This window comes from Rhipicephalus sanguineus, chromosome 7, assembly GCF_013339695.2.
Source record: "Rhipicephalus sanguineus isolate Rsan-2018 chromosome 7, BIME_Rsan_1.4, whole genome shotgun sequence".
Lineage (NCBI taxonomy): Eukaryota > Metazoa > Arthropoda > Arachnida > Ixodida > Ixodidae > Rhipicephalus > Rhipicephalus sanguineus.
The window spans coordinates 125,386,655-125,530,833 of NC_051182.1; the positions used below are offsets into that span (position 1 = coordinate 125,386,655).

Sequence of the window (144,179 nt, forward strand, 5' to 3'; positions counted from 1 at the left end):
GATACATATAAGCACCTGGTCTATTTACTTTTAGCTCACCCGTTTCAGATAAATCAAGTAGCTCATATGCAAGAAGCAAAAGAAGTTCAGTACTTATCCCTCATAGAACTTCTCCAAATAGGTTACCCCACATAAAAAAAAGCGTTTTTTCGAGATAAAATGTGGGACACATATGTACGCACAGAGTATGCGGAACAAGGCACATTAAAGAGAAAAACGATTTTTCTATTATCGGTAAATTACTCTTTTACCATTCCAAAAGCACCGCGCTCGCCGAGACAAGACTCTTGGTAAGAGAAAAAACTCGCAGGAAAATTCAGGTAACGACGCCAACTTGAAATTCACGCAGCAAACGCCGTGACGTCATAGATTCTGACGGCATCTACTGGGCCCTACGTGGTTTCTAATGAGTAAAAATGAAGTATATAGTATACATTGACCTCTGAGGGGGTCATAGACAGAACGTACCAAGTTTCTGGAAGTTTCCTTGAGCCAATGTCCGCAAAATACGACGAATACAGTTTGAAATCCGTGACGTCACGTCAAATTTCAAAATGGAACTTTGATCTTTATTTTCTCCTTTATTAATAAACTTATTGATGGTGAAATAATGACGTTCAGGTTCTCAGAGTACACTTTATCGGTCTAAACCGATTCAGAGTTTCACTTTAGTGACCGTTTAAGAACGGAGCAAAGACTACGCTCGGCCCGACCCGAGCCCGCCACCTCAAACCCGGGCCCGGCCCTAAGCCCGGAGCTTCAGGCCCGAGCCCGGCCCGGGCCCGCCGTGAAAACTACTTTACCCGGCCCGGCCCGGCCCACGGGCCGGGCCGGGCTTGGGTTTTCGGGTAGGCCCGAGCCCGTGCAGTGCTCTAGTTCAGGTTCTCAGGTTGAGGGGTACGGCTCTGGTCGCAGCAGTTCAGTTACATATGAGTGGAGGAAATATAGCTAATACAACGTGTACCATATACTATTTTAGTGTTGGCTGTTGCTACGGTTACGTCCAGACGTAACTGTAGTCACCGTTATCGTTACGTCCAGATTAAAGTCCCTAGATTTTTCCCTGTTGAAGAGCAGGGAAAAATCTAGGGACTTTAGTCCAGATGTGGCTTTCCACAAACGTGAGTACATTATTTTCCTGTTGCTCAGTGAACGCCCTCTGCGCCCTTCGGGCGCGGAAAACTAATCGTGGCTTCGCCCTCGCTTCGCGAGTGCGGCCATTTCGCTAACGCTCAATGGCCGGTTGGCAGGGTCACGGTCACGCGCTACTGGCCGCTGTCGCGGCCACGTGCTGTTTAGCCCGCGCGCCTGCCCCTTCGGGGCAGGCGTAACCCACGAGCCGCGTCGCGCTTCTCTGGCAACAGACTTCTGCAACACCTTCTGCGACAAAAAAAAAGAAAAAAAAAGCACCACCAGCAAGGTTCGAACCAACGTCCACGCAGCTCCGAGCACGACACGTTAGCCGCTGCGCCACCAGAGCCAATCGGTTCGGTAGGTCTAACGGGCTGTATTTGTATTGTCACGCTGGACGTAACTTTTAAGACTCGTTATTCTTACGTTCAGACGTAACTGCAACGGCTCGTACCGTTACGTCTAGACGTAACGCTAGACACTCCCTTTAGGGCTATGTTACCATAGTACTCTGCTACAGTTGTGTCACGGCCGTGCTGCTGCGCTGGATATACTGTTGCTTTGTATTTGGAATACTGTTTTCACAAAGGTGAGTGAGAGTAAGTATACCAACGGTTATGATAGTACAGCTGTCACTTCTATAAGCGCACGAGTTTCGCACACCAAAACTGTATCTTAATTGCATACAAGAGATACACACTACACGAGTGAACAATTCCGTCGAATTAATTCTGAGGGTTGCTATGCGTAATTGAAAACGCATGTGATTAAGGAGGCCAGCTTAACCGAGGAAAGTCGTTGGTTTATTTTTTACGTTTCTGACGACTGTAGTGCAGTCTGGGACGTCTACGCTGTGTGACGCGTAAACGCTTCATAAAACGTTTACGTAAGTTAACTTTTCTTTGAGTTGTTTCTTGTGCAGGTGAGTGCTAGAAGTGCCGTGCAAAACTAAACAACGTGTGCATTTGTCGAGAATGTTCAAATAGGAAAAATGCATTATTGGTTTACCGTCTAAGGTGTTCAATAAAACAAGACGACTGTTCTGTGTTGAAGAAGGACTTACCGCATTTATTGTCTTCACAAACAGAGAGAGAAATATTTTATTGGAAGACAGAGAGGTCGCGGCCTGAGATAGTGTCCTCTATATAGCCTGTTAAGCTGCACAAAGGGGAAAAGGGAAAGGGAAAGAAAGAGTGAGGAAGGGTGATGATTCGCTAGAGTCCAGTGTGAAGTCCTGTGCTCTTAGGAAAGCCTATAACAGCCCTGATAGCAGCTGTTGATTTTGTCTGATCGCACATTGCTGACAAAACACCACTTTCACTCAGCGTGTCTTTACAAAAGACATTACGTACAAACCAATACAAACAACGCGAGATGCACGCAAGAAAAGTATGCGGCGCATCACACGAACACGGAGTGCATGATCGAAAAGACGGCGCGAACGTTGCCAATGAAAAATAAGACAGTAAACATTACTCGTGCATGGTTCGTGTTAATCCTACGTACAGTCGTCAACACACTTAGCGTATGGCACGGGAGCGCGTGACGCAAGGTGCTATCGTCGACGCCCACCTACACCAACGCGAGGATCGGCGCATGCGTATAGCGGTAGAGGAGAGATTATTTTACCATCGCGCGCACCGGGTCATCTGAGCACATCTTTGTCGAAGGTGACTTCGATCATCCGTACCGTGCGTATAAAGTTATCGAGTCATGATCATCAGTGACCATGACGATCGAAGGATGATCATCAGGTCACTGATGATCATGACTCAGTAATTCTATGTGCGGCCTACGGCACACGCTAGCGTGTTCGCGCTAAGCGCGTCCACGACTGCACAAGTAAAAATGACGCACGAGACTGGCCTACGTCGGGCGCTTGTCGGATGGTCTCAGACTACCGACTGAGCGCGCAAAAGGAATGGAAATGAACGTGGCCGATAAAATCACGTTAAATCTCTGCAAGAACGAAAGGGGAATTCATCAAGGGCTCGTCTCTTTGGTAGACATATATCATAATAAAACCAACAGACAATTGTAACACACACACACCTATATTATATATATATATATATATATATATATATATATATATATATATATATATATATATATATATATATATATATATATAAGTACACCACTAAGTGGGGCAGATAATTGGCAGTTTTATTCTATGTGCAGAACTATTTTTTTTTTCGTGGATCCATGAAACGCGGCCAGTTGCTGACGTAAATCCTCTTTCTCTGACCACTTTGTCGGCGTTTATTCCACTGATTTACGGTATGTCAATAAATCATTACCACATTTGTGAAAGAATATAAGACTCTAACAGTCACTAGACTTTGACTCCGGCTTTGCAAATCCAGCTTGTTTTGTTTGAACATGTGAGTGAAACGTGACCAAACCGCTTTGAGTAATTAGAATTTTTTTTATCAGCGATTCGTTGGCGATCCCTCAGGTCTTTGGCGCGCTTACAAATCACGGAAAAGTGTTGCAACAATGATTTTCCGCGAATTCAAACACGATCGCACCATGTTCTCAAACAAATATCTAAACAGACAAATGGCATATGACCTTCGCACTATTTCATTGACGGGATCAAGACCAAGAACTAATCATGGTACTAAAACTATAGATTATCAGATTATTTCATTGTTGAATGCATACCCATCCCTAATCGAATTGGCCAATCAGAACTCAAGTATGTCTCGTTTTAAAAAACAGGTAAAGCTACTTTTCCTGCCTCCTTGAAATACACAATTATTTTGCTCTGAAAGCGAAAATTATGTAATTTTGTATATTTGTATAACTTCATAAAAATTGTTAAACCCGAACAATGTAACCTTTGTATAATTTTTGTCCCACGTGTTTTTTACTGTTCATGTTGTTTATATAACCTGCGCAATGAGCATTTTACTTATTTTCTCTGGATTTGCTCCTGGCTGTCCGACATGTAAGTCCGGGGTGAGGGCCTCGTCAGGAGACATAGGAGTCTCCTTTTGCCTTGCCTCATGGACATATTTCATGTTATGTAACTATGTCCGAAATAAACTGAAAACCAGTGACGTAAATCCAGGAAAATCGCAAGGGGGCACACACAGTTTTCCGTGGCGGCATTTTTGTTTTTATAAATACAAGGTTTTACTTTTCTTAAATAAAAATTAAAATCATGCTTCGAAATAAACTTAAAAAGAAACAAGCATGGGTTCACAGCTCACGTAATCGCATTGTGCTATTGATACTTCTCGGAAACCGTTCGAAGGTCAGTTGCGATTTCAGTACAGCCTTACAAGGCTGAGGGGTATTGAACACCGGCTTACACATTACAAAATAAACAGGCATTAGCAAAAATGGCGCTTGAAAGATAAATCTCAAGGAGGGACACTTGCAGGGGGTGTGTCCTTGACCCCGCCGTGATTTACGCCAGTGGTCTCAACAAGTTCGAGTTCACACACTTAAATAGACCGCGCTTCAGATACGAAACCGAAACGAGCAAGTGACTTCCAGTGCCAGTCGCACGTCTCAGAGGCTGTACTTTTGTGGACCGCAATTATTGTGTTACGTCTTGGCCGACATGTTTTAGATATTGCTCCTTGTCTTATGCACTTATATCTGAGAATTAAAAACATCGCTCAATAATTACAGATGAGCCTTACATACAGCGCTTTATAAGTTTGACTCCATGCAGTCAAGTTGTAATAGCGGTTATTTTATTCAAGTACGATCTTCACGCGCCGCTCACGAGGGCGCAGCGCAGTCGCGCCTTGCTGCGCGTAATGGTCGACGCTCCTTATTGCGTGTGTATGTTGTGTTTCTTTTGACGGACCCTCGTCGTTTCGCCAGTCGCGTGCAATGTGACATTGAAGGGGAAGAGAGAAACGACGCACACCACCTCTAGTAGTGGGCCTTCTCCTACGAGACGGAGGTAGGCACACCGACCGAAGGGACGCCAGTAACCTACATTATAAAACGCGCGACCCACCAAAGGAAGCGCTACGCCGATCAAAGCAAAGGCTCGCCTCCCTAGACGCAAATACGAAGAACGGATACGCACTTCGCGTGGCTCCGAGGAAGAAGTAGAAGAAGGACTTGAACGTCGTCGAACGTCGTCATCGCTGTGCTTTTGTGGAGTCATTCGTTTTTGTTTCGTGCTGCGTTGGGCGTACGTCACGGCTGCGTGAGCGCGCATCCCGTGCCGTTGTGTGTGTGTCTGCGTGCGTCGCCGCTGCGCAGTTTTCGTTTTTCTTTTCCGTGCTGGTGTTTACCCCGGTGCAACAACGACGACGAAGCGAGGAAACAATGAAATTCTCGCATCCGCCTCTGCGTGCCCGCTGTAGCTGTGGCGATCGGCGGTCTCTGTGGCTGCTTTTACGTCGCCGTGCCTCTGTCAACACGTCGGACCGCACCTACGTGTAGCGGGCTTGTCGCGCGATTGTGATCTCGGTGTGTGTGTGATCGCAGGTTTCCCGCGACACCACGAACGTCGTAGGCCTGCCTCCTCGCCCACTACTGCGTTGTTGCACCACAACCAGCTGTTATTTTGCCAGGAAGAAGTGGCGTTTTCTGGTTCGACGGTCAAAACGGTTTGTGTTGTTGCGGTTGACCAGAAGCGAGCGCCTCATGTAGCAACAACTGTGCGAAAACGCGCCGCTTCGGTGTTTAAAGCCAACATTTCGAAGGTCGCCGGACGGTTTACCGCAGAGGTTTGGCGTCGTTGTCAGGGCGTTCCTCGAAAACGGTGAGAGAAGCGACACGACGACGCCTGCAGCTTGTCAAGGAGAACAGTTGACGTTCTCGTGCCCCTTCCCATGTCGCTCTCATCGGCGACGCCGCCGAGGACGACCGCTGTTACTACAAGTACGGGATGCATTCTTCGAATTCCTCTCCTCCGACGTCGCGTCGGCGCAGTCAGCACCCGGGCTCGTTCTTCACGATCCCGCGATGGATGGGCGGCGGCGGAGGCAGCGGCAGCAAGAAGCAGCTGCAGTACCGAAGCCTCAGGTCTCTCGAAGACCCGACGTCGACGTCCTCCGCGACGGCGGCGACGACGGGTACGGGACGTCGCAAACGTCCCAGCCTGTTCGATCAGATGGTGAAGCGCTTCTTCACGCCTCACGTCAGTCACCACAGGAACGGGACTTCGGAGGCGACTTGGAACAAGTACTCGGCGCCCTCACGGAGCGGTTCCCTGAGGGACCTCAGGACTCGGGCCGTGGGAGGAGACCCGGGAGGCGGGGACGACACTTTCTTCGCTGGAAACGGAGGAAAGAGACGTCAGGAGGACCCTGGACCTCGGACTCCGGTTCCAGCGGTCGCCGGGATACGGAACGAGGGTAACACTTGCTTCATGAACGCCGTGCTTCAGTGTCTGAGTAATACGGACGCCTTTGCGGAGTACCTGGTATCCGGGAGCTACCGGGAGGATCTCGGAAGGTCCAGGAGTCGTGGAGGCTTCGCGTCGTCCTCTCCGCCGGCTCGCGTCACTGAACAGTTGGCCCACGTACTGGGAGCCTTGTGGTCGTGCCGGACGGAGGGCGACTTCGCGGCCCGCTTCAAGTCCTGCGTGGAGAAGCACGGCAGCCAGTACCAGGGTAGCGAGCAGCACGACGCCCAGGAGTTCCTCATCTGGCTCCTGGACAAAGTGCACGAGGAGTTGCTCGTTGCCGAAGACGCGACGACGACTTCGAGCGGCGGTTCGGCGACGTCTAACGCGGCGTCTCGGTCCCGCCGCGGATCTCTCAAGCGTTCCAAGGTACGCGCGCGCTTTTTGTCTTAAAAAGCTCGGTGCTGCGGGGTCGACGGGCGTTATGTTGGTGATGTTTGGGAAGTGTTGGAATCTTGCTTGATCGTGTGATCGGCCATGTATTGCTTGGCAGAGCGGCAACTGGTGAAAAACAAACCGTTGATGAGGTTGCTGTTTTGAGGGAATCTTGGAGTGCTGTTTTTAAGAAGACCTCGCTAGAAACCAAAGTGGTCGCTGTGTAAGGCCATGCTGCCTGTATTTGATAAGAGTTCAATGAAAAATGAGCGTTATAGCTTGCTTCATTTCTATAGATGGCCTGCATTGATATCACTGAAACTGCCGTGTTGGACACCAGCATGGGGGGACGCGACGCTTGCGATGTCGCATTAATGTTCTCAAAACATCACATGCAGGTTCTTTCGTTATTCATGCATAGAGGCGTTCCTGCCATGTCTTTATCACCTTGAAGCAGGTTAACCGTAACTTGTTTGTCGTCAAAGCCGCCATTGGGGAGTGCGGGTATGTCCAGAAGCTGCGTCCATGACGCAACGTGCAAGCTATCTATATCCTGTCAAACCACCGTGCCCACGGTGTACCTAGTTAACTGATCATCCTGAGAATGTTTTGGCGTTAGCTTGGGTTTGTCCAACCTGAAATGGAATTAGTTTCAGTGTCGGCAATCCCTATCATGCCTGATCCATGGTGTTCCTCAGTACGCGTCTTTCACAGGACAGAATACAGTGTGTGGCGGCACAGCTCGAAACTATATACTGAGGGCCAGAACCATATTCTGTTGGTTGCATACACGTAAACTTTGCATGTTCTGGCTATGTAACATTATGCAAACAGGACACGGACGAGTAGAGCAACACTAACTGGCGTTGTTGGTGACTGTCTACTGGTCGTTGTCCCGTTCACCAGTATCGTGTTACGTAGCTATAACCAAAACCAACTAGCCTAGCTGTCTACGCTTAGCATGTTCTGGCACAGCTCGAAACTAGCTGGGGCAAGAACCAGCTTCCAATGGTGGCATGCGGGTGAAACCGCTTATTTCACCCGTGGACAAGCAATTCAGTTCGATATTGTCGTTCCGTGGTGGTCCTCAGCATGTTTTGTAATGACAAGAGGATTGAAGGGACAGCGTTTTCGTTTGAAGTTTAGGAACAGTGTCGGCTTGCAGACGTGTTGTTGCTTCTGAAGGGAGACGCCATGACAAGTGGATTGAAGGGACAGCGTTTTCGTTTGAAGTTTAGGAACAGTGTCGGCTCGTAGACGTGTTGTTGCTTCTGAAGAGAGACGCCATGACAAGTGGATTGAAGGGACAGCGTTTTCGTTTGAAGTTTAGGAACAGTGTCGGCTCGTAGACGTGTTGTTGCTTCTGAAGAGAGACGCCATGACAAGTGGATTGAAGGGACAGCGTTTTCGTTTGAAGTTTAGGAACAGTGTCGGCTCGTAGACGTGTTGTTGCTTCTGAAGAGAGACGCCATGACAAGTGGATTGAAGGGACAGCGTTTTCGTTTGAAGTTTAGGAACAGTGTCGGCTCATAGACGTGTTGTTGCTTCTGAAGAGAGACGCCATGACAAGTGGATTAAAGGGACAGCGTTTTCGTTTGAAGTTTAGGAACAGTGTCGGCTCGCAGGCATGGTTGTTGCTTCTGAAGAGAGACGCCATTTTTGCGGCATTGTTTATATGCGCTTTAGTACTTACAACGTCAACGAAAACAAATATATAAATTTGAACAAAGTAGGAGCTTGTTCCTATGCATGCCTATGTCTGACTACGAAATCGACCTTTTCTGTGTCACCGAGAAAGGGTTGTGCAACAGATGTTTGCTGCGTTTGTCATCCGCAAACAATTTTCGACATTGTTAGATCTGTGCCAAAAGGCTGTCGATTTTTGTGATACTCCAATGTTGCACTCTCTTCTCACATAAATAATTATTTTACGTTGAAGACTCTACCTTATGCAATGAATTAGCGGAAGAAGGAAGTAGCTGCCATTCCAATTAGTGAAACAGAAAAGCTGACAAAATCGATTGTGCATTTCTCCATCAGAATTGATGAGGAGCGGTGGTACCGACTTTCGGCTTTTTTTTTTTAAAGTCAAGCTAATGGTGTATCAAGAACACAAAGCCCACTGATTTAACTTCCTGGTTCAAGGCCCGGAGATGACGTTATGAGGTTTACGTCACCTTGATTGACATTCACTCCCGAAGTGCTAAAGTTTAACAAATGCCGCGTATCTGGGGATCTCGGCTCAATGTGTCGCAAGCACCATCAAACCGGAGCATTGCTTCACTGGCGCTTCGTGTGCCGTTTGCAGTGCAGAAACTTATACTTTAAGTGAGTGCATGTTAATCTTTGCATCTGTGACAGTTCACTTTGTGCAGCTGTGAGGGTGAATGACACTTCTCTGAAACTCGCGCTGTCGACAGTAAGCGTCTTCTTATGGCTCTTAGTGCGTAGTCTCAAATGTCACTTGAAGTCACTCTGAGGTGATGTGCCATGAATGAATGAAGTGCATGCCATTGATGGTAACTTTGTTAATGAGTGTGAACATTTCAGCATTGTGTTGATGTTAAGCGTAGTAACATGATAGACGGCTGTTTGAGGGCGTTGAATAGGTTTAAAAGTATCATCACGCTGTTGCCTTTTTTTTAGTGTTTCTCACCAACAATTTGATCATGGGGCAGTATTTCCATATTTTTTTCCCTTCAAAGAAAACCATATGCCAATTTCAGCTCCTACACGACACTACTGGGAAATCATGCACATGCTGCCAGAGATCTCACTGTAGGCTGCACGGGGCTCATGGCTCATGCAGCTCCCTCTAAGGCAGTGGCAAAAACGAGAACTTCTCAGCAGTAAGCTCGTTCACTGCCATTGTGGTTCAACATGCCGAAAGCCACTGTATGTTGCACCATGCACTCCTTGAAATCCATCAGCGAATGACTGCGTAATATTTTCGCCCCAGGCACAACGTAAAATGCGTGTAGAGCTATTTAAAAGTGTTTCGATCCTATTCTTGTAACCAGCTCTTAAGAAAATTGATACTGACTTGACGTTGGCTGCTTTGTGATCATGCTTGCCAAAAGCAAGCCACGAAATGTGTCTGTTTCCGAGTTTCCGGCAACGCATAGCGGAACAACATCCTATTCACACGATTGTAGCCGCATTTGCTACGGGTCGCAAATGTTTTCCTGGTGCGTCTACAAAGTGTTGCAGTGCCCCTTTGTGTGCCTTACACATTCATTATTACATCACATTCTCTCTCTCACACTCTTATTGCCCACCCGCCATGGTGGTATATTGGTTATGGTGCTTGACTGCTGACCAGAAGGTCGCGGGATCAGATCCCGGCTGCAATTTCATAGAGATTAAATACTGGATTCAGGTGCTTAGATTCAGGTGCACGTTAAAGAACCCCTAGTGGTCGAAATTACTGGAGCCCTCCACTACGGCGTCCCTCATATATAATGGTTTTTGGGACGTGAAACCCCAACAATTATTACACGCTTATTGCCGTGCTCGGCGAAATATTCATTCCCAAACTTGCGATGTCCTTGTTTCTGGCAGCCTCCATTCACTCGAGGTAGCTTATCGGAGTCAGTCGGCCGCTCAAATTGGATGCTCACTCCATGGGGATTCTATTCTTATTGTTCCAGCGATGTCTCACTGTCGAGCCGGACTCGTGTAATTGCAGCGTTTGCAGTAGTGGCAGGAAATTCAAGGTTGTGCAATGCAGTTTTGTAATTGCCCGCTGCAGAGCTGTCGGATTTGTCTGGCTTGCAAAATGAGCGTTGTTATGTCGACGAGGGCGGGGGGGCAGTTGCACAGTTTTTTTTTTTCATTCTTGTCTATCAACCTGTATAAGAAAAGTAAGAAGGATGTGTGGGAATTAATTTTACGCGCTTATTTATGTCTCTAGATTTTCCTTTTCAATTTAACCTTGTCGTATCAATTTCCTTATCGCTTTTAAAGTAATTGCCTCGCTCCGCGTTTCTGGCTTTATACTGACATATACCAACATCATTTTGTCACAGAAAATGAAGGGCTCTCTTAAGCTCTCTTAAAGACGTGCTAATCTGGAAAGCATCATCATAGGGTCTGAAATAATATTCTGTAATATTTGTTTGTATGTACCGGTCTTGGTACCCATGCAGTGGATGTGATGAGAGTTTTGCAGTTGCGCAGTGTTCTGCATTCTTGCCTGCCTCTACCTTCATAAAAAAAAAACTGAAAAGATTAGTAGAAATTTATTTTTTTTGCATTTATTTATGCTCCTAGTTATTTTTTTCTTTGTCCATTTAACCTTCCCGTATTTAATTTCATTTCCTCTTTAAAAAAATGTCTCACTCAGTGTTCTCTGGCTTTATACTGACATATACAAATGTCATTTTATCACAGAAAACGAAGGTTTAGACTCTAAGCTCTCTTAAATATGCGTAACTCCGGCAAGCATTTTGTAGGATCTGAAATAATGTAAGGTAATATTTGTTTCTACGAAACAGTCTGGTTACCTGAGGAGCAGATGTAATCTGATTTCACGATGCGCTGGTTAGCTTTCTAGCACGGTTTACGTGCCATATACGGGAAGGCTGAAGAAATGCACGCAGTTGGCACTTTCGGCAACATTTCTGAAGCTTTTTTTTTGTTTTGGTAAGCGAAATTGTCGCAGTTGTAATTATTGCCATACCTGCGAATTGCTGCGAAGCATCAGTATTACAATGTCTGTGTGTAATTGTTGGTGTCAGAGTGTTACAAAATAGGTGCAAAGGGTGAGGAAGCAGAATCGAATGCCACTGAATTTGAGTTATACGATGAAATCGGGAAACTTGTCGGCATAATGCTGGAGTCAGCTGGCTCAAACATAGAGGCACTTGAATGTCATAATAGCAGCCTTCATTCTAATGGGGAATTAACCTTGTAGATCATAATGAGGAGAAACTGCATGGTGCTGGTGAAATCTAAAGACCTGATTGATTTATTCAGAGTATTAGTAAAGACCATCGTGGGAGGTGTTACATAATGTGAGCGGCGGGGGGAGAGGTAGAATGCACACAGAAGATAACAAAAAGAAAAATGATTAGATTTATAAGCACGTGCTACAGCAAAACGAAAGATACAGGGCCAGATATCAAGGTATAGTTATTTATCCAGCAGATAATACTGTTCAGAGCAATAAAATAAATAAACAAATCTGCACATGATTTCAATGTATTATGCAGGTATATTGGCTAAATGTGGGTTGTAACATGACCTGCAACATGTGCTGTACAAATGGAAAACCCAGGCTGTAGAGATGTCTGTTCGATAGCTTGATATTTTAGTTTGCCCAGGTTCAGTTGCAGTGTGCGACTGCAAGCTATTTCAGTTAATAGTGGCTTGAGGCATGAATGAATGAGTGAAAGGCAGTGTGTGACAATTCATTCTCCTGAGTTTACGTGCATGATCACACCTTTCGAGGGGGCATGTCTTCCCAAAAGCCATGAGTCAGCTTTTGGGAAGCTAAGTTTGAATATAGCTCCTTAAAGGGATACGGAACAAAAATTGGAAAAACTGACGAAAACATCGAAATTCTACTTGGAAGACGTGACTGTTCCGATAAACAGAGTTCATTTCATGTATTTTTGAACAGTTGGCTGTTTTTTTGGTGGACTGTCTGCGCGCGGCGGCTGCACGCCAGCGCGAGCCGTGACGTCACAGTCACCGAGGCGCATGCACGGTGCACGTGTTCCTGTCCCCTCCTTCCCTTTCTCCACCTCTTCTTTATGTCTCACTCTCCCCCTTCCACAAAGGTGCTGAGGCGTGCCCCACCATTTCGGGCCTTTAAACCACCCAGGAGCATTGTTCGCTGCCGGTGCCGTTCGTAGTGGTTCTGGGAACTGTAGTGGGAGTTGAGCGGGTTGAGAGACGCGGGTGACGGCTGGCATTGTTGGCATGCCCGTTTCCAGTGTACGTAACGTCACCAAGCGTCACATCCTGTAGTTCACGGCGCGGCCGCCAGACGCGGCAGTTTGTTAAAAACATGTTAAATTAATTATTTTCCTCTAGTTTCTGTCTGAAATGAAGGTTGTCTTTATTGATTTCAGCACCCAATCTTTCACTTTAGCTGAAAATCCTGGCAGCAAAGATTTTGTTCAGTATCCCTGTAATAATTTCCTTTCTCTTTCAGTACTTGCTTGAGCGAAGATTGAGCACTCGTTTCATACTCGACATAAAACGTATACTTTACTTTCTGCATGTGTTATGCTCTAGAATGTTGCATGCTTTGGAGGGATGGGGGTATTTTTTGTCCCGCAACAGTGATTCTCATCCATCTTGTTTGCCCTTTTTTTGCTTGGATGCTGTGTGCCTGACACTATTAGGTCACGAATGGTGTGCGCACTATCGGTGAGAGATGGCATTCTTGATAGGAATCAAGCGAGTGCTGAGTTTGCTGCAAACCAAACATGACCAAGATGTATGATGGTTATTTATTTGTATATACTGTGGGAGCTAAAACAAGGCCCAAGCAGGAGTGAGAAAGAGAAGGAATAAATTCAGCTTATAACATTCCATAAAAGAACAAGATAAGAGATAATATTTAGACGTAATACTTGATCACATTGTGCAAAGCGAGTTGTCTCAGCTATAAAAATGTCCCTATAGTGATAATCCCTTACGCATAAATACTGTTACGAAGAGATAACAATATGATCAACCACGACATAATAGTTTCATACAAGCAGAAGATGAAAGACAAATAATGATTTAAATATAATGCCTAATCACATTGTGCAAAGCGAATAGTGAAATATAAGTTTCACAATTCGCTTTTCACAATTCGCTTTTAATAATCAACCATGTTATAATCACTGCATACAAGCAGAAGATAAAAGATAATGATTAGAGAAGTAATACCTAATCACAGTGTGCAAAGCGAACAGTGAAAGTTTAAAAGTAACATCTGTACGACGATAACGCTGTGTGTACATACATGCCACCAACGATGTAATCATGCCATACAAGCAGGAGATAAAGGACCAATAATGAATAGACATGCCTAACTGCAATGTGCAAACAGAAATGTTTGCTTTTAAGAATCAACCACGATGTAGTCTTTTCATACAAGAAGATAAAGTACTGATAATGAATAGACATACTGAATTGCAGTGTGCAAAGAAATGTTTGCTTATATGAACAACAATATAACGATTTCATACAGGCAGAAGATTACACACCTAATTGCAATGTGGAAATGTTTGCTTTTAAGAATCAACCATGATATGAACACTTCATACAAGCAGAAGATAAAGGACCGATAATGAATAGACATACTTTATTGCAATGTGCAAAGCAAATGTTTGCTTTTAATAATCAGCCATGGTATAATCGTCTCATACAAGCAGAAAAAGATAGGCACATACTAATTGCACCTGGTACATAATAATAATGCACAAAGCAAATTAGGGTGGTTATTAAAAAAAATCATTGTGTTATGCGACAGAAAGATATGTCACTAAAAGCAGTGACTGTTTTTCATGTGTATGACTTTGTAACGAGGCAACTTAAAGGGGCCCTCCAACACTATTCAACCCCCCATTTTTTACTTGCGGGTTGCGTAGACTGATGGCTGGGGATAATTTTAGCATAAGTTTAAGCACCGATATCAAATTATTTAGTATTTTAATCACGCGTTGAAGTCGCTACATCGCTGCTGACCGCATCAGCGCGTAGTGGCGCTTGCCAGAACTATTGCGGGCGGAAATGACGAAGATGGGCGCTGGCCTATGATTGGATAAATGTAACGTTAGAAGTAATAACGGCGTTGCATCAAAGTTGAGATTACTAGTGTGTTTCGTTTTTCTTTTCTGTGCGTTTTCAATGAACTCCAAATAGCCGCCGTCGCAACAAAAAATATCACTACAACCACAAAGTACGACAGAGGCGCCGGTTGCCATTTCGCCTCTGGTTGCTCTGGCTTTCTTTTTTTTTTTTTTTTGCCTGCGCCGGTCGGATGTCCATATGAAACGCTTGCCCCTCTTCCTTCTTTTTGCGTCTGTGCGTTTGCGAGCTGCCTCTTTCCGCATGTGCGGTAGGCTCATGATTGTTGTTGAAACGGTGCAAGTAATCCTCTTCGTTGAATTGTTGTCGCTGCACACTTGTAACTCGTCGGGCTGCTCACCGAACAACCCGCGTAGGGGCGACCGTGTTTAACCGCCCATGCCGCTCCACAAATTCCCTTCTCAGAATGAGAAGAGGGAATGACATGGAATGTCCTTGTAAGGAACAGCAGACAAAGCCTCCCCAGCCTCGCTACGAAGCAGTAGCGCCCGCTCAAGTTCTGACAAGTCAGGAGGAACCACGTTTGTTACTATGGCAACGACGTCAACAATACGTTGGAAAGGAGAAGCAACAATGGTGTGCGAGCTTCCCCTACGTAAGAGCTTTCAGCCCATTTCATTGGAGCGCCATCCGACGTCACAGCAGAGAGTGAAATGTGGTCACGTGACCCCGCGAAAATCGAGTTGAGGGCAGGCATTTTTTTTCTTGTATTTTGAATTTTCTAAATTGAATAACTTCGTACTGCGTGCCGCTATCGCTGCCGTTCTTGCTGCACTAGTTCGTCCGTACTTTAGTCTACGCAATCCACGAGTAAAAAATGGGGGGTTGAAGAGTGTTAGAGGGCCCCTTTAAGTGTCTGAATTGAGCCAGTTTGTACGTAACTTGATCCACGCTTCCTTTTGCACTGTTTTTTATATATAATGAGGCATTTCGAATTAGTAATCGTTTTGGCATTGTGGTTGTGTCATCAGCAAACAATCAAGCCAGGGTCGTGAGTCATGATTTCGAGAGATTCCGTTGAAACTGCTGTCGCTGCTTTTGGAAGGGCATTCCACTGTGCTGCGGCCGGCGTGGGCGGCTGGGAAAGTTACGCCGCCTGCAGCCAGGCTTTACGTCATTGTGACAGCAGGTGTTAAAAGTGTGATTCACGCATTGATGTTGGGAACAGCTGCCACGACGGGGTGCACCGTGCTCTGGGTCATGATTTTGCTGACATTCCGAAAAAAGAGCATCCTTATATGGACGGCTTTCTGGCACGAGGATAACTTTTAAAGAAGCGAAACAATAAATCAGTTTATACACATAAGTTACGTCTCGAGAACTATAACGTCCTTAATTTTGTCATCACGTGTTCCTTTCTTGAAGAGAAAATGAAGGGGAAAAGTTGTATTTATCCGAATTTCGTGCTGAAGCCGCAGTGCCTGCAAATCTGCGGGATATCACAGGTTCCGAAGTATTTCTTTTTTTTTGTATTTCGGCCAGCTTGGCTCAGTAAACGCTCTCGAAACTTGCCATGCTAAAGGAACACTGAAGGCAAGTATTAATTCAACATGCGTTGTTGAAACAGCATTTCAGAACCCTCATAGTGCTTGTTTCGTACTGAGGAAATGCTAAGTTTGAAAGAAAATCGCGTTTTAGTGCTCCACACACCGTTAGCATAATTAAAACTGCTCGCCTTTGAAAATGGGCTTGTGGCGTAGAATTCAGCATGCCCTTCCTTTGCTGCCCAGCTGGAGCAACCGAGCATAGTGCGGCAAAAAAAGGAACTTTTGGTCCCGTCGCATCGTTTCTTTCCTTGAATCAAACCAAAGTGCACAAGTTGCATTTTAGTCCATCTTGTGAGTTGCGAAATGTTCTTTCTTATCGTGGGCGCTTTGTGTACTTGTGATTAATAGTACTGAGGACCTACTACGCACTCGGGCTAGCGGCAGAATGTCTAACTTGGGGTGGAAATCTTGTCCTAGATTTACTTTAATTTCTCAATTACTAAAGCACTGTTGTGCATAATATCGACGTTTTAGAAGTCATCAGGCATTGACCTTTCAGTCTGACATAAAATGTTATTTGCTTTTAGTGTCTATTTGAGTCTTTGGCTCCCTCACGGCTGTTACGGCAAGTTGGTGAATCTTAATCAAAAGTAGGAATTGATATGGTCAAACAAAAAAGAGAAACATGCCTAAGTCCCCTAGCTCCAGCGACATTTATTTATTTATTTTATTTATTTATTTACAGGTTCTGCAGGCCTATACTTAGGCCCAAGCAGGAGGGGCAACAACAACAAAAAAAGTACAATGTCACAGCACTTAATTAGACAACTTATAGTGCACTTGCACAACAGTGTTACGGCACATAAACAGTGATCAGAACACTCATGCGCAGCAGAAGACAACTAACTACATTACTCGGGCACTGCGAATACACACCATATGGATACATCATTCAGAACTAAACAAAAAGAGTTTCAAGCTGTTTTTCAGTATCTTCGGACTGAAAAGCACTTATTGGCAAAGAGTTCCAGTCAGCAATAGTCCTAGGGAAAAAAACTATTTTTAAAAGCAGTGGTACGGGCAAAAACTGGTGCCAATGAATATTTATGCTTATGTCTTGTTTTTCTAGAAGATAGAGGTTTCACACAGTTGGGCAGACTTGTTGTAACTTTACCGGAAAGAATTTTGTGTAGGAACGTTAACCGATTAATTTTCCTGCGAGTTTCCAGTGTTTGGATGTCGTTCAGTTGCATAAGTTGTGTTGGCGAATCATATCTTTTATATTTGCTAAATATAAATCTGACAGCCTTCCGTTGAACTTTTTCAATCAAGGCAATATCTTTTTTACATTGAGGGTCCCAAACAACCGAGGCATATTCAAGTTTTGATCGAATGCAGGTGTTATATGCCAATAATCTGGTCTCCTTCGTGGAGGATTTAAGTTTCCTCTTATTAAGAAACCACAGTTTCCTAAGTGCAGCCGTGCATATGCTTGTAATGTGGTCTGACCACGTAAGTGACTTTGTCAAAGTGACTCCTAGATGTTTGTATTTTTCTACGTCTTTGAGTGGGTTATTGCGGAGAAAATAAGTATAAAGGCTGGGAGTTCGTTTTCTTGTTATTCTCAAGAGAACTGTTTTGTCACTATTAAGTTCCATGCCCCAGTTTTGACACCACTCGTCTATACTTGTAAGAGACTGTTGAAGTAATATGTGGTCATTTACACAACATATTTCTTTAAAAACAACACAATCATCCGCGAATAATCGGACGGATATGTCCTTATGTACGACATCAACTAAATCATTAACAAAAATTAAGAATAACAAGGGGCCTAACACACTACCTTGTGGCACACCAGAAGAAACATTTAGCGAAGAAGAAGAACAACCCCTGACCTCAACAAATTGAGTTCTGTTATTTAAGTACATATGAATCCATTTAACGATACCCGAAGGTAGCCCAATATTTTCGAGTTTAAACAAAAGTTTTCCATGAGGCACCTTATCAAAGGCTTTGCTAAAATCTAAAAAGAACACATCAGTCTGCCCAGATATATCTAGAACCCGTGCGAATTCATGCACTGTAGACACAAGCTGTGTTACCGTAGACATATTTTTTCGGAAACCATGTTGATTAGGCGACAAAATATTATTTTCTGATAAAAATGTGTTAATGTAATTTGCAACAACATGCTCTAACATTTTACAGCAGCTACTAGTGATAGAAACAGGACGGTAGTTTGTCAAGGAATAGCGGTTACCCTTTTTAAAGATCGGCACAACACGAGCTTTACGCCAATCGGCTGGTATCTGACCATATTTGAGTGATACATTGAAAAGGGCAGTAAGGAAGTCAGTGATTTGTTCAGCATAGCGTCGTAGGAATGAATTACCAATGCCGTCAGGGCCTGACGATTTCTTAGGATTAACCTTAAGTAACATTTGTAAAACACCTTCACGAGTTATCAGAACATCATCCGTGATTATGGGCATCGGGTCTCGCAGTTCATAATACTGTGGTTCGGAAAAGACGCTCTGAAAGCATTTATTAAAATGATCAGCAATTAGTGCCGGATCTGTTATCGTGACCTCATCAACTTGTATTTCAGAAACGCCTTCTTTAGTTTGCTTAAGATAGCGCCAAAATTTATCAGGATCTGTCTTGATGAATTCAGGTAGTGTGTCGTTAAAAAATTGATGCCTAGCCTTACTAACACTCTCTAATAATTTTTCTTTGAGATCGGAAAAATGTTGCGTACTAGTCTTGTGTTTTTTTCGTAACCTTTTTATCTTTCTCTTGATCTATATAATCTCACGGTTTATCCATGGGTTATGTGAACGCCTGCGTATTTTCCTAAGCGGTACAAAGTTCTTTGTACAGAAGTCCACAATACCACGGAAGCGTTGCCAGGCTCTATCAACATCACTAACAGATGTGGGGAGATGTGTTTCTAAATAATCAATTACTGCAACATCATCCGCTCGATTGAAATCTCTTACAACACTTTCCACTGGCGTTTTCACTGATTTACAACGTCCATGCCTGTCCCAAACAAATGATATTAATCTATGGTCAGAAATACCGGTTTCAACTGTGATAGTCGCTTCGGTAAAGAGTTCCGTTGTAAATAGCAGATCAAGTATCGAACTCCCCCTTGTGGGGTGTCCTACCATTTGCTCAAGGCCTAGAGAAAACATTATGTCTAAGAGTGTGTCAGCTGAAGAAGAAGTACCATAATTTATATCATCCCAATTAATGGCTGGCAGATTGAAGTCACCCGTAAAATAAGATTTTTGCTTCGTAGACATAGTAGTTCATCGTACAAACCGCTCATAAAAGAATCATCAGCATTAGGACATCGATAAACCGCACAGAGAAAAAATGACATATCAGCAAATGAAAGTTTTAAAAGCAGACTCTCTCTCACTGGAAAACGCTCAGCAATAGATACATCAATGCCATACTTGATAATGACAGCCACTCCACCGCCCCGAGAACCACGATCACATCGAAAAAGTTGGTAGTTCGGCGGACCTATCTCGCTATCGCCAATGGCTTCATGTAACCAAGACTCTGTTATCACACAGACATGTGGATCGTGCGTGAGCAAAATATTTTCCAGCTTTTCAATTTTATTTGTTATACTCCGTGCATTGAAGCAAAGCAAACGAAGTTGGTGCTCCCCTAAGTGCTAGCTGGGATTCCCTACGGCACTCTCATGTGACACGCACATTAAGCGAGTTGTCCCAACAGAAAAAGGTGTGATCAATACGAAGCTTATCGTGAACAAGAGCAACCTTGCTACCGCTTTCTCTTCATTGCCATTTCCAACTGGCGACATTGCCAGTTTAACGATTTGCATCGCTTCAGGCTTTTATTATCGCCTGAACTTCTGTCTTGTTTGGAGAGTTTAAAGTCGCAGAAGTTTGTTAGGACTTAGGTATAAACAGTAACTCATCTACGTGTCTCATAGCAAAGCGTGCAAGCCTAGTGTCAACTGATAAACACTTGAGCAAGTTAGTACAGACCCAGGTGAATAGAAAGAGAGGAATGCATTGTCACGAGTGCAATGTGTTAGCTCATCTGCCTGTGTCGACATGTCCGTTTACTTTGTGTGTTAGTTGCATTGAATTCTCAGCGTTGGCTAACGAGTGTTGTGCTTTTGTATGGAAGAGCTCCACTGAGGACCTCGTGTTTTGTTCGGAGTGTCTGTTGTTTGTCTGCAGATAACGTTTTTTGCTGCATAGGCACATCTGTGCGCCTTGACAGTAGCAGGAGGACTTGTTGTTAGGCTAGTTGGTGTTTGATGAACGTTGTAGCGTAGTGCAAAGGAACAAATACAAAGGCACGGAAACATACAACACAGGCGGTTTTGACAGTATCAGTAACAAAGAAAGTTGTGCTATTTGGTGCACGTCTATACTTGACAAATTAAGATGAGGACAAATGAATTGTCAGGTTCACAGGCAAGCACTAACTCTCAACCAAAATTGTGTCTGTTTAATTGTTTCTTTACTGAGTTTATCAGTTATTTGTTTTCTAATTCATTATGTTATCCATGATATTTTTCTAGCTTTTTCCAAGATTTCTCATTGAGATTTATCATGCGTCTTTCTTCTGCAAAACTTATCAAAGCTACACTTATCGAAGTTTATCGTAGAATTTCATGTCAACATTTATCGTATTAGTATGTGAGCAGAAGCTTACTTTCTTTATCTTTGTCAAATTGTCCATTGTATACTAAATGTACTATTGTGAGCAATATGAGCTGGAACACAGAATTCACATCCATTCAGTGATTACTTGTAATGTACTGATATGAATGGGACGTAGTGAATTGTCCTGAGATACCTCTCCGCTTGAACACTTAGTATCATCAACAGTTTTGCGCTTGCCATCTGATTTAGCTGCCATGACCTTTTAAAAGGTCATTTCACTGTTCCATTTCATATCGTTCACAACTGTATCTTTGTGTTTTCTCAAATTGAATAAGGTTCCAGCCAGAGTCATCACTCACGCTGTGATCATTGCTTAATGTCCTTGTTAGCGCCAATTTTTTGTCAAGTACGACACGTGAACGGTGTTCTGTCAGGAGGTTTGTCACCGGCATTGTCGGCCAGTGTCGGTGGCCTCATTCACGTCTTGTCTTTTGTTTACTACGACTCAGAGGGGGACGTCAGAGAGAGATAGGAATTCGCAGATATCGCTGTCAACAGCTTGCAATCTACATTGTGGCGAGATAGCGGCTGCGTCACAGTCAAGCAGGAAATGACCGCGTGTGGTCTTTATCTCGGTTGGGGGGTAGGGATTGTGGAGCTTGTGTCTTGGCTGCTGGCGCTGGTGCATTGCGATGTGACCGCATTTACTGCCAACATCAAAGTCGTAAACTGGTGTTTGTTATGGGTCATTTCTCTTTCTCCCCTTTTTTTTTGTTTGTTTGTGCTAAAGCGCAGTTGGATCGGAGTATTAAGGGCTGGATCTAGGAGAGAATCAAACGACAAGCTTAGAAACAGAGCACATGCTTCATTACTCAGCACTGACTCATTGTATGTGCGCATAGCTGCACAGTTTGCTTGTTATTTATTTGATTGTTGTCCTAATTCAGGGGTGGGAATGTCATAAAATGCTAGTAAGGCAACAGCCAGAAACTGAAATAAATGGACTGCTTATTTGGTGTAAAGAATACACACACAAAAAGAAGATTGATTAAAGATGAAGCAATTTAATTTAGATGTTAGCAAGATGCTTGCCAGTGGCAACCAAGAAATCGTTTAGTGATAAGGAACTGGATGTTGCCAGCCAGAGAATTCCAAAGCCTCTGTAGTGTCTGGATAAGTACTGTGTATGACTGCATCAGCACTGACTAAAGAAATGTGTTATGTTCAAAGTGTGGGAGCTATGGGTACAACTTTCATTAGTAAATGTGATGAGGTGACCATCAGAAAGGTCGGAGGGTGGGTTAATAACTATGTATAAAGGTTTTGAAATACTTCAAATCTGATAATATGAAAATAGTGGTTTAATATTCAGTGATTATAGGACCAGTAATAGTAGCTTCAATCTGATAATGTCGAAAGTAGTGGTTTAGTACTCAGGGAGTGTAGGGCCAGTAATGTCACTGGCAATTTTGCCCGTTTACTTATTCCCTATGTGAAATCATTGATCCTGTTGCAGCAGTATTACTGGCAACTTCGCCCGTTTTTTACTTTTCCCCTATCGGAAATCGTAGATCCTGTTGCTACAGTCTTTACACCATAGCACATTTAGCTAGCATTACACATAAGCGTGTTTCTTTTTTTTTCTTTTGCGAGTGTATGTATTAGGGCTGTACTTGACCAACCACTTTCTGTGGACACCTATACACTTATTGGCTAATCCATTGACAAACCCACTTCACTGAGCCAAGCTGTCATTTGAGAGGGATTCCACATCATGTAAAAGTGAAAGCGTTCTTAGAAGTGACCACTTCAGAATATGGTTTTGTTGATATAGCCAGGACTTAACGCAGTACGAGCAATGTGCATGTGTAGTGGCTGATGCCACATTGGATGGAAAGCAAACTTTTAGGAGTTGAGCGTGAAAGAACACAAGGACAAAAGGAAGAATGTACACACACAGATACTGGCCCTCCTTTCGTCCCTGTGTTCTCTTGCGTTCAACCACTAAAAGTATGATGAACCAACAAGCCCCTATCACTACCCTAGGAAAGCAGCGTAAGGGAGCTTGAAATCTGTAGAGTTTAGCAAGCAATCTATTATGAGAGGTCGCAGATTGCTTACAATCATGCTGTGAAATAATGTTTATTCTGAAATTCTTGCGCAAAACAAAACACAGTTCAGGAAGAAACATTGTGGACTAGGATAGACACCCATACAGGATAGACGCTTCATGTACTGTGTTTTGTCTTGCTCATGATTTCGCAATCATGCACCAACTGTCCCAAAAGTCAGCGCTTCTGAAATAATGTTTAGCTTGCACAATTCCGAGTCCTGTAGTCTAGAGTTCAGAAAAAAAAAATCGCAGGATCTCTTATGCATTCACCTAAGACAACTCGAAAGCGAAAGCCATCTTCCTTTTCTGCTCAGTCGATGTATTCTTCCTGCCCCGTCCCACACTGAAAGCTTTGTGCACCTAGTGTGGTTTTGCACTGCCTCCAGGATCAGAGGCGTTGCAAGCTTTCTTCACCTCGCCTGGTTTTGCACTGCCTCCATGATTCGGCCCACCTTTGGCCAAGCAACGACGTCACACGACGACATCATCATGTGAAGTCACGGGGTGTGATGTCACAGTGACATCATGATGATGTCGCAAATTTTGCCGATCTGCGAATGTCATATGGTGACGTGATTGCGTGATGATGATTTTTTTGCATCACTTGTGTTGGCGCCGATGCCGCCAACGCGGGACATTGGTCAACTTTCGCATTTGATTCACCTCGTAACGCTTTTGCCCTAATATTTTCTCATTAATGTACAAAAGTGTTTCACTGTCCGCTTCATACGACTTTTGGTCCGCAGCATGATGTATGCTTACGCTTGTCACATTGTTCTTGTTTCCAGAGTCGATCGTCCTCGGTGAAAGCTGGCGGCGCCACACCCTGGCAGGGAAGCCCCGTGGCGTCGCTGTTTGCCGGCCAGCTTCGGCTTCGGCTGACGTGCCCGCGCTGCGGCCAGCAGAGTAACACCTTCGACCCATTCGTCTGTCTCTCGCTGCCCATACCGGCTGCGAGCCAGTGGCTTTGCCATGTCCACTTCGTTCCACGAAACTCCCCACCCGTGAGAGCCAATTCTTTATTTTTAAACGAAGCTCGGTATTACAGATTTCAGCGTCATACGCAAAAAACCCAGTGCCCGCGAGCGCAATGAAATGTAGCCCTCGAAGGGTGCGCCGGTCACCTGCGTATTTGTATGCACCATTTTCCAATAATCGATGCCCTCTCGATCATGGGCTTGTCGGCGATCAGCCGTTTGAGATATGGCAATATGATGTTTTATCGGGGTGATTTGTGATTTGATTGTTGCCTGGATATTAACACATGGTCGTCATTGTTGCTCTTAGCAACTGAAGTGTTGCGCTGCTAAGCATGTGCATGAAGGTCCCATTCCCAGCATGGAGGAAGGAAACAATTAGGAGGGAGCATTGTGCAGTGCGATCGAAAGAAAGAAAGAAAGAAAGAAAGAAAGAAAGAAAGAAAGAGAGAAAGAAGGAAAGTAGTATGTCAGGCATGTAGGCGCAAAGCTTCGCTTGCTCCCATTTTCCCGATAAGGTGAGGGCTGCTGAATTTTTTTTACCTCCTGCATTCCACTGTGTGGCAAAGGCAGTTTTAGAATAGAGCACCCAAAGCTTTGCATTTGCTTTTGTTGCTACTTCACACGTGCCACATACACTGACCCGCAGGTCGTGGGATCGAATCCCGGCCGCCGCCGCCGCATTTTCGATGGGGGTGAAAAGGCTTGAGGCCCGTGTGCTTAGATTTAGGTGCACGTTAAAGAAACCCAGATGGTCAAAATTTCCGGAGCCCTCCACTACAGCGTCTCTCATAATCATATGTTGGTTTTGGGATGTTAAACCCCAACAATTATTATTATATGCGTGCCATACACTAACCTCTGGGTACCCATGTTATATTTCGAAGTATAGGGTGCGTACACAAGCTACGCAAACCCTGCATCCCCAGTGCTAAATTACTCTACTGACTGTGGGACCAGGGTTTCTTTCCTATGGTACACAATAAGCTGATAACATCACAAAGGTTCATGACAAGCTCTCATCATCATACCTGATTGCCATGTTTTTTTGCTTGCGACATCACGTCGTGGTGGATATTTCTGCACTTCTTGATTGGCTTTTGACGAGCAAAGGTTGCCTAGAGGTGTTTTATCATATAGCACATAGACACATCTACAGATAGCCGGACGCAACTTCAGAAGGCTGGACAAGGTGCCCAGATGACCAAAGCGCGGCAGCTAATGGCCTCCATGACTACAGAAGTAGTCCTGCTCATGTACTCTCGGATGTTCTGTGACAGTGAAGTCATTGACCATGAGGCTTATGACACGAGTCAGAATACGTTTTCATTGGTGCAGGCTTATGTGCCTCCGTATTTGAGCTGTAAATGCCACTGCCTTCTAGAGTTCCATCCAAGGAGGTTTAAAAAAGAATGTTGAAGTGGAAGCCCTCACCACGCCTTAGCAGCAAATGTGAAGCCAGCATTTGCCTGTAGTTTACCTCAAAAACATAGCCTTCTAGTGTGATGTCCAATTGCAGATAAAGTACATTTGTTCTGCGAACGTAACTGCTAGGTCAGGTATGAAATGAGAGATCGTTGTTTCCAATGAAAGGAATTTATTTGGATGGGTATTATTAACAAGATCTGTAATAAAATTTCACAAGAGTTTGAGTTTTCTTGAGAAATCCAGAAACACCAAGACGCCCATTGAGTGGTATCTGTTGGCAAAATTTAGCCACATTCAATTCGTAGGGAATGTGAGCAAAGCACTGCATGTTCTTCTTGCACGCTGACATTGTACCGTGCCTGGAGTAAGATGGCGGAGGTCTGGCTTCATTTTCGCAATATAATTTCCACTGCAGTGTTCTTTTTTCAACCTCCTTAGTTGTAACTGACTGTAGATATCTATATAACAAATGAGCAATTATTGTTTGCCATATATGCAATAATTCAGAAGGGAGTATTGTGTTTTAGACAAGTTACTAAAACATTTCACGGCATAGAAATTGAAAAATGAAACAGACCCCTTCAGGGGTTAAAAGAATGTGTGAGTCAGGTTGTGCACTTAACCTGTGTGACCCACCTAAAGAGGCAGGCAAATCAATATTTAGCTTCAATAATTAATTTATGCCAGGCAGCGATGATGTGTTTTTTTAGCAGCAGTCCTTGTTTAGGTTCCATTTTCAAGATGTCTGCCACCAAGAATGTTGTAGAAATGCACTGGCACTATAATTATTTTTCTCCCGACTTGTGTCAGTGGAGAGCTCCGGAAAAATATGAAGCCTGAATGTCAGTGCATTTCATCGCTCGCCTTAACTAAAAAATCTCGTTTTAACTAAAAAAAAAATCCCGGTATTGGTATCGAGATTTCCTTTAAACGACCATTACCTGATCGTTGCTCCTACGTCATTTTTGCAGAAGTGACACTTTGCAGACTTAGGATAGGACATCCAGACAGCACACACGCTGCACCTTTTTTCGGATGGTGATTCACCCATGTGTGAGAAATGTGGTGAGCCACTCACCATGTTTCACATGTTGATTCAATTCACTCAGCTATACACTAATAGAAAAAAAGCATTTCCTTTTAGTGTATTGTGAGTAAATTCCTCTCCATCCCTAATTTTAAATAAGAGTCATTATTCATATTTTTAAAAGACTTGCATAGTTTTCATGTTATATTTCCAGACCATCCATAGCACGGCCTCTTAACAGAGGCTGCTGCTGTGGTTGTTCCAGCTGAAAGCACTTGCCTCAGCTTTTGGGCTCAAGGGCCTAGAAGAGGCATACCTGCGATTTCCACATTCTGATATTTTAGTATCATGGTCACCTGTCCTTATCTCCATCATTATTTTATGGTACATATGTCTTTTGTACATATGTCTTATGGTACATATGTCTTTTGTACATATGGTACATATGTCTTTTGTACACTTCCATATAGAGCATGTTATTTGGCCACTTCACAGCATTATTACATCCTGTCATCGTAAATCATTGATCACTGCAAATACCAAATTGTTACACAAGGCGCTCTTTGGCCACACCTGGGCCTTGCACCATTTAAAACCACATATCTTCATCATTACTTCGTTTTCGCAAGTTTGATGCTTGTCGCACAATGCGCGGGTAAACAGTCGTGTGAATTGTGAAATTTTATGCACTAGAGTGAGTGTTGTACCCATCTGCTGTTATTGATTGTGCATTCAACATCTGTACCTCATGTGATCCACCCGGGGAAGCTTAACTGTGCTATCTGATAGGTATAACGTAAAACACCGAGCATGCTCCCCTGCCCGAGCAAGCGCCCCCTTCCCCTTTACGGGGGACTTGAAAGATGTGTCAATGACTAAGCAAGCGTCCCCCCCCCCTCCCACCATTTTTTTTTCAACCTGATGTCCGCTACAGAGTCCTGCTAGGAAACCAAGTTCTGAGAGTGTTTAGATATGTACATGATTTATTAGTACTTTTACAGTGTCGTGCCGCAGGGTTGCATTCCGAGTTGTCACAAATCGTCAAAACGTTTGAACATCTTTCATCCTTGTCATAACACATGATTTCACACGAGGATTCCCTCCGCTTCCATAAAAACAGTAGATGCACGCTTATTCAGTCAGGCATTTCATTAGGAGCACAGGTGTGCATTCTTCTTAGAAGCTCGTCCGCTGCCATTTTGAATTTGTGTCCACGACTGAGCAACGGCCAGCCCTTCTAAATCTTGTCAGATTATCTTTTACCGTAGGGGGGGTGCTGTCTCGGGGTTTTATGGTACTTCCAGAGATGTGATCAATGTGCGATAAACAAATCGGGGCACGATCTTATATGCATCCTATAAATGAACTTTTTTGCCAGATGTGATTGGTCGACACTTGCACATACGTCCACTGTTCGTGACGCTTGCACAAGCCTCGACCATTCGTGTGCAGCAAGAAATGTTCATTTGTTTATAGAACCCACACTAGATCGCGCCCCAGGTGTCATGTATTTCTCAGCAAGCACTGAGATCGGGCGAGTTGGTACTGATCCATAGCTTCTGAAAGCGCAAAAAAAACGGGATACCATGTGCTTGTCCTGTGTTCTTCTGTTGTGCAATCACGTTTATTTTGGGCTTTTGGAATCCATGTATTTCTCCTTCTATTATAGTTTTCACTAGCTACTTTTAAACATTATCATCCATGCAAAAATTATTGCGTAGAAGTCAAAATGCTCTGATAAAGTCAAACATAAGTTATATCCGTCGAGTTGAACTTATAGTCGCAAAACGGTTGCGCAAAAGTGAACTCCGATAACGCGAAACAGAAGTTATATCCGTTGAGTTGAACTCATAGTTGCAGTAACGGTTGTGTAGAAGTGAAAGTGCATTGATAAGGTAAGAATAAAGGAAAGTTATCTGCGGCATTGTGTTCAAAGTTGCACTTGGTTGTCAAATCGAAAACAGTTCCTTGACGCTGTAGACCGTTGCGCACCACTTTACTCACTGTTATCACCTTTGTCGTTGTTGCTATCTGGGCTTACTTCCTGGACAAAACTGTTTGAGCTCGCGCTTGTTTGCCACCGTTATCTCAAAATATTATGGCCATGTTGTTCCTCCTGTGAAGCCTCTATGGCCGAATGCATAGTGTACGCATGATCTGACGTGTATGGAATTTGTGTGTGTATAGAACTTCGTGTCTGTATGTGTGTTTGCAGTAACTCCATTTGACTTGCGTGAGAACAAGAGGAATGGATCAAGGGGCATGTTTTCATTAGACACAACCTTATGAAGGCAACAGATAGCGAAGGCAAACAAAGTGATGTTATTTGTAGTTTTTCCATTGAAGCGTAGTGATTATGAGATAAAGGGACTTTATGATAGGTGAAAAAACAACTTGCCACCGGTGGGAAAATCGAACCCACAACCTCCGTGTAACGCGTGCCGTGCATCACCAGTTGTGCTACGACAGCAGACATTGCCCTGTCATCCACTTTCACGGTTAAATTTACGCGGAAATTTGGGGACGTTGGCCAGTGCCATCCATTTAATGTGCGATTCTCTGAGTTTGTGTTTGAAAACGGCTAAGTTAGGCATATACACCACTATCTTTTACTAGCCACACCTGCCTGGTGGCTATCAGCTCGAACTGCCAAGCTCAAGCCTTTGCATTTGAACCCTGTTGTGATGGCCGTGTTTCAAAGGGACGTGAAATGAAAGATTGTCTTTTTTTTTTTTACGTAGGTGCACGTTCAGGATCCTCAGAGAGTGAAAATTAGTCCGGCATTCCCCACGACTTGTCTCTTAGTGGGATCTGTGAACAGTTTTTCACTCTGCACTGAGCTGTGTGGGGACTAAACTTTTTGACCACCAATCTCGTTGTCAAGGTTTAACGTCAAATAGTTATGTACTTTTTCTTTAAGAAAAGCACAGAAATACCTGAGTAGCATTTCATTCCATCTTAGCACACGTCACAATGATCTTATCATTATGCATCATTGACCACTAGCGGCAGAATTGTAATGTAAAGTCGCTATGTCATTAGCCTCAGCTGCTTTTGCACCTTAAAAAATGAGTGAACTAACTAGCTAACCTAGTACTGAAATGTCTCGCTGGAGTCATGAGTTGGGTCCTACATTTACCTTAATTTTTTTCTAACGGAAGTTCTGTTGTCAATACAGACATGCTTCACATCCAGTAGGTAATTCGTTAATTGAAACCTAAAAACTTTGGCCTTTGTGGCACTAAAATCTGTGAATCATCATCCGTCATCAATTATATCGACGTTATAAATGTTTTCAAGCTATAATCTGTTGCTGTAACCTAAAACATTATTTGCCTTTAATGTGCCCTAATTTGAGTTTTCTATACTTATACTAGTAAGGATGATATCTTCTGCCTTGTCCCTTTGAAGTGGGAGATGGCATGCTGTGCTGGATCAGGCCAAAAAGAAAAAAAAAGGAGAGAAAGGTTAAGGTTTTGGGAAGTATTTGTAAAATAAAGGACAAACACAAGGGGGGACAAAAATTGAGTCCTTTTTGATGTACCATCACGCTCAGTATGAGCTATGAATATGAGCTCAGTATGAGTGTGAGAGTATAAACGCGTGGCCGAGCACACCGCAAGGTTGTACAGTGGCACCAATCGTGACATGTTTTTGTGTTATCAGGGAATGGTTTTTACTGTTCCTGTGAGTATGAATCGCGTTGACGTGCTTTCACCCTCTCCCTCGTTTTGTCCTGTGGGGATATCAGCTTCGAAAATGATAATTTAGAGGGTAAAAGCAAGCAAGTCGGGGCGATGTGCACTTGCAGCAAAAGCCAAGCTTTCTCCCAATAACTCGAAAATATGCCGCATTCGTTGCCACTGCACAACCTTGCTGTGCGCTCGGCCATGCGCTCATACGGTGCAGCTCATACTGAGTGCTATAGTACCTTTGCTGGCCAACAGACATTGTTAGCACAGTGCTTGCAGTCCATTTTGCTCAGAAAGATATGCTAACGATTTGTCCGTAGCCTTGCAGTAGGAGCATGCGCTTGCGCTACACTCAAAGGAGTAGTGCAATGCAGAACAAATCCAATTGAGAGAAGCTTGAGAATGTTCGTACTGGTATCCCTGTTGTCTTCAATGACATAGGTGACCATGCATTGTTGATGCCTTTAGGTGTTGCAAATGTTAAAAAGGCAAAATCGATGCAATTCTTCGAAGCCAGCTGAACGCTCAAAGTGCATGTTTTAATGGACCGTCCACTAGCCATTGTTGTCTGTTGGTTCAGATTGTTTTTATCCACTTGTAATGTGTTTCCATTGAATCAGATATAATGATGATTATGATGTTCTGCTTTCATGCAGTATTTTTTTTTTTTCCCAGCAAATGCTTGCATGTATTGATGTTGTATAACTTAGTTTATTTGCAGTGTATGTATTCCCCCTTACGCAGTGCCTTCCACGAGGCCTGTAAGATATCTTAAAGGGGTGTTGAACAGAATTTTTGCCGCCAAGATTTACCGCCAAATTGAAAGATTTGGTGCTGAAATCGATAGGCACAACCTTCATTTCAGGCAGAAACTTGAGAAAAATAATGAATTTGCTGCGTTTCTCACAAACTGCCACATCTAGCGGCCTTGGTGTGAACTAGGGGAGGTGATGTTTGGTGACGTGACATACACCGGAAACAGGCATGCCAACAATGCCAGCCGTCGGCCGCATCTCTCAATCCACTCGGCTCCCACTACGGTTCTCATAACCACTACGAACGGCACCGGCAGCGAACAATGCTGCCGGCTGGGGCCCCTAAATGTGGGGCACGTCTCAGTGCCATTGAGGAAGGAGGAGAGTGAGACGTAAAGGAAAGGTGGAGAAAGGGAAGAGGAGTACGGGAACACGTGCACCGTGCATGCGCCTCGGTGAATGTGACGTCACGGCTCGCGCTGGCGTGTAGCCGCCACACGCAGACAATCCACCAAAAATACAGCCAACTGTTCAAAAATATGTGAAATAAACCCTGTTTATCAGAACAGTCGCGTCCTCCAAGTAGAATTTCGATGTTTTCATCAGTTCTTCGAATTTTGTTCAGTATCCCTTAGTAAAAAAAAATAATAAAATGTCATTCTAGCCTAAGGGGTGCTTTACTAAAACAATATATATAATAATGAGGTGTAACCTTGCTGGCTTAAAGTGCTGAACTTAACAGATGGAAGTGTACCACACCTGGAAATTAAATGGCGAGATAAAGAGAGAAATAACTTTTAATGTTTCCGTTTTCTTGCTTCCTTTTTTTTTTCTTTCCGCAAAGACGAAGCTGGCCTTCCACATGGACTTTGGAGCACCGGTGGAGCAAGTGCGACTCTGGATAGCCGCCGAGTGCCACGTTCCGCCCGACCAGGTAAGTAGTAGTCCGTCCGATTCTCTTTGCATGGTCATGCTTGAGATGTGAACTGGAAGAAGGGGAGTGATTATGATGTCTAATCATTCAGTGCAGCAGTCACTGTAATCGTGGCATGTAGAGCTTATTATCACAACAGTCACTAGGAACCTCGCATGTCAGTTGTTCAACTAGTATAAAAACTTAGTACATGGATTTTCTATCACTTGGTGTTGATGTCGAGAGAACATTTTGCAGCTCCTCTCTATCGTTGTTTTGACTTTCACCTGCATTTGTGCTCAAGTCACACAGCATTTCCTCATGGCGTTTTTTACTGGTCGATTCCGAAGCAGGATTTCTTGCTCCGCGGTGGTGAATCCGTAATTCGCTGGTTGGATCTGGAGTGGGTTCATGAGTTTCACTGGTTGTTTCGGAGCAACTCGCTCCACACCAGCTCGCTCTCACTTGTTCCGCTGCCAAGTCGCGGATTTGGGCGGGAGGAGGACGAGTTGCGTACGTCACTTCCATCATTCTGCCTTCAGCAACCTTGGTTGCCATGGAAATGTACAGAGCGGAGGCAGGATTAGTGTCCGGAACTGGTTCACGTTACGTTGGCATAAAGAACTACTGGCGTAATATCACGCAGAGCACTCCCGTGTTTTACTGGCAGGTTTGGCTTGGTGCAATCAGAGTGCTTGCCCCAGGATCTTGGCAGCCACTCCAGACCTCCCAGTGATAGATGCCGTTAGAACATTGGTGCATTTTACATTTAATGACCACCACTTTTGTTATGTAGTTCTTTCTGCAAGAGTAAGTCTTGCACGGCATATTCAATTGGGCCAGTTGTTACGTTACTTACGTTGAAGCAAATAGCAGTCCGCCGCGGTGGTCAAGTGGCTGCTGTCCCCAAGGTCGCGGGTTCGATCCTGGTCGCGGCGGTCGCATTTCGATGGAGGCGAAATGCTAGAGGCCTGTGTACTGTGCTATGTCAGTGCGCTTCAAGGAACGCCAGATTGCAAAAACTTCCGGAGCCCTCCACTACAGCGTGATAATTATATCGTGGTTTTGGCATGCAAAACTGCAGATATTAAGGAAATAGCAATAAAACTTGTACGCTGATGAGAGGAAACATGAAGTGCTTGTTGGTCTCCTCTTCTAAATGTGAAGCATTTCTTAGTGAACTTCTGCGACATTGAACGTATCTATCTATCTAGCCGCCTACGACCTTGTGCTCTCCTGGCCGTTTCGTTAATGGGATGTATACCAAAATTGGTATGACACAACATGACCAGTATTACGAACATAAATGGCAGGTCATAACGTGAAAATCATGACATGCATGTCATGAACAGCATGATTTCACATGCCACGGTCTTGGGGCTCTTGTGTCCGTTTCGATTAATTTGATATATACCAAAATTGGTATGGCGTGTCAAGCGTGTGTGACGAACATAAGTGACAGGCCCTAAAGTGCAAATCATGACACGAATGTCATGTACAGCATGATTTACATTACAGGGTCCCCGGGCCCTCGCGGCCGTTTAGATGAATAGATACATACCAAAACTGGTAGGACGAGACATTTCTGTGTGGCAAACATAACTTACACATGGTACCATGAAAATCGTGACATGCAAGCCATGTACGACATGATTTACATGCCACGCTCATGGTGCCCTCGTGGCTATTTCACTCGCTTGATATATACTAAAATTGGTATTGCACGACGTGACTGTATGGCAAATATAAATGACTGGTGGTAACTTGAAAATCATGATATGCATATAATTTACAGCATGATTTACATGCCACGCCCATTGTCCGATCACTGCCGTTTCGCTCACTTGATATACGACAAAATTAGTATTGCGTGACGCGACTGTATGGTGAACGTAAATGAGAGGTGGTAACATGAACATTATGACATGCATGTCATGTACGACATGATGTACATGCCCCACTCATGGTGCGCTCGCGGCCGTTTCACTTGCTTGATGTACACGAAATTCATATAGCGCAACATGACAGTATGACGAACATAAATGACAAGTCCTAACATGCAAATCATGACATGTATGTCGTGTACGGTACGATTTAGATGACACTGTCATGAAGCGGTTCCAGCTGTTTTGTTAATTGAATATATTATATATACCACTATACCATTATATATATATTATATACATACCAATTTTGGTATATAATATACCAAAATTGGTATGGCTGACACGAGTGCGTGATGAACATAAATGACAGGCCATGCATTGTATATTCCAGAATATACATTTCATTAGCATGGTATATTCGGGATTGTACATGCATGCATGCAATGCAAACATGCGATATGTAGTGAACTAGATGCCATGGCATGAATGAGTTCACTCGCTTAAAAAAATAACAAGGCGTTGTAGCAGCTCTTTGCCGGCTGCTTCGCATTACATCAATTCTCACAGTGTGTGGGATGTGCCGTATTTTTTTATCATCCCATTTCTAGTGCTGTTTTTCTTCTAGTCTTGCACATCTGAGAACACCTAGTCACTATGTACTCCTTTTAAAAACAGCAATACTGAACATCTAATAATGCGGCATGGATTACTCTTTGAGTTACATTGCAATTGGGCATTTAAATACTACTAGATGGAGCGGTGGTGTGTGCGGCTGCTTTTGGGTTTGTATCTTTAATTAGTTTGGCTTCTTAGATCCATTCTATGTGCCATGTCGAGGTCAGATAACACAAGCTCTACTGTATTGTGTTGTTGCTGTCACAACATATGTGATGCCATTGTTAGAAACACGTAAAGGTTGTCACCGGCTTGATAGTCGTGCAAGTCTGTGTGACTGGAATGTATGGAACATTGAACATCAGACACTTATGCACCCATGTCTAATTCTATGAGATGATCCACTTGTTCCCCTGTCTAATGTTATCAAGTTCTTAAAAGAAAGTGACTTTTTACATAAACTTTAGAATTACATATGACTTACTGGTTATTACAAAACAGCTTGTCTTGTGCAGCTTAGCCTGACTTTCTCTTGCGCCATTAAACGCAATTTAACTAACTAACTAACAAGTAATGGAACAGTTGGATTGGTTGCTCTGAGTGTTTTGGGAGCACTCGGAGCACTCTGAGTGTTTTGGGAGCTTCGGTTTGGCTTTACTAACACAACTGAGTTGTACTTGCTTTTGCTGTTAATCTCGGTTTGTAGATCACCCTAGGAAGTCAGGAAACAGCCAGCTTAAGTAGGCGCAGATGTGAAGCGAGTAATGCGGTGCGTGTCCCTCCTATGCGAGCTTTACCAAATGTTCTTGAACTTACTAGAAAGAGTTCATTGACTAGCAGAGTCTTGAGGGATGCGATTAAGCTTTACGACTGACACCTGTACTTACCTTTAGGCACTCTCGTGGTTACAACAGAGGTGTCGAGCCTAGGTCAATCAAGCAAAGCTTGTGACCACTCTCAGATTTCGGTGATGGTGTTGTGCGTGAAAAATTGGCGGCAGCGAGCACACAGAAATGCGGCCCCTGAAGGTGCGCCAGTCACATGCGTATTTTATGCGTCGTTTTCCAGTAGCTGATGCTATCTCGATTGTGGGCTTGTAGCGATGAGCGGTTTCTGATATGGTGACCTGATATTTTTATCCGGGTGACTAGTTAGTATTTCACGTGGCGGCGTCTCGTTGTTGCCTGGATATGAATGCATGACCGTCGTCGTTACCTCTAGAAACGGAAGTGTGGCGCTGCTAAGCACGTGGATGAAGGTTCCAATTCCTGGCATGGATGGAGCATTGCGCAATGCGGTAGAAAAAAATGAAAAAAGTAAAGTGGCATATCAGGCACCCACACGCGAAGCTTCACTTGCTCCCATTTTTCTGGTTTTTTTATTTGTGCATAAACCACTTCTCAGTAACGATACCCGTGACATCGACGACGTCATTTGTGCGCAAATGTGCAGCTGCTCCTGCTGGAAGAAACCAAAGAAGGGTTTGGCTCACTGTTCAAGGGCGACGAGATTGCCAGTGCACTGTCGGCAAACTCGCGCCTGGTTGCCCTGGAGCTGCCACCTGCCAGCACGGACCCGGCCATTCCAAAGGACAGCCAGATCCTCGTCATCTGTCGGTCGAGAGTCGGCGCGTCTGGTTCCTGGTGAGCCTGTCCTCTTCTTCGACGTTGTTGACATTGTTGTAACTCTACATTGATGTTTAACCCTTTCGCTATCGTTGACGAGTACAGTCGTCACGAGATTTTCTAACAAAATGACCGATGATGACTGTACCTTGAAATCCCGAGCAAGCGCCCCCCCTTCCTTTTTCGGGAGATTTCAAATGTGTGGCAATGTCTGAGCAAGCGCCACCCCCCACCCCTCTCCCACCATTTTCACTGTTTCGTTTACTCGTTTTATTTACCCGATGAGGTGAATAAAAACAGTGAATGCATGCGTGGTTAGTAAAGCATTTCATTAGAAGCGTGGATGGGCTTTCTTTATTCTGAGCTTGATTCTGAGCGACTCTTCCGCCGTCATCCTGAATTTTGATTCATGACTGAGCAAGGGCCCCCCCCTCCAAATCTTGGCAGGTTATCTTTCACCGTAGGGGGGCACTTGCTTGGGATTTTACGGTACTCATCATCAGCAAAAATTGGTTTCACACGGAACCAATGAAGACAATACTCGTCATACTTGTGTTTCATGATGCTAGATGACCACACTTGTCCTTATTGGGCCATTTGTGTCTTGGCTTTCATTTTATTGCCATTTTTCATTGTATTGCCGTGCGGTGAAGGCACCTCCAAGTTATGTTTTCTTGCGCAATTAGTGGAATAAAGGAATCCTATTAAATTGAAAGAATGGTACCGTTTTAATCGGGAAAAAAAAGCTCTACGAATTGAGCGGAAGAAATTTTTCAGTAATTTTGGCACGTTTTTCTTCTTTTCTTACGGTAGTGAAAGGGTTAAAGGGGTATGGTAGGGTAGGTCGACCAAAAAAGCGATTTTTTTTATTTCATTGCTAAAAAATAATGCACACTCTGAGAAGCAAAAACATGCATTGGCAAGCGCGTTGGAGTGCTCCAAGCCCTTTAAAAATGGCGCCAAAGACTGAACCTCCAACGGATACGCGAGGCCTTTTCCATCATTGTTTCTGTATGTATGCAATTTTATAATAATAACTATGGCTATATTTATTGAATATGTTCACTTCCTACCATTTTCATACTTTTTGATTGCATATTTTCCCGCCAAAATGCTTTTTTAGCTTAATTATTGGTGTACATTGTGAGCACGTTCTACGCATGTTTTTCAAACATGAAATAGTGTTTTTCTTACCATCATTTTCTTGAAAATTTTCCAAACTTGATGTACCTTTTCTGGAAAATTATCTGACCGATCGCACTCAAACTTTCTTAGATTATATCTGAATCCCTTCCAAATAGTCTGAACCTAAAACTGGGAAAAGTTCTTTAATTTATGATCAAGAAAAAAAAAAGATTAATTGGAAAGTCTTTCTCACGGCACATGACAAGGGAGGACAATATTTTTTTTCTTGTGAGATAAATGTAGGAGCCCGTTTTTATAGGTTCGGATTAATACCAATATCATGTCGAATAAGCGTGCCAAATTTCACAATATACTGCTCTTGGTTTTTGAGAAAGGTATGTTTAATTTTGTGCATCAGTCTGAAATTTGGTACTGCACCAGAAGCAAGAAAATCTACAGGGTCAAAGTTGCAAAGATTGTAGGTCACCGCAACGACGAGGGTTGCAACGTCGGCTTGTTGGTGAATCATTTGAACGGCTTTGATGTAGCGCAAAAGGGCACACGGACACGAGAAGTCACATAAGGCATAAGGACACCACACAGCGCTTTCTTTTTTTTTTTTTTACTTCTTGAGCACGCAAAATTTCACAACGAATTATGGTACGTTTCTGAGATGTAAAGCTAAAATCGGGACAACCTGTTTACCTTACCATACCCCCTTAAGAAAACAGCCAGGTGGGTGGCACGTGCACACAAGTTCTGCATATCTGTCTCTGTTATGTGTGTCCGTTTGCACAAGTATTTCCTTACTTAAAGGGATGCTAAAAGGAAAAAACGTTTTTTTCTCATATTAGTAAATTATTCTTTTGCAATTACAAAATTACCACACTCGCTACGAGAAAACGCTTGGTAAGCGAGAAAATGTGCAAAAAAAAAATGCAGGTGGCAACACCTGTGTGTCCCTTGAGAGGGACACTACAAAGAAAAATTATTTTTCTTGTATATTAGTAAATTGCCCTTTCGCAATAACAAAAACACCACATTTGCTGTGAGAAGACGCTTGGTAAGCATGAGAATGCGCAAAAAGAAAATGCGGTTGACGACGCCACCTTGAAGTTCCCGTACCAGTCGCCGTGACGTCATAGATTGTAATGGTGTGTACTAAAGCCCACGTAGTTCCTAATCGGTAAAAATTAAGTACATTGTCTTCTGAGGGAGCCAGACATTTAACATACAAAGTTTCAATGAATTTCGTTGAGCCAATATCGCCAAAATAGAAAATATATACTTTGAAATCCTTGACATCACGATCGGAATTTTGGCGGAAAGTTTAAAAGTGAAACTTTTGACCCTGATTTACAGTGGTGAAATTGACGACACTGGAGTTTTCAGAGCATATAATTGATCATTACACTGAAACCTCTATATAACGAACACGGATATAACGAATTATCGGTTATAACGAAGTAAATTAAGAATAGCCTTGGTAATAGAGACAGTGGATCGTATATACGCTTATAACGAATTTTTGGATATAGAAAAGTTATTTTTGTGTCAAATGCGACTTTTGTAGTGAGGTTTAAGTGTATAAACTAATTCATTGCTTACATTTAGTGTTCCTTTAAATCTGCTTTTTCTGTTCTCATTAATCTCGACGTAGGTTTTTGTCTCTTGGTGTTTTGTTTCAACAGTCTCGGTGCCGCACGAGCAGCCTGGGTGTCGCGGGAAGTTTCAGTGATGGAGCTGAAGAAGAAGCTCTTGGAGGGCCTCCCCACATCAAGGCAGTCGGCACTGAAAGACCAGGCAAGGATTGTTTTTGCAGTGATACCACTTTTTGTTTGCGCTCGCTCTCCTGCGATTCATTTTGTTTGCTCAGTAGACAGTGTGTAGAGGCCATGCATGTAGTACTGACAGTATTTCTATCTTTCTTTGTTGGTTTATTTGGGACAGTATTGAAATTGTCTTAGGGTGCACATTTAAAGGCAAAGATTGCCTACCCATACGGCAGCAGCAGCAGAACGACGACACTTACAAAACGTAAAAGCACCCATAAAAATCAATCAGTATGCTTATTTTAGATTAATGAGATGTACAATTCATGAAAATTAAAGGTAACAAACGAAAACAAACAAAAACATCATGATACAGTTTGCTAAGCACTTCCTAAGCGGAGGCACAAACATATACAAAAGATTATGCATATTTCATGAAAAACAAATAAATGAAAGGCAACGTACTGAATGAATAAATACATGAATGAATGAATTAAGTATATTTGAAACGTCAGTAAACATATTTTCGTCTTGGTCGGCATTGGAGTTTTTGCATCTGTCTGACTCCTTTAGACACACGGGTAAGAGGGGGGTCTTGAAATGATGAAAAATGTTGAACAGGAAATGTTGCTAAAGCCAACGTTTCGATTAGGGATGTGCGAATATTAAATTTAGGTTTGAAGCAAATTCGAAGCAAATAGTGATTTGGTTGAATAATTTCAAATTGAATAGGTCAAATAGTATATATAACATATTCTAAAGAAAAATGAGCATATTTGTCATGACCCAACTGACCTGCGCAATATTTTTTAAAATTAGAGCCAGGCATGTGCGAATGTCATTCTTTCGGTTCAAAGTGAAGTGGAAGCAACTTTGAATAGTAGCAGGATTTGAATTTCAGTAGGATGCAAGTGATAACCGGTAAAATATGTTACGTTTTAAAATTTACTTTACATAGAGTATAAAAGCCCCTGTAAGAAGCTTTTAGGCTTAGAAAGATCAAATTGATGGGAGGGTAATACGTTCATTTAACCTTGGAGTGAGGCTTTGCGGCAGTGTGGATTTTTTCTGGTTAGGTGTTTTGACGGCATAGCACGCCTACGCTGTAGTGAAACCACTTTTACAGGGGCACATGCGTTCTTATAATGCCAATTCGTTCATTTCGAATACTTTGGAAATTTCGAATAATTCAAATTCGTGTCGAAGCGAATTCGTATACTGTAATACTTGTTAAAATATTCAAAGTGCTTGAATATTTGCACATGCCTAGTTTCGACAAGTGGACTTGTCTTCTTCAAGGCCCTGATAAAGGCAAGTCGTCTTGTCGATGCAAGACGTAGAGCCGAGTTAATTGTTCTCGTTGCATTGTAAAATAGCGCAACGAAAGATAGACCACACGTCTTTATCACAGACAGACATATCATCTCTCTAGCTTGTGTTCTTGTCTATCTTCGGGCTTTTTTACAGATGGGTTGCTGCTCAGGCAAGTTGGTCATCGTAATCGTAGCATGTATTAGCGTGGTGCATATAAGAAACCAGCAAGACACACACGTAGACACAGGTAGTGAATAGCTAAATTTTCTTGGTGAATACCTAAATCTTGTACTCATTTTGCATAAGAGCAGCGTAAAAGCTGCAATTTCTGTCTTCCGCAACTTCTTTCACAGTGTGACCATGGCTCAAGACCCCGTCTCTTACACAGAAGTGTGGTTTGAACAATTCCAGTGGTGGGAAACCTGCGCAAATTGCGCCAATCTGCGCCAAGTGGAAATTACTGCTCCAGACTACTCCAGAAGGGTCTTTTTTGCCTAATTTGCACCATTGCTGCGCCACAACGGGGTTTTGTAGCCAAAAATAATGTTTCGCGGACAGCGCGCTTTGTGAGCAGAAGTACGTCATGGTCGCCATCTTGTACATTTGCGCTGCTGCATTTGTTAATGGTGCCACTAGAGCCCCAGCCGTTGTGACAGCCGACGCAGTCCAATTCAATATCAGTTGCAACGCCGCAACCATGCCGCAACGCTAGCTTTCTGCAGGCGATGCATAGCATGTCCTGGCCGTGGACGGAGGTGAGTTTGGGTTGTCGCCTAATAAAAACGTGCATTATGGTTACAACAGCGCTACGTTTGCTGGGCCGTGTGCGTGTGTTTATCGTAATAGCGTCAATGTAGCAAGGTTATAGTTTTTAAATTTTAACTTTAGCAACTTTGCACTATAAGTGGCTGGAGAGTTTATTATTTTTTCGTATGAATTTTCACCCAGCCAGACAGATCTCTGTCGAATACGTTCACATTTAAAAAGTTTCTAGGTGCACGACCCGCAACGCTCAGCTGCGCAACAGCGAGCCGCTTTCGTTTCTACAAAGCGGTGCGCGCTTGAACGCGGTCCCGCACGAGGCAGCAGCGATCGGCGGCTAAAAGCATGCAGTAGGCTTGAAGTACGCAGCTGAAGATGCTTATTGCGATAAGGTTGTCATCGATAAGTCATACCGCCGCGTTCGTCGGTAGCCATCACCTCACATTTGTTCTTTCTCTATGCGTACCCGCAAAGGCATAGCACAGGACTCTCCAGCTCCGTCGATGCGGTAGGCCGATAAGTAGTGGCAGCCTCTACTGATTTCGTTCGCTCAAATTACTGCTGAGAGCAGCATGATCGCAGCGCCTGCATGCATTAGCCACGTGTTTTTTGTATTTCGCAGGCTTTTCTTGCAGCTTGGAGAAAATGGTACACGTGAAACTTTCTTTATCCCAAATAATGCAGTGGGAGTTTCTGAAGACGCTTTCGAACTTTGCAAATCCCATTTCTTTCCTAAAGTCAAGTATTTAGCATTATAGTTTAATTATCCTAATTAACAAACTAATTACAAAAACAAAAATTGTCTGTAGTGCAGAAGGTGGCGGTCAACAGTACGCAACTGATTTCACTCGCCTGCCTCTAATATTGCATTTTTTAGCCCCTTGGCACAAGTTAGCTGGGACACCCGGTATATTTGTGCGTTCACTGCGTTGCTATGAACAGTTTTCATGCTGCAGCCAGCATGTTGGTGCAATATCCTTCACTATTTTATGTCACCGCTTCTGTACATAATGCTACTTTTGTTTATTTTTTGTGCTTATTTTGTGGGCTTGGTGCCTATGTAGAAATGATTACGTAAACTGAGGGAACTTTAAACTAAATTAAAGCTACATTTTCTTATTCTGTGTGCTTTATGAAGAGCCCGTGCCTGCTCCAAACACACGGGTGGCTGCTCCAAAAGCAGATTTTGCCTGCTCCAGTGGCTGCTCCAAAATGCTGGAAGGCATTCCCACCACTGCAATTCCTTATTATGTACCTCCCCCACCGACACCAGTACGTGCACGTGACAATGATTTTTTCGCCGGAAAAAATGGTCGGCAACAGATCGTTCGTCCGTCACAATGTAGCAAGTGAATTTTATACCAGCGTAACAAAGGGACTGGCCTGCGGCCGTTTCAGTTCTTCGCAAACACCATTTTCACTCCTTTGCATTGCACATTTTCGGCACTTTGTGCATGCTGTGCTTCGAGGATGGTCGGAATTAACCGTGTTGCGGCCAAATATGACCTAATTAGCGAGAGTTTGATGCCTTTGAACAATACATATGCTTGCCGGGACCAGGAGAACATGTCCGTATTATCAGATTCTCCGAATTAACAGGTGTCGAATTAACTATCTTTTACTGTATAAAATTCCAATGTGTTGCTGTCGCGTTCACTGCTTCTTTCTGGTGGTGAAACCGTGACTTTCAAGCGTACTTATTGATTACCAATGTCTTGGGTTTTCACCACGATTGTGCTTCTTTGCATGTGGTACAGGACCTGGTGAACAGGCTGGATGTTCTGGTGTGGGACGCACGCCAGAGCCTTCCGGCAGACGTGGACCACCCTCTCTTCCTGGAGTTCGTGGACTGCCTGCTGGAGGCATTCAGGGACCTCGCACCAGCACCCCTGCTCCGAGTGGTCCTCCAGTGGGAGCCGCAGGTCGCCGACCGGTGAGTTTTCGGGGTGCCTCCGAATGCCTTCCATTGTTGAGTTCAGTTCAGCTTATTTTCCTTTTAGGGGGACACTGCTATCAAAATTTTGTTTTAAATGCTTTCGACTTTGGTGAAGCTTTCTGAGCTTATGTATATTTGTGTGATGATTTCAGTTATGCAGCTATTTTTGTTGTAGAATATGTAGTTCTTAAAATATAAAACTTTTCAGGTGCCTTTTTGGCAGCAATTACCTAAAGTGAGGGAGCTAAAAAGTAAATCAGCATATCACAATAATCTGGAAGGAAAACTGTATACAATAAAACAAAAAATGGATGTTCTAAATCTAGTGGAAGAAAAGTTACGATGCGTTGAACATTTGCAAGTCAGTCGATGTCACGCTGGAAGTTCAAGATAAGATAACATAACTTTTTTTGTAACTTCTGTTCAAACTTTTCCACCCATAACAAGCGAGTCCCTTGAAAAGGAGGGGGGGGGGAGAGAAACGCCAGAGAGCACACTTCACTGCATGGCAGGTACTTCTGCTGTTATTAAGCGTTGTCGCATGTCACGTCTGTGTTGCAGTGAAGCCAACTAAATTAAGTTCATTTGTGAGTGCAAAATAAAACACTTACTGTATGAACCATCCATCTTTTGAGATGCATGCCTTGTTCGTTTATCCTCCATGGTTTCACATTGTAAATGCTTTGTTTGACAGCATTTGTCGAAACTCAGCTGTTTTGTTGATATATGTATTGTCACTGATGCAGCAGATGACAGTACCTGTCATTAGAGCATGTGCTGTTGCAGGGGCATAACATTGAATATAATAAAAATGACACTGAAAGTTTTCGACGTAAACATAGCACAGTGCTGTACTTTTGAATGTAGTGTTCAAGGAGTTCTTGCGACTTTTCCGTATGCTTGGGTTTCATACATCTGTGTATGACTGTACAAAACGTTCATATTAAACTTTGCATTGAGCTCGCCATTTTCTTGCCAGTTTGAATAAATTAATTTAACTGCATGTGGTAATGGTGGCTGAAAACTTGCGTACAAGTCACCCGTTATCGAGAAAGTAAACATCCTTAAGAGGGCTGTCAGTGTGCTTTTTTTTTCGTTGTTGCCTTTGTTGATAACCGCATCTCTCGTCTTCCTCACCAGGAAGTTCTTTCGCTCTCGAAACAGGCAAGTATTTCACGACGTGTTTTCTGGCAGCGTCATTCTCGCGAGTAATCAACACAATTGGTTAACGGGCACGTAATCTCTTACCTGCCCTTGCGACACTATGTCAAGGTTAAAAGGTCGAAAAAATTGACACACACAGGCGCTTGTGTATCCACAGTTTTTTTCGTTTCTTGTCTCTGAAGTTCACGCTAAAGAAGTATCGGTGCATTACTATCTAGCCCAAACATGCTGATTGCTAAGTTAAAGGGTCCTTGAAACGGTTTTTCGGTGTTATACAAGTGGTTAGGCTACAACTGTACTTTGAGGAAAAACTTGTGACGCCTAAGCACCATCAGAAGACGAAACACAAGAAAAGAGCGTCTTGTGTTTTGTCTTTCTTCTGGTGGTGCTTAGACGTCTAAAGTTTTTCCTCAATGCTATGTGCCAACTAGCCCAGCAACAATTTCTTCTAAGTTACAACTGTACTCAACCATTTGCAGCATACTTTAACCAAAACACGTTATATCAAGGAATCTATGAGAAAAAGAAGGTTACCCAGTAACCTTCTTTGGGAATATAAATTCATTTTTGCTAAATGAACAACAAATGACTAGTATGCTTGCCAGTCTACAGTGATTGTTTTCCTTTGCTTTTTCTGTATTTAAGAAAGCTACTGAAACATTCTGTAAAGCCAGAAATGCAGTACACATTCGTCTCCTTTTAGCAATTTCTCCATCCATTTTTCAGCCGTCGGTATGCTTTGATTGGGGATAGCTTTGTTCATACGAGCTGTCAGATATAACAAATTAGCATAAGCGTTCTCAGTGATATTAGCGTATGAAAATGAATGTCAGATTTAGCAAAGGTTTCACCGCTCCAGGTGTCATTCGATGACAATACTCGGTGGCAATCCTCTGCATCTCTGCAGTCACATCTACGGAGCACCAGCGCACATGTGATGATGCGACTAGTTGTAATTCCAAACCTAAATCATTGCTTTTTTACAATATGTATGCAACGATTCTCCGGAATATTTGCACCTAATAATATTGTGATGCACTTCTTAACACAAAAGTGTTTTATGCGAGCCTCCACTGAAAACTTGTCGACACAATCGACAACACGCACATTTCCTGGAATTGCCTCAACATCACTGTGCTGATTTAGCGCACGTTAAACTGACACCAAGGAAGAAGCCAGATACGGACAAGAGGGACTAAAAACTGTTTATTATCGAAAATACCCACCAATTGTTTATACTTTTCTGTTGTGCTCGTGCTGTGGTGCGTCATCGAAACAGCATCGAAAAACCGTGTCGAAAAAGCTACGCAATTTTCATACCTGCCAACTCTCCCGATTTGCCGGGAGACTCCCGAATTTTGAGCAATCCTCCCGATTGTACGGACACGGCCATAGATCTTCCGAAAAACAGCGCTAGCGCCACCGTGAAAAGGAAAACAATTATTACCAAGGACGTCAGTTCTATATCATTTTACTGTGTGCGAAACGCTTTTTCCGCAGTATATTGGTGTCATGTTGAAAAGAGCATTAAGATTGTCAAGGAGCTGCTAGCTGTCACGGCACACGGCAGATTTTTGTCCCTTAATTACGCACGTGGCGTGCACTGTATTATTACGCTTACCAGTATGGCCTGCTATTGTCAAATATTTTACTGGCTGTCATATTCATAATTGATGTCGTTGCGGCCCTGACAAAGAGTAAATTAATACCTACAACAGTTTTCTTCTGTCGCGTCCCCACTGCCCCACCCCCCATTCTACGAATCTCCCGAATTTGGAAGTTGCCAGGTTGGCAGGTATGAATTTTCCACAGTAACAGTTCTCAGCAGTACCCGTTCTTGTCTGTCTTCTTCGGTGTTCATTTAATTTGGCCTAGATCAATGTAGGGATATTTGAAGACCAGCATGAGTCAGTCCTGCTGCAAGATGATGCCGTTTCACTATGTTTGACCATCGAGAGATATGCCAGCATGAAGGCCAATGCATACGCACGTATCAAGCATGTTATGCGCACCATGTGCAATAGTCGTGATGAATCTGACCGACCAAAGTTTAGTGAGATCAAAACAGAGACGAACTATATATTAGAGCTGGAGTTTTCAGTTCACCCGAAATTTTTGCTGTGGGTGTGGTGTGAGTTGTGAAAAAAAAAGCTCAGCACCACCAAAACAGTAAGCTGCATGTTCGAATACACTCAAACCTCATTATAACAAAGTCACATCTGTCACGAAAATAACTTCGTTATATCCGAAAATTCGTTATAAACGTTTATTTGTAGCACTGTATCTATGACAAGACTATTCTTCGTTTACTTCGTTATAACCGATAATTTGTTATATCCGCGTTCGTTATATCGAGGTTTGAGTGTAATTTGCGTGTGCCACTATATGTGTGTTGTGGCCCTGTGGTCACTGCTTTGTCTACTTGGCTGCAGATGGTCTCCGAGTGTTCTGTGACTTGTAATTCCTAAACGTGCATGTGGCCTGGTACATTGGACATTTACCATAACGGCTATGACCTTTTTTTCTTTTTTGGCGCGATTTTCAGGTTGTTCCTGGCTGAAGATTCCATCGTGGATGACGTCAGTACAATTCAGCCGGAGCCGGAGCCGTCCGTGTCTCTCTCGGACTGTCTTGCCTTTTACTTCACAGAGGAAAAGGTATGTCGAGCGCCTGTCAAGTCAAGAATGCAGTGAAACCACGATATAACAAAGCTCACAATATACAGTAAAAGCTCGTTAGTTTGGATTTCAAGGGACCAGAAAAAATGTCCGAATTAAGCGAATGCCAAATGAACGGAAGTACTAGGAAAACAATAAATGTCTGTTACATCAATACCATTTCATTTTCTTTATGAATATGCAAATCCTGTACTTATTTTGCAAAAGAGCTGTGTAAAAGCTGCAGTTTTCAACATCCTGTGACTTTGACCTCAATGCGATCACGATGTCAGACTCCCATGTTTAATTAGCCCAAAATGTGCTCTGCACCTAATCCTTATTACATCCTGCCACCACGCTCACTTGACGATAGTTCTTTCGCAGGTAAAATGGCCGGCAACTGATAGTTCGCCCATCGCAATGTAGCAAACGAGTTTTATGCCAGCATACTGACCACAACCGAAAGCTCTTCATCTTCAACAGGTTTCGCCCTGTTTGATGTTGTGCATTGCGCGTGCATTCCATCGAGTTAAAATGAAGTTACTGAGCGCCAGATCCGCATGTGGACAAAACCGTTGTCACTAACTCGTGAAGTTAGCGATGCGGACAGTGCCGTCTTGCTTCGGTTAGTCTGCAAACGTCGTTTTCACTCTTTTGCATCGCACATTTACCGCGCTTCACGCTCGGCGCGGTCCGAGAATCGTCCAAATTAACAAGGTTGCAGCCAAATGTGACCGAAGTAATGAGAGTTTGATGCCATTAAATAATGCATATGTTGGCCGGGACCAGGGATCGGAATTATCCATTTTTCCAAATTAACGAGGGTCAATTAAACGAGCTTTTACTGTAACAAATATTTTCACGCACCATTTCTTCTTCACTTGCTGCTTCTTGCATCCATTGGAATGCATATATTTTTTCCCCTTGATACAGCAAAGTAGTTTTGTGCCAAATTTCGAAACGACGAAGCTACTGCTAAAATAAACGAAAAGTGAAATTTGTAGAGATCTTGTTTCTGTTAAAAGAGAACTACAAAGTAGCATGCATTTTTTCAAAAATGCGAGATAAATGTCGTAAAGTTTAAAGCTGGTTCTTTGTCTAGGAAACTCTTGCAAAGCATCAGTGCCACGCAGCTTGTGTGCTTGCCAAAAGATAATTTATTAGGTGCTATTTTCATAAGTGTATCGATGACTCTCCTGTTGGTGGTGGCATTATTCCCAGCCTTCACTCAAAATTCCGAGTTACCCACAATTCTAAAATCCTTTGAGCTAAGGGGGTTGCGGTAATGGAAATGGTAAATTTGGTCGAAATGTTCTATTTCTTGATTGCTTTTCTTTTTCAATCCTCGGACCGTCTTATACGTCGTGGTGAAATATTAGAACAAAGTACGAAATTGAGAAAACAGTAGTTTACTAGTGCATTGTCATCAAAACCTGCAAGAAAATCGGTTTTGAAAGAAAAACGCTTTGCAGTGCTTGCCTCAGTGCCTCAGTCATATGCTTCAATCATTAGACCTTTCCAAGCTATGCCTCATTTATTAGTCTAATGATTGAGGCATGGCATATCGGTAATTGCGGTAACGCATGAGTGAACCTACCGTCGATTAAGTTTCATAAAGAAGAAATCAAATGCCTGAACAGTTTTCTTTCACGTAGACCGCCACGCGTGCCGGACTGATAGGTTTGCCTATTGCCTGGGCATGCACAGATAAGTTTCCATGCTTTCTTTCCTTTCTGCCGTTGTGCGCCTTTGCAGTTGTTAGTTGGCATTTGGGGTGTCTTGACTTATTTTTGTCCGTATTTTCACGCCCAGTCTTTTAGAACAAATACTTAGAGACTAGCTCAGCTCTCTGTTATTCTAGGCAAAGCAAATGTCACGTATCCAAACGAGGACACTGTGTCGCAAAGGGCTGTAGTGTCTCTCACAGCCTGAGTTGTTCTGGGACGTTAAATCCCACAAACCAACCGACAACTTCCACACCCATCTCGTTCCAGCTGGAACCGGAAGAGGCCTGGCTGTGTCCCCAGTGCGACAGCCGGCAGCAAGGGTTCGCGCAGCTGGGGCTGTGGTTCTGCCCCGAGATCTTGGTCATTCACCTCAAGCGCTTCCATCAGGTGAAAGGGTGTTTCAGCATGCTAGGCATGCTCTTTGTGCAAAAGACTGGCTGCAACGGGGCCTGAAAACTGTTAGGTTGTCAGGTGGGGCACAGTATTTCTTCATTTCAAAAGCAGTAGGTGTTTCGTAGCTCAGCTACTTCATGAACACTCGAAAAGAGATATTAAATGTAATGTTAAGGGGACCCATAACAGTTCAGTGAATTCAGCATTATTAATTAAATTGTGTTTCTGCAAAAAAAGGTTGTCTGCTATTTTCAGGCAATCACATCGATACTTTAGAGATATATTAAACGTAACAGTGTGAGAACGTGAAGATGTTCAAGCGATACACACAAGCACTCTGTCCTCTCATGCTGTTATTATTTCATTGCAGTAGACTGTAGACGTAGATCTCTTAAATGAAATTGCTGCTTAAATGAAACAGTAACATGATCGGTTTAGTACTTGAATTCTGTTCCCCTGTTCACCTCTCGGTAAAAGGAGCACCTGTTAAACGGATCACATTTTTCTGGTCCCTTCAGGTTCCGTTTAACGAGAGTCTACTGTATATCGTGCTTGTTATTCTTTCACTATGAATTAGAACCACCTAGCCTACTATACTCAGTTACAATCTAAGAAAAATTTGTCAGCTCAGCCCACAGCATTGCTGTCGTTCCTTCCCGCAGAGAATTTGCGTAAGGGCTCCATCCAATAACGCTTGCTCAGTTTCGTCGCATCCAGCACTTCTCGCGTGTTTCAGGTAGTTGACTTTCCCGTACAGATGCACGCTCATGTCGCTTGGTTTAGGTCAGAAGCTTGAACGCCCTGGTAAATTTCGTCGGGGATTCCGACTTCGCCGTTCAGCCAGCCATAATGTTTTAGGTAGCAACGACGAACGTTTAACTCTTAATATGCGCACTATTTACGTTAGCCGTGAAAAAGCACTAAATGGGTCGAGCAGAATCCAGCTAGCACAACTGTCTTTCACATATGAAGGGCAGGCGTGCCACAGTTCTGTGGGCGGGTCTTAAATTTTAAGGCGAAAGCCTAAGTTGCCTCATCAAGCGCGAAAATTGGCTGTTAGCGTCCCATGGCAGCGGCGGCGGCGTCCCGCAACGTCGGGGACATGTGATGCAAAATATCATCACGTGATGACGTCACAGATCAACAAATTTGTGACGTCACCTCATGACATCATAGCTTGGTCAACGGTGGGCTGATCACGGAGGCTGTGCAAAATCAGGTGACGTGCCTCCGATCCTGGAGGCAGTGCAAAGCCACGTTAGGTGCAGAAAGCTTTCGTAAGGTGGAGGTGCAGGATCAATACAATGGACTGAGAAGAAAAAGAAGATTGCTTTCACCTTCGAGTCGTCTTAGGTGAATGCTTAAGGGACACTGTTAATTTTTGTTTACGTTATAACCGACTACAACAGGCCTTAATCAAAATTTTTTATTGTCCATTATCATCGCCTTTCACCTTGCACAGAACGGAGGGCGACACAGCAAGCTGGCAACGAGGGTCGAGATTCCTTTTCAAGACCTGGATCTCAGCAGTCACCTCTGCCAGGGTGCGTCAGGGTCTGGCAGCGCCCTCTACGATCTGTATGCCTTCTGCAGCCATCATGGGACGGGCCTTCAGGGAGGTCACTACACAGGTTAGTCCAGCTACGCTTATCGGTTGCCTTACTCTCTCAGCTGCCATGTTTCGTGAGTTTCGGAGAGAAAAAAAACTGGCAACGAGTCGCACCAGTACAAAGGTTGCATTAAATCGGTCGGCATATCGAAACAACACGTGCTTGTACACTCGTCGTGATGGGCTGTACTTCGCTTGTTGTCCTGCAGAGAGCTTTTATCCCACCACCAGTGTGTCATCGTATATCAATGAACAGCACCTGCAACAGGCACGCCGCCACAGTGGCCGATGGCGAGATCGACGCACTTGGCGAGATCTACGCACTTGGTCCACGCACCTGGCGATACGCTGAAAGCTAGCATATAACAACGCTGTTGTAAAAACCAGGAGCTCTAGAAAAATTGTACCAACTTCACATTAGTGGCAGTCATGTGTGCGTACAAAGGTATTCTTTTAATCACTGAGTATTGCTCCTTATTGGTCAACTTCTTAATTATCGCATGGATCGCTAGCACGTGAATTATAAAGTTATAGGCTGCATCAGGTAACCTCAGTCCTGCACGAGGAGGCGGCAGCGTGAGGAGGCATAACTTGTCTGTGTCATCGCAGTATGAACAGCACTATGCTTGCTGTTTCTCAGCATCCGTGCCGCGCACTTTAAAATGATCCTGCACATTGCAGTAGCGAACGACAGCTGTCACCAATTAAAAACGGGCAGTGCGCTTAGAATAGCGCCACACCACACGCACTGCCGAGGAGATAGCTGAAGATGCTTATTGCAATACGCTTGTCTGTGATGTCATACTGCCGGGTTCATCCATGGCCGCCGTCTCGCCTTCGTTCTTTTCTGATGTATCCGTAAAGGCGTTGCTGCAATCGCGCAGAAGTTGGAATTATTGATCAAGTGGCCACTGCAGTAGCCGAAAGAGTTGAAGACCTGTTCTGGCACACTATGATGTTGGCGAGATAAGGGGCGCAGTTAACTTTTAAGGTAGGTCACCACCTTCAGAAACGCATTTTTTTTAATGATTTTTTTATTCGACATTTTCAAGCTCCTCGTCTATTCAAGAATATTTAGCAAAAAGAATTCTATGTAGTTATCTTGAGCCGTTCAAAAGTTATGACCATTTTTCCAATCCCTCTTAGACAGCATTCGAAACCGAAACTGAAGGTTTCTGATTCCACAACAACTGCTATGTCTTAAATGTTTTTCCTTATGCATATTACGTAATGCTAAGTTGTCTAAGTACATTCTAAAGCTTGTGGGGCATAATGTTTACGATTTATTTGAAAATTGCCACTGCATCGCTTCGGCACTGCTTGTTTAAGTTGCGCGCGTTTTCGCTCGGCTGTCAGTGCTTTTTCGTGCACCACTTCCGAGTTCCTGGACTTAGTTCTGGCCTTTAATGAAATAACTTATAGTATTCCATGAAATATGGCAAATTATAGGACGAAAAAGAAGCATCAACGCAAGTTATAGAATCAATATACCAAGCGTGGAGCTGCTGTGGCGCAAGTAGATGAGAGTCAGCTTGAGACTCAAAATGAGCTAGAAAAAATATGTGCTTCAGCTCGCTCAAAAGGAGAATGCGCCGCTTCAGAAGAGGTCGCCAGCTATGAACCTAATGAATTCCAGACATATTGAATACTTCTTTATTATATGGGCATTCAATTCAAATCTTTAAAGCCATTTTTCTCAAAACATCATTTTTTGCACCCTATACTTACGCAAACAGTGGTAGCTTTCCTTCTGATAAACATTTTCACATACAATTTTGCATACTATTTCTTTATAGGATGAGCTGTTCATTCAAGCAGAATTATTGAAAACAAGCAGTAACTTTTTGTACTATGGCCAATTTTGTGCGAAACAAGCTGTCAAATATAAACTTTTTCAGTATTTTTACGATAATGCGGCCTAGCTTAGAGATGGGTTGATCGTGGAAGGTAGATGCACAGGATAGTGTGCCTCACCACGTACCTGCCAAGTTGCGTTTCAATCACACAAACCATCTTGTAGTTATGACTGTTGACGCAGCATGCATGTTTTGGCTCATTTTGATTTTTATAAATTTTGTTTTCTACATTTTTGGCAGTTTCATCATTCGAAAGTTTAAATTTACATCAGCCCTGCAAGCAAAGATCGTAATTATAACATTTGGACTGCAACTGTAAAATTTTTTCTCGAAGTTGGTGGCCCACCTTAAGCAACAAAAGGTTATTGTGGAGCCAAAAGGAATAGGACGAGTCATCAGAGATAGGGGGAGGAGGGGTTGCTTATTCAGTAGTGCACGAAAACTCGAATTTCTGAGATTATGATCAAACGCCCCTACCCGCTTGCACGGCGGGGGGGGGGGGTCTTGATAGCTCTATCGGTATTCCTCCTTTCCCGCTAGATTCCAGTTCTTTTCTAGCACTTTCCCACTATAAAAATTCTGACTTTCCCTCTAAATTTTCCAATTTTTTTAGTGTTACAGAAAATTCTACTTTAAGTGATGTCGATCTATATATTCTAATTCTAGGTCAGAAAATTGGTGTCCACGGCATTTCGTCTGGTAAAAGTATTGTACACAGTGTTCTTCCTTCATGTACCTCTACGACGCTACGTCCCTTTACGGTGTTTCCAACCCACCTTTCGTGGTTCCAGCCTGCTGTAAGAACCCCGTGGACGAACAGTGGTACCTGTTCGACGACGCCCGGGTACGTCGAGCACTGGATGAAGATCTGGCCGCGCGCGACGCCTACCTGCTTTTCTACCGAAGGCAGCCGGCAACGACGCGCGTGACGCGCTCCAGTTCTCCTGGACACTGGTTCACAAGAACTCCGCTGCCGGCAAGCCGGAGCCACCAGCACCTGGCGCGCAGCTCGCCGTCGCGGAGCGCCAGCAACCCGTCGGTCCGCGGCGAGCCAACATCGCAACAAGCCTCGTCCCCGAGCGACAGCTTCGACACTGATGCCGGGGCACTGTCCCCGGGTTCCCCGCCTTCCCTTCGTGATTTCTCGCCGCCTGCCGTAAAGACGAGTTTCATGGACAGCTCGGCATCTTCTGACATAACGTGAGTTGACGTGCACAAAAATGGGAGAGGACCCCAATTCTTGACTAAAGTGTGTAGCACCCACACATCGGTGTTCGTGTACCCTGGTGTATTCCTTCCGTTAACTCTGTGTTTCGTTGGGCTGCCGAAGTGGATTTTAGATGCCACATAGAAAGAAGCATGTGGTTGAGACCTCATCTGCCAGGTGCCGCAACAACCGCAGCTGCTCACAAGGAAACCGCGTGCTCTTTCAATGCACGCATTCAATTAATTTTCATTTATTATACTGACCGTTAATTGTCCCTTATGTCAAGTAAACTTATGCTCTGATATATTATGTATCAAATGTAACTCTTCATTTGAACCAGAACCATCAATTTCGAACCAGTTTTATTTCTTAGAAGACTTTTTGTTTAATATTCGGAAAACCGGAAGTAAGTGCTCAATTGGAAGTGTTTGGAAGAGAAACAAGAGTGCTACTCGGTTTTTGTGCCACTATAAATGTAGACATAAGTTGCAGTAGGGTACTGATTTGGGCGAGTTGGTAGCATTCCACACCTGTAGACATCTTGCACTTACATATGAGTTATGGGTCAGGTGATTTCTGTTGATGCCTTAAAACAATTTCTTTGTTCTTAGATGTTCCAGCAGTTGTTTATGCCAGCATGCTTCTTTTAGATGCGAAGCAGCTCTTTGACTAGCCTGTGTAACACTGTCCCTCCGTCCGCACAAATGCAAGGCAACACGCTTCCCTCGGCGCAGGTGTTGGAGCGGTACCAAGTAGGTCACGCCGCAGCTGGGCGTTGACGTCACGCTCCCCTCGCTGGTGCACGCGTACGTCACTCTCTCCCTCACCCGCTGGAGCGCCCGCAGTTGCCAGCTCCAACTCCCGCTCGCCTCCCGTGTATGCGTTTCAAACAACGTTTACACTAGTAAACGCTACACCGAGTTTCGCTTCAAACGAATCTTCCAGTGCTCACCGCAGCACCCGTGTTAGCGCCGTTCAACCCGTGACGCCACCCGTGCGCAACGCTGCTGCTTCGCATCCCATCAGGGTTCCCTTCGGGGACATGGTCCAATTTTTTAAATGCGAATGCATTTCTTAGTCGGGCTATGTCAGGCGTCCGGCGTTGTCCGCGCGCCTCTCCACTCTGACTCCCTCTCCCATAGCAACAGCTGCGGGCGCGCGCGCTTATCCTCGCCCCTAGCAACCGGAGCAGGTGGTGCAGGCGGAGTAGCGGAGAGTGGAGAGGGGGAGCGCGCTCTGGCGTGTGAGGGCGCTCGCATCGCGGGAGCTAGAAGAGGGTAGGTGCAGTGCTTCGCCACTCCTTCTCTCGCCGTTCGCTCTCTCTCCTCCCTGTGCCACCGCCTCAATGCAGTGCGTTTGAAACGCGTTTGTAGCGTTTGTGCTGCCTTGGCACAGCCTGAAAACAGCGCGTTCTAAACGCGTTTGTGCTGCATTGAAGGCGGTGGCAACATCCCTGAGGTGATTACGAACGCACGTAGGAAGCGTTCGTTGAAAGAGGCGCCCAAAAGGGAGACACTTGAGCGCGTCGATGTGTCCAGCTTTACGCCATTAAAATTACTACGCCGTGTACTCTCGGCGCAAGAAATGCATTCGCATTTCCTCACGATTCCCTTCGGGGAGGGGGGGGGGCATTTTTTTTTTAGTTAGAAGTCTGTGATAAAAAATTGGCTGAAATTTAACTCTTGTGAACCTTGTTATCACAGGCAAAAGATATAGTTGGCTTGGTTTTGCAAAGACTGCATTCACTGTTCATTAAGGTGAGGCTTTATTTCAAATGTGATGGTGTGTATCTGTTTCTTGAATGCTGACAAAGATATTCTTGTGGTTTGTGAAGAATGCTGACGAAGACTGTCTTGTGGTCCATGAAGTTGGTGGCAACATTGGTTTCTTTATAACATGCTAGTGTGGCCTCCCTTTGCTTCGATATTTCAGCAGGCAACTTTTCCTTTGCTTGAGATTTCGCAGCCTGCCATCTAGCTATATTTACTAGACGATTGGATTGAGCCTGTTGCTTGTGCTGAAGTGCATGCACAGACGACCCAGCTAGCGCGCCATTCATGGCAAGGCAGCCGAAGCTCTGAAACCACCCAGAGGTCAAAATTTAGTTGTGCCGTTGCAGTTGTGCACGAGTGTGCAGCAGATGCTAGTGGAATTACACATGTTTTATAATCAAAACACGGCCCTTGCTTGTTCCGCTCTTCCTTTACTGCATTCCGTTCATTGGCTCCTTTGTCCACCTCTCCGAGTGCTCTTGCTCGCAGTGCGAGGAGAAAGAACAGAGAGTGCGTGCACCTTCTATCAGACAAACAGGACTAACGCAGCAAGCTGGGCGAGTCGGTAAGGTATCATGTTCGGGTAAACGTGCAGCGTGCCACATATAAAGGATAAAGAAGCAGACGAAACAGCACTCATGTCGTCTGTTTCTTTGTCCTTCAAAGTGCCACGTTGCATGTTTACCCGAACAGACAAACAGGTTCTTGTTCACCCACTTGACCGTGTCTGTTACTCTTGACATCACCTGATCGGACAGGCGATGTCACAACGGCCGCTGGTGATAGCGGAAAGGCAAGAAGAGGAGCACGCGAGCATCTGTCGGTGGTTTACCTTCTTGTAGTCACGTGGTACTAGTGCAGCGGCAAGGCCTCAAGCAAGCGCAGCTGCATTGACTCTGCAGTGGATCGCTTGCTCCCACACTTTCCCTCCGGTGGCTCTCACTCCGGCAGCTCAAGGTCATTGTGATGTGATGAACAACCTTGGCAGACATGATGTAGTAGAGCTTTCGCTCTAAAAGCTGTACTTAAACTGAAGTCCTTTAACCCTTTACCCACTGAAGGCGAGCTGAGCTTGTCCGCACGGTTTGTACCGATCCCACCGAAGACGAGCTGGGCTCATCCTTGCTGAAACAGGCATTTGGGAGTACTGCAGTTAAGCTGCCCTGATTCATTTCGCTGCGTTCTCTTTGGCAGGAACAGGTGGCGCAGTAAAAAATTAAAAACACGCTCAAAGCATGCATTTTGGTTGAGAAAGGACTTGATTCTGGTAACCAGAATTAGAAAATGGCGTCTTCCTCTGTGCACAAGCGGCATGTGTACACCGGCAGCAGCTCTGTTCACAAAAAGAGAAGTAGAAAGAATGCTTGTTTGCTGAAGTTTTGTGGAAAGAAGAAAAATTTCAGTTTTCCTGCGAGTGTGGCAGCAACTGCACAAAGCAGCACATTTTCTGTAAATCATCAGATTCTGACGACGACCGTGTCTCGATGTATCAGCAGTGGTCGCCGATAGATGTAAAAAACCCTCACTGGCATGCCCAAGTTTTTTTTTTCACAGGCTAGCTAGTCCGTGCGCTTTATTCTAATTTCAGAGACACTTTATGCATCGAAGACTGGAGAGGTTATGGCAGTTTCCTAAGTGCAGTGCAGTGAAGCCAATGCTCTGCATATTTTCAAAAACATATTTTGCTTGTATTTTGCAAATGAAAAAACCATTGAATAGTTTTTTAACTGTTTCCAGACACATAGAATGAAATAGGCAAACAAAAAAATCTGTTTTTGTATCATTTCAGGCCGAAAAACTCAGTATGGAAAAGGGTAATATTTGCTTTCACGTTTTCCCCGACAGACCCAGCCCCGTCGAGAGTTGTTCTCTGACGCCATCATCCGGGCGGGCCTTGGACTTCCCGACCGAAAAGCTGAACCGCATCAGCCCTCCGCCGAAGGTGTCGCCAACGAAGAGCTCGCCAACGAGGACAACAACCCGCGGCAGCGGCTTTCGGCCGCGCCCCACTTACCTCAGCACGTCCCCAACAAAGGGGTCACCAAAGAAGTCCGGCATCAGCCGGAGTTCAGCGTCGGAAACGTCCACTCTACGAGCGACCTCTCCCACAACGATGACGACGAAGCCTTGGTCCGGCTGCAACACCGTGCCGGCAAAGTCGGCTTCGGATGTGGACGCATCGAGAACCGGGAGGGTCGCGCTACTGGCCGCAAAGTTCTCGCAGCCTGCTGGTGCGGGCGCGCCTTCGTCCAAGTGGCCGTGCAAGTTTCCGGAGGTCGATGACCTGGAGCACACGTTGCCCAGTCGTGGCAGCCGGGGCACCTGCTCGCCCATGGATGGCGACGACTCCTTCGTGCCCGTCAACGGCGCAGTCTATCAGAACCAGACACTGAACCGCGTGTCTGTACCGCTGTCACCGGAGACGCTGAACCGCCGAGTCCTGTCCCCGCGCATGACGCGGTCGTCGAGGCCCGTTCGGAACCTCAACAACAGCTTCGACTATGAACAGGTGAGTGCGAGGTTTTGAATTGTTTGATGGCTTGGTCACTTGACCTCCTTGAAGTTTAGTTTTTTTTTTTTTGCCTTAGAGGCCCAGTAAATGGGCTCCGACTTTATTTTTACATCTACCAAACAAGCTCACCAGTTTGTGCAAAAGACTGCGGCGATCACGTTTCGTGAATATTGCAGTGCTGCACGCCCTGCAGACTCTCCACTTTGAAAAACGATTCCCATACCCTTGTGCAACTCCTGTGCAGTCCTCTTCACCCATGAAGGGATTTAAATCTTTCGCATGCGCAACTTAATCTAGCACCAGTTTCGTCATTTGGTCCTCTGCACTACGAAACAGTGCCTTTGCCTTTTGGTGATGCGGTTTGTACTGTGAAGTTGTCGCCCATGTCACGTGTTTGTTTAACTTGCTCGTGCTTAGCGCCCTTCGCACCGCGCTTCCTCATCGCGGGGCTCTGGCAGGAGTGACATGTAGAGGAAGCCCTGCTCGGTCATTGGCTGCGCACCGTTGATGTAATGGCTGATGCTGTGTAATGGCTGACATGCAGCAACGGGCTAAGCCTACCCTTCTTCGCGGCAGGGAAGGGTGGGAAGGCAGAGCAGAAATCGAAACCAGCCGAAGTGGGTTGTTTTATACCCTGTAGCTTCCTTGTTACAGCACTTATTTGCAAAATTCTTGCGGCAGCATGTTCACACCATACAAGTACGCAGTTATTGCTTAACGAATTGTGGACCGCGGGTTTGTACTTGCTCTTTAATGGCACCTGAGCTAAGCGGCTGCTTTTAAATATCTTCCAAGTTGTCTTTGAATGTTTGAAAGCTCACTCAACTGAAAGGAACTGTTGCACTGACTCCATGGTCATCCAAAGAATTCATAACCTGGCGGCAAGCACGTGCGAGCTGCTTTCACCAATTAAAGATTTACGGACATAACATGTGCACATGCTTACGCTTGCAGCGTGAGATTTTCTGTGCATTTGATTATCCAATGTGCAGTTAAGTTGGACATACTAAAAAAAAAGAGACAGGGCGTGCAAACACGGACACAAGAAAGAAGTCAGGACACCACAAACGCCCTGACTTCTTTCTTGTGTCCGTGTTTGCACACCCTGTCTCTTTTTTTGGAATGAATACGTACCAACCAGCTCAGCTCTCTGTTATTCTAAGTTGGACATGTTTTCTACTTCAACAAAATCAGAATTATTTAGGTTCTACGCTACTAGTAATGAAAAGGGCAGTTCATGTTTCAAGAACTAGTATTATGAACGCATTCAAAGTTCTATTGCATTCCATTTTCTTCTGCCATTGTTTAATTTGTATTTCATTTATTCTCAAAGTTACTAATTGCATACCCCTACAAATGAATGTGCATGCCTGTCAAGAATAAACATACTAAATGCAAAAGGAAGTTTCTGCTGTATGTGAAGTTGAACCATGTCATTGCGACTTAATATGCATTGGCATTTAATTATGGTGTCACCCATAACTGGCAAGATAAGTTAAAACTGATTTTCGTAATAATGCTAAGGGTTGGTTACCTCGTGAATGTAGGTACTAGTTGCAATTTTCACTTCTAATCGTCTCCCTTTCTCTCTCATTGCAATTTCATTCACTTTTAGGTCATTCAGAGCTCCAATGACTTGAACAACAGCGTGTGGCTTTGAGGTATCGAGGTAATTAGATTCAACTTCATTAAAAGAGTACTAACGAGATATGTAGACAGATTCTTGAGAAAGTGCTTTCGTAACACCGAGTTGGCTAGAATGGCAGCTTAACAATTTCACTGGCAGCACTCACAGTTAACACACAGTAGGCATTTAATAAGCCAGAAAAGTGACGAGAAGAAAAGACTTATAATCGACACTTACGCACCAGGTGTTGCATAATTACGATACTCATCGTCATAATTATTCTCAGCCTATTTCATGCCCACTGCAAGATGGCCTTTCATAATGATCTCCAATTAACCCCTATCCTTTTGCAGCATTGGGTCGCATTTCCTCAGTGCTACTGTGCTCTTTCAGCAGAAACTTTTATTCGATAAAAATTTCCACTGACTGGAATTTTACTGGTAAATAAAACTTCCTGTCGACAATTCAGTAATGAATGTCAATGATAGCATTAGTTCCCTTCAAAGCCGCTGGAATTCTATTGTCGCTACTTCAGCACGCCGCTTTTCTTCCTGTTTAGTTGTTTCATGCATGCATCTTTGGCACAATTGGTAAGTGTACACCGATACTGCACCGAGGCGCTTTGGATGAAAACTTGCCACAGCACTGTCTTCTTAAAGGGACACTAAAGAGAAACAATGAATTGGTTTAGGTCGATAAATTGTGCTCTGAGAACTCTAATGTTGTTAATTTCGCCACCAGGAGGTTTATTAACAGAAGAGAAAATCAAGTTCGAAATTTCATTCTTAAATTTCGCGCCGAAATCTCCTCACGTGACATCACGGATTTCAAAGTGTATTTATCGTATTTTGGCGCCATTGGCTCATCAAAATTATCCCAAACTTGGTATGTTAGGTTATGGCCCCTTCAGAGAACAATATACTTCATTTTTACCGACTATTAACTACGTAGTCCCTAGTAGACGCCGTCAAAACGTATGACGTCACGTCGAATGGTGCGGAAACATCAAGGTGGCGTCACCACCCACATTTTGTTTTTGCACGTTTTCTCGCTTACTAAGCATCTGCTCGCAGCAAGCGTGGTGTTTTTGGTATCGTGAAAGAGTACTTTACTAATATGAGAAAAATTGTTTTGCTCTTTAGTGTCCCTTTAATGAGTAGTGCCCAAACGAGGCTGTGTCCGGCTGTGTCCAACTGGCGTCATTGGCTCCTTTGTCTTAAGCATGAAATTTGATAAATGTCCAGCCTTCTTTGCAATGCTATAATCGGTTACAATATAAGAAAAAGATGTAAAACCACTGTGCACATGCCCTTCACCTGTGTAAGACAGTTGTGTTAGCTGGTTTCCGCTCGAACCATTAGTGCTTTTTCTCGGCTAACTTAAATACCACTCAGATTAATAGTTAAAGGTTCGTCGTTACTACCTGAAACATTACATTTGGCAGAGCAGCGATGTCAGAATTCCTGACTAAATTTACCAGGACGTTCAAGCTTCCGACCTAAAACCAATGACACAAAGATGTGTCTATGTGGTGAGGTCAACTTTCAGAAGCACTCGAGAAGTGCATGACATCACTAAATTGAGTAAGTGCTATTGGATGGAGCGTGTGTGCAAATTTTTTTTGAGCGGGACAGTGATGGCTGTGGGCAGTGCTGAGATTTTCTCTGAGGTTGTAACCAAGTATAATTGCAACTGAGGTTCTCCAGTTGTATCTGTAATCCTTGAGGAAGTAACGTGCTAACCCTGGACTAATTGCTTTTTACTTATCGTCTGTTTTAAAAGAATGGTGTCTCTGTCGGCTGGCTTAAACTCAAAAGATGGTTGTCTTACAGGACGTCGTTGGGCGGGAGAGCAAGGCAACTTCCACGGCTGAAGACGTTGGAACGCCCACCGCACTTAAGGAAGCATTCTGGACAATCACATCTGTCTGACCAGCTGCACATGAAGCGGTCACTACGCAGTCACGCAACACATTTAGGTCAAACGAAAATCTGCCACAACAAGCGCCACAAACCATTGCATTGCTTCACGGCAGTTGTATCTATTGAAAGCGCTTGACTTGCACACTGGTCTGCAACGTTAAAAGATCATGTGCAACGGCACAATGGTCATTGCATGAGAAGCGAGCCGACAGCAATGATAGGTCTGTCAGCTGTAACGACAGGATAGTCACCACAGATGACAGGATGGTCAACCTCGCACATGACGGATGCTGACTGCTACGACAGACTGTCGGCATCGTGTCTATAGTAATTTGAATGCAACAATGCGACGATCACCCTGTTGGAAGCGGACTGTGACTGCAGGACTGTCAGCACTGCACCCGCAGGAAGCCAACTGCAGCAACAAGGCAGCTGGTGCAATGATCGCTCAAGGTGAGGACAATGTGTATGTGCGTGCACAGTTCGGACTCTGGTTGCAGTTGCTCTGCGGTGATGGCAGCTGAAAAAAAACGGTCAGCACTGACTTTCCACACAACGAAAAAAAAAAGCAGGTGGCCACCACTGCACCTTCCAGAAGCAAGTGCGAGTAGTCCACGATGACGACGTCGTTTGTCTAGTCTTGTTTTAGCCCCCCACTTTCCCTTCGTTCCTCCCCCTTCGTTATGATACTGGAACCTGTCGTTTTTCTTTAAACCCCCTTGCCCCCCATGCTTCCCCAGTTTCCATACCCAGAGTGTGTTACATATATATACTTCTGGCCAGTTGTTGCATTTTTTAGTTGCTTGAGAGTTTTTTTATATATATAGTTCGCCATAGACATTTGCACATTTGTGGTATGAGCATAGAGAGATGTGCGACAAGGTTGTGATTGCTTGCTCCGCAGAAATGTGCCCGTTTGTCGTCTCCCCATTTCTTCCCGTGTGCTTCTCCAACACGTTGTTAAAGAGTTTTGTGCTCCATCATCATTATTAAGTTTGGCTTTGTTGTCGTAGCAATAAGGCAGAAAATTAGTTGCTTGGGGCATCTACTAGACGTTTGCTAAGCATCTGCTTGACTTGTGCTGCACGTCTGCTAGGCGTCTGCTTAACGTCTGCTAGGCGTCTGCACGAAGTCGCGTAGTCATGGTTCTTTCGTATTGCACACAGGACAGCTCTTCCATTCATAGCCAGGTCACTGTTTGTACAATAACAAGAAAACCACTCACAAAGAACCAGGGAGTTTCTTAGCCAATGGAGGCCACTGCACAGCTAACATAGGTAACGTTCGACGATGCTGAGTAGCTTTTTTTTATACCAGTCTTTCATAGTCTCTCAGAACTGCAGCAAGTGCAAGGACCAGCATTGCCGTCGTCTTTTTGTACGATCGAAATGTGCGCGGAAGCGCGAGAAGTTTTTGGAGTCGTGTCCATATCATTGCTGCAGATTATGTGCATGGATGTGATAAGGTGACATTCTTGTTTGTTGTGTTGGCAGCATTCTCAATGGACTCTTTTTCAACACTGTCAAATTGGCTTTCTCACATAACCATGTGTTGTTAATATGGCGACACATACTTGTAACTAAATATGGCATCCAAGTGTTAAAACATGTGCATGTTTACGTGTATGTCAGGTAAAAAGTGTGCTGACGGCCTACTTTAAGGCACGAAATGTTGTTGGAAGGCTCTCTTCCTTTTCACACCAAAATATTACAAATTCGTTTGACCGTGGCAGGGTAGCCGTTCCTACTTATACCTTGTGTAAAACATGGCATCCGCTACATTTGTCGGAATCGTAGTTAAAGGACATGTGCATTTGTGGAATGAGACTTTTCCATGCCAAGGAAAATTGCATTTAAATTTATGTCAAAACGATTGTCAGTATAGCACAATTGCTTTTTCTTAGCAAAAACGTTATCCCGCTTTTCTTTAGTTTGGAAAGTTATTTATGTTATGGAAATCACGAATAATCTGCAACGCTTATTGCTGCCTGCAAGAAATGCATAGAAAACCTAGAAACACCAACTTTAAGGCGTGCCCCGTGACATTTCGCTGTGCACAGTGCAATGTCAAATTTCGTGCGTATCAAAATGCTTTGCACTTGAATATTTTTAATGTGGCTAGCATGCATAAAAACATGACATATCTGGTAAACATGTAATGAGTAAGATTCGCCTATACAATGAAGAAGGCTGAGCAGAAATGCAAAGTCAGTGATGATTGCTTGCATTAAGCAAGGAATCAGTGATGAAGTCAATGATAATTGCTTGCATTAAGCAAGGATGGCGTAGAAAGCTATCTTGTGAAGTTATTGAAAAGAGTCTGTTAGTACGTAACTTTAGGGACTGTTTGTTAGCTTGTTAGCTTTTTTTCTTGGAGCCTATATTTTGATATAGCCAAGTATGACTGCGACATCGCTGTTGATAACTTTAGTTGTTGTGGGAATGCAATATGCCTTTTTGCTAGAAACAGAGCAGCTTCATTCTCAAGCATTGGTCTGCATTTTGAAACGGCATAGCATGCTAGAGAGTCGTAAAAACATTGAAATACAGTCTCGATAGTGTATGGGTTTTGTCCGTGATGCATGTTGTGTCATGACCGAGATTGCGACACCTCTGACTGACCGTTTCCAGGTGTTGTGGTAACATAGCAACCAGGCTTCATTACAGGACGGGGCTGGCTCCTATTATGAACAAGCATTCATTGTTTCGTTTACAAAAACGTTCTGCATGGCTGAGGTTGACAAGGCCTCAGAGCTGCCGTTAAATCCATAAATACAATTACCATGAACACTTAATGCTGCATTATAAGCTACTAGGATACTGGCCAACGATATGATCGCAAATTGTTTATTAGCAGCAGAATGTGAAAAGTGTCATGGTGTTGCGTGTTTAGGATGAGCATTATGATTTTATTAGGTTTTTAATTAGCTAAATGTGCTTCATGTGGTCAGATTGAATATAAAAAGCAAAATCTATGCAAATAAATTGACCGGTCACTTAGTTGGCGAACCGTACCGATTTGAACTGTACGGCATATAACAAACTGGGCATGCCTTGCGTTGTAAGCACAACTTGTAGAGTTTTACGCTTATGCCTCAGAGAAGTTGTACAAAGTAAACAGTTAGTTAAGGCAGAGAAAGTGTAAAGGAAATAAATGTCCTTTAATTGAAATGCGAATTTTATAAGGAAAATAAAGAAACTAATGAAGAAACTACATGCCGCAGCTCGGTGCTGAACCTGCATGTGCTGCATTATAGTACATGTGGCGAGATTCTACAGGAGTACAAATTCGTGCAAAATATAGTACTGTGTAAAATAAAGCGTGTAAAATAAAGCATCTTGGTTGAAAGAAATATGGAGCTTGATGAAGTTGGAGAGCAAAAGTAGATTTTTATTGTTAGCCATCTTATTTCGGAGATACAGCCGGACGGCTCTCTCACATTACCTTGTAGTCATGCCATTGTGCTTGCAAACGGTCTGTCAGAGGTAACATGGTAACTCATGGTTGCTGGTAGCTCTGAGTACCAGCTGGTACCTGGAAATGATTGTGTCGTGCGTTCTTAGGCAGCGTTGATATAGTTTCTCATTGCTCACTTTTTTTTGCTTTTGATGATGTACGTACAGTGCTTGCTTGTCAAGTGGCGACCCGTAGCCTTGTTTTACTTCTGGTCTGTATGTTCGTTTGAAATGCTGGCTGTCTGCGTTGGTGTCACTAATCTTTTTAAGAATACGTAATTTCAGCCAAGTCGGGGCAGGAGTCGCGGAAGGCCTCAATGTCACGGCATCGCCGTGGCCGTGACGTTGTGCTGTCTTGAGACAGCACTTTCTCGTTGGTTTCTTCCAAATAGTGACACGTCAAAGGCATTTGCCGATACTCTTAACATAACATTTTTGCAGAGACGGCAGCCATGGAATGCTGTACTGTGACGGTTGCCGTGACAATGACATGACAAAGCCCTTGGCGACTGTGCGAATCAAGCCTAAGCGTGTGCAACCTTCAGGCTAATGCAATAGAAATTGCGATTGTCACGGACACAAATTTGTTGCGAATTTGTCACAGTGATAAAAATTTCTGTGGTGAGATTTTATCGGCGTGAAGACAAAACGGCATGATGTTCAATGTTGTGACGAGCGTGATGTTGTCGTGCTGCTTGTGACGAAAACTAAACGTCCTGGTGCTGGTCAGTTCTACCGCCTAGGCAGGCCATTGTGTAACGAACTGGATGTCCAGTTGCTACGATATGGTCAGTTGTACTGTTGTGACAAAAAATACCTTGTCACTACGAGATATCCAGCTTTTGGCGGAAGTTTGTCGCATTTCAGGACGTTTTCTGCCGTCTTTATTTCAACAGGGTGTGCCTAACAAACCACTTGACATTGGCATTTAAGGCTGAGCTTCACCGCGAGATTCATTCATCGCTATATTACCGCAGCCATTGCCATCGGTTTCGTCGGTCCATCCATTCATCCACTGTTTCGGGGAGCTGTGCGCGTCGTACACTGCCAGAAAGAAATATTTAGCTGTTTATAAATGCAATGGAGATAGTAGCCACTATATACACGCATCTGTTACAAAGTAATGAATGGCACGTAGTAGTCCCGACCTGACTTTTTTAAAACGTCGAGAACTCGGGTGTAGTCACAAGTCGCACTCGCAGCTGGGCTGCTTGTTGGAAACTTATGAAATGACAGACTTTCACTTACTGGCAGATTATTTTTTTGTGTCTCGTCAGCATGCGCAACGAAGCTAGGAATATTAATTTATTTTGCGAACGCGCTTACACACAGTTACATTTGCACCTATTCAGATCGCGTAAAAGACCTCGTTAAACAATATGAGTATTCTGGTCTCATTAGGTGTTAAAGTTTGTAAGTTCACCATTTCTCATGTTTCACAACCGTAGATCTGCAAGTTTGTGAATTTTCTTTTGTCTTTTTTGCACAGACATAAGCAGTGTTATCTTGAAATGTACAGTCTCTGATCGTAAAGTGTTTGCCAAGGAGCACTTTAGTGCAGCTGTAAAACAGAGAGGCTATAGAGACGCCATGCTTATAGCTAACCTCCTTTTGTGCTCGTGGACACGTGATAGTCGTTTGAAAAAGTGTGTTAACCCATTGTGTGAATGTTTAAAAGTGTCTGTTTCTTATAAAGCTTTTCACTGTGTACAATGTTCTTGCTCAGGGGTTGCCTTTGTGAATCAACCTATCCCCGACAACAAATACGAATTGGTGAAGCGGCTCCAAATGAAAATCTTCATAGTTAAAATTGGTAGTTTCTCTGTACCATTTTAATGATGTTGCTTGTAATTCTGTTTGTGTGTCATTAGTTTGTGATCACTCTATTGTACAAAGGGGGGCATGTGACAGTGTGTTACGTTAAATTTGCAGTCAATCTCGGGGGCCACATTCCAACTAATAGCTCTGCTGCTTTAACCACTGGCCTTGTAAGTGCATGCGCCAGTCGCCGTTGTAGTCTTAAGTCGCTTGATTTGTAAGCTGCGTGCAATAATATTCTATAGTGAGTGTATTTACCAGGTCAGATCTGTAACGAAGGTTTTTGTACCGTTACTTCTTAGCGATGTTTGGCTTAAGCAAACTAGCTTCATCTTTAAGAGCAAAGGGCTGTTCTAAGTTTTCTTTTGTCCCTCTAACTTCCTTTTTTTATTTTATTTCGCACTCTTTAAAACGGAAAATATGTTTTTTACGTGCACTTTGATGCCACTTGCTTGTGTGAACACCATAAGCGTTTGATGATGCCCAGAGAAATGGAAGTATTTGCAAATTCAGTTCTAATTGCTGCAGCACTTCATTGAAATGACCTAGCTCTATATTGTTATCATTGTAGTCATTATTCTAGTATTTGCAGCACTTTGGCTATACTCCTTCGCAATTTACTAGCCATAAATTCACAATTAAGGGTTTTAAATGGGCCATTGCATTCACCGACTGTAGATTAACTGGCAGCATTTTCGCGACTATGCCAATGGGGAGGATTTCTGCACCTGGACTTATCTGTGCAGTCATCAAACTTCGGCTGAGCACCTCACCAATTTGTAAGCAATTCGATGCACATCTTTTATTTGTGATATTGTCAAGCATTTTACATATCTGCTCGAGCGGTGCTGAAGTGTGATTGGTTGTGCTCCTTTCAGCTCCTTCTGATTGGTGTATTTGCGAGGGTGCGTTGTTGAAGCTTAAGTGTTACTTGCATCAGTTAGCAGCTACTTTCAGCTAGACGTTGAGGAAAAACATAAAGCGTTGCCACAAACAGGAGAGATTATGTGACGTGAAGTTAACTCGGCACTAACTTTCATCCTCGTTGTGGATCTTACGAGCTTTCGATTACAAAGTCCACATCTCGACGTGTTTCACAGTCTCACTGTGATAACGTTTCCACATGCTAGCCTTTCTTCTTCAGTGGACCAAAGCATCCTGGTGAACATTTGTGCACGTACGTTTGACTGCAGAAAAGTAATACCTTTGCCTAGTATTACTAGACGATAATGTCTTTGCATAGTACATGTTAGGATTCGGAAACCAAACTCGCACCATAGTTAGATCTTCTACAGTTGCTGCTTGCTTGATTACAACTGGTCAGTGAAATGAAAGCACTCAGCAACAATGTATCATTTCTTCTCTGGAACAAGATACTGGCTGGTTACAGACACCGATGAGAAAACGTTTCAAGGGTTGTTTCATGCCATGCCTAGTTAATTTGCATCTTTCATTTCTTTAGTTGATCCTTTAACACATTTGTTACAGGACACTATGAAAGAGTGTGTTATTGCTGCGCTAGTACTGGCTGATGACTAGCGCTGATGTATTCTTCTGGGTCCTGCGTCTTACGAGACTTCTTTTCACATTGCACGTTGCCATGTAGATGGCTTTTTCATGGATAAATCTTCATTATTTTATTTATTTAACATTATTTGCATACACTTTACCTAACATCCTTCTGTACGACTCACTGAACTCATGTCAAAATGGTTTGGTTGGCACGTTTGCGCAGTGCGACCAGAAAAATTTGTGCGAACATTGTTGACTCTTTTTGGTCTTTTTATGTCTTGTCTAACACATCAGAGATCTGGATCCCATGTTGTGTTATCGTGCAGTCCATCTATGTGCTTTTCATCACGACATCAGCAGCAGGTGTTCTTCTGGCTATTCTCATTGTTCTGATGGCTTCTTTATATCTGTATGCCTTAAGCCCTTCTTTTTCTAAGTAGCATTGAAGGTGCAGGGTTTATTAGAAATTGAATATATGTACAGTATATATTATGTATGCATATACGAATTTAAGGCGTGAGAATAGTCTTTGCACTGCAAAATAGCCACAAGAGCTTTATACTAGTGTTAGGTGTTCAGTTCTATGCCTCTAGCAACAGCAGCAGCAATAGTCGAGGCATTGATTGGAGGCAGTGGTCTGTGATAACAAAAATATATGGCAGCAGCACTCTGTATAGCCTGATGCTGCTGTAGTCGAGCTTGTTTCGTTTTTATTTCTTTTTTCTCGCAAATTCTTGTTGCAATCCTTTTGCGCAACCTCAAGGTCGGTGCCCCTGCACAGAGTAAGCTCCTTCACGGTAGTGTCAGGCCACGTGCGCGAGATAAAAGTTGTGTGCAGTGCGAACGTTATGAGTTCAGAGTCACTGATGGCATACATTGGCTCTTATGTGTGCAGTGGGAACATTGTAATTAGTGCGGAGTCTCTTATGGCATACATTGGCTCTTAAAAGTTATGTGCAGTGCTAATGTTGTTATTAGCGCAAGGTCTCTGATCGCATACATTGGCTGTTTACCGAATTATTGCAGTCTCTGCTCCAATCTGAAAGCAATACAAGACTGCATGAAAAATGTTACAAATTGTAGTGCAGAGGGCCAAGACGTAGCCAACTCGTTCTCAAAGTGTCGTAACACCAAGTTCCGGTGCAGTGTTTTCGCATTTGCTTGTGCACTATATGCCTAAGTGAGCAGTAGTACTGCTGATGGCATCTGCCGACAGGGATGTTGAACCAGAAGATGCAATCTTTCATTGCATGCTTTCATTGTAATGATCATTGCACTTCACAAATGTCGGCACGACGTAATCATCACAAAAGTATTTTCTCCAACGTTTCCTTGATGCAAAGAGTTCAGGCAATGCTAGAAATCTAAAGTGTCATCGTTGGTCACAATATGACCAAGGTAGTGCCAGCAGCACCGATGTGTGCGGTGTCTCTCTAATGTAGGAACGTTGTTGTTCATTAAGAAAACACATTGTTAATTGCAAGATGGCACTAGCAGCCTTGCTGCTCAAGAGTAACTGTATATGGTGCCTACGGGAAGCTCATAAAGTAACTCTGGCAAAGGCTTCAGCTATTCTGGGATATGTCTACATTAGCATGTCGCCTGCTAGCGAAAAATTCTCGGGAAGGAACTTTTGCTGTTTTTGGGGAGCCTGATCTTGAGTGTCACCGAGGGTGTATTTTCAGGTCATGCTTGCAGAGTTGTGAATAGGAACAAGATCATTTTGTGGCGAGTGGGACAGCTCGTGTACATATGTAGTATTTTCGTTGCAGTGTTCGGATATTGGGAAGCGTGTTTTGCCTTTCTTTTTCATTTCACGTCGTAGTGTGATGCAGGGCTGCAGATAGTGCGGAGAGTTCACGGTGAAGAATAGTGCCCCGGAGTGATGATGCCTTGCTTTATAACGCAGCTGTACTTGTTTTTTTTTTTTTCGTTTCGGAACGGCTGACTCAGCATAATTTGCTGCGCGCCTTTGTTCTATTCACCTGTAGATTGTATATACAAAGAGGTTCGTTTTATTTGTTATATAGTCTATACATAGATATGCACGTGTTATTTACTTGTTGCATTATTTAACCCACATTTAAAGTATTCTTGTTTCTAGTATGCAAAGTGATGCAACAGGCAGGCCACTAAATAATAGGTAGCTCTATTTTTAGCTTTCATATTTTTTAGCTGTTCTTTTGCTCTTTTGACGACGCAGAACTGGTCGCCGCTGGGAGGTTGCGACGAGCAAACGTTTTTCAGAGCCACAGTCGTGCAAGGTGGAGTGTATTTGTCGTTGGGTTTTTGAGGAGCACGCGGTTGTTTTAGGTGTATGAATGTCGCCATGTTAAGTGTGGCTGTGCCGCGGCAAAATTCTAGTGCAAATCGCGGCTTAATTCGTCCTATGTAGACCCGAATCTGCAGAGCATGCTCGTATGGCTCGGCTCATTGCAAGAACTTTGTATTCATCAGAGCTTAGTTGCATTAACAAAAGCAGCTGACCGATAATAAAAACCCTTATGAATTGTTATGAACTGAAAGCTTCACGATTGCTACATAGACGTGCGCACAGGGATGGGGAAAGGAGAGCCCTCGCCCTTTTACAGCATTCTGTTAGTAGGGGTCGCAGCAGGAAGAGGTCGGCAGGGCCTCTTCCCGCTCGAGACCCTTACGAACAGAACGCAGTGGAATTCTACCCCATCTGATCTTCCCGTATTACATTTTCATTGCAAATCACAAAACGTCTTGTTTTATACTGTTCACCAAAGTTGTATTACTCGGATCCAGGAATTATTTTGTTTGTTCGCATAGCAGGCAAATCGATGCCTTCTAATCTTTGCAGCACTTTGTAGCTTAAGGATATGAAGTCACTCAAGTCCGAGTCATCAAATGCAGTGCTGAATAATCATTCCATTAAAAAAAAAAGCTCACTCGCTATAAAGTGAAATTAAGCACACACGTGAGACACTTGCACCATTCGAACACACTCGTTCATTCAACTGCCGATTGCCTTGGGGGTGTTTTGCTATTGAGAACGCGTTTCAGAGAACACGCGGTATTGGTCTGTATTGAAATGTGTGTGCTATTGTGCGCGCGTATGTGTGTAAAAAGCATAGTTTCCGCTAGTGATCACTGATGAGTGAAATTGTACTGAAGTGTTTTCGTTTTTTTTTTCTTGTGACTCGCTACTGTGAAAAAAAAATCGAGGTGTTTTGTATTTCACGTGTGTGGCCTTCGATGTTGTGATTGACGATCGATTGTTTCATTTGGTTTAGAAACTTCCGTGCAGCTCGAGACTAATTAGTTAGAATGAAACTTTCTTTCTGCTTGAGGGTCAATAAAAAAAAACGCATCTCTGAAGCTTTTTCCTGTCTTCTTGTCGTTTCTCTGTGTGCGCTTGTGTGTGTCGTTCCGCCATTTTTATTGCTGCAGTAAAGCAAGCAGCCCCTTAAGGTGCTTACCGCCACCAAAGTTTCTGCCATACTGGTAAACACACCTGGCCTCAAGAAGTGAAATACCATCTTCTGCGTAGTGAGCGCCCAAAGTAGGACACGTACGCAGCTCTCGGGTGCTAGCTCTAAAAAAAAAAAAAATCTGAAGGAGGTACCACTGCAAAAGAGAATAGGGAGTGGGTAGAAGCGTAGCTGGGGAAAAAACAGCCCAATAAAGGACAAGGATGCAGGAACACAGCAGAGTGGACGAGCGTGAAACTGGATGCGGCAAAATTTAAAGGCAAGAGAAGCGGCAAACCCTACCCGAGTGGAAGCATGGTTTCTAAATGCTGCATGGCCCTGTGCACACATACTACAAAACTGCTGAATCAGTCACTTTACTCGATGAGATTAAAGGCATAGGTCGGCAAGAAAATGTGGAGCTCACTCAGACTCACTCGTGAAATATATTTTGCCCTTGGAGCTCACTCAGACTCGCCAAAATTTTCCTCAACTGGACTCATTCGGACTCAAAACTCAGTGAACTTTTTCTCAGCCGCACTCACTCGGACTCAAGCTCACCAAAATATTACTCACTCGGACTCACTTAGACTCACGGCTATGTCTGAGTGAGTCTACTCATGAGTCCGTTAGCGTATAATTGGCTTTTTTGACCATGGTGTGAATTCTCTTTAACACCAATATCTCGCATATTTGGTGCTCTACTTGGCGCCTTTTGATCTCGAACGTTGAAATATGAGTTATCAGTGGTTGCAATTCAGTAAGGACATTTTTATTGAAAGTGGTGACTCACACGAGATATTTTTATCAAAAACTTACTGTGAAAGAGGTTGCAGGGGAGGAGGTCAACCTGCCTCCTCTTCTACGTAACTGACGTCTCTGATTAATAAGTAATGAGCTGGCGTATGAACGCTACTGCTTTAAAATATGTGTGCGTCAGCGGGAGCATAAACGTGAGCCGACGTAAGGCTGATAGTAATGCTGAATTGTTGTGTAAATAGAACCATAAGCCGGCAGAGAAGTGTAGAGCTCACTGAGACTCACTCAAGAAACATATTTTGCGCTTAGAGCTCACTCGGACTCAGACTCACCAAAACGTCCCTCTACCGGACTCACTAAGACTCACTAAAATTTTTCTGATCCGGACTCAAGCTCACGAAAATATTAATCACCCGGTCTCACTCAGACTCACGGCTAGATCAGTCTGAGTGAGTCGACTCATGAGTGAGTTCGCCGACCTTTGATTAAAGGTGACATTGCAGAAAAAATTTTACTAGAAGTACACGGCGTAATCATGCTTCAGCGGCGTTCATCACCGCCGATCGCACGCTTTTACCCGCGGGTGGAATATACGATGAGCGGGGGGACGTTATCGATTTGCAGTTTATACGGAACATGACGGCGACGGTAAAGACCCATCGAGTGTCCATATAATTGCTATCGCAATAAAAACATTTAAAGATAAACCACGGAGAGCACTCGTAGTTCAACGCTCCCCAGGCTTTTCATCAACACATCGCGTCTAAAGAAAAAAGACTGGTAAATAGTCGGAGAGCAGGGGCGTAGCCAGGGGGGGTTGGGGGTTGAAACCCCCTTCCCCCCACGACTGTGCGCGTAACATTCGCCGTGTCAAAGTCTCCTAGAATGCCTACTGAAAGTACAGTTGTTAAGTGCCCACTACGCCATAATTATTCCTTCTACGAATCAGCGAAGGGTCCACTACACGTCCGTATGGCAACACGCGAACCTACGCAGCTTTCCATTTTGTTGATGCTTTTGCTGCTGATGATGATTAAATATGTCTGAGCGCTTTGTAATTGGTGGGCCTTTAAAACAACCACTCGTTGCGAAATTCACATGTTTTGACGCCTGGCGCGATTCAAGGCTTCTGCCACGCAAAATTACACGCGTTAAGGGGACTCCTTCCACTACATGACATTCATACATAAAGCGGCAGAGAATTTGGAGCTCATTCACTCATGGAATATATTTTGCCCTTAGGGCTGACTCAGACACGCTGAAAATTTCATCAACCGGGCTTACTCAGACACAGACTCACTAAACTTTTTCTCAACCGGACTCACTCGGACTTGTACTCACCTAAATATTGCTGAGTCAGACTCGCGGCTCGATCTGAGTCTGAGTAAGTCCACTCATGAGTCCGTTAGCGTATAATCAGCTTTTTCGATCAGGATGTCAAAGCACTTAAGCGCCAATATCTCGCATAATCGGGTCTCTACGATACGCATTTTGATCCCGTACCTTCACATACGAGTTATCAGTTACTGCAATCCAGTAAGGACATTTTTATTGAAAGATATGACTCAAACGAGATATTTTTATCAAGAACTTCTTTCGAAACATTTTGCGAGGAGGGGAGGGGATCAAAGCACGCCCCTAATCCAGGCACGTATCCAGGCGAGGGAGGCCTGACGCCCCCCCCCCCCCCTAAATTTTGGTGAAGTAGGTGTTTTTACAATAATAAATAATGAAAATAAGTGTTTTTCTCAAACAGTCACGGTTTTCAGCCCCCTCCCGAAAAAGATTCCTGGCTACGGGCCTGCTCTGATAAAAAAATATTGAGCTGGCGTATGAACGCTAGTGCGTTGAAGTATCTGTGAGTAGAAGTGAGTATCAACGTGAGCCGTCATAAGGCTGATGGTAATGCTGAAGTTGAGTAGTTATCACCAAAGGTCGACAAAAATATTAACCATCTCCCAGGGAACCATGTGGGGATGCGAAGCAGCGCATGGGTCGACTTCCGTTCATCACGGGCACCTTGCCCGATGTTGACGCGTCCATGCAAGTGGAGCACAACATGAATTCACTGTAGTTGTTGTTGCTGTTACTCGTCCCGAACTCTTGTTGGAACACGCCACACGGGTTCATCGCGCGTCTGCAGAATCTCGTTCCCCGACGCCATCACGTGATTGCTGAGAGAGTGTAAGGGGGAGAGGCCACAGCGTCGAACTAGGAGGTGTTGGTCGAACCCAGCCCAGCTTACACAAGCCCGAACACGCTAGCGCGTACCAGCACACATGGTTTTGTCTGCGTTACGCCAAGCTAGGACAGTATACGGCAGCCCGGGCCCCTAAAGTGCTCTGCACGTATCATCATCAAGGCAGTCGAAGAACGAGAGGAAGAAGACTTCTCCTTGGCGAGAGCGCGCGCTCAGATGGCTATGCTAGGTGGGATGGTCGCCAACGGAACTACGGACACAGCCCAGCGCAAAAGCTGCTTCGCATCTAAAAATTGGGAGCTCACCGAGACTCACTCAAGAAATATATTTTGTGCTTAGGGCTCACTCGGACTCAGACTCACCAAAATTTTTCTCAAACGTACTCACTCGGACTCAGACTCACTAAAATTTGTCTGAACCAAACTCAGTCGGACTCAAACTCGCCAAAATATTACTCGCCCGGACTCACTCAGACTCACGACTCGATCTGAGTCTTAGTGAGTCGACTCATGAGCGAGTTTGCCGACCTATGCATTCATATGCCCCGCCACGGTGGCCTAGTGGTTATGGCGCTCGACTGCTGACCCGAAGGTCGCGGGATCGAATCCCGGCCGCGGCGGCTGCATTTTCGATGAAGGCGAAAATGTCTGAGGCCCGTGTACTTAGATTTAGGTGCACGTTATAGAACCCCAGGTGGTCGAAATTTCCGGAGCCCTCCACTACGGCGTCTCTCATAATCATATCGTGGTTTTGGGACGTTAAACCCCAGATATTATTATTATGCATTCATATAGTGTTTCTTTTTTTTTTTCGAAGCGGTTTCAAAAAATATCGGGGCTGTGTTGTAAAACACCTGCTTTCCACGCAGTTGGCCTGGGTTCGATTCTCACTCGGACCCGAAGATTTTTATTATTTATTTTATTTGCATCTTTCTTGATTTTGCGGTCACAGACAAGAGATGCTTTTTCGCTCACAACCAACGACGCCGCCACCGACGCCGACACCGGCATTTCTGCGAAACGAGCTCTCTAACGCTATCGCGTTAAAACCGGAAATTCGTACACAACATTTGACCTGTCACTATCGCATGCTACGCCTAGATAGCGCAATTTGTTTCCTAGACTACCAACTAGGCCGAACATTGCTAATTATATTTCGTGAAAGTTCTCATGCTACATGTCTGACTCGCTTAGACCACAATTTAATTTATTACCGAAATAAAATCATGGGCCTCACCGTAAAAATCCGTGACGTCATAGTGAGTTGGTGCGGGAACTCAAACGCTGCGTCGCCACCTGCAGAGCGGTCGGCAATGATATGCGTAATTACTGTGTATTTTGAGCACAACCGTGACAGATTTTATTCCCTTCGCCTCCCTGAATGGGCGCACACTTCGTTTTGCTGCCAAAGGCCGCTCGGCATTATTTGTTCCTTGTCAACACATCAAATTAGCCTCGAATACTGCACTAGTATTGCAGATGAATGACCCGTGGATGACAGTAGCTGCAGATAAGAGCGCTGTAAATCTGGCTGAGAAAGAAGCTTCGTTTTTATTGTGCTGTAAAACGACACGAATACGCCCCAGCCTGGTGCCAACATTTCCGCGTGGTCTTTTGTTCACCGAAGGGAAATGCTTCAGCCGTAAAGCCTCAAGGTTTCGAATCAAGAGCTTTGTCGAGCCCAGTGTTTCAGCCGAGGTGCGCTCATTGCATTCTTTTGCTCGCTTTAGTTCGGCTGTGGCCTGCAACGATAAACAGTGACAAAAAAAAAAAAACAAGACAAACACATCATGGTTGATCCCTTCGTCACAGGAATCGATGTAACACGAAAGTGAACCATGTCTCAGGAGTAGTTGATTGTTTATTGTAGATTGATCTATGACATCCCGTACAATGTCCATTAGTGTTTGGCATCTACAGCACCGTTTGACGAGGATGCGCCCTCGCTGACGCCTAGTGGCACATCTCGATCCTGACGACTGACGTCAATGATCATGATTTAACCCTTGTGGTAGCTGAAGGAGTTCACATACACTTGGGCACAGCGTGAATCCCGCGCAAAGATGGCATCAACAAGCACATAATGAACACTGCAGCACACGATATACACTCGTTCAAAGCGTCGTCATTTGATGATGGAAACGGCGTGATATGCGCTCTCCGGTGGTAGAGCAACCTACGCCAGTGCGCATGCATGTACCACACAGCGCTTCAGGAACGCGAGAGGCAAAGTTCGTAGCAGAGTTCGTAAGCCGTGAACGTGGGAAGGCGTTCCACCACCCGGAATAAAACACTTTCGTGTTAAAAAAAAAATCACAGCATATCCACGGAGTGAATGATGATGAGTGGGCGAAGCTGCGGAGGTCCATCGGTAAACCGTGAATCTTCCGTGAATTCTGCCCAGTACATCATCACCGACGTGAGATCGGGCGCGTTTATACTAAAGGTTCGATGAGTTATGACGACTTGCAGCGCACTTTAATTTTACATGTACGCTGTGAATTTTCATTGTTTAGAAAACCATTGCTTAGAAAACATCTGGCGTCTTTCGTTAAGCAGCTGGCGTCTTTTCGTTTTGCTTTAGAAACATCTGGCGTTCTTTCGTTTTGCTTTTACAAAACATCTGGCGTCTTTTGTTGGTTTATTTCATCAATCAACGGCGTTTTGAACAAAATTTTTATTGTTTAATCACGCACAGGAGAAATCTCACCAGGCACTACTTTGGAAGTAAAGAATGGCTGCTAATGGGAATGAGAGACATAAGAAGTCGGCTTTTAGCTAACGCTGCGAATTTTTTATTGTTCAACAACGCACAGGAAAAATCTCCCACCGGCACCACCTTGCAGGTCAAAGCGTAAGACTGGTTACATACTACGCTACGAGGGACTAACGGGTGCCGCTATAAGGAGCTTCGCCGCTAAAAGAATCGTCGCTACGACAGAGTACTCGAACAAACGGAAACTAACAGGCGTAACGTCAGGAGTTAGGTAGACAACAGAACGTATCAGGGAACAAACAGGGATAGTCGATATCCCAGTTGACATTAAAGAAAAAATTACACCATCTCCCGCTAAAGGGGACCATGAGGTTATGCGAAGCCGGAGCACTTACACGATCGCGTTCCGTTGGCGTTCATTGGGCATGCTACCGACCTCGCGTCGTGGAACGCGAAGAGGGACGCTACGCGCGTCGTATCTTCCATCTAGCCTGGCCGTTAATTCTCACAGGGCGAGCGGGGAACGCGGTCGACAGGCGGGCGAGAGGGGGGCAGCGTAGGAGAGGAGAGAGAAGGGGAGGGGACGCGCATGCGCTCGAGCTCATCGCGGCGTTGCGCAGGAGAGAATTTCGGCATGTCTAGCCCGCGTTTCAGAGGAAGAGTGGAAAGGAGGAGGGGGAGGGGAGAGGGTATGTGGAGAGGGGGAGGGAAGTGGAGAGGAGGTGTGTGGAGAGGGTATGCGCATGCGCAGTAAGGGCGGTCACGCCGCACACCACCACCACCACCGGATTGAGCTCCGCCTTAAGATACTTCGCATCTAAAAAAGAAAGGACCTATGGGCGGGTCACGTAATGCGTAGAATAGATAACCCAATAGAATAACAGAGAGCTGAGCTAGTTGGTAAGTATTCATGTTAAAGAGAGAGGGCGTGGAAACACGGGACACGAGAGAGAAGTCAAGAAGTCGGCGTTTGTGGTGTCTTGACTTCTTTCTTGTGTCCGCGTTTGCACGCCCTGCCTCTTTAACATGAAGATAACCGATGGTAAGATAAAGCGACGTAATAGATACTGCTGAGACACAGGATGCTCGTCTCGCGAGCTGGCTACTGGCGGTTGCCAAGTGGCGGACCGGTGGCTCTCGCCATGGGTAGCCAAAGACCACGGTGAAGGTCGGACAGAGACGAAGCAAGGAGTAGTGGCGAAAAAAAAAAATGTTTAATTTACGACATACACTCTAAGAAAAAAAAATCGAGTATTCGGGGAGTACTTCAGGAGCACGACTGTAATCATCATCTGGCTTGCTCGCGTTTCCTTTCTTGAAAACGCGGCTCTCGCCATTTTCCTATCAAGAATACTATGTCACGCTGATCGCGCGCACGCCATTCGTGACCGGGACTGCGGGGATAACGCAAGGAAAGTACGCTAGGCAGATGACGATTATAGTTGTGTGGCAGAAATACTCCCCAAGTACTCTTCCTTAGAGTGTGCCTGGCCGGGACGGACCGTGATGTACTGATTCAATGTTTGAACAAGCGACTGCATGTAGTTCCATGCAGTGCATGACACGTTGCTCATTGCATCATCCATGTTTATAATGCAGCGTCATACCTTCACACTAGCGAGCCGGCTGCGACTTTCTACTCACACTTGCACTATATTGCACTAACACACACGAAAAACAATAAAAGCAAGTTGTAACAGGCTCCCTGAAGCTTTGATGAGGCGCGTCGCAACTTCGCAAATGGGGCGCCGCTTAAGAAATTCATGATGGCCCACGGCTCGGGAAATTTGCAACAACAGGCCGGCCGCGGTCGAGAAGACGCATTCGGGAAACGAGCTCGGCCAAATTGGAGCCGGCTGGAACATTACGCAATTGTGTGCATGCTTACATAAGGATGTCACCAGAATACCATCAAGATACCCCGCGTCGTCTTTGGGACCAGGTTGCTGTGTCTGTATTCATATCAGAAATATATGTATGCGCGTTTCGCAAGCAAGGTTATTTCGTATATATATATATATATATATATATATATATATATATATATATATATATATATATATATATATATATATATATATATGGGTCATTCCATACCAAGTGTCCCAGACAAAGTGTCCCTCGTGAGGTTGCGCTTTTAAAGACGATAGTCTTTCTTGGGGAACTAAAAAAGCAGAAATTTTGGTCACAACGGGAAGTTTATTGAACCTCTACACGCAAGCGCGAAAGACGGTCTGTCTTTCTGTCTGTCTTTCTGTTTGTCGGCACGTCCCTCGATTCAGCCACTCGGCCAAAGTTGAACCACTTGCCCAAGGGCCAGCCATCGTGAACGGCTGACTAGGTTCATACTTTTGTACATTGTCGATCAAAAAGCAAACATTGCGCATATCTGAGGCGCAACATCACTAGGTAAGTATTAGGTGGTGTGTTCCTTTAATAGAAACGGCATACATACGTAATTCTAAAGACCCTAGTTTCTTAAGCTGCGCTGAAAATGCGACTGCGCTGAAACTTGCCTTCCTCCGTGCCCTCTGCACGAGCTCCTTGTTGTGTTTCGGTTTCGGTTCAGTATTGCACTGTACGAGTGCCATGGGGCGCCGCTCTGGCATTCCTGCTTTACCCAGGCGACGTGAATATAAAAGAGTGTGTGGAGAGTACTCGTTGAGTGCGGACGTATCTTCTGCTTCGGCGCTTCGCGCCAAACCGCGTGTTCGGACTGGCTGGCGTTCCCGCCGGTCTTCTCCTGCTCCCTCGCCGGGACTACCAGCCCGCAACACAACATTCACGTTTCCCGACGTATTGCCAGATGGCGTTCATAGCTCACGCAGCGCCTCTTCTATCGTCTTTAGACGACATTTGCAGCGAAGCACGCAGATACGCGGTCAATTTTTTATTATTTATTTTATTTGCAGCTTTTTCGATTTTATATATATATATATATATATATATATATATATATATATATATATATATATATATATATAGATAGATAGATAGATAGATAGATAGATAGATAGATAGATAGATAGATAGATAGATAGATAGATAGATAGATATAGTACTTCGCGGTAGCGTGCGGGCCTCTTCCAGTGTTTGCTTAGAGGAGACGAGAAGCTCTTTTTCCTGGGCTGAGAGCAGAGAGACCGGAAACGACGGAGGAAACAGCTTCCGGTCCTTTCCTTCCTTCCGTTCGTCCGTTTGGTCTTCCGGAAAGTGGACGCTCGCATGGCGCGAAATGACCCGGCCGTCTTGAAAGGTATGTGCGGCCCGTTCCCGAGAGGGCTTGCTTGTGCGCATGTCCAGCTCTGTGTAATAAGCGGGTAAATCTGTGCAGCATCGAAAAAGGGTGTAAATAAGGAATAAGGTTCGTCTCATAGCATTTTCACAGTATAGTTCATAATACGGTCTAGCTTTATTTACACCCTTAAAGGGGTCCTCTGACAGAAAATTTTGAAGGAGACATGTAATTAGTGAGATAGATTTGTGTGGACACACACATATCATCTACAAAATATCAGCGGCTATAATATGGCCTAGACAACATTTAATATCAATTTTAAAGAGTGTGCCGCGCAACTGCACTTGAAATGGTACACCTCGCGACATCGACATCAACATTGGTTATAATGTTAGCAACCAACAATGAGTTACGTCACGAGTTTGTGTTGGCTGCCATGCTCCTTTTTGCTGAGGCACAAAAAGGCTTTCCAAAGAGTACAAACTGTTTTTATGGTGTATATTTACTGCTTAAAAACGTTCATTATGACAACGACCTGTAACTGTGCACACAATAAGTAGAGGCATAGCTGAAAATTGTGCAATAGTTCTGACCACCAGGAGCTCAAGAAAATAATTTTTCTCAATGCTTTAGATTCTCATTATACATTTTCGTTGTTATTGTTGTAAGGCTAGCAGTGCAGCAGTATTGGTAGTCGCTAGTTGTAGTAGTTAACTACTACTACTACTACTACTACTACTACTACTACTACTACTAGTAGTAGTAGTAGCGGTAGTAGTAGCAGTAGCAGTAGTATTTGTTATTGTGTCTCGTGTGGTAATCGGGCGCGCCCTCCCCTTTGGCGCTTCGTTCCCCCGCGTGTGTTGGCCCTGCGCGGCTCGAGCGCAGGGGAACCGCCGTTAATCGGCAGTATGGCGACCACGGCGGCGGCGCCAGGCCTCTTTGTCTGGCGCGAGCCATGTGTCGGCTTCCCGGCGCGCGGGCACGCGTCCGGACATGTCTGGACAAGCTACCACGCTAGCTTACGTCACTGCGCAACGCCTGTCCTCGTTGGCTGCCAGTGACAACCTCCTTCCCCCATAAGCTCGCTTCTGTCTGGCGCTGGCTTGCCCGCGGCAGATGCTCTCAGGCCTCCACGAGAGGTTGACGCGCTGCTCTAGCAGGCGGCTTCTCGTTCGTGTGCTCGACTGCTGCCCTTTGTGTGAGGGTCGTAGCGCCGCTGGCAAGCGTACTCGATCGGTCTTGCGGAGTTCCCCTTACGGCCTGCAAGCCCGAGACTGTCGTACTGTGCTGCATCTTGGGTTAATAAACCCTTGTTTATTGACATCCTGCCCCGAGTGCCTTTTCTGCACCGTGCCGGAGAGTCGACGAACCCGGCCGTAGCGTCTTTGTTCGCTGCGGCAGTGGAAAACGTCGCGTCCCTTCCGGGTCGCCTCGTAGGGTAAGCATCGCAAACCTATCTCCACACTCGTACATACGATTTTAGTACAGGTCGTTATATTTCCCGCTTTTATTTTTGTCGCAAGAAGTAAATACATACAAAAACACCCGCGCGCACATCAAAGAGAACAACTATAAAAGCTTACAAGATGAAAAAAATCATGCCAACACGTGGAATAGGCTTCCCCGCTTGGTGAATATTTGTGCGGGAAAGGCAGCTTTCGCGAAGAGGCTGTCGCGCTTGCAGTACGCGGTGGCTTCGACTAGACAAATATACGCAGTGTATTGCTTGTGAGAATGGGACGCAAGTGGGGTTAGGCAATTTTAGCCCATATGTAAGTTTATATCCCTTCATGAAATGTGACTGCCATACGAAAAAAATGTCGCCCGCATCTTCCCACGGGGGGAACTCGAGTAAATGCGTCGCAGAGTGGTGGGGGTATCGCGTGAATGTTACGTAATTGGGTTTCGCAGAAGCGTCGCACTGCCCGAGTGATGGATCCGCTGCTTGACGTTCACGAACGGTTGCTGCTTCTCGAGCACGACGTTCAGGATCCACAGCCCGTCGTTGCCGTTTCGCAGCTGCTTCTCGTTCCCCGAGTGAAGGATCCGCAGCCCGTCGTTGCCATCTGGCAGCAGCTTCTCGTGCACGAAGTTCCGGGTCCGCAGTTCGGTTCAAACGCTTGCGTTCAGCGTCGTATGCTCGTCTCTTCGCGGCCCTGTCTTCTGCGTTGCTTGCTGTTGTTGACGCCGAAGACGGTGAGGGTGGGGTAACGTTGCCTTCAACGAGTGGTGGGACGCTGATTGAAGGTACTGTTGCACCGCATCTACTCGAGTCAAGCAAAGCATCAAGTCAAGCGGAAGCCAAGTAAAGACGCCCTTGACTGAATTCCGAACGCGCGCTCCACCGCTTATATACACACCGCCCGCGTTCGATCGAGAGGAGGGAGGGACGGAGAGGAGGGAGGGAGAGGAGAGGCCTGCTGCCGGCACGAGACGAGCCGATCATGCAAGGGAGAGGAGAGGCTTGCTGCTGGCACGAGACGAGCCGAGCATGCGCTGTGGGGGTGTGGACGGCGGTCGACGCCGCAGGTGCGACTAAGAAATGCTCCGCATTTAAAATTTTAAAGCGAAGCTATATATGCCGAGGCGAAAGGGATGTTCGTACGCAAGAAGGAAGGAAAGGCAGGGATCTTAACCAGTCTTGGGAAAGGGATCGGAGAAGGGATGGGGGAGTTTGAAAGATAGAGAGAAAGAGAGAGGGGGACCATGCACGCACAAAGCCACACATCTCACAGTCCAGGTTGTCTCTATAGCGCAGGTATGTGCCACAGGAAATTGACACGCACCACTATTCACCATTGGTCCACTATAGTGTCGCGAAACGAAGAACGCGGCAAAAAAAAAAAAAAGAGAGAAAAACCTCATGCTGCTCAAATGGCTATTACAGATCGTGCACGAAGCGCCAAGCGCCTGCGGCAAGCCAGACAAGACGACGCATGTCGCGGTAAAAAGACGCACGCTGATCAAATGGAAAAATTTAAAGGAGCATACGGTTCATTCGAAAGAGAATTTCTGTACCTTTCATGAAAATTCTGTGCCTTTCTGTAGCTTCCGTCAAAATTGAGTGTCACCGTGTGCTATACAGAGCTTCGCTGTTCGTCCACCTTCACAGAGTGGAATATGGCTCCGTGACAGACCCAGTGATAACCTCCCCTTTCAGCTTCGCTGGTCAAACATCTCCACAGGGTCTAAAAATTTTTTTTCCTGTACCCGTGGTTCACCGAAAATGTTTCATTAGACATGGAAGCAAATCTCTCTCTTTCGGCATTCGATGGGATTTTCAAGACTACAGCGAACACCATAGCTGAAAAGAACCTTTCTTTTTGCTCCTAAGCTGCATTAAAATGAAGGGTTTCCAGCGTGTCACGCTTTTATTTTTCGCCAGCGAAGAAACAACGCCCCTGAAAAAATGAGTGCGTGAGCACGTGGAGTCGCACTTACGCGATACACGGGAGCGCTATCAAACGGCGGTCTCAATGAGAAAGCTGAGTAGTAATGGTGCACGTTATGTTCTTTCCACGACGACTCATAAGCTCCCACCGATTACTGGGCGCCAACGTCGAGGAACCGGATGCCCTTAGCGGCAAGCCTCATTGGGATGAACATCTTTGCTGTTCTTGCTCAGACCGCGGGATGGCGCTGCTCTCTCATTCTGGGTAAACCAAGATCTTAATGAGGGTCGCTACAGTATTCCGTAGGGACCGGTCATCTGGGAGGAAGTGCGCGAGAGCTAGTGTTAATTTTCGTTTTGTATTTTGATAATCCGGAAGCTGTCGCTCTTCACAAGAAAAAAAAAAACAGAAACAAACGCACGAAGCGCCACTAACGCCAGTGTCATTCGAGCAAGTAGGTTTAGCTTTATCACTGGTATTGCATCGCAATTAAAGACAACGTGCAGGACATAAATTTTATGGCAACATTTTTTAAACAAGAGACTACGCAGAAATAGTTACGGATGTAATTTCCGTAACGGAGATGACGTCAGCAAAAGAGCATGCGAGTTTCGTAGATTCCACAAGGGCGCGTTCTATGTGTTCCTTATTTTTGTGGAATAGACAGTGTGCAACTTTATTTCTTAACATTTAACGAAATTTCAACTACTTCTTCGCCTCCATCGAAATGCTTGAGGCCCGTGTTCTTAGGTTTAGGTGTACGTTAAGGAACCCCAGGTGGTCGTAATTTCCGGAGCCCTCCACTAGGCCCCCTTCATAATCATATTGAGGTTTTGGCTCGTAAAACCCCAACGATAATTAATCCCAAACGAAAGATAGATATTCATTTGTCATAGAAATGGTTTATGTCAACGATGCTTCTTTATCATTTCTCTCTTTTTTTCTATCCGTTTTTTTTTCGTTTGGTATGCTAAGAAACAAGGAGTAGCTGTTGGCACCTGAAGGTGCCAGCCTCTTCTGTTTCTTCTTGTCGGTATAAAGAATTTTCTTTTTTTTCACAATGTCTCTTCCACCTTACTTAGACTTCGCCGCAACACACTAGCATAACTCGAAAAGCGGTATTTTCGAACGCGTAATTTTATTTTGAGATGTCGTCTAATAGTCAAACATAGCTTCAGTTGATGACGTTGAGAGGCTACTTCTAATAGCACACACATTTAGGGCACTTATTGGCAGCATGGTTCGCCGCAGAGCTTTAATCACGAAATAAACGGAAAATCTTACCATTCCAAGCCCCTTAATTAATAATAAGGTTTTCATTCTCCGGCATTGCACGTAGCTATGGGCGGACAAAAGGTGCCGCATACAAACCTTCGAAATCGGGTAACGGTTTCCAAGGAAAGCTTTAAGTAGAGGAGCAGAATAAGTCATTGTCTGTAAAGACAAAGGCCCCACGAAAGTGCTTGGGACTATAGGAACACAGGAAGGCCAGCGGGCGTAGTACGAACGATTAATTACGGTGAAGAAATACCACGATCCTCTTGTTTATACAAAATTTCTTTAGACGAAGAAGACACGCGCGCATGCAATCAGTTACGTTGTGTTTTATTCTTTCAGAGATGAATATTTCTTTAAGACAGGAAGTCTGCGGAAGAAGCCCTCGGAGTGTTTTCGCAATGGAGTTACAAGCTGAAGCGGAGATCGCTCTTTCATCCTCGCGTAATATTCTAAATGCACTTAGTAATCGCCCACGCTGGTAGCATCGTTCCTATGGTGCTGAGCTGCTAAGCACGAAGGTAGCGGGTTCGAACACGGTCGTTGAGGCTGCGTTGCGATGACCTTGCATGGTGAGAAAAAGAAGCCATAACAGCAGTATAGGCACGTCTTCGATAGGAACGACCACAAGGTCACATGGTCTCTTCTTATGCGTTCGCCTAAGGCACCTCGATGCCGAAAGCAGTCTTCTTCTTGTTCTCAATGTAATGACGTCATGATGACGTTACAAGTTTTGGATGTATGTGACGTCATGACAACGTCGTCCGTGACGTTATCATGAGGACATCTGTGAACACGTCACTTTTTGCACCATCCGTGTTGACGCCAACGCCGCCGCCAAAGGCTGCTTTTCGCGTTTGGTGAAGCAATTAAGCCTTCCGCTTTAATAGCTCAGTAGTACATTCTACTTGAACCATTCGCTTCAAGAACAGTCTGCAATCAAACGGATCAGGATTGCCAATACCACTCCGTGGTATCCATGGATTGACGCCGCCGTGATCGTAGTTACGCTTTTAGTTCTGGAAATTAAAGCCTGGGGGCAGCCCATTGTAAACGACTTTAGCTGTCTGATTCCGTTTTAGGAGCTGGCTCGCCGGGTTCTTAGGCTGGGGCAAAGTCCGGCGCCGTAAACGTAACCTTAGTTCCAGAGGCGACCGCTACAGGCGCAGCTCGCGCGAAAGAGAAATCTTCTTCCTCTTGTTCTTCGAGAGCCTTGATGATGATATTAACACAGGCAAAACCACATATAGCATAGCTAACTGTAGCATACGGCGCTCGCTCCACTCCGGCATTGCGCTGCGATACTAATAACAAGAACGAAGAGGACAAGGCGGCGGAGCGGAGGTCTCGCAAGGCAGCAACAGCGCGGGCTCGCCGCCAAGACCCTGCGGTGAGAGCTCGTGAGGCCGCAGAGAGACGTCAGCGTCGTGCGGACCCCGAGATACAAACCCGCGAAGCCGAAGCAGCACGGAAGCGGTGGCAAGAGAACCTCGAAGAGGTACGGGCGCGGGATGCAGCGGCCAAGCGCCGAAAGCGGTCGCTACCTGAAGTTGGTGGCGCCGACGCGCGCTTCAAGCAGGATTTCCTCGACCACACGTTCGGCCACAGCTGCAAGGTCTGCGACCGCTTGTAGTTCGACAATAACCTGACCACAATCGCTACTATAACAACGTGTGCCATCTTTATATCACAGTAGAGGAATTGTACGGAGCATTCACGGTTTACTCGATTATCTCCCAGCCAGCTCCTCAATCATCATTCACTTAGTAGATGCGGCGTGATTTTTTTATTTGTTTGTTTTTAGAATATTTATTTATTTACGCCCGTATTCTTTATGCGTAGCATTAGGAACTGAAGTAGATGATTCAATCTTTGTCTCGATCTGTCCGAACTAACCAACATGTAACAGGAAAGAGCAGGACTTAGTGGAAGAAGTTATATAAATAGCAATTTTTATAGTTACATTTCTAAATCATATAACAGCGAAATATATATGTATCAGTCTCACGTCACAACTTCTCTATGAAAACGCCACAGGCTCAGTGCTATCCAATTTATTTTTTTTAACTAAAGGAAAAAAAAAACTGATTTTCTAGTACGTTGCTTCGAAACTCGTGCGGACATAATAGAAAGATAGTTAGTTAATAAAGGTTAGGCGCGTGTTTAAACTGCACGTGAAAGTAACGCCGCTCAGTGCCTGGGCACCGCACTGTGTCATACATCTCTGAACGCGCACCGACACACACGTGCCGCTGCCCGCGCCAAGTTCTCAAAAGCTCGCGAGGCCGTACCTATTGTTATGGACTCCAGTTTTATATAGCAAACCAAGCCAGGTTTCCCGGGGACACTTCCTGTCTCGAGTTCCGGTCGCCGAACTTCCGCCGTGTTGTCCTTCCAGAGTTGCATGCATGCTACAGGCCCGCATATGCGGCACGGCAAATACGTGTCCGCAGTCTCGCGTTTTCACGGCAGGTCCATTTAGCACGACATCAAAGCGACGGGATATCGCGTGACTGCAGTACGCACCACGAAGCGCAGACAGCAATAAGAAGCTAATATCAAATGGGCGAGTGGCCGCGAGATTTATGGGAATCGCGTTTCCGATGCCTAGGTACGCATGCGGCGCTGCCACACAGCGGTCAATAAAAGTCATTAACGCCTGCTTTTATGTTTTCGTTCGTTTTGATTCGTACTTTAAACTTCATTATTGCTAAGCGATGAAAATGTGAATGCGCTCAATGTAGGGAGCAACTGTTTCATGGGCGCCGAGGGAAAGCAGACGCACGGACAGTTATGTTTATGCATGTGTCCAGTATCTATAGTGGCGTTGCAATGGTCGTCTTCGTGATGATGTTCTTGTTGTTGTTTGTTGTTGTGACGTTCATGCATTCGCCTAAGACGACTGACTGGAAGGCGAAAACAATCTTCTTCTTGTTTACCTTTTGTGCGAAGCATTTCTCAGCGAACCGTTTGACCGTTTTTATCTATTTAGCCGCCTACGTCTGAGCGCTCTTGTGGTCGTCCCCTTAACTTGGTATGCGCCAAAATTGGCACAGGAGGACATGAGTGAATGATGAACACGATTCGCAGGTCATACCGTGAATATGAATTTCCTGCCTTTACGTCATGAAACCATTTCCACCAGTCACGTTAGGCACATACCCGAATATAACGCGGCCCGTGGCATACGGGTATGAGCCGCAGGTATATATTTGAACGCATGGGAACAGCGAGAATTAAAGTCGGAAATCGTAACGCGAAATCGTTTAAGAGCTCGTGTCGCAGAAAATCCGGCGCCGGTGTTGAGAGTGTTGTCGATGAACGAAAAAACGCCAGGCCTGCGCGGAAAACGCAGCACAGTCACAGCGAAAGCTCGAAGAGCGGCATTTCTAGAGCCCGTTATAAACTCTCTTGTGGCTACTAATACAACCGCACTAGCAACGTACCCACTGAGCCCCAAATCACAGTTTTTGTGAAGTTGGGAAGCACCCGCTATGACATTACTCGTAATTCTGCCGAGAAACGAGGTACCATCTGTAAGTAGGGGTGTGCGAATAGCGAAATTTCATCTCCAATCGAATTCGAATCGAATAGTGCCGAATAGTGGCCAAAAATATCGAATATCGAATACAAAAAAAATTATTGAAAATTGAAAGAAAGAAAAATGGTAATGTGTAGCTTCATCGTCATGAGTGCTCCGGGCCCGAAATTCTTCGGGCACCCGTTCACAGCAGCGTTTTGATCGAAGTTAATGAACGAGTGGTGCGGTGCAGCAGTGGCAAGTGCACAGCGTGAAAAAATTTTCACGTCTGAAGCCAATGACAGGTTTCGCGGGCCAAAGTCGGGACGTCTTACGGCGCTTTCGGCGCTTGCGACATGTTAGACTCATTGCTTGCCAGTTGATTATGTAAAGCTCCTTCCTTTGCATGTCATGCCCTTTGCCTTTTATTTTTGCTTGAGCGAGTTGTCTGTCTTTGCTTGATCTTGTCATTACACACTTTGCACTGCTGTTATGCTTAGCGAGTTGTTTGTTCTTTGCTGTATATTGTCTTCATTTTATACTATTGTTTTCCTTGGAAAAGTTCTACGTGTTACTCCTCATTGTAACCTCACTCTGCAACGACTCCAATAGGAGTTAGCAGTATTGTCAAATAAATAATAATAAATACGCGACCGAACAACGCAAGAAGTCCGTGATTTCGTTTCGGAAGCGAAGTTGTGAAGGGCTTGACAGTTTTCTCGTCTTTCTTTTTTTTTTCTTTGACACGCCCCAATCACAGAAACCCCTTTAAAATAAACATGTACTCGATTTCAAACCAGGATATCGGTGAAAGTTTTAACGAAATGCTTACTGTAACGCCGTTAGCGTTACTTTAGCCACTCCACCCTAACCAAGTTGCACCAACGGGCTTTGTCGCGTTTTAGATATTCGCCATTTCGAATTATTCCAAACTTCGAATACTAGCTATCCGAAAGTCGAATCGAAATATTTGATTAGGTATTATTCGATTCGAATTCGAAACTCGAATATTTGCACACCCCTATCTGTAAGGCATTATGTGAAGTTTCTTGATGCGACGGCTGATAACGATGAAGAATTGTGACTGAGCCTTTTGTAATGGGTTGGAAGCTTTAAAGGACCCACTAGTCACGTAATTCGCAATGTGTGACGCCCGGTCATTATTGCACTCTCCCACCACGCTTTATAACATAGGCTAACGTGAGAAAGAGATAGAGAGCGGGAGTTAACTTTATTGAGACCCTGAGGAAATGGGTCATGGGAGCCTTATGGGCTTCCTTGGCAACCAATAGAAGTGCACTTGCGAGGAACCCACTACGCTATAAATCGTAATTTTTGTGAAGTAGGGAAGCAGCCACTATGCAATTTTTTGTCATTCTGCGCAGAACCGTGGTACCTGCTAAACACTTGTAAGGCATTATGTGCACGTTGTTGATTCTGTGGCTAATGACGATGAAGAATTATGGCAGAGCCCTTTGTAATGGGTTGGAAGCATTCAACAACCCACTCGTTGCGCGATTTGCAGTGTGTGACGCCTGGTTACAGAATTCGCGTTGTGTGACACTTGGTTGTTATTTTACTTTTTCTACCACGCTACATGACATATGTTAATGTGGTCCCTTCCCGACATGAAGCCTGTATAGGGTCTTTTTGTAAAGCAGTTTCAAGCACCGGCGTCGCTCAGAGGTAGAATACTGGGCTCCCACACAGAGGGCCCAGATTTGAACCTCCTTCCATCTTGGAAATTTTTTCTTACTTCGTTTTTTTATTATTTCGAGCGATATTGGTTACGGACACCGGCGGCAGCGGCGGCGGACAACTACGGCGCCAAAAACGGCTCATGTTGTGATCTCATAACGGCTTTCGCTGTAAAATCACGATAGAAGGAGCGAATAAGAGTCACAGTTCCAGCCACATCTGAACCCAGGCATTCTGCATGGCAGTCAAGTATTCTACCACAGAACCACGCCAGTTCTTCAAATAATGTAGTACGGTTATGTCAAGTGATTATAAGTGACAGTTAGTGCGTAAGTTTAAGGAAACGCGTATTAAGGTGAATTACAGGGATCAAAGATGAGTTAGAAGATGAATCGCGTGGAAAAAAAGTTAATTATTAGTTGGATAAAACGTGAATTAAAGTAGCGAGGGTATGCAAGTGAATAAAGTGCGACTTAACGCTGAATCAAATGCTCAAATGAGTTAGAATGAAGGAAACGTTCAGGCGAATTAAAACAGAATCAACGTGAATTAAATGAATGAAATGTGAATTAACCCTTCGGCAAACAAGTCTCGGCATGTAGAACCAGTAGGGACGTCTAGGCATCCGAAAGAGCACAGGTAACAGGAAGTAACGTCACAATCTACTGAAAGTGTCAACGCAATTTAATGAGTGTCTCGTCAGGGAATAGGTTTTCGTCTGTGTTCTCCTTAGCTAAAGGACTGCTGAAGAGTCTGTAAAATTTGTTTACGTTACACATTCTCGCAACCGAACTTCTTGTGTGGCTTCCGTGGCATTGCGCGGCATACGTCTGAAAAAGAGGCACACTGGCTGATTCTTCCGAGAAACAATATCTTCTGCATAGGAAAGAACGTTAACCGGTTTGTAATAACCGGTTACGCTACTCTGGAGAAAGGGATGGGACAGTTTGAAAGTTATACTTGCACAAGCGGCTGTAGACAATAGTGATCTCGTGCGCCGCACAAGATTGGCGGATTGTGACGTTTGAAGTTTAAAGTTTGTTAACATTTTTTGACAATGCATGACAAGTGCCGAATCGTCATGGTGTCGGAGCTAAAGGCGTGTCTGCACACGCCTGACTGGGCCCCTGGCACCGCGAGTATACAGCAGACAAGGGCGGACACCTGCAGAAACAAAGAAGTCATTAATACGTATGTGTACAAATAAACGAATGGCACAAATTACACATGGACTGGTTCAATGCACTACAATAAGCAGCAATAATTCAAATATGTACAAACACAAAACTCACTGAGTCTCTGATACATTCACCTATGACCACTCGAAGGCGAAAGCCATCTCTCTCGTCTCAGTGGATGTATTGATATTGTCCCGGCGCACACCGAAAGCTTTCTGCACGTAACGTGGTTTTGCACTGCCTCCAGGATAGGAGGCACCTCACCTGGTTTCGCACTGCCGCCGGGATCGGCGCACCTTTGACCAAGGTACGATGTCATGTGATGACAGATCATGTTACGTTACGTCACGTGGCGTGGCGTCAAGCCGAAATTCTTGACGACGTGATGACGTCATATGGTGACGTCATATCGTGATTATTATTTTTTTTTGCATCACTCGTCCCCGACGCCGCAGGACGCCGACGGTCAAATTTCACGTTTGACGAGGCATCTAAGGCTTTCGCCTTAAAATGTTAGAGTGCCCGTTCAACCTAATAACGCCGCAACATACATCGTGCTGGGAGCCGACAACTGTTCGAAGGAGACGACTGCTCAGAGACTGCACCTTGTATACGGTATAGCATAGGCCTCTTGCACGAATGCGTATACAGCTTGCAGCAGCACCTGTACAGCGTATGTACTCTGAAACGCGTGGGGTTGTTTGCGCATCTCAGCTCACGTGCTTGTGCGCGTGCATCCTTGCATATCGCAGCTCCACAGTAGGTCCCACCAGGCACGGCTCTAGTCGAAACAGTTACTGTTCGACTTTCCTATATATATATATATATATATATATATATATATATATATATATATATATATTGTACGGTGGTGGGTGTGTGCGACAGCGGTCCATAGGGATTCTGGTCCTAAATATAGCCTTATTGATTCTCTATGAACGGCGCGCTTACGTAAGCAAACGCCCGCGCTGTAGTTTATACGTCTTTTGCAACTCTCTTATTATTATTATTATTATTATTATTATTATTATTATTATTATTATTATTATTATTATTATTATTATTATTATTATTATTATTATTATGCATTATTATATTATTAGCATTACGCATTCTGTATGCCCGAGACGCGCTTCACGAACTTCACGTAAAGAGCGTATATAGAATTCACTGTATATGATTTATTTACGTCAGGTTTCGTGCTTTCTTTTTGTTGATGGTATTAGACGGCGCTTAGTACTGTGTCACTTAAATTCCGCGTTCGTGCACTGTCTTCATTATCCACAGTGTGAGCAATTTCCCCCTCGTAGGTTCGAGGCAACAACAACAACAACAACAACAACAACAACAACAACAACAACAACAACAACAACAACAACAACAACAACAACAACAACAACAACAACAACAACAACAACAACTACAACAAAATAAATGGTGAGGTTTTACGTCCCAAAATTTCTATATGATTATGAAGGATGGCGTAGTGGAGAGCTTCGGAAATTTCTACCACTTGTGGTTCTTTAACGTGCACCTCAATCTCAGTACACGGGCCTCTTGCATTTTTCGCCTCCATCGAAAATGTGGCAGCGGCGGCCGAGATTCGATCCCGCGACCTTCATGCCATCAGTCGAGCACCATAACGGCCACGTCGTCAACAACATCGTGTCCCGTTACAGGATGCGGATGGGAGACGGCTAGGAAGCGTTAAAAAAACAAGGAAACATAAAACAAAGAAAACGTGTTGTTTATTTTAACATTACACAATGACCAAAGAGCCGCGTACACTAATGCAAAGCCACGTAAGAACGTCGGTGTCCTAGTTTATTTTCATGTGCCTCCATTTTTTTTTATTGCATGGCGCGCCAAAGGTAATCTATCACGACTGGTTGCTAAGAATGAAGAAAATGTGTATGCTCACTTAATGAGATAAGATGACGTTCGCTGCCGCTAATATGAGACAAGGTATTTCCATCAGTGACGCTATATTGATTGATGTTCTGTACGCTTGTCTGTTCCTTGAAGCGTAAGCGTATACGTTCGGGTGTATCTGTATATACATTAACTGACGGTGGCGAAGCTGAAAAAAAATTAATTTAATGGACGCACTGTACATTATGCACCGATCGTCCGTTTTGCGGGGCGTGCGCGCGTGTGTGTGCGCTCCTATCTACACAACTTCTGCATTACAATCTACCGTACGTCGGCTCACGTTTATAGTCACGTCTACTCACAGGTACTTTAACGCACTAGAATCCATACGCCAGGTCAATATTTACCGATCAGAGGCATGAGTTACGAAGGGAGAGGGCGTGAGGTAACTTGCGCACGCAAACTCTTTCACGAGGTCTTCATAAATTAATCTCGTGTGCGCCATCACTTTCAATAAAAATGGCCTTACAATAAAGTTTCGCATCCATCCATCCATCTTACTGGATTGGAACCACTGGTAACTCGTATATGAAGGTACGAGAGCAAAATGTGTCAATCAGAACGCCTATTATGCGAGATATTGGTGTTAAAGAGCATTGACACCATGGTCGAAAAAAGCTAATAATAATTAACAGTCTCATTAGTTGACTCACTCAGACTCAGGTCGAGCCGTAAGTCTGATTCCGGGTGAGTAATATCTGGGTGAGTTTGAGTCCGAGTGAGTCCAGTGGAGAAAAAGTTTAGTGAGCCTGAGTTCGAGTGAGTCAGGTTGAGCAAAATTTTGGTGAGTCCGAGTCCGAGTGAGCCCGAAGGGCAGAATATATTTCATGAGTGAGTCTGAGTTTTTTGCCGACCTATGGTGTGTACGCGAGTGCGTGCGCGTGTGTTTGCGTTTTGATGCTTCGATTTCCACGCTGTGTAGATCTCCCCAGTGGGCTACGGTTTTTTACTTGCCGGAATTAAGAGAGTGTGAATTGGTTGCACAAATCAGGCTTCTGCTTCGGGTGTACGGCTTTATGCAACCCACAGTGAGCGTTCCATTGCGAGTGTGCTCATCACTAAATACGGTGATGAATGTCATGATGATGATGAGGAAGATCAATTTTGATGGTGCGCACCGACTAAAGAGACACGGCAGAGAACCGTCGAACCGTTCCCGAAAAACCCGGCGCCAGCGAGTGTAGAGAAATGCGGATGCACACAAATGAGGCCTTCGAAGGTGCGCCGGCCCCCAGTGTAATTGTATGCGCCTTTTTGCAATACCTAACGCTCTCTCATTCGTGGGCTTGTTGGAAATCAGCCGTTTCCGATACGGCAATCTGATATTTTATCGAGGTCACATGTCATATTGTGCTGACACATTTCATTGCTGAATTTTCATTGTTGTATTTCATTGTTTCACGCATGACCATCGTTGCTGCAGGAGTATTGCGCTGATTAGCACTTGGGTAAAGTTCCTATTACCGGCATGGGGGAAGGAAAATGTTAGGAAGGAGCATTGTGCAATGCGACGGAAAGAAAATTTGTAGATCAGGCAAAAACACGCCGAGCTTCACGTGTTTTCAGTTTCGCGATAGCGAAATGGCTTCTAATTTCTTCTTTCCCTTTCATGCCATAAGGGAAGCGGACATGCCATACTTGAGTCGAAACTGCATTAGAAAAGTAATGAGTAATTTTCTTGAAATTTCTGTAATTTTCTTGCGAGTAATATTCTTGAAATTGCTCGCTTGAAGCAATTCACTACATTTATAACTTACCAGCCAACTAAATTTTTTTCATTACGTCTCTCTATAATGGAAAGAGTAATTTAATTACTGCAACTTCATTCTTGTAATTTCATTACTTCCAAGCCTGCATCTCAGAGTGCAGGCACATGCGCTGCCATAATGCACTCCGGGCGGCGCATGAATAGAATTCCACGTGTACGGCTGTAGTTCGTTCATGCATGGCAATAAATCTTGCTCTGCGAGGCGAGGTGAAGGACAGCAATGCGGACAGGACAAAGCGTTGCCTTGATGTACGACAGAGCTTCCTGCTGTACTGCTTACGGTGCTTTCGTTTAAGTTGTTGTAGCTGTGCGGGGTAGTCTGTTCGTTGGCGCCTGTTGTTTAGAGGAGTAACGTCTGGAGTCTTGTTTTATATGCCTCGTGCCACTGGACTGCTTGTGTGTAGCCCTCACTAACCTTCTCAGATTGTCAGATTCTCACAGACAGACAGACAGACAGACAGACAGACAGACAGACAGACAGACAGACAGACAGACAGACAGACAGACAGACAGACAGACAGACAGATAGATAGATAGATAGATAGATAGATAGATAGATAGATAGATAGATAGATAGATAGATAGATAGATAGATAGATAGATAGATAGATAGATAGATAGATAGATAGATAGATAGATAGATAGATAGATAGATAGATAGATAGATAGATAGATAGATAGATGAAGCAAGCTAAAGCAGTTGAGGAAGAAGACGACAGGATCCATGCCAGGGGGACTGGGGGGTAGGAGAAGAGAATAAATAAGAAGTTAGAAAAGGCGACATTGTCTGTTTATTATGTGCGGTCTTGTTACAATAGATAACGTCAGGCGCCGGCTGTGAAGTACCAGTAAGATGTGCTCTTTCGTTCTCGAGTCTGTTCAGACAACGCGAGTTTCGCGGAGCGCAATAACTACGGCGCAGTATGATAGTCAAATATAACGTTCCCCGGAATAAGGAATGGCGTTCCCACTTAGGCAAAGAACATACCCGATATACACGGAAGCAATTCTTTGTCTGCGAGCTTCCAGAACACCTTGTTACGAATACCGCCGGTAGGCTAAAGGCAGGCGGGCCTTCCGCATAATTCCGTTGCTAGGTCTTCACGGTTCCAGCGCGAACTCCTTCCTCGTTGACTGGTATCTTTATCTAATTATTCATGCTTTACTGGACGCTTTTGAATTATGTGCGGTCGTCCTTGACTCTGCGGCTCGTCTTAGAGTGTGGGCTTGCAGGCTTTTCGTTTAGCACGGTGCGGGCCAGCGCATCGCTGATCAGATATGCCTGGCGAGCCTAGCCTCCTTCATTATTATACCGCCGGAGTGAGTGGCAATACTCCGTGCATGCGGGCTTGTGGAATTGGGTTGCGGATCCTTTCATCTTTCGAGTAGATCTAGTTCCGTTTTGCGTGGGTCTTCCTCTGCCTCCCTATTTGGCATCCCGCGCAAATTACGTCCAAGACCATCCCTATGTATTTGTTCGGATGTGGCAGGATTCGCTGCCTCGAACCGGGTTTAGCGGGGAAACCGGGGCGCACGATACTTTCCTTTATTTCTTTCTTGCTTCAACGTGTACTATAGTTGCGAACAACTAGAGATGAAATGCCGAGTTTGTCTTTTAGCAATAATAACTCGTGATGAGTCGACTTCACATAGGGGGACTCGTTTAGAAGTTTTGAAGATAGGACAGGACATGACTTGAGTAAAACGAGAAGCTAAACAAATGGGATATCAACTGTATTAGTGACACGCGTAACGAGTGGAACTCTTGTTTCTCTTCCGAACACTTCCGGTCTAGCACATACTTCCTGTTTTCTGAACATTCAGAAAGAGTCTTCCAAAAAATAAAACTGGAATGAAATCGATAGTTCTGCTCCAAGTGAAGAGTTATGTTGGATAGAAATGATATCGGAGCACATGTTTATTTATGTTGAGGGCCAATTGACTGTCACAATTAATGAATATTAATCGAATTACTTCACTTGAAAGAGCAGACGCTTTTCTTGTGAGCAGCTGGGTCGTCGCGGCACCTGGCGGAGCAGATCTCAACTACGCTACGCAGTCTCTGAGATCAGCTTCGGCAGTGCGACGAAACACAATGTTAACCAAGGAATACACCAGCACATGAACGTTGACGTGCTAGTGCCACTACCAGACACCTAAGTCAAAGATTAGTGCCGACCCCAGTCATTTAAAAGCAAAGCATTTCTTAGCGAACTTCTGCGACTTTGAGCGTATCTATCTATCTATCTATCTATCTATCTATCTATCTATCTATCTATCTATCTATCTATCTATCTATCTATCTATCTATCTATCTATCTATCTATCTATCTATCTATCTATCTATCTATCTATCTATCTATCTATCTATCTATCTATCTATCTATCTATCTATCTATCTATCTATCTATCTAGCCGCCTACGACTTTGTGCTCCCCTGGCCGTTTCGTTAAGGAGATGTATACCAAAATTGGTACGGCATAACATGACTGTATGACGAACATAAATGACAGGTCACAACATGAAAATCATGATATGCATGTCATGATTGTCATGTTGTGACCTGTCAAAATTTGTTTTACGGGACGTGTCTGTAGTACGACGAACATAAATGACAGGTGGCAACATGACAATCATGATATGCATGTCATGTAGGGAATGACTTACATGCCACGCTTATGGTGCGGTCGCGACCCGTTCGCTAGCTTGATATACACCAAAATTGGTTTTGCGGGACGTGTGTGTACGACAAACATAAATGACAGGTGGCAACATGACAATCACGACATGCATGTTATGTAGTGCATGATTTACATGGCACGCTCATGGTGCACCCGCTCTCGGTTCGCTAGTTTGATGCTCACCAAAACCGGTATTGCGTTAGGTGACTGTACGACGAACATAAATGACAGGTGGCAAGATGACAATCATGACATGCATGTCATGCATTGCATGGCACGCTCATGATGCGCTCGCGGCCGTTTCGCTAGCTTGATATACACCAAAATTGGTATTGCGTGGCGTGACTGCACGGGAAACATAAATGAAGCTGGTAACATGAAAATCATAACATGCATGTCATGTACGGCATGACACACATGACATGCTCATGGTGCGCTCACGGTCGTTTCGCTAGATTTATATGGACCAAAATTGGTATTCCGCGACATGACTGTATCATGAACATAAACGACATTTCCTAACATTCAAAGCATTACATGCATGTCATGCACGGCACGGCTTGCATGGCACTGTCTTGGTGCACTTCCAGCTGTCTTGCTTTTAACATCGAAGCGGTTTATGGTATCGGTAGCTTGTGGTCCGTCATGCAAAACTCCACAGGTGGGTATGCGCCATAGTACTTGGGCAAGCCCCACTACCGAGCAAAGCAGGTGCGAGCGTTAAACGAAATCTCTGCTCTGCGAAGTGGCGCACGTAAAGCACGTTCAAAAGAGAGAGAGAGAGAGAGAGAGAGAGAGAGAGAGAAAGGGTTGGAAAGAAACAGACACGAAAAAGAGACAGAAAACAAAAAACAAAAGCAAGACCAACAGAGAAAGAAAGAGAGAAATAAAGAGAAAGAAAGAAAGAAAGAGAGAGAAAGACGCAGAGATAGAGAGAAAGAAACAGAAAGCAACAAGTACAAAAAACAAATACAAGAAACCGAGAGAAAGAAAGAAAAATAACGCGCAGCTGTTGGAGAGAGGGAAGGAGGAGAGTTGCGCTTGCGTAGTGTGAGTGCGGACGCCCACGCCGCGGGACATACCCGACCGAGCAAGAGATGCTTCGCATCTAAAATAGAGAGACACAAGGAAGGTCACCCAGCTGCGCTCTTCCTTCAGTCTTGGCGCCCACTAGTGCGCTTTGGCCATAATTTTTTTTCGATTGAAAAAAGAAAGAAAAGCACTTACTTTCACCGTTAATATTGCTAAACCATAAGCAATGATCTATGTGTTGTGTACCCGTCGTGGTAGGTTAGCATGTAGGGTGTCGTTGTGCTAAGTCCGAGGGCGCGGGTTCGACTCCCGTGCACAGCGGCCGCATTTCGACGGGGGCTAAATGGAAAGAAGACCCTTGTACTTAGATTTGGGTGCGCGTTAAGAAACCTTATGTGGTCGTAACTAATCGGGGCTAACCTGCCTAATGTGAATCAACGTACAAGCAGCGTAAGTGTGTAAGGACCACGAGGCGCAAGAAAAAGGCCGAATATTCCCGCTCCTTCGGCATAAAGCCTTGAATTTAGATTTGCGGCTTGTTCTGAAACGCACTAGCAGCAGCATGTGCTGTGTAGTTCAACCGAATACAGTCCAAGATTGCTGGGAAAATCAAAGTTTTCCCAAACCTCGTGGTCTTTCGCGCTGGCTGTATATTAAAGAGACACGAAAGAGAAAAACGATACTACGCGTATTAGTAAATTACATTTTCACAATCCCGAAAACACCACTCTTACCGCGACAAGACGCTTGGTAAGTGAGAAAACGCACGGAAAGAAAATGCAAGTGGAGACGCCAATTCGAAATTCCTGCACCAAACGCGTTGACGTCATACCATTTGACGGCGTCTACTAGGTCACAGGTAGTTCCTAATCGGTAAAAATAAAGTACATTGTCCTTTGAGAGGACCATAGACTTAACATACCAAATTTTAGGAAATTTCGTTGAGCCAATCTCGCCAAAGTGCGAAAAATACACTTTGAAATCCATGACGTCACGCACGGAGATTTCGGCGTGATACTTAAAAGATACTTTGACCTTAATTTTCTCCTCTATTAAAGAAACATATGATGGCGTAATTAACGACAGCAAAGTTCTCGGATTATGATTCATCAATCTAAACCGATTCGGTGTTTCTCTTTAGTGTCCCTTTAGGTAAGTAAAAAGTGATTCGAATGAATTGAGAGCGCCTCTCAGAGGATAGGCTTTCGCCTGTGACCTCCTTAGCGTTAGCTAAAAAGACCTGCTGACCTTTTTATCTTCTAGGGCGTGGGTCCTTTCTTTCGCTAAACGCAATGCGAAGGCTAATAGGCGAACGATAAGCGCTACGATAGCGCGCACAACAACGCCCGTACACTCGATCGGACAATAGCTCTGCATGTGACGATGACAGCATATCAGTTCGAGGTTACGTCAGAGACCGTAGGCAATAAGAAGGCAACCTATTTTCTGACCTCAGAAGATAAAAAGGTGGACAGCGTGTTTCATCTATTTTGATTCCAATGAGACAGCAGCTGAGCACCGGTCAGGGAGAAGTGAATAATATATTATTTCTATATTATTGCAACTTGGTATGATGTTGCGGTCTACGATAATTTTTGACGTAACTTAACTATCGTATTTACCCCTATGTAACCAGCCCCGGCTATTGTTGGCGCTGTTTACTATTATAGGTTGGTATACAGGTTAATTGAGGGGTGATATTATAGGTTGGTTGATATTATAGGCCATAAAATTTAAGTGAAGAATATTTAATTGTCTCGAGGATTAACTGCGGTTTACTCATCGTTTCTTTCTAATTTTACTGGCCGTTTTGAAATAACACAAACTGCGTGTGGCAGATGCAAACCACTGATTTGAAAACTTCATACTTATGTGGCATGGTTATTCGCATATTTGATAGTTTCTTTCTCATTGTTACGGTGTGGTTTTAAAGTGTTTGTGATAGCGAAATATTTTTTCAATTTTTGTGATATCGCCATGTTAATTTGACTTTTACGCGAAGTGTAAAAGTCATTCTGTATGTCCGACCTATTTAAGAGATAAGAAGTAACCGGCGCCGTATTTTGTGCGCCAACATCCACCTTCTGTCACATGGATACTACTACTACTACTACTACTACTACTAACTACTGCTACTACTACTACTACTACTACTACTAATAATAATAATAATAGTGATAATAATAATAATAATAATAATAATAATAATAATAATAATAATAATAATAATAATAATAATAATAATAATAATAATAATAATGAAGGCGCTGATAACTTCATCTCGAATACACTAAGTGAGACGAACGACAACCGAGCAGCGTAATTAACATAAACGCGAAGTCCCCAGATTTTTAATGAGCTAACCTGATCAAGCCGAAACATAATTAGAAAGAGCACGGCAGCAGCGTGTCGCAAGCACTGGTTAGTTTCGTATTAGCTAACGACCTAGTGCGTTGAAGCGTAGTCTCTCTCTACTGTTTTCTAACTTGAAGTAAACTTGAACTAATCAGGACTCGACAATGATCCAAGCCTGCGGCAGACTGCGAGCGTTTACCGTGACGTACGCAACAACATCGCCGCTTAGCGATGGCTCACATTCAAGCAGCCCTCCTTCCCACCAGAAGCGAGTCTAGCGCGCCCTTGAGCCGATTCCGCTACCACCTTTCGACAAAAAAAGAAAAGAAACAGGTCAGCCCGCCGTCTCGGAAAGTCGTCTGCTACGTAGGTTGCAGAAGCCGCCACTTTCACCTTCCCTTCGTTTCGTCTCCGCCGGCCTTATGCTGAAAGTATTGCGGCGCCCGGGCACACACACAAAAGAAATCGATTGATTTCTCTTTAGAGGCACCCAGTTCCTCTCACGCTAACAAGCTTAATGTGGCGCATACCTCGTCATTAGCTCAGCTCTCCAGGTTAAAGTGTGTCGAAGAAGCTTCACTCGCCGAAGAGACCGCCCCCTTCCCAAGAGCAGACGATAAAAAAGCGGTCGCGAGCAGACGACGCCTTTGGAGCGCAGCTAGCGGTGGTAGCGCCGCCTTGCGGAGGGCGGGTGAAACGCTCAATCTAGCGGAGAGTTGCGGCAGCGCTCGGGTGAATTGGGCGCTCGAAACCTTTAGGCGCCAAGGTAGAATAGGAAGTGGACGAACGGTGCGGTGCTGCTTTTTGGGAACCGCGGCTGAGGAGTTTCTCGCGGTGCGGTTTTTAAAACGAAAACGACGACCATGGCCGAGCCTGGCAGCCAGCAACATGAGGGTCAGCACAGGCTCTTCTTAGACTCGACGGCTCCGGACAGCGCCCGGTGAGCAAGCAACACCACACGTTTCAGATTTTTTTTTTCTTCTTGCTTCGAGGAGGCGCGCGCTCTCAGCTCTTGACGCGCCGGACACGCACCAGCGTTAGCTGGCGACGACGCCAGCGCACGTCGTCGCTTCGCTTTGGTACACACGCCTTGGATTCGCGCCAGCGCAGCGGCTTGCGCGTCTTGGCGGCTGCAGAGCGAGTTGTCAACTGAAACGGGCCATGTGTTTTTGTCTGCTGCGAAGACTTTTAAACAGTCGTCTGCTCGATTTTAAATTGCGGGCGACAGAATGTCGTCTCTCCGCATTTTTCGGGGTGTCGTCTGATGTCTCGAGTGCATTCGACGTCCGTACATGCTCACTGCCTATGGCAATCCGTCTTAAAGACCTTCATGATTGGCTGAAATGTTATCTTACGAACGGAGGTGTTTGAGACATTCTTTTAGTGAATAAGGGACAAGCAGACGACGTACGCGATCTGGCGACGTGTCTGCATCCGATAAGAGATACGAAACCAATTCAAGTTTACCCCTACTTTTAGAGATACTTCGCGATGCGATAACCGGGGAGATAGTGTCAGTTGAGTGCGCAACACTGAAAGATAACAGCGTGGAACTTGGCGATGGGATTAGATCGTTGAGTGTGCGATGGAATGGATGTACGGCTACTTTGATTGGCTTCTTCTTTACGATTCGTTTGGTCCCTTGAGTCGATCGAATAGCGACTTGCCATGTACGATGTCTCCGAAGGGGAACGCGGTTGCTTTTTACGAGTCGCAGGGGACCTAATGTCACGAAGTGCTCGCGTCGAAGTCGTCGTAAGTGCTCCTTGCTGCTGTTTCGAGCGCGTCGGCGTGTGCGGCACGTTGTGTAGGGGCGAGGCTGGGCCAGGCATAAAGATCTTCCGCCCGCTACACAAACCGGACACGCTGGTTGACTCACGACGGTATACCCTCTCCTCGAGTTTGTGATTCCTCCCTCTCCCTCTATTTACGCGCGGCGAGCGTAGGTGAAGGCGAAAGGAAAATAGAGTGAAGGTGAAGCGGCTCTAAACAAAAGGAGCGTGCCTTGAGGGTGCTTACGTCACCTAGTGCAGTAGTGTGCCGATCGCCAAAGCGCCTGCCCTTGACGTTTCTTTTTTTCTTCGTATGAAGCGCATATGTTGATATCACATCGGTGTTCTTGCGTTCCTGAAAGTAAAAACAAAATTAAGCGTTAGCTACGTTGTAAGTCAAGTCGGTATTCATTTCGGTTTATTTTGCATATTTGGTTTATTTATTTTTACATACTGCAGCCCCGTCGGGGATATCGCAGGAATGGGGTCCCATCATCAAGTGCACATAAAAAGTCAGGACACGGCAATTCACGAACACCTCCTGGTAAAGCATTACAGTGTACAATTGTTGAGGGGGAAAAAAACTGTATTTGAGCATATTGCCTAGTCGTGACAGTACCAATGCTGGTTCAAAATGGTAAAATATTTAGTTCGCGAGAGTTACGAGTGCGGGAAGGATCTGCGAAATTAACACATTTGTCTAAACAGTTGAGATCTGACGAGCTAATTTGGCAGTGCAGCAACTTTGACACCTTCTGCGGTATTTACGTACTTTTGTTTTCGTTGTGTTACCGCCGAAATATTTTTTGTGTGTGCTTAATAATGCGAGTATTCTAAGTGCTACGTAGTTTCGGGCGTCACCACCAGCGTGGTGGGATTAGACAACGCAAAGAACGGATAGCAACAAAGTACTTTGATACATTATTTCGCACCTTATTTTGAAACATTCATCTCGTACGCTGCATCCATTCAAAAGTCAAGAAGTAGCCGGCGTCCATATATTTCTACGCCATATCATATCACTAACAAAAATTCAGGTTTTGATTAATAGTCAACTTCCTACAAAATTAAGGAAGTCGCTGCTACGTTTGAGAATACGTATGGGTGATGAAAATGAGAAGCGGGTACGCAGAAGGCTTTTTTAAAGTGCTTTTCTCCGCATATATCTGTATCGGCTCAAATATTGCAATATCAGGATTGCTAACCACTGGAGATCGTTGTTTTTGTTGTCATTAGTCGACAATGCTAAAAGATGAAGCCTGGTTTAAAGCGTGTCTACGGTTCTTGTGGAAGCTTCGAAGGAACTGATCACAATATGATTAGCTGGCTGGGACAAATTACCACCTTAATAAATCGAAGCAGGATTAAGCAGAAACAGCTACGTGTGATAAGACAGTATAGGTCGTAATGATAACAGTATTTGTTAAACAAATTTTTTAACAGTATTTTTTAAACAAATTTACAAAAAAAACTTATGCACTAAATTCTGAGTTATGCTACGCGTAGTGGTCTCGTTAAATTCTGTAAATTTCGCGGCGGTCGCATTTTCGATGCAGGCGAAAATGCTTGAGGCCCGTGTACTTAGATTGATGTGCTCGTTATAGAACCGCAGTGGGACGAAAATTCTGGAGCCCTCCGCTACGGCGTCCCTCGTGATCACGTCGTGGTTTTGGGACGTTAAACCCCAGGAATTATTATTATTAAATTCTGCGAATTTTTTATCTCCAGAATTGTATAGTATACCGTTTTGAGCGACATCATCTTGTGTTAATATGTATCGTCGGAGAAACTTTGCATTATAATTGATTGATACGAAGAATTACTCTTCTGTCACTATCATACGTCAGCAAAAAAAGTGTGGAGCTCACTGTCAGGCTCGCCCAAGAAATATATTTTGCGCTTAGGGCTCACTCGGACTCGAACTCACCAAAATTTTCTTGTACCGGACTCACTCGAACTCAGACTCACTGAAAATTTTTCTCAGCCGGACTCACTCGGACTCAAGCTCACCAAAATATTACTCACCCGGACTCACTCAGACTCTAACGGCGCGATCTGTGTCTGAGTGAGTCTAAGTGAGTCGATTCATGAGTGAGTTTGCCGCCCTACGGTCACTATTTTATGCCTGTTCTGATTTCTCTTACCCTGCTGCTCACAAGTGTTACTCATTTCGTGCACCAACTGACATGGGGTCCCCGTACATCCTTCTTCCCTGAGACACCCTTCTGTATCTTGTTTTGAATGAAACTTGGAAATTTTGCATGTCAGAGACCTCGACAAAATTATGAGGCACGCGGTATTGGGGGGTCTGCGAAATAATTTTTAACCACCTAGGGTTCTTTAACGGGCACTTATATCTCAAGCACGCGGATGTTCTTGCATTTCGGCCCCATCGAAAGGCGGCCGCCGTGTCAGCAGGAATCGAACCCGCGTCCTCGTGCAAGGGCGTAAACGTTAAAGGGGTGTACCGACACGATTTCGAAGCATCGCAAAAAGGACATTTCCCGGCGTGCCATGTTAACGCTCTCCACACACCGGAGTCAGGAAACACGTCTAAAATATTTCATTTGGAGTTTAAAGTTTTCGCTTCCCAGCATCTGCAAGCGGGCCTCACCGCAATGTACATTATCGTGACGAGTCAACGCAGTTCGCTGGGTTTGCGAACTCTGCGTCCTGCGTGCAGTCGAAATTGCTGGACGACAATTCACTCATCGTAGTTTACGTGGGCCACGTGCAACTGTCAGCAGACGCCAGGGCTTCCACTACTACGTCGCGAGTTTCTGTCCCCACGTGACTGAGACCTGCGTCTGGCTGTGTTAACACGTCGCCGTGAAACTGCCCCCCTCAATACCGAAACCGAAAGTGTTGTTTTTAAGGTAGCGGCATTAAACATATATTAAACGCGTTCAGAGGCACCACGATACTATCTTTTTTTTTTGGGGGGGGGGGGGGGTTCACCGCAGTTTTTAATTACAACAACAATGGGAAAACTCTAAAATTCGTGTCAGTACTCCTTTAAGCCACAACGACGGGTCCTTTCATATCTTCATGTATAACGCATTGCAACTTTGTTAATTTTAAGGGCTCGTTTTTCTTTGTTATACACAATATTAATGAGCACTGACAGACTATAATGCCAAGGAAAGTATAGGAGATGTTATTAGTGGTAAATGTAAGGTAAATGTGAAGAAAGAAAAGTGGACGAAAAGATAACTTGCCGTGGGCAGGGACCGAACCTGCGACCTTCGAATAACGCGTCCGATGTAGAGCATCGGACGTGTTATTCGAAGGTCGCAGGTTCGATCCCTGCCCGCGACAAGTTATCTTTTCATTAACTTTTCTTTCTTCACATCTACCTTACATTTACCACTGATAACATCCCCTAAACTGTCCTTGGCATTATTGTCTGTTAGTGCTTATTAGCGTTGCAACTTTGTAACTCAATACAACCTGATGTTGATACCGATTGTATAATATAATAATAATATCTGGGGTTTAACGTCCCAAAACCACACTATGATTATGAGAGACGCCGTAGTGGAGGGCTCCGGAAATTCCGACCACCTGGGGTTCTTTAACATGCACCTAAATCTAAGTACACGGGCCTCAAACATTTTCGCCTCCATCGAAAATGCAGCCGCCGCGGCCAGGATTCGATCCCGCGACGTTCGGGTCAGCAGTCGAGCGCCATAACCACCAGACCACCGTGGCGGGGAATACCGATTGTAAAAACCCGGCCGTATATATTGAAGCTGCGGAGCCGACGTGGATCTGCGGGCGGATCTTATCCCCTCTTATCACCTTGCGTCTCTCTCGCTCATCCTCAACAGTTCTCCAGCGTACACGATGGCCAGATCGTGCGTCCACCGCGGCTAGATTTCGTGGAGAAATCCCGGTCTCTCTACAGTGGACTGTTTTCGAAGTAGAGAAGGGGGGGGGGGGTTACCGCACTATTAATAAAGCGCTCGCGTGCTACTGACAAGTCACGCAGCTGACTCGGATGGACGCTCTCCGGTCGATTTGCATGCGTAGTACTTAAGCTTCGCGCGCATCTGCGCCCAGTAGAGGGATTAAACGGCGCTTGAACATCTTCTCCTAATGACCGCGGGCTTACAGAATAAGATGCGCAGGCGATTTCCTCCCGCATGGCGGCGGGGCGATGCGCATGCTGTGGCCTGTGTAGTTAACTTGTGCTGTGGGCATCGCGTACGATCGTGTGCTGCGAATGCGATATGTATACCTGCATATATATTTTGCGGGCGAAGACTTGCAGGCGAAGACTTTGAGATCAAGACCTGGAGATCAAGATTTGGAGACCAAGACTTGGAGACAGAGACAAAGACGCAGAGACCAAGACATAGAGACCAAGACTTGCAGAGGAAGACTTATAGACCAAGACATAAACAGGACAAAACATGCAGACCAAGACACAGACGAAGACTGAGAGACCAAGACTTAGAGTCAACGACCTAGAGACAAAGACTTCGAGACTAAGATTTCGAGACCAATGCTTACAGACCAAGACTTACTTGCAAATATACAACTTATACAGACAACCTACAGAAGGCAACTTGCGAAGAACAACTTGCAGACGACGGCGAGCAGAAGACGACTTGCAGGCGAACCAGCAACTGTTTATGAAAGCCCAATTTACTTTCCCGTATAGAATGCTTGTTATAGGAAAGAAGGCATAGTACGTCAAGTCCTAAACTTCGGGCATCGCATTCGTTTATGCCATCAGCATCATCATCATCATCAGCAGCAGCAGCATCGTCATCGTCAGCCTGAATATGCCTCTCAGCGTGCGGCAATTTAGGCCTCTTTCACGCTAATTGTATTGTCGCTTGTACGCTTGGCCAAGGAATGCAACAGATGCATTTCTCGGAATGCTAACGCGAGACCTGCCTCTCAACTCGAAAGGTCATAAACAAGAAGCAAACAAAATGCAACACACAAACGAATGGGCGAAAGACACAAGTCAAAGAGCGAGTGCGGCGTCAATATTGAGTCGGCTGCTTGGCTAGAGCATTCGGCGTCTTTACCTTTTATATAATCGTATTTCGTCGACAGGCGCAACACACATCTCACTTCGCAGGGTTCCGTCCGCCAGCTTATAGCGATGGACGACAACCCAGAAGGCGAAAAGGATATAGAAGCAAGAGGATTACGGACTTAGGATAGAAAGGCGGAGGGGGGGGGGGGGGGGCGTTGAGGAGGAATGCGTCCATCAGGGTCGCAGGCACGGCCCGTCGTCTCGAAGGCCGCTTATATCCGGCCGTCTTTTCGCAAGTGCAATATCCAGCTTCGGGGGGGGGGGGGGGTCAGTTCTAGGCTTAGAAGGGGGCTCGAGCCCGAACGAGAAATGAAAGCAACCTAGGATGGATTATTCCATCCACGGCGCACATATGTTGGGCTAACACCAGCGTTGCTTCGAGAGGAAACGCAACAGCTGGCGTGGTTCCTCGCGGCTTAGTCTCTGCACACTCACGTCGTGCTCAACGTACGCTAAAATGAACAAACTAAGTTAACGTGACATGCCTACATACACACGTCTGTATGTATATGCGTATCTTTCCTTCTCTCTCTCTCTCTCTCTCTCTCTCTCTCTCTATATATATATATATATATATATATATATATATATATATATATATAGATATAGATATATCGCCTCGTCATGAAGAGAAGTGGGCCCCTGGCTTCGAGGTGTCAGCGATTAACAAAATAAGTAAATGAATCTAGACGAGTCAAAACAGAACACTAAAAATTGAAAACATGGGTCCAAAAATATTCGGCTTCTTTGTTTTGTCGCCCCGTCGTTCAGTTTGCGTTATAGAACAAAAGATTATAACCTCGATACTTTGTAGATTCACCGCACTGAAGCTTTCGAGAAGCAGCTGTGTGTCACTACATTTGCATGTATTCGTGGATTAAGAAGTTTGAGACAATTCTTTGACTTTCTTTCTGTTTCTGTTCTGTTTTAACTGGCTTGCTGTGGAGAGATGAAGGTTTACATCACCTCGGCTACTCCATCTTTACAAGAGCTGGAGCGACAAAGAAGTGGTTTCCCAAAAACAAAAATAAAAAAATATAGCGAACTGAAAGAGGTAAAAAAAAAAGAACGTGGTAATGTAGAGTCGCTCGCAGGATTTCTTTAATATTCAATTCCTGACACGAGCTGTCAGAAGCACCTGTGGCGTGCCTTTCTCGCAGTTGCGAAAGTTCTTTTTTTCCCAGTTTCGAGAAGCTCATGAAATTTTCATGCCTCCTGATATTATTGTCACGTGGTCGTGACAACGCGGTCACCAGAGATAAGGCTCGAATGTTCGTGTCGGTATTTTTCGTGTCGGCATTTATAAATGCCCCATCGAACGTTCGAGCCTTATCGCTGGTTGCCGCGTTAGTGCGAGAATAATCTCAACTGTTCGCGTTTGCGCGCTCAAGCCTATAAGAAGATTCTAGCATAATCTGGAAGGTTCCCAGACATTAAGGAGCGGCTTGCGCAACGCGGTGGCTACGCGCGCAACGGACTAGTTACATAAAAATGAGAAAAAGGAGGGCGCGTGGCATTATAATAACGTAGTTTGCATTCGTGGGACTCGGTGTGCGGCGAGTGACACGACGTGGAATGTGGTAACTTCCTTAAACGCAAAAGAGTACGATGGTAAAGAATGTCGCACGTGTGAAAAGCGCTGAGATGTAGCTTTTACTTACAAAAACGAAGGAAATATATGTATATATGCACACAAAAAAGTGGCAGTCACGTTTCCTGTGCTTAGGGACGTTCACAACCATTTTACCGCACATTTTGTGGTATATTTTAACGCAAACTTTACCGCACACTTTACCGCATACTTTACCGTGCACTTTACCACGAGCTTTATAACATACTTTACCGCATACTTTACCCCACACATTATGTCATACTTTACCCCACACATTATGTCATTCTTTACCGCAAACTTTATCACACATTATGGCATACTTTAGCGCAAACTTTATGACATACTTTACCGCACACGTTATGGCATACATTAAGCACACTTTACCGCACGCTTGATGGCATACTTTGCAGCACACTTTACGGTACGCTTTATGGCATAACCCTACACATTATGCCATACATTACCGCACGCTTTATGCCATACATTACCGCACGCTTTATGGCGTACATTACCGAACGCTTTATGGCACACATTACCGCGCACTATGCAACCGTACGTGTAGCGGGCAGTGAGTGAACTCTAGGGTACTGTCGACATTTCCCTCTCTTCAAGCGAGCTCTTGTGTAGTGTCTGGTAAAGGAACTTAAGGGAACATTCGGGTCAAGGCGTAAAACATATAATCAAGTGTGGTAGAGCCGTGGTAGTACACAGGCGTTATTTTGTTACATTCTTATACAAGCGTTAGCCAACAGAAGGCGACATTAGTCGTCAGTTAGCCAAGGTTAGCCAGTGATTGCTTTATTCGGGCGAACACGTTAGGTTCCACAAAAACTTTCATTTATTCGCTCTTTCGACAACAGAAGGCACTGACCACGGGTCAGGACAAAAGGAGGCGGTTAGCCTCCTGACGTCCCCCCGTTCGCGGTGGGCGGCACAGCAACAGTATTTCCTTAGGTGCGCATAATTAAAACACACATACACACTGAGATGCACGAAGCTATCAAAGCAGTGGTTAGCTTGGAGACATAACAACCTGAGTTTCTCAAATACAGAATAACAAGTACTAGTACCAATATTTAGCATAGGTGAATAGAACTTAGCTGCCAGCAATAAGTGCAGACAAATACAAAATGCATGAACAGGTAATAACACGTTTAAATGATGGAATCATCAAGTACACACTAGCAAGTACTAGTAGTGTTATTTAGCATAGCTGAATGTAATGTAGGTACCACAAATAAGTGCAGAGAAATGCAAAATAGATAAACAGATAGGCCGAACCCGGTCATGTGCTTGCTGCGGCTACGTTATCCCCGCGAACATCTTAATATGATCTGCCCGTATAACTTTCTGTCTCTCCTCCTTAATCAGCTCCCGCGTAAAGTGCCGGATATAACGAGGAAACTTTACCTTTCGTCTAGTTTCCTGGCTATAGGTTGTACTTTATCCGGGATCGGAATTAGTGTGGACGACTTGTGCACCCTCGGCATCTTCTCTTACGGTTGGTGCCACAACAGCAACTCGGATAATTTGACAGCTGTCGCAGTACACCGAGAAGCCAGACAAAAAAGATTTTCCGGGATTCCGTCAAGTCCCCGCGACCGCGCGCATCTTTATCCGCGATGCGCTACCGCGACAGGCCAGTTATAAGCTGCTAATTTCGTAACTTTTTTTTTAAAAGTTTGCAAAAGGAAGAGAAATATAGAGGAACAGAAATAATCCAGATAATCTTGTCAGACATCTAATCTCCTGAGCGGAAGTGTACTGTTCAAGGGTTCCACGCAAAGAGCCAGTTACCTTTTTAATCTATGAATCTGTAACAAAATTGAGGGCTGCAGTTCAAACTCGGTATTGTGAAGTTCACGGCGCGCTGGTCACTTTGATCTGGACCTGCCTTCGTAACGAATAATTCCGGTTTTCATTCTGGAGACCTTGTGGCCCTTCTGATACATTTTGCATACGAGTGTATATCCTCGCATTCCTGTGCCTTAAATATATCCGGGAGACATGGAATCGCGTCTTGCTATTTCTTTTACCCTCTGAATACGCTCCTGCTCAACTGGGATCCTCAGCGTAAAAGCTGTGATTTGAAAGGTTATCAAATGGACAGAGGACAGAGCAGACGCTACCCGGGACTCCGTCGTCCCTCTGCAGGTTCCATCATCCGCAAACGCGCGTGCGTCGCTTATATCCGGCAAACGGGCCAGGCGTTCCTTTCTTTTATCCGGGAAAGGACGCAACAGCTAGCTTTTGGGAGAGGGGCGGGTCATTTGGCTGCGCACAGCGGCGGCGGCAGCGGCAGCGGCCCGAGCTCGTAGCAACGGTGCCGGGTACTGGGGAGTACGAGTGGCGTGCTATCCCTGAAGAGGCGCAGTGCGGAGACCGGCGGCGGCTTGGATGGTGCGCCCATCGATCCCACCCCTAGTTGGAGCAGAGGGGAAAAAATGCACGGGAGTAGCGAGGGGGACACTCCCGGATCGCTCTCAGCCCGGCCCGGGCTTTGGTTGGGAGATGGTATGGTATTGGGAGTGCTTTGGTTTCTGTCCTGTGTGCGAGTGCTTCTCGTGTCTTAGTATTTCTCTCTGTTTAACTTGCCGACGACAGTATGGTATTGTATGGATAATGGTACGGTGCAGTGTCTGCGGGGAGGGTATGGTAGGGAACCTGAAGATAGTGCAAGCTCGGTGGGAGTGTAGGATGGTGCATATGGTGTGTTTCAGCTGTGTCGGTGTGTTTCACGTGTCTTCGTATTTATCTCTGTTTAACTTGGTGATGACGGTATGGTATAGTACGGATAACGGTACGGTATAGTGTCTGCGTGGAAGGAGGGTAGAAAACTTACAAAGAGTACGCGCTCGGTGGTATGAGTAGGAGAGTACATACGGCGCGTTTGTACGGTGTCCGTGTGTTTCGGTCTTAGAAAAAGGGGATTTGCGTATTGCTTCTCTAGGAGGAAGGAAAGAAGGACATATTTTTTTGGTTCGTTTGTTTGTGAAACAGTCCTTTCCACGTTTTCTGGAGAGAAGGAGGGAGAGAGATAAAGGTTGGACTAACAAAAACAGCCAGAGAAAGAGATAAAGGAAGAGATAGAGATATAGATGGATGCAAAGGGAAGGAAAACTATAGAAAGAGATTGAGATAGAAAGGTAGAGACAGATAGATGAATAGATGGGAGGGAGGACAGTAGAGATATAGAGAAATATAGATACACAGAAAGGGAGCGTAAGAGCGATAGCTATGGTTATAGAAGGAGAGAAATTTTGTATATTTTTGTGTGTAGAGAGAGAGGTTTGTTTGCATTCGTTATTTCTTCATGAAAAGAAGACAGCCATAAACGACAGGTAAGGAGGTTAACCAAGAATGAGTATGGTTTGCTTCCCTGCACTTTAGATAGATAGATAGATAGATAGATAGATAGATAGATAGATAGATAGATAGATAGATAGATAGATAGATAGATAGATAGATAGATAGATAGATAGATAGATAGATAGATAGATAGATAGATAGATAGATAGATAGATAGATAGATAGATAGATAGATAGATAGATAGATAGATAGATGGATGGATAGATAGATAGATAGATAGATAGATAGATAGATGGATAGATAGATAGATGGATAGGATAGATAGATAGATAGATAGATGATAGATAGATAGATAGATAGATAGATAGATAGATAGATAGATAGATAGATAGATAGATAGATAGATAGATAGATGGTGTGCATGCTAGCCTCTGTTTCACCCTCTGGCTCAGCGTTGCTGTAACGAAATAATTATGGCACAAAGCTTGAACCATAGCTACACGAAGGACACATACCGTCAAAGACGTACACAACAGAGATATTGCCTGTGCATTATAGAACGGAGGCTGCGGTATTCAGGAGAAATACACTTTTTTTCGTGATTATGTTTATTGGAACATCGCTTCGCACGCTCCGCCTGTTGCACGGTTACGCCTTTCGTTGGGCCGCGCTCGCATTTGCGCTTATTTCTTTTCGTTTTCTCTTTTCGATTGTTCGCTTGGCTGGCGTAACAGCAATCGGCGCCGCGGGTTCTAACCCCCTACGCCCCCTTGCGGTCGCGCTGGATTTTGGCCGTGCCAATCGAAGGTTATTAATGCGGAACTACCGATGCGACGGGGCTCCGGGATTGCGCTCTTTGTATAGTTTCGTTTTTCGCTCGCACGCGTCGTCTGCTACGCTTTCCTGCTCGTCTGCCCTCGGTATAGTTCGTCTGCTTTGCACTTTCGTTTTCGCTCGTCGTCTGCAACGCACATTCCGGCCGTGTCGTCTGCTTCGCTCATGCGCACTAGAGCGGGCTGAAGAAGAAACGTATGAGATGAAAAAATATTGTTGGAAGCAGCTGAAACACAAGGCTTATTGATCTTTTGATGTCAAAAAGGACAGGTTGCGGTTCTGATATGTAGCGCTTCTGCCGATGTTATCTGCGTTTTTTTTTTATTACGCGCTCGCCGTGTCAGCACGCAAACCATTTTTCTTAGTGGCAGGAAAGATGGGAAAATCTTTGACGAGGACAACGTTTAAATTAAAACAAAATTTAAACGAAGATAGTAATCTTCAGAGATAAACGCAATTCCTTTCGTTGCGGCTGTTGTGGGTTCCATACGATATGCGCTGTATCGTCTGCTCGTGAAAGCGCTGAAGCCGCACGGCGCGGGCTTTTCATCCCGAATAAGTTACGAACACTAGAAAAAACGCTATTATTATAAAGTTCGAGGAAAGAACGTTGACTATGATTTCTCTTTTGGCCGCGAAGGGTGCGACTAAAATAACAAGAGCGTACTGAAGAGACGCGAGCAAAGTACGTTGCTTCTGAGTGCTCCATTCGCCGCTGTCGTCTGCTGTAATGTACGTTCACTTCTGGTGCGTGCGTCGTCTGCATGTGGAGCGATCCGTCTGCTTCGCCTCGAAAAAAAAAAATCCGGGCGGAATTGTTGGAAGAATAAAGAATATAAAGCGTATTGGAAACGAGAAAGAAAAGATAAAACGTTGAAACGCGGATGGTCCTGCTTAATGCCACTTTGTCGTGAGAAAGCCGCGTAGATGTATTATCTTATGCGGCCCGTTTCTGCATCGCAGAGCGAGCCATGGAGGACAGTGGGGAATGTCGTAGCGCGAAAAAAAACTGAAAAAGAGCAAAAAATATCTTTGAATTGTCGTAAATCAAAAGGGATTTGCGGTCTTCTCCGCAAAGACACATCTCTCTCGATATATTCTGTTCTTCTGCGATTTTTTTCATCCGCTTCGCTTTCCTATTGAATAGCACGTATCCGGGACATTTTTATTCGACAGTGATGTAAAAGAAAAAAAAAGAATAAACGAAGTGTTCTTACGCTCGTGATTCAAACTTATTAACTTTTGTTTCGCGCTCTACGGAAAACTAAAGGGGCAAGAATGTCCTATTGTTGTAATTAACGAAGACCGTGTCGTCGGGTTTGCATAAAATGCTTTTAGGCACCGACTAAATATTGGTCCTAATTGGCCTTATTACACTTAAGCAGTAAAACAAGCCGATTGTAATACACTGTCATAATATAGTGACTGCGCTCTTAAAAAGTGTCCACATGATATCATCATCATCATCATCACCATCATCATCATCAGCCTGTCTACGCCCACTGCAGGCCAAAGGCTTCTCCCATGTTCCGCCAATCAACCTGGTCCTGTGCTTTCTGCTGCCACGTTATACCTACGAACTTCTTAATCTCATCTACCCACCTAATTTTCTGTGTCCCCCTCACGCGTTTTCCATCTTTTGGAATCCAGTCAGTTACCCTTAATGACCACGGGTTATCCTGCCGACGTGCTACGTGCCCGGCCCATATCCATTTCTTCTTCTTGATTTCAACTATGATATCCCTAACCCCCGTTTGTTCCCTGACCCACTCTGCTCTCTTCCTGTCTCTTAAGGTTACACCTATCATTTTCCTTTCCATCGCTCGCTGCGTCGTCCTCAATTTAAGTTGAACCCTCTTTGTAAGTCTCCAGGTTTCTGCTCCGTAGGTAAGTACCGGTAAGATGCAGCTGTTATATACCTTCCTCTTGAGGGATTGTGGTAGGCTACCATTCACGATTTGATAATGGTTGCCGATTGAGCCCCATCCCATCCTTATTCTTCTAGTTATTTCACTCGCATGGTTTGGCTCCGCGGTTACTACCTGTCCTAAGTAGACGTACTCCTTTACAACTTCCAGTGTCTCGCCACCTATCGCAAAGCGTTGTTCTCTGCCAAGATTGTTCCACATGATATATATGTCGGCAAAGAAATTGGAGATCACTCACACTCACTCAAGAAATGTATTTTGCTCTGAAGGCTCACTCGGACTCAAACTCGCCAACATATTACTCAGCCGGACTCACTCTGACTCAGACTCACGGCTTGACCTGAGTCTGAGTGAGCTTGAGTGAGTCGCCTCATCAGCTTTTTCGATCAGCTTTTGCGGTCACAGTGTCAATGCTCTTTGGCATCAATATCTAGCATAATCGGTGCTCTACGATACGTCTTTTCATCTTTTACATGCAAATACGTGTTATAAGGGGTTTCAAACCAGTAAGGGCATTTTCATAATATACGCGACTCGCACGAGATATTTTGATCAAGAACTTCGCGCGATAGAGTTTGCGCGAGGAGGTCATGGCACGCCCCCCCCCCCCTTACTCACAGCTCTGATCAATAAAGAGTGAGGCGGTGCATGAACGCTTGTGCGTAGAGATATGTGCGAGTATACTTGAGTATAAACGTAAGCCGATATAAGGCTGATAGTAGTGCTGAAGATGAGTAAATAGGACCATAGGTCGGTAGTAAAAGGTGGAGCTCACTCCGACTCACTAAAAAAGTACATCTTGCGCTTAGGGCTCACTCGGACTCAGACTCACCAATATTTTCCTCAACCGGACTCACTCAGACTCACTCGGGCTCAAGCTGACCATAATACCATTCACCCAAGCTCACTAAGACTCAGACTTACGGCCCGATCTGAGTCTGAGTGAGTTTGCCGACCTATATATATATATATTGTAAAGAGAGAAACAGGAGACGAGGACACAGACACAACGCCTGTTAACTAGGCCGGCTGTTCTATCCTCTCGCCTTCGTCCTTCCCTTTCTTCGCCCAGCCGATCTCGCGCCCGCGCCCGAGTGCCGCTGTCTTCTTTACACTCGGCCACGCTGCGAAATTACATGGCGAGCTGCAGAAATGGTTTCGGGTGGACGACATTGGCTGTGCAGCGCTGGTAGTCGCAGGCCCACAGACCCTAGACGCTGAAGTGAAAACGTCTCTGGCGGGCGGTACTGGCTGTGCCTGGGTGGTCGCTCTTTTGCACGCCACGACGTGTCTTGCAGAATTGCCGAAGACTCCGGCGGTCGACTTTGGCTGCCTCGTTGTGGCCGCAGGTCTCGGCCACACTGCGAATCGGTTTGGGGATCTGCCGAGAGGGTATGTGGAGGGCGAGACTGGTTGCATCGCAGAAGTTGGCCTCGGCCACGAAACGACTTTTTGTGGGCAGGTGCCAGCCATACATCCGGCAGTCGACTCAGGCTGTGTCGCGGAGTAAGCGGCGGATGCGGCATGCTCGAAGAAGGTTGCCGGAAGAGCATCCGAGGAGGTACAGTGGATGGCGTAGCTTCTCGACCCCCCTTTTCCGCTTCTTTGAGGACGTCGGTCACATTCGCATCATTGTCAACTCCGGGAGGACGGTCACGACCTTCGTCAGCAAAACGAAGTTTCAGTGGCAGTGGCTTTGGGAAAACGGAGAAGTCCTTTTCCGCAGATACAACCTCCATGTTAGTATTAGGATGCCCATCGCTCATTTTCCTCTTCTTCATCATCGTCCGGCACTGCTGGCGGTGTCCGGGCGGAACACCGGGTGACCTGGCTGTGGAGTCCATCGCAGGCTTCTTACGAATAGTTGATAGTACATCAACGGGCAGTGGAATTAGCGAGTCGGCAGCTTCCTTAGGCTTGCCCGGGAGACCCTTCTCGCTGGGTGGAAGGTGATCGAGTGCGAACGACTGCTGTCGAATCTGTGGAAGCGGCTCCGATGAGTCTGTGAGCATGTTTATGGTTGACACAGGCTCTCCCAGTTCTGGTGGCGTGTCAGGCACGATAGGAGCTGGCATCTGCACGTGCACCTGCAGCAAAGGCGCAACTGGGGGCCCATTATCTAACTGAGTCGAATGAGGAGTGCCAACGCAGGCCGCTCTACGGTGGTGGTGAGCTTTATCTCTGAAGGAGGGCAGGTTGGTGGACGCCCGAGCGGCACCGTCGTGGTGGTGTGTCGCAGAGTTCCCATCCGCGGTAGAGTCTGGGTCGGCAGAGATAGGGTCGGAGGAATCGAAAAGCGGGCGAAATACATAAGTAAACCTGGCGCACGATTCAGTCCAGGATTGTTGTTTGACGCCTTCGTAGTTGTGCCATGCCTTGGCAGCATCGCGAAGGTGGTCGATGGCCACCAGCCATTTCTGACGGTCTGACCAGGCATGGCAGGCGGCGAGGTCGTTTACTGTTTTGACCCACAGGACGGCATTATCCTGGAATCCTCGGAACTCCGGTAGTTCCGATGCAACCGCTGATGGTAATGTGGACTGCAAGGGTCTGGAGGCTCTCGCGGCGAAACGGTCTAGATCCTGGAGAAGGAAGGATGTCGCCCGCATGACGTCCGTGGGAAGGTTGAGTGAGGAGCCCGAGGAGCCTGGGGCGATGGCCGTGGAGAATACGGGGCCCCCGGTACTCACGGCGGCGGTTGAGAACCCACAGTTTGAAGGCGCCAAGCTGTGAAGCTGTTCGGACAAGCGCGTGGCTGCGCAGATGATCCTCGTAGCATCGTCGGGTGAGCCGCCTCGAGAACCATTGGCTGCGGCCGTGGAATATGTTTTCGTCGCAGCAATCAGCATGGCGATGTCCTCAATCAGGGAAGCGTGGTCAACACGATGAATGGCATCATCGGTAGAATACATTCGAGTCGCCGAGGAGGCCTGGACGCCTTCCCCGGACAGTTCTTGTAGCACCGGCAGGTAAGCGGGTGTTGAGGAGGCTTGGACGCCGTCCCCGCCGAACTGTGCTTCCTGCGGCGGCAGGCTTGCGGTTTCCATTCTCTAGGAAGCGTGGACGGCGTTCCTTGACTGGCGGCTCCGCAAAGCCGAAGACAGACGAGCACGGGCGGTTTCTGCCTTAAGGCTCCGTGTTTGACGACTGCGCCATTGTAAAGAGAGAAACAGGAGACGAGGAAATAGACACAACGCCTGTTAACTAGGCCGGCTGTTCTATCCTCTCGCCTTCGTCCTTCCCTTTCTTCGCCCAGCCGATCTCGCCCGAGCGCCGCTGTCTTCTTTACAATATATATATATATATATAGCCAATAATGCCAGGGAAAGTATAGGGGATGTTTTTTTTAGTAATAAATGTAAGGTAATTGTTAAGAAAGAAAAGTGGACGAAAAGATAGCTTGCCGCGGGCAGGGACCGAACCTGCGACCTCCGAATAACGCGTCCGATGCTCTACCAACTGAGCTACCGCGGCGGCCATCCCCCCGTCCACTTTATAGGGTATATATATAACGCGTCCGATGCTCTACCAACTGAGCTACCGCGGCGGCCATCCCCCCGTCCACTTTATAGGGTATACATACCGCGGCGGCCATCCCCCCGTCCACTTTATAGGGTATACATATATACCCTATAAAGTGGACGGGGGGATGGCCGCTGCGGTAGCTCAGTTGGTAGAGCATCGGACGCGTTATTCGAAGGTCGCAGGTTCGGTCCCTGCCCGCGGCAAGCTATTTTACCCTATAAAGTGGACGGGGGGATGGCCGCCGCGGTAATGTAATGTAAAGACATTTGTTTAACAGCCCAGGGTGATGACGCCCATGTGTCGTATGTAAAATCATCTGTGTAGAACTGGTGATAATGGCTTGGGGTTAGGAAAGGTGCCCACATCTGCAACCCATACGGGAGTACGGCGCAGCGTGTTTCCATGCCTTGAAGCGCGCAGTAGCAAAATGTTCGGTCTGCGCCACATGCGGGATAATCACGTGACCTCAACAGCAACGTCATCTATGACGTCATACAACTGACGCAAAATGTGACTGATAGGGAAAGGTTAGCCACCTTAGAAAGGTTCTGCCTGGCATGTTGCATAATAAATATCGCTATTTTACGGTGTCAACAGGTGGTTGGCCTGTGTCACTGGGGGGGGGGGGGGGGCAGTAACGCTACGCCATGTCGCTTGGCGGTTCTCATTACTTTGCCAGCGTCACTACGGTCAGAACTAGGGTAGACGGCGAAAAACTTCACTACTGACCAGAAGGTCGTGGGATCGAATCCCGGCGGCTGCGGCTGCATTTTCGACGGAGACGAAAATGTTTGACGCCCGTGTACTTAGGTTTAGGCGCACGTTAAAGAACAACAGATGGTCGAAATTTCCGGAGCCTTCCACTACGGCGTCCCTCATAATCATATCGTGGTTTTGGGACGTTAAACCCCAGATATTATTATATACTACTACTACTACTACTACTACTACTACTACTACTACTACTACTACTACTACTACTACTACCACCACCGCCACTACTACTACTACTACTACTACTACTACTACTACTACTACTACTACTACCACCACCGCCACTACTACTACTACTACTACAAATAACATCCACGACGACAATAACAACAAGTTTTTGAAAGTCAACAAGACATCCATATAAGCACAAACATCTTGACTATCGACTTTAAAGGGCAATACTGCTATCCACCCGCATTGAAGCACGACTCCATACACACAACTTTCATTTTTTCCCCTTTTCATGTACTGCCCTCGTATGCCTTGATGGTTTCCACGGTATTGATTCCCAATGTCGAGTTCTTTAAAAACAGGTTTCTTATTTCCTTCTTCGCGTAATAAGAAACGCTTTCTTCGATAAAAAGAACTTCAATTGACATAGGCGACACGTGACCCATTTGGGTTTTCAAAATGTCTCTGTCCATGTCGGTCTTTCCAATTTCCTAGCATATTGATAAGATATCTGTACAATATAGAAGTGGTAGCGCTCGACATTTCCGAACGGATATTATTTTCGACTTTGCCGCCTTGTAGGCTTCGGTATTCGCATATACGCATGATAATACCGTGACTATAACCCCACTACACCTTCTCCTCCCTGCATGCCTCTTCCAGGCCTTCCCGTATATGCCACGTCTTGCGTGGGCCGGTAATCTATGCGGGACCTCGTTGTATCGTAATGAGATTATCCGGCCCAGTGCAACAGCAGCTTTCCTTCTTCAATAAGACACGTTGGCATGTATAAACGCGCAAGACAGAAAGAAAAAAAAAACGAAAGGCAATTCTGGGGTCGCGGAGAATGCAATTTTCAAGGCTGATATGCCTCAATCGAAGCGGTACGCATGTGCGTTTGTATTTATATGCCTGCTTGCATGGAAACGAGGCTCAACATCTATAAGTAACTTTTTCTTTGTTTGTTTTTTTTACTTGTAACCGGTGTTTCGTTTTTATCCGTGTGCTTCACCGCTGGTTTCCTTATATATGTCCTGGATAATATGCTTATGCAACCGACGCAAATGCGCGCTCATACGATAAAATTTGCGTGTGCGTGCGTATGTTTTAGTGAAAGCCTGCAGTTTGTACAGGCCGATATTTTATATCCGTGCATTGTATCCCTGGCGCTTTTTTTTTTTTTCACTATGTCCTGGATATTGCCTGCGCGTAATATGCGTCACTGTGCACGCTTGCATGCACCTCATAGGCTCTTCTGTTTTTATTGCGCCGAACACGTCGCGATGCTTAACATTTCATTGTTTGTTATGCGCCGAATATTGCGTCACCGTTTACACGTGATAACCTGAAATACGCAATAACGCATAATCCGTGTACTAAAGCATAACGAATACTCGCTCTTTGTACCTGAATAACCCCTGCATTTTCTTTTTCTGCCTAATATGTATGCGTCTTTTTTTATTCACATTTATCTCCTTCCTGAATCTTTTCCTTTCAATACTCGATGTTTCTAAGCAGTGCTGAATATTTATCTCTTCAGTGCCGGCTATATCTAGATTTCTTTATCGCTTTTTCTTTCTCTCTCTCGTGCTTTTGTTTTTTGTTCCTTGGTATATCCCTTTATTAGTATTTTTTTTTGTTGGACTGGATACCGCTCATCAACATCTCACGCCTCCACCGTTGCGGCAATGCATGAATATTAAGTGATCCTAATCTTGTTTTTTTTTTTGTTTTTCGTTTATTTGGGGCCGGTTTTACTCTTTCGTGATGACTCTTCGTATGAATTCTAAATCGCTCTCGCTTGGCGGTCCTCATATCCCGTATTTCTCGAGAAACTACGCCGCATTATAAGGACTCAAAAATGAAAAAAAAGGAAGTTTAAATCGACTGAGCGGATTCAAGTTCCAAGTACTGCAGTGCTCGTTAACGTAGAGTTATATGTTTACGTATAACTCAAGGATAAGAGTCATGGCTATTCGTTTAAGGGTACGAATGAAAACTACGGGGAAAAACATAGCATTCTTTTTTCTGACGTTTCGGCCGTGGCTAAATGATGGAGAGTGGTCGCCGATGGCTGGGGCTCTATTAAGCGCGCAAAAAAAAAAAAAAAAAAACGCCGCGCGGAAATTGAAGTGCTTTGAGAGAATTAACGTATGTACGGTTCATGGCAATGGCAGGACGAATGAGTCGCTCGTTTGGGGATCTCTAGGGGGATTATTTGGATGTAATACAAGCATGGAAAGAGAAAGCGAACTACCGAACTTATAATGAGATGAAATGAACGAACGAAATTATTTTGGGCCGTTATTCACAGTAATGTGTACGTTACTGTAAAAATGAAAAATAAAGGAAGAAGACAAATTAATGCTGTGATGTCAAACAAAATTATGCACTTCGGTTTACTGAGGCGCATTATTGTGGCCCGACTATTCGCAAATGTTTCATGCTGTACGACCACATGCTTGACTGACAATCGTAAACGTTGCTCGAGTGAGTGAGTGAGTGAGTGAGTGAGTGAGTGAGTGAGTGAGTGAGTGAGTGAGTGAGTGAGTGAGTGAGTGAGTGAGTGAACGAATGGATGAATGAAGGAACTAATTCTTAAATGAAATAACAAATAAAAGAACCAAATGAATTAAAGTGTGAATTAATTAATTAAGTTAATTAATCAATCTACTCGGCCCAATATGCTCACCATTGTACGCCGGTGCATTATTTCTGCTCTGATTTTTCAGGGGAAAATTGCTTGCAGTTCTTTTTTCACGCCCATATCTGCGATGCCGAGCAGTTCACATCGCGTTGCTGACATATTTGCAGATTCCTCTGGAGGTTATTCTATTGCTTTATTTAGTGTTTTCTGTCTACCGTGCGCTCCTCAGAGATATCGATGTAAACTTTGCTACATACATTATATTGGTTCTGATACGGCCTTCCAGCGTATGAGATTTAATCACTGAATAAAAATATGAACGAATGAATGAAACCACGTCGAAATATCGACGTATTAACAAAGGAACGAAGAAGGAATTATCAATTAATTCATTAATTGTCCTTCCGTAACCCACCATTCCTATCGTTTCTCTTCCCTATCGTTTATTAATGTCTACACCGTCGCTTATGAGGGATTTCGTTTTCAATTTTTCGTTATGTTCAGCGTTAATGTCAACATGTCCTCTTTATCACGTCTGATGTTTTTTTTTTATTCAGTTGGTGCTTACTGATTAGTTCGTACGCCTTTTTTTCTATTTCACTGACCATTCTTATAGTATCCACAATGACTGACGTGTTTGTTCACGACCGTATTCAATAGGAAGTGCGAGGAACAGTAGTACATTTTGTTTTACGATTTGGAAGCACTCCGGAAGTCGCGGGTTCGGTCCCGGGCGCGGCGGTTTCATTTCGGTGGAGGCGAAATGCCAGAGGCCCGTGTACTGCGTGATCTCAGTGAACGTTAACGAACACCAGGCGGCCGATGTTTCTGGAGCCCTCCAGTATACAGCGTGTCCCATAATGATGTTGTGATTTTGCGCGCGTGAAACCCCAGATATTATTATTACGCTTGAAAACATCGCCCCAAGAAAGAGATAAGGAAACAAGCAAAAATAAACAAAGAAGTACAGGTTTTAAGGGAACCAGAACCACGACAATAGAACTGAATGCCACCATAAAAAATTCCCACCTTTCTCTGTGTTCCTTTCTTCCGCTGAGCCGTGCTTACTTTCGAAGATCGGATAAAAAAAAACGAAACATTGAGAATAAGCGGACGACCACGCTTTTACGAGACAGTGGCGCCTCGTATAAAGGGAACGCAGGGATAAAAAATAAAATTAGGGAACGCCGCTGCGTGCGGTTTTTAGATTTTCTACTACTCTGCGTTTTCATTTTTTTTTTCATCCTATTATATATAGCTTTTCCGGTTATCTGGTCCATGCCCCTCGATCCCGGACCAACGTGAATAGTCGAAATAACGTGAAACGATGCATAGTGGCAGGCGCCGGGCCTTCATGAATGTTTCATCTGGCGTTCGTCCTTTTCTTGGTACCTCTGGTTGCCAGCCTGCTATATATATATATATATATATATATATATATATATATATATATATATATATATATATATATATATATATATATATATATATATATATATATATGCAGCTGTGGGGTCCACACGAGTAATATAGACGCGAATGGCGTCTGTCTGGATGGAACCGATCTCGTCGACGCGAAATGCGGGGGGTGAATTGTGGGATATAAATCGAGTCGAAAACATGTTTTGCAGGGACGTGCGCTTCCCCACTTCTCCCCCCCCCCCTTCCGGCTGACCTCGCAGACACAATTTCCCAAGGCTATTGCTTCGAGTTACCAATTGTAAAGAGGCATTGTTTTGCCGCGAATGCATAGTTACGTTTTTTCCCGTGATCGTTATCGTCGTTCGGCGTGCTCCAATTCTTTATTAAATGTATGTGTTCGCTAGTTTCCTTGGCGATAACAGAAAAAAACAAACAAACAAATAAAAAGGCTAGGCATATGTTGGCAGCGGTTCGCAGTAAAGAGTTCTTATTCCTTATTGTTTGAATGCATATTACCAACGAAAATAAAGCAGGGACCAAGGAAGATGAACACGGGACGGTGGAGACTTTCAACTAAAATTTGACTTCATTTCGGAACAGCGCAAAAGACGAAAGACACAGAAGACTTAACAACACGAGTGCTGACTAACAACTGAGTGTTTTATTCAAGCAAAACACAAAAAAGAAAGAGAAGAAAAATAATAGAATGTGCGCGCGCAACTTATGCACATGACAGAAGACTGCAGACGTGCATCATCATTATCTATTATTCGTGTAAGTCAACTGGCATTCGAGCAACGCAATAGACGGTGTACTAACAAACGTGTAGCCATTTTTGCAGATCCCGAACCCGAACAAACTAACCCAACTCTCCCTTTTGCTGCAGTAAAATTTTGCTTCGGACACATGGCATATCAAGTAATAACAACCATAGACAAAAAGCAACATCTAAACTGATTGATAGCGCCACCATTCTTCGCGTGCATCTTTCTTCGTCCCCGTTTTATTTTCGCTGTTAATTTGTATTGAAGTCACAACCAACTAGCTCAACTTTGAGCTTTTAATGCCATTCCGTGTCGCCTCTATCGTATATAAACGAAGACGCATCGCACGAAAGGACTTTGTTCAAGGTGAAACGCACGAGCGAGATTTCATAACATTAAATATAGATGACTGGAGTCCTCGAATGGCACTTCGCGAGACCTGCCGAAAGTGGAGCGCACGCAACTGTCTTAGAATGTGACAGCGACGGTTCAAGTAAAGAGACGAAGCATTGAGTAAGACTCGGTAAAGACGGAGCGAACGAATTGGAAAAAGGTAACAAGGACTTAAGAGATCTAGTATTTGTGTACTCATGTCAGTGTATTTGCGTCTGCATGTCTGGAATGAGTACTCAGACTCGGCAGTACACAAGATGAACTGCGTTAACACTTGCTGAAGAGGGGAGCGTGCGAACGACATTCGGAACGGAACGGAAACGGGAGAGGTCGATAAGGGAGATGACGTATTGGCGTAAGACTTGCGTAATATTGAACGTCACGAGAAAGTTACGGGACGTAACGAGAACTTAGAAGATTCGGCGAGACGTCAAACGGATGCGTACTGCATCAACACTTTGCCGAGACGAGATGCGCGAGAGACTTTCGGTGCTGGAAAATTCAACGTGACTCGTGTTAAAAAGTGGAACGCATTAAAGAGTATGCGGACTGCTTTAAGAACGCTGAACAAACTTCGAGATAGTCGCTTGACCAACTTCTGTCTTGGCGGGGGACTCCGGTGTAAAAATGAAGAGATATATCTTGTAGGGTAATAAAGGATGCGAGGCGTGAAGACTGTTTTCAGAGCAAGGGAGGTCCATAAAGAACTGCTGGAGTGGGAATTATGCCTCAACAGTGAAGCCGTGACGCCCAAAACTGGGCGGCCGCCATCTTAGTTGGTGTTTCAGAGTGTATATAGTACCAATGTAAGAACGTCCTCGACAAAACAAAACAAAAAAACATGCTGTTACGTTGAGATGAAGATAAGTAGACAGTGTGATATCGCAAGGCTTGAAATGTATATCGATGTCGCGCATAAAAAAATTGTTACGTCACAACCTAATTGATGTGCACACAAGTTGTACGATATACAGTCGAATGCTGAAAACAGCATGTAAACTGCAATAAAGGGAAGGAAACAGAAGATTTTTTCTTTTGTTTTTTCAGCAATGAAAGATGTTTTTCTGGGGACCGCACGGCAGACGTGTGCGAACTTTAAGTTATAGCCTACGTGACTTCGTACGACGTGCTACCAGTTGCAATCGTTGCCTGAGTTTGAAATGTGGTGTTTCTTTTACGAGGTAGGCCGCCGTGCTTTACATGTCAGATAACGAACGAAGGAGTGAAGTGAAATAAAAAAGAGAGATAGATAGATAGATAGATAGATAGATAGATAGATAGATAGATAGATAGATAGATAGATAGATAGATAGATAGATAGATAGATAGATAGATAGATAGATAGATAGATAGATAGATAGATAGATAGATAGATAGATAGATAGATGAAAACTTTAGTAAGCTTTTGTTTCGGGGGACCGCGAACGCATCTGACCGAGTCGGCCCCTTTGGAAATTATCGCATTTAGCGACGTTAAAGGCTGATTTCAGAGAGCTTACAGAGTGGCTTTTATAGTTTGCGCAAAGGCGAGCAATTTCGTGCAGTACAGTAGTGCAGTGAAAGCAATACTGGCCGCATCAGCCAATAAGAGCAGATAATGAGATTGAGGGGTTCTCTTGATTGGTTCCGCCGCTGATCGCCGTGTGTGCGACCAGGGGCGTAGCCAGAAATTTTTTCGGGGGGGGGGGGGGGGTTCAACCATACTTTATGTATGTTCGTGCGTGCGTTTGTATGTGTGCGTGCCTATATACGCAAGCAAAACTGAAAAATTTCGGGGGGGGGTTTGAACCCCCCCAACCCCCCCCTTGGCTACGCCCCTGTGTGCGACGTCAACTGAATGTTGAGTTTAACGATAGTATCGATAGTATCGATAGTATAGTATCGTACAGTGGACGTGTGTCCCTCTTTATTCCTCCTGTAGAACGGTGCGTTGGATTCTCTTTACTGAGTGCGTGTAGCACGATGCCAGCTAGCCTTACCAACACTGCACAGATTTGGTCAGGGAGAGTATTGGACCTAGCTCTCTTTCTGAAACCGTCTCGGTATAAAATTGACCCGATAAAAGGGGTTTACAGGAAAACTATTGACCGCATCGGTCGCAGCCTCTAAGCCGAATCTAACTAACCCGAAGTAACGCCATTGGCCGCTGAAAGCTGGTTCACTGACTCGGCTAAATAGCGCTAGATGTTCAGTACTTTGAGGGCAAATAAAGGAGACGGTCTTTCGGGTTAGCACGCAGAGACAAAAGGTAACCTCGCTCGTAAGGTTCATTCTGTTCGTGGCTTTAAAAAAACAAAAAAAGAAAGACCTCTAACCACGACTGTCTTTTCAGAACGCCTCGATTCCCCTCTTTCTCCACCCCAAGGCCTTTGCGGTGGTCGGCGGCGAGTTAGAAAGGAAGGTGTGGGAGCCGGATTTCGTTTATCGCGTGAACGGATTTCGCCCCAATTGGTTCGAGTTCGCAATCGATACATTCCCGGACGGAGAAGAAGAGTTCGCGAAGAGGAGGCTGCACAGAGCCCCATATATAAAGAAGAAAACAAGAGGAAGAAGCGAGAATGGTTGCGAGAGAAAGAAAAGAAAGAAGAAAATGAAAGATACTTTCGCCTTCCAGGGGTTTTCAAGTCGGAGAGAAAACTTACCGTGTGCCGTGGGCATCTATCTATCTATCTATCTATCTATCTATCTATCTATCTATCTATCTATCTATCTATCTATCTATCTATCTATCTATCTATCTATCTATCTATCTATCTATCTATCTATCTATCTATCTATCTATCTATCTATCTATCTATCTATCTATCTATCTATCTATCTATCTATCTATCTATCTATCTATCTATCTATCTATCTATCTATCTATCTATCTATCTATCTATCTATCTATCTATCTATCTATCTATCTATCTATCTATCTATCTATCTATCTATAAAAGTTGCAAAGGATCAAGCACGAACTTTGCAAAAAGTCACGTGGTCAGAGATTACGGCTTGCTTGATGACGCCATCATGTGCTGTCGTCATGACGTCATAGATTGCCGAAGTTTGTGTCGCCATTAAGACGTCATCGCGACGTCACGTTACGACGTCCTCACACGAGATCATCGCATGGTCAAATGTGCGCCGATACCGGAGGCAGTGCACTACCAGGTGAGGTGCAGAAAGCTTTGCAATGCTTCCGATCCTCGAGGCAGTGCAAAACCACGTTATCTGCAGAAAGCTTTGGTGGGGTGGGGTGGGGGGCCACGGATCGATACATCGACTGAAAAGAAATAGAGTAAGATGGCTCACAATTAATCACGAGTCTAGGCCAGCACAGTAAGTGCGAGTGCCACTCTCAGCACCCCTAAGTCTTGCATTAGGGTCGCCTTACGTTATATAAACTGATTCTCTGTTCTGTTCGCGGTGTTCGATTATTTATCGAATTCCGCTATGCGTATCGAAGTTTACCAATCACCTCTCTCGCTGGCCAGATGGCGCGCATACCGGAGCATAGCGTAGATCGGGTGATGGAAGAGAAAGTCAAAGAAAAAGAAAGAAGGAAAGAGAGGGTGAAAGAAGGGAGTTCTTTCAGGAGAAAACGGGTCTTTTTAGGTGCGCAATTAATGACCTGCGCTCGCTAAAACGAGGGCTTATTTTATACGCTCCGCGTAACCATGGAACCTTCGCGAGAGCGGACTGGGGGGCGTAATTTGAAAAGAAAGATGGATGATCTCGTTGAGTAAGCTGGAAGAAAAAAAAAGCGATGCTTTCGTGGAGCAAAAAAAAATAAAGAAATGCAAAAAATGATGCCCTGTTTATGCAAAATACCGTATCCGCTTTGTGTTGTAAGGAACAACATACACGGCGATGCACTGACCGCAAAACGATATATATATTTTTTCTTGCTATTTTGCACGGAGGCGGCTGCTCATCTGTAAGCCGGAAGAGGGTGCGCACAAGATTGGAAAATAAGCGTGTCGAATGAAAGAGAAAAAAAGACGAAAAAAAGACTGTTTTCGATAAACTCGTTGCGATTTTGTTTCGCCAGCGGCGCGCGTTTAGTGAAGGGCGTAATGGGCGGATTAATTTTGTGGGCTTCCAAATGCCTCCGCATCTTTACGATGCCGTAGGAGCAATACGATCGAACGAACGAACGAACGAATAAATAAATAAATAAATAAATAAATAAACTCGGCGCCCACGAATGCAAATAAATGCGGCCCTTGAAGGTGCGACGGTCACGCGCGAATTTGTGTGCGCCGTCTTCCAATAACTGATGCACTCTCGATCGTGGTCTTGTCGACGATCAGCCGCTTCTGATAAGGCAATCTGATCTTTTATCGAGATGGCACGTAGCCACATTTCATTGTTGCCTAGATATGAACGCATGAGCGTCGGCGTTGCCTTTAGCAACTGAAGTGTTGCGCTGCTGAATACGTGGATGAAATCCCGATTCCGGGCATGCAAGAAGCAAACAGTTAGGAGGGAGCATTGCGCAATGGTGTAGAAAGAAAGAAAGAAAGAACGAAAGAAAGAAAGAAAGAAAGAAAAAAAAAGCAGCACGTCAGGCAAGCACATGCACAGCTTCCCTTTCCCTCATTTTCCTGCATGTCTTGTCAAGAGAGAAACAGAGAGAAAATTAGAGAAAGAGAGAGAATCGAAGAAAGAAAGAAATAGAGAGAGAGAGAAAAATAGAAAAGAAAGAGAAGGAACAAAAAGATAGAGAAAGGAAGAAATAGAACTAAACATAGACTTGTAAGACGTAGAAAAAACACAGAGATGAGACAAAAACAATGAAACAGAGAAAAAAAGAAAGAGAAATAAAGAAAGCCGCCCAGCTCCGCACTTCCTTCAGGCTTAGCACCACTAGTGCAAAGCTGCCTTAGTTTATTAGGTAAGATAGAGGCGAACGGCCCGGGCGCTGCAAGCGATCTTTTGGTTTTATTGATATTTCTTAATGGCGATGGTCCTCTTACGTAACAAAGGGACGGACGGGCGGGCGGTTTCCTCGAGGGGTCGACGTTGGAATGCTTGCGCATAAAAAAGTAATCACACGGCCCCGTACACGTTCGCCTAAGATGACTCGAAGGCTAAAGCCGTCTCCCTCTTCTTGTTCTCGGTACACTGTATTGATCCCCGCGCCCCGAAAGCTTTCCGCAGCACACGTGTTTTTGTCATTGCCTCCGGGATCGGAGGCAGTGCAAGCTTTGCGCACCTCCCGTGGTATTTTGCACTGCCTCCGTGATCCGCCCACTTTTGACCGAGTGGCGATGTCGTAAAAAATTTTGCTGATATGTGAGTCATTAAGACGTCACATGATGACGTTGTGATGGGACGTGATCTCTCGTACCAGGACACGTGGATTTTTGGCGGGACCTTTACAAGACGGTCTCGCAAGGTCCCGCAAAGTCTCGCAAGCTACCTAAAGCTCTCGCCTTAAAGACGTAAAATTTGACCACGCGATGTCATCACAAGTTTTGGAGGTCTGTGACGTCATTGTGACGTTATTGCTAGGACATGATCGCGTGGGTTTTAAGCAAGACCTTGACGAGGCGTTCTCGCAATGTCTCGCGGACGGGAACAAAAACATAGTCACTAGAAGAGAGACAGGGGAAGATGGAAACTTCCGAGGAAAAATGCGTAAACAGGGGGTGTGTGCTGAAGCTGACGTTTCGACAAGAATACTTGTCTTCAGTTGCTGCCTTGAAGAAGAGAAGTCCGCTTGTCGAAACATCGGCTCCTGCGCACCCCCTGTTTCCGAAGGGCCTTCGCCTAAAAAAATGTAGACCATTCGGAATACTACATAATCCACTATAGAACAGCAGTAAGCTTTCCCTGTAGGGGGTTAAAGTGAACAAAAAAGTCGCACAGTCCATTATTCATTTGCCTAAGACGACTGGAAGGCGAAATCCGTCTGCGTATTTTTCTCCAGTCGATTGTACTGATCCCACTCGAAAGCTTTCTGCACCCAACGTGGTCTTGCACAGCCTCCAAGATCGGAAGAACTCGAAGCTTTCGGCACCTCATGTGGTTTTACAGTGCCTCCGTGACCGGTCCACCTTTAAACAAGCGAAGAGGTCATGTGATGACGTCAGAACATTTGGAGACTTGTGACGTCATGATGGCGTCATCACATCGTGACTCTTTCACTCGTCTGACGCTTTTGCCCTATTAGAGAGTTTAGACTGGGGACCTAAGAGGCTGGGTCCCCAAGCTGCGTTAGGTAGGCTGCCATTGCGTTCGCAGGAGCAGCAGAGTTGGGTCAAACGCAAGCTGCGTTAGGTGTAACGCAGGGGGCACCACACGTGGTGAAATTAAAATCATGTCGAGACGCGGGCCGTACTGCGTCGTCTCGCTGACGACCCAAGACGCCTTGGGGACACACGCTAGTATTCGATTTTTGGGTCTTGGGTCAATGCGAGCGCAAGAGTGGCTTGGTTCTGGGCGTGCGCCCTGGCAGCTCGCAAACTTCTTGGGTCCCTAGTTATCAAACTCCCGAATATGAACAATTTAGAGAGCAGTTAGCCGTCTCGGTTAACGAACGATTGACGACAGTAATATTGGGATCGAGACACAGTACAGCTACGGAGCCAAAGGAATGCGGGCGCGCCTAACATAAGCTGTGTGTATAGCCACCGTTATTTCTCTGGTATATCGCGACGATTTCCTCTTAATATTCAATTAGTAACCTCGGTTCACGTAACGCCTGGAAAATATTTTTAATATGCGCTGCTTTTGCAATGCACCCTTTAGGCGAACATAGCGAAAAATCTCACAGTTGATCCGTCTTTCATAGTTACCAGACGAAAGTCAGACGTGTCTTCGCAAAAAGTCACACTCTGGCCGCAAGGGCGAAGCAATGAATGCGATAGCAACAAATTAGAATGTCACACAAAGAACGGCAAGGAGCTCGATACTCGCAGAGCGCCGTTCAAGCGCAAAAGACGCAGGAAAACAACGCACACAGGACGAGCGCGAACTGTCACAGTTGTTACTTCTTCGTGTTTGAGCAGCGCACTACAACCCAACGCTCTTAGGTATTTTTTTCTTGACAAGTCTGACGCGTGGAGTGACCTCTCCGCGTCTCCTGCCTTGCGGTGGCGTTCGACGCATGGTTTATCCAGCGTTCCACATCACGAGTGGGTACAGAAATGGGCCAATTTTTCGTGCACGTCTCAATGCAGTTTTCACAATGAAGCAAAATGCAGGAGCGTTGTCTTAAAGCGCGCCCTTCGGGCAATCTCTCTGGTGATACTGCACACGCTGAAGCACCTCCGAGCTCTGCGTACTGCCAGCGGTAAATGATGTGTGTAAATAGCTCGCCATTAGTACACCGAAGAACAGATGGCGCGTGGTCTAGTTGTCCAACGCGATGCGCTGTGGAGCGATAGCCGCAGGTTCGAATTCCGGGGGTGCGCTTCGAAATGTTTTCTTTTGACTTATTTTTCTTTCTGGCTTTTATTTATATATACATGCATATACATATCTTGGACATGACGGCGACGGCGACGGAAGGAACCCGCCGACAGTGTGTATATAATTGCTATTGCAATAAAAGCAGCTGCATTTGTATTATAGATCAAGAAGAAAACTCCTTGGGGTTCCTATCGATCAGTAAGACGATTTTGAAGGCGAAATAATTTACCCCTTCACTTCATTTCATTTGCGGTTGTTCTTTTCCTCTCACGTGCGTTATACCATTGTCAGATACATCAGTCTTATCAGTTGTTATCAGCTCTTATCAACCCGTATCAGCCTTACCTATGTTCTCTTGTATTTATACATGTGTGTATCCATGTGACTTTATATGCCTTTGTATACTTTAATCTGCCGTTATCATCCGTTATACAACCGTATACATCTTTATCTGTCGATACAAGATTCTTCTTATCTCTCTCTGCCTTTATCGCCCTGCATTTTTCATTCTCCGTATCCACCTTTGTCTGTCAGTATCGTTCCTTATCTGCTTATATTATCTTTATTTACACCTTTACATCTCTATCTACTTCTTGTGCTGCACTTATATCAATTCGTTGACAATCGGGTTCCATCGACGTGCGTTTACGTATCGCGCCTTTCGATGTTGTGCCTGAGATGTGTTGTCCACGCCGCTGCACAGTGATATTCCGCGTTCCTTATGCATTCACTGAAGACGACTCGAAGGCGTAAGTCAGTATCATCATCATCATCATCATCATCATCATCATCGTCGGAGCTACAGAGGTCGCGTTGGTTTTTTTTTTGCCGCATAGTTTTCCGAGAAAATAATGAGGAGCCCTTCCGCTATCGGAAAAATGGCAGCAAGCTTCGCGTGTGCGGGCCTGGCGTACTGCTTTCTTTCTTTCTGTCGCATTGTGCAATGATCCCTCTGAACTTTTTCCTTGCTCCATGGCGGGAATTGGACCTTCACCCACACGCTTAGCAACGCAACACTTCTGTTGCTACAGGCAACAAAGACGGTCACGCGCGACAGAATGAATATGTAACAATGAAAATCAGCGATGCAATGTGGCAACGCAAAATAACAAGCGATCTCGATAAAAGATAGGAGTGCCATATCAGAAACGGCTGATTGGCGATAAGCTCACGATTGAGAGACCATGAAATACTGAAAAACAACGCATACAAACACGCGTGTAACCGGTGCATCTTCAAGGGCCGTATTTGTGTGCACCCGCATTTTTGTATGCACGTACGTCAGCGCCAGGCTTTTTGCGAGCTATGCCGCCGCCGGGATCTGTGATCGATAAAAGCTTCGCTTAAAAATGCTAACGTCCCGCGGTTCTGAAGCGTACTTATTCGGCATTATCAATATATTTCCTGATGCATCCTGCTATGCTGTATCAACAGCAGGCGTCGGGGGGTCCGCGCGCACGGGAGAACGCCGCTTATAGATGTAAAAATGCGGTACCTTCTTCGTCGCCGCCAAACAGAAGGTCTACCACTACCACTCGCCAGCGCGTGTTCTTTTTCTCATCTCATACATCATGTCGTCGTCGGGGCATTGTTCGCGTGCTCGCTTGCTCGCGTGCAGTGCTCGCGTGCAGTGCTCGCTTTGCAGACATAAAACGGCGACTCTTTCTCTTCTCGTTTTGCTACCTATCTTCCCCTCCCCTTCTCCTCCTTTCTCATACTTTCGTGCGATGCTTTGCGGTCTCGTGGCGAAAACAACTACAAAAGAGGGGGAAAAAAGGCATGGCAAGCGCTACACGAGAAAGAGAAAGGAAGAGACCAAGAGTGAGTGAGATAGATAGATAGATAGATAGATAGATAGATAGATAGATAGATAGATAGATAGATAGATAGATAGATAGATAGATAGATAGATAGATAGATAGATAGATAGATAGATAGATAGATAGAACTGGTGATCGACATGTACAGAGAGATAGAGAGAAGTAAAGAGAGAGAAAGGGAGCAAAATAGAGAAAGACATGCCGAGTGGAGTCGGTCGATCATCGGTTAAACACGAGGCAATAGCGGAGAACGCACGCGTTTAACCACAGCCGGCCTTTTTCGCGCTCGCGATCAAAATGAATGGCCCTGTCAACGGACATATGAGCTGGCGCGGTCGGGTATAACAAACGAAGAGGCGAAAGGGACGCGCATGTTTTCCGGCGAGAACTGTCGGCGAAATGGACGTTGGTCGGTACGTAGGCGGTTGGACAGTCAGTACAGAGCGAGGTAGAAGGAGGTGGGGGTGGGGGGGAATGCTTCCGGTGTTATGAGGTCGGAGAGGTGATGAGTGGTGTTGGAATCCGGAGGTGTAATCTCGCCGCTGGAGGGCTGCGCACCATGATGGCGGCATCTAGATGGGGTAGGCAGGCAGACAGGCAGGCGTACGGGCGTCGGAATGAGTGATTGAAGTGGGTTCCAGGGTGCGCTCGCGGCGAGGGAACATGCTATCGGCTTGGATTTATTATAATCCTGAAGGGAATGTTAGAGGGTGTTTTTCGGTCGACGGATATTGAACGTTCCTTTAGCAAGCGAGTTTCGTGGTTTATATTTTAACTGAGAGCAATAGAACGATTCCTACCTTCGTAGATGACTAACATTGAGGATTTGCTCTCTTGTTCAAGGAATATGTTTACAGCTTGCTTTCTTTCGGTGCAGGGTGTAAAATGTTAATGCGTGATGCATAGACTACAACTCAACAAGCCTCACCCCCTACAGACACATATGCGCGCGCGCGCGCGCGCGCACACACACACACACACACACACACACACACACACACACACACACACACACACACACACACACACACACACACACACACACACACACACACACACACACACACACACACACACACACACAAAAAGGGGCAAGTGACACTTTGTTCACCGCTTGGACAATGGATATTAAGGAAATGGGTGCTTCACCTCCTCCTGAAGTTTTTGCGTGATATCGAGTTGGACTATGGAAAAGGGTACTGACACTAATTTTCGAAGCCGAGTTTACTCCGCGACACAGATCTCTCGTATACAGGGACGGCTCTGAGCAAGAGTGAGGCTCACTAAAGCCTGACAAGATATTTTAATTTCAAAGTCAATTTTCGCGTGGTGCACCTACTGACATCGACATGAGCGTGTCGTCAGGCTGCAGTGCCAGTTCTGGTGACCTCACGCACCAGAATGGCTGGTAGCGATGACGTCAGGTGCCAAAAAATACAACATGCCTGCTTGTGCGTCGCCAACGAAACCAAGTAGACGAGCGGCCGTGGAACCCCGTGGAAGTGTCCGGGTATCTTGCACGAGCGCGTCAAGGGCAGTTCATGCCGTGTTGTGAACTTAGGGTACTGTAGGAACGGACACTAGCTTTAAAAGACATGCTGTAATTAAGTTTTACAGGCGCACTCACGCTTACCAGCACATGCTCTAGGCTAATGAGGGCTTAAGCTTACAGTTGACGTCATCCCATGACGATGATGTTTTGCCAAAGAGGATAAAAAAAATCGCTGGAATGGAAGTGAAGCCAAGAATCCGCCATCTTACCAGTGGAAAGATGAAACGTTAGCGTGTAGCCAAGAAAAAGCCGTTTGTTTCTCCACACGCCTTACCAGTTTAACCAGGGTAATTAGTCGGGACCGGTAGTTATTGACGTGGATCACTGCGTTACAAGTTTCCTTATGAAGCCTCAAAGTCTTGGTAAATTTTCTTGGCGGTCAAGTCATCAATAACTGATCTCGACAGGTTACTTTCGTCGGGATCAACGATCTCACATTTCACATTTAGCCTAGCGTTTAAATTCACAATGCAAACCACTTTATCTCTAAGTGGGCACCACACGAAAAGAGCATGCCTCCGAGACAAACCAGGGGCTAACCGTGGCTTCACCTTCGCTTGTTATGCTTTGCAAGAGCTTCCACACCAGCACCTATCTTTAGGTGCGAAGCACCTTATGCGCTCGGGCAGTCGGCGTCTCCTGTCGTCGTAGCCCATCGCGTTGTCTGCTGTCGTCGCCCGTCACGGTAAAGCAAGTGGCAAATAAAACAGCGCGTTCGCTCAGGAAAAGCTCGCGAGAATGCGCGCTCGCCCGCGAGAGACAACGCCACGTGCGCTTCTCCGAGTGGCAAATAAGACGGCGCGTTGGCTCCGGAAAAGCTCGGCTTCTGTGACAGACGCTGTCTGCGATGGGCGCTGGACACTGTCTGCGACGCCGTCTGTAGCAATGAGAGGACGGCGTCCTCATTACTATTGACGTGTTTGGCACCTCCCCAGGTTTCATGTTAGTGGTTTCATGTTTTGTGTAGTATAGTACAGTATAAAAAGGGGCGGGAAAGGGAATTGAGGGGGAGGAGAAGTAAAAAAGAGGAGGGCAACGCCACCAGCTCCACCGCTTCTTTAGTCTTCGCTCTACTAGTGCGTAACTGCGCCAATTGTTTTTTTTTTTTGGTTGCAAGTCGCGTTGGCTTTTAGATGCGAAGCATTTTATAGCGGAGTTCAAACCGGTGGTGGTGGTGGTGTGCGGCGTGACCACCCTTACTGCGCATGCGCATACCCTTTCCACACACCTCTTCTCCACTCCCTCACCACTCCTCCTCTCCACTTCCACTATCCACTACCCCTCTTCCCTCTCCCATTTCCCCCTCTCCCCTTTCCATCTCCCCTCTTCCTCTGAAACGCGGGCTAGACATGCCGAAATTCTCTCCTACGCAACGCCCCGACGAGCGCCAGCACATGCGCGTACCCTCCCCTCTCTCTCCTCTCCTACGCTGCCCCCCTCTCACGTGCCTGTCGACCGCGTTCCCCGCTCGCCCTGTGAGAATTAACGGCCAGGCTAGAGGGAAGACAAGACGCCCGTAGCGTTCCTCTTCGCGTTCCACGACGCGAGGTCTGTAGCATGCCCAACGAACGCCAACGGAACACGATCGTGCAAGCCGTTGCCACACGCTCATCGTTCCAAACAGAAACCCTATTTGAAACTAAAAATATCGCGAAAAGTACAAAGCAGTGAAGCACCGTGGAGGTATCTGATAGTTGGTTTAGGTGCGGGACGGAAGCCTGACGGAAGGAGGGCGGAATAGTTTGAAATCGTTGCATAATACGACGCCTGTGGTCTTTCTGAAGGCAGTGTTGCAAGGTGGCAGCAACGATCCCGGGAAAGATGCCTTCAGGATATTCTTACTAAATTCTTACTGAGCCAATGCGGCCAAAATGCGCAAAAAAGGAAAAAAAAATCCCGCAGGGTTCCTTACGCATTCGCTTAAGACGAATCGTAGGCGAATGCCATCTTCTTCCTGTCGATGTATTGATCCATTAAGCCAACAGTAGCCGGTTAAAAGCAGCATAAAGCCAGCAGTTAACCACACAGGCCAACATCGTGCCAACGCTAAAGAAACTTAACCCAACTATATACTATAACACTAGCCAACGCATGCGAACGTTAGTAGACGGTGCTAGCCAACAGTAAGCCGACTGCAGCGACCGCCGGCCAACGTCAAGCCAAGAACCTGTAATAGGCAACATTTTCCAGCTTTGGAATTGTGCGTCCAAGAGCCTTTTATTGTGAAAGACAGTAACGGTTCCTCTAATGATTTTTTTTTGTTTCAAAGGAAGGTAATCTTCTACATTGTGTTGAACGTAGTTTTGTGTGATAGCTGCTTCTTATGTCACACCCTACTTCACTAGTTTATTTTCCGTCCCAACTATTTTAGCCTCGAAAATAGAGTTTTCTTTTTCTTTTTGTGATATGAACCCAGCCGCTTCTGCAGAAACCCTATTTTACTTCCCACATAGGGCGCCACCAGCACCTACGGATGCAGTGCATGTACTGGTAGTGTATATATTATACCGGGTGTTCAAAGTTTAGCTTTATGGCTTTCTTAAAATTCAACACTACGAAGTGCGTAAAAACTGCCGTTGCATATAAGTTATATATCCAGGGGGACCCAAAGCGGAAGAATAATTATCCCTCTCAGCCGTCTAATTAACTAAGATTGAATAATTAACTTTTTAGTGGCTGCAGAAAACGGGCATGTTGGTACTGAAAAGTGGGAGGCCGCCGCATTTCTACATAGTTCCACTTGAAATAATTCTTCTAGCGTGTCTGTGATCCGAGATATCCCGCTGCAAAGATTAATTGTGGTTTGCATGATTACGCATGGAAAGCGGTGAGGATCAGCGCAATGGTCCTCCCTTATGTGACGAGCAGTTATTGCTTGCTATCGCCAGCCAGTAGCAAAAGGGTAACCGTTATCATCTTTGCCTTGCCTTCAACACGTTGTCAGATTAAACACCGCTCGCGACTGCCGCGGCACATAGGGGAGGAGCTTTGCGCCAGTTCTCACTGCCTTGAATGCGTAATCATGCAAGCCGCAATTAAACTTTGCAGCGGCATATCTCGGAGCACAGACAAGCTAGAAGTATTCTTGCAGTGGAATTGTGTAGAAGTGCAACTGCCAACTTTTCAATAGAAACATGCCCGCTTACTGCACTCATTAAAAAGTTCATGATTCGATCTTAGTTAGTTGGGCGGCTGACAGCGACAATTAGTGCCTCACTTTGTGTCCCCCTGGATAAAAAAGTTATCCGCAAAGGTGGTTTTCACGTACCTCCCAGTGCTGAATTTTGAGCAAACCATAAAGTTTAATTTTGAGCACCCTGTACAGTGTATATATTAGTAGCCGTCCTTTTCTTGCTATAGCGGGAGTTAAAGAAAATAAAAAGAAAGAGAACCACATGAAATGATACCGTGGAGGGAGTACACTGCAGCCTGAACCTGTGTTGTTCGCGGTTCTACCGTATAACTAACTACTCGGGTCAGCGTAATAGTTATAACGCGTCTCCTTCGCTGTTCTTCCCGCGATTGGCTCGCTGCCCCGAGCCACTTTCATCGTGACCCTGCTGTATTATACTCCCGCTGAACTCAGCTCCTTTCGTCGCTAAGTTCTTAGTTTCAAGAAACGAAAGAACAAAAACAAAAAAAGTGGAGTGTAAGGGGGGGCGGTTGGGGGAGTACACTATCGCGTTAGCGTGTCTTCCAGTATAACGGGCTTCAAAGGCCAGAACCCTGGGGCTATTTAGAGCGTCTCTACCGTATTGGGTCGTGACATGTAAGGAGAAGCAGAAAGGAAGGGGGGGGGGTGTTCAAAGAAAAATTGGAGGGGGTACACGGGGGGGGGGGAGGGGAGGTTTCATTCTCCACAAAAAGGATAGTTTGTGTCTCTCCTGTATTCTGTCCTTCAATCTCTCTTTAAACCTCATTGTTTTTTTTTTTTTGCATCGGACACGTGATTGCAGATGAGAAAGGGAAACAAGGGGAGGGAAAGGGTGGGTGCCCATTTTTCTTCAGAACAGGATTTCGTGTCTCTTCGCCTACGTCCTCTGTTTTATTTTATTGATTTTCTGGAACACTCGATTACAGGTGTATGAATCTGGGTGTGTATACCTGTCCAGTCGGCACTTTTGAACAAGGCAGGGGCCGCCGAAGATTCGCCTACTTCAGCTCAACTTCGCGAAGATCCTTCTTTCGTTCTTTTTTTCTGTTCGTGAATCTGGTTTCTCTCTCTCTTCCTTTTTCTTTTTTTTAAAGTTTTTTTGTAGGATGTCGACTGGTTTCGACAGGTCAATAAGGAGCTTCATTGATTCGCAAAAGTAAGCGTGGTCAAGCCGAAAGAAAGTGAATTAATAAAAGAAAACTAAAAAAGCTGGGCTTTGAAAACGAGGGAGATAAAAAGAAGAAGATAAAAGCTAATAAGAGAAAAAGAAAAAAGAAGAAAGAAAGTAGGACATGAAGAAGGCAGGGAAATGCGGAAACAGCAAGAAAGTTTTGTTCGAGGGAGCAGGGAGAAAAATGAAAACAAAATTGAGATAACTGAAAAAGTAATGGAATCGATATCGTAGGGTGTTCGATGCAAATTGATCACCACGTAGTAACACGATTACGAAAAAAAGAAAACGAATGCGAATTAATCATAAAAATAAGTTAGGGAAATGTGCAGGAGAGATAAAATAAAGGGAAAATTGCGAACGCGGAAGTAAATACAAGGGACAGAGGATGCTTTCGAATAGGAATGAAGAAAAACGTAAGTTATACTCGGTTGCTGCCTAAGAAAAAAATCCCAGCATATCCACGGGGTGAATGATGATGAGTGGGGCGAGGCTGCGGAGGGAATCATCGGTAAGCCGTGAAACTGTTCCGTGAAATTCGCCCAGTACATCATATAAGGAGTGTGATATACCGCGTATATATTAAACATCAAACTTTTATTGTACTGTTGGTTTACGTGGTCCCTTCATTATCACCGCTTTGTGGTCGGTAAAATGCAGGGAAAGTGTCCGCTCCCGAGCGAAAGAGAAAGCGCGCCAAAAGCGAGCGCCTTGTCTGCCTCCATCCGGCGACGAGCGAAAGAGAAAGCGCGCCAAGAGCGAGCGCCTTGTCTGCCTGCATCCGGCGACTCCGAGCGAAAGAGAAAGCGCGCCAAGAGCGAGCGTCTTTTACGATCGCAGGCATCGAATGACATGCGCCATTCGCATTATACAAGCGCCATCTGTCATCGTTAAACAGCAACTGTAAGAAATACATAAAACGCCATCTAGTGAGCAATTCATTAAACTAGAGCTCTAAGAAATACATGAAACGCCATCTAGTGAACAATTCATTAAAATAGAGCTGGCTACATACATACTACTACAGAGGAGGGAACGACCCACGCCCTAAAGAGCTTCGCCCCTAAAAATGTTCGCTCCGTCCACCGCCATCGCTGTTCTTCCCATAAAGAACCTGCATAAATATTCCGGCCAATGGCACTTACTCAAATTCGTGACGTGTGGCGCTTCAGGAATGTTCCAGATAGTTACACACACGCACGCACGTTTGTGTTGCTCGTTTTCATGGGAAACTTGAACGTCTTGGCAAATTTCGTCGTGGATTGTGACGTCGCCGCCCAGCCAAACCTGACGTTTTTGATAGTAACGACGAACCTTTAACTTCTAATGTGCGCATTGTTTACATTAGTCGTGAAAAAGTGCTTAAAGTTCGAGCGGAAACTAGCGAGCACAACTGCCTTTCACAGGTGGAAGGCAGGCGAGCCGCGATTCTGTGGGCGGCGCTTACATTTTAAGTGCGGAGCGCTTTTGGGGCCCGGGCTGCCATATGCTGTCGTCGCTTGGCGTAACGCAGGCAAAACGACGTATAAAAATAGCAAAAAAGAGGAAGCAAGCCAGAAATACAAAGATAGAGAAATAGAGAAAAATAGGAAGAAAAAGAGATATGAATAGAGATGAAGAGAGAAAAACTGGGAAGGGGAAGAAGAAAGCAAGAGAGGAGGAAAGAAAGAAAAATAAAGGGAAACAAGGAAAGCTGACCAGCTCCGCACTTCCTTCAGGCTTGGCACCAATAGGGCGAGAATGCCTTAATATTTTTCTTAAGTTGTTGCCGAGTATAGGATTTCCCTGATTAAGGAAGAGCGAGAGAGAGAGAGAGGGAGAGAAAAAAATAGGACGATTGCAGCACCGTCAGGTATGCGACGTAATGAGAGATGACACAATATCTGACACCAGAGGCGCACATTCTAACAGGGGATGATTAATGCGAGATAATACTCAAAAAAAGAAAGTTAAAGTCAAAGTCTATTTTCCATTCTGTCGTACAAAAAGAAAGGACTGTGAAAAAAAAAGCTGTGTTAGACAGCTTGACTAGTTCACAGCCCCATACAAAAAAGAAAGCAGAAAATAAATATAAGGTAAAAGGTCGGAGCGGTAGCAGCACCGCGGTAAACATGGCGATATGGCACCTCACGGGCAGTGCGCCACAACAGGGCGTACACATTGTAGTTGTGATTTTAATACATATACGAACCACAGATTGAAAACGAAATTATTACACTGTGTAGAAAACATAAACATGATAATGCGATTGTCATCCAGAAACAAAATATAAAACATATACACTGCATAAAAAGACATTACATAGATTACAACAATATACAATATATAGATTACAACCCTAGAAGTATCTACATGCAAGTGAAAAAAGCAAATATATATCTAAGAGTTTTGATTTGGGACTGAGAGAAAAAATATGTAACTGAGATCAGAGACGCGTTCAAATGCGGGACAGATGAAAAGCGGGATGAATATAAACCAAAATGGGACGGTGGAAGTAGAAGAGGAAAAAACGAAAAAAAAAAAAGAGCCGGAAGTAACGGGGGGAAATAGGGAGTCCTTTGGCGCGCATAATCGAATTCGCCGAAGAAATCATTTCCTCGCTCTCGGGCGAGCGGCTCTACACCGATGCCGCCATCTTGTAAGTTTTGGTGAAAGTAAAAAGTACGTAGTTTACTTCGGGAACGCGCGGAATAAAAAAAAAAGACAGAAAGAAATGTGCTCGAACGATTTCATTTGTAGTCAAGACGACGCGACATCGGAAAAAAATAAATTGAGGAGTTTCTGACTTCGTTAGCATGTATGTTCTCTTTTTCTACTTGTTTGGTTGTTCTGCACTATCCTTGTTATTGCTGGGCAGGCTCTGCAACTTGCTCACACGACTGGCAGAGTGGTCTCGCACGGTTGGATTTATTGGGCTGTAACTTTTGAGATTGAAAGTTGCACAATGCAAATCGCTGAGCGATTTGCAAGAGATCGCATCGCTGAGTCGTCTTGCCGACGACTTCTTCTTTGAAGTTTATAACAGTAACTTTCTTTATCCTTCGCCGGTTTGGGTCTCCTACAGAATTCGACCACAATGTGTTCGGACCAACTAGCTCGGCTTTCCTTACTGCTGACATTTGAAGCTTCACAGTTCGAATCCCTGATCAGTTTCTAAGAAAGAGAAGATATGCAGGTGGCAGTGTGCTCTGTGCTCGGAATGCGTCTTAGATTTCAATTTTCTTCACCCTTCGTTTGAACATTTCGACAACGACAGCTCTAGTACCGAACTCTTTTGGCGCTAAGCAACATGCTTCGTTTCGTAACGCAAACGCATTTGGTTATAGGTTGACGTTGACTGCGCGTTTCTGGTGCGCATGCGCGTTCCGTCACCGCCTGTGTGTCCCTCCCTCCTTAAGGAGTACTTAGCATTGCGTGTCGTGTGCAATATTCCAAGGCACTCAGTATTCTATTGCAGCAAAAATAGTCTCAAAATACTCTGACTTACGTCTTCTATGGTAATTAATCCTAATTAAATTCTAATCAATTATATATTTATCCCAATGTTATTGATGATATGTTTTTGCATAAACGGAATCAAATCTCAAGGCTCAAGGTTTTCGATCATATTCATTTGGAGCAAAGGAAATTATACTTTTCACGTGGATAGCGGAAAGCGACACGTCGAACG

General features: G+C 45.0%; 2 protein-coding genes across 6 annotated transcripts in view; both read left to right on the forward strand.

Moving 5' to 3' along the window:
- The first annotated feature begins 4,965 nt into the window (after positions 1-4,965).
- LOC119399837 (ubiquitin carboxyl-terminal hydrolase 43) lies at positions 4,966-71,182 on the forward strand. 2 transcript variants are annotated; one of them, XM_037666697.2, is made up of 13 exons: positions 4,966-6,886; positions 23,754-23,969; positions 31,689-31,778; positions 35,711-35,901; positions 38,700-38,811; positions 42,614-42,789; positions 46,502-46,613; positions 48,608-48,727; positions 50,196-50,364; positions 52,990-53,398; positions 57,023-57,686; positions 59,305-59,358; positions 61,149-61,281. In XM_037666697.2, the coding sequence occupies exons 1-12, from the start codon at positions 5,999-6,001 to the stop codon at positions 59,347-59,349; spliced, it is 3,192 nt and encodes a 1,063-aa protein (XP_037522625.1). In that variant the 5' UTR covers positions 4,966-5,998; the 3' UTR covers positions 59,350-59,358; positions 61,149-61,281. The 2 variants fall into 2 exon arrangements, with proteins under 2 accessions (XP_037522625.1, XP_037522624.1); XM_037666696.2 differs by lacking the exon at positions 59,305-59,358 and having other exon boundaries at positions 61,149-71,182.
- A 30,662-nt stretch (positions 71,183-101,844) lies between these two features.
- The window catches only part of LOC119399838 (BAI1-associated protein 3), a 501,956-nt gene continuing 459,621 nt past the window's right edge, over positions 101,845-144,179 (forward strand). For all 4 annotated transcript variants that reach the window (XM_049417861.1, XM_049417862.1, XM_049417863.1 and 1 more), the window contains exon 1: positions 101,845-102,146. In XM_049417861.1, the coding sequence (XP_049273818.1) occupies positions 102,070-102,146 (77 nt within the window). In that variant the 5' untranslated portion in view covers positions 101,845-102,069. The remainder of the gene's footprint in view (positions 102,147-144,179) is intronic.

Coding starts and splice junctions, on each gene's coding strand:
- LOC119399837 (XM_037666696.2), top strand. CDS start 5,999: ATGCATTCTTCGAATTCCTCTCCTCCGACGTCGCGTCGGCGCAGTCAG. Junction 6,887..23,753: donor GATCTCTCAAGCGTTCCAAG/GTACGCGCGCGC, acceptor TCTTGTTTCCAG/AGTCGATCGTCCTCGGTGAA. Junction 23,970..31,688: donor TTCCACGAAACTCCCCACCC/GTGAGAGCCAAT, acceptor CTTTCCGCAAAG/ACGAAGCTGGCCTTCCACAT.